This window comes from Gymnodraco acuticeps, unplaced genomic scaffold, assembly GCF_902827175.1.
Source record: "Gymnodraco acuticeps unplaced genomic scaffold, fGymAcu1.1, whole genome shotgun sequence".
NCBI classification, from domain to species: domain Eukaryota; kingdom Metazoa; phylum Chordata; class Actinopteri; order Perciformes; family Bathydraconidae; genus Gymnodraco; species Gymnodraco acuticeps.
Window position 1 is genome coordinate 3,964,760 of NW_022990271.1, and position 115,781 is coordinate 4,080,540.

At 41.6% G+C, this 115,781-nt stretch overlaps 3 protein-coding genes across 27 annotated transcripts; 2 read left to right on the forward strand and 1 right to left on the reverse strand.

Annotated features, from left to right (window-relative positions):
- Nucleotides 1-44,828: 44,828 nt before the first annotated feature.
- fibinb (fin bud initiation factor b) lies at nt 44,829-48,070 on the forward strand. The gene has a single exon (XM_034220902.1). It carries the CDS (start codon nt 45,219-45,221, stop codon nt 45,834-45,836), a length of 618 nt encoding a protein of 205 aa, XP_034076793.1. The 5' UTR covers nt 44,829-45,218; the 3' UTR covers nt 45,837-48,070.
- Nucleotides 48,071-49,812: 1,742 nt separating this feature from the next.
- bbox1 (butyrobetaine (gamma), 2-oxoglutarate dioxygenase (gamma-butyrobetaine hydroxylase) 1) lies at nt 49,813-67,800 on the forward strand. The gene is given in 9 exon segments (XM_034221092.1): nt 49,813-49,932; nt 50,967-51,429; nt 52,876-52,990; nt 62,444-62,642; nt 63,348-63,453; nt 63,574-63,606; nt 63,608-63,771; nt 64,522-64,688; nt 65,737-67,800. Coding segments are annotated over 8 exon segments (1,350 nt in total). The 5' UTR covers nt 49,813-49,932; nt 50,967-51,024; the 3' UTR covers nt 65,898-67,800.
- Nucleotides 67,801-68,412: 612 nt separating this feature from the next.
- madd (MAP-kinase activating death domain) lies at nt 68,413-115,522 on the reverse strand. 25 transcript variants are annotated; one of them, XM_034221104.1, is made up of 37 exons: nt 115,205-115,522; nt 108,033-108,245; nt 106,286-106,909; nt 103,420-103,723; nt 101,031-101,162; nt 100,785-100,898; nt 100,294-100,374; nt 98,417-98,473; nt 97,094-97,266; nt 96,439-96,674; nt 96,191-96,347; nt 95,948-96,051; nt 95,664-95,863; nt 95,038-95,174; nt 94,544-94,677; nt 92,142-92,240; nt 86,465-86,573; nt 86,171-86,357; nt 84,884-85,034; nt 84,365-84,568; nt 82,943-82,993; nt 81,245-81,345; nt 80,989-81,072; nt 80,161-80,319; nt 79,308-79,428; nt 78,327-78,389; nt 77,223-77,343; nt 77,008-77,113; nt 76,784-76,894; nt 76,599-76,706; nt 76,330-76,494; nt 76,169-76,241; nt 75,591-75,697; nt 73,303-73,311; nt 72,698-72,767; nt 70,556-70,602; nt 68,413-69,793 (listed from the first exon to the last, which is right to left on the reverse strand). In XM_034221104.1, exons 2-37 carry the CDS (start codon nt 108,089-108,091, stop codon nt 69,680-69,682), a joined length of 4,872 nt encoding a protein of 1,623 aa, XP_034076995.1. In that variant the 5' UTR covers nt 108,092-108,245; nt 115,205-115,522; the 3' UTR covers nt 68,413-69,679. The 25 variants fall into 25 exon arrangements, with proteins under 25 accessions (XP_034076995.1, XP_034076985.1, XP_034076984.1 ...); XM_034221094.1 differs by having other exon boundaries at nt 80,992-81,072; nt 94,921-95,174; XM_034221093.1 differs by having other exon boundaries at nt 94,921-95,174.
- Nucleotides 115,523-115,781: the final 259 nt, after the last annotated feature.

Below are 115,781 nucleotides of genomic sequence, written 5' to 3' on the forward strand. Positions count from 1 at the left end.
TCTGCTTGCTGCTGCTGAGAACATGGTTAATTAGGAGATCACTCTAAAAACCGCACAGTAAACATGCTGTAAAACAAGGAGCTAACAAAGTTTACAAAGCTCCATTTAGCCGCAGAGTTAAGGTGATAATCCTCTGTGGGTTGCCGGCAACACTTTTGATGCTGAACCATTGTTAATATAATAAATGTTGACATCTGTGTAGTGACTGAGATACCACAAAGGGTTTCTGTTTACCCTTTCAGTTTATTTGGACATTTTAACTTGAATATCCCTCACATTTGTGGCTTTGTGTGTGTGTTAAGGAAGATGACTTGGATGCAGTGATTGTTTTGACAAACAAATGTGTCACATTGTGTCACATGTTCCGTCTAACAACTGCTTTGGATGACTAATAGCACTGATGTTATCAAGGCGTTGTCAAAGAGTATCCACGTGAATGGTCTAAAATAATACCAGAGGGATGACTTAAAATTCCAACATGTTTGTCTGCCAACACTTACAAGTAAGACACGCCTTGAGTAAATATGTATGTCATAAGCCTGGATCTGAGTGACAAGGCTAAAAAAGTCTCTATTATTATGAGATGTTTGTTTATCCTTTATTTTCCTTTGGGACACAGTTGACACGTAATAGCTTTGAATCATTGTGCCAAAAAATGCTTTTAAAGTGTCCATTCAATTTAATGGAGCTTCTTCTTAAACAGATTTTTTTTCTGACTGACAACCACACACTTTTGAACCGTAATTCAAAAAGATAAATTATCAAGAAGGCATCCAGGACAGTTAAAATATACTTCAAAGTAAGTAAGTTGTCACGATCCAAACGCAAAAGAACTACGAATGGTTTCTGTCACTTTTAGGCTTCTGATGGGAAATTATAAAGTCTGTAATATCATGATACACTGTAGCAATATAGGAACAATCAGGCTTCAGACAATTACCGTGTGACAAATGTTTCCTTTGTGGATCAAATTTGCAGGGATTTTGAATATTAAATAATATAATAATAATAATATTGTGTCATGCAAACTATTGATATTTTCATTTACATGGACATACAAAAATATATATATATAATTTGTAAGTAGTATTTTAGATCTTTCTCTGTAAACTGTTTGGTTTGTGTCTAAAATTGTAACACTGTTGAAACCATACATTTATTGAAAAAAATTGAAATGACCATGTAACATTTAGTCTTTGAATCTGTGTGAACATCATTTTTTTCTCTCATAAGTCAATTCTCAAAGCAACACTTATTTTTGTGCTTATTTTGTATTCATGTATACCAACCATAGGATACCAACATTTCCCTCAAGCAGTGATACACAGCTGCTGATGCATTTAATGTTCCACCAGTAGATGTCAGCATCAACCAACAGCTTTACCTGTGATTATCGGCTGTAGATGCTAGATAATGATAGACGGACATTTTCAATTGCACAATGGTATTGACCAAAAGCATGACTGAAAACATGTTAAGGGATACAAAAGGAAAAACGTTTAGGAGTAGCAACAGAGACAGGATGTTAACTGACACACAGGTGTAGCAATAACTCAATACAACAATGTAGAGAAGAATAATGACAATCCAAAAAAAACATAGTGTGTAGCCGCACACTATGCAGTGAGCTACACACACTTTTACAGTATGCGGGGACACTGGGAATAAGACAATTCAATGATAGTGGTTAGAAATCTGAAAAACAATTATTATGATGTTCAGGTATTATGATACATTATATTTTAGGCAACCATGGACACTTGGCAGAAGAAATATGCACCATAGTTTAGAATAAAAACATTGACAAAATTCAGATTTAAAAATACTCAAACACTCAGCATTGCAGATTGATCCAGGGAGTGCTCTCCAAAGCATAGGGGGGGGGGACGCATTCAAAAGATTAAATTGGCACAGTTAGCAGAAGGTAAATGCTAACTCAGTTACATTTTTCTTTTATTGGTGACATAAAATACTTTAGTCCCCATAGTAAGTATGACTCAACCATTATTCTACTCAGTATTTAACTGAGAGGTCATTTAAGATAAGTGGTTGTTCGTCAATGCCTTCATATAACCCTTATATCCCCAAAACACACACATTACGTAAGGTGATTATGTTGCATAGTGACATTGTAACTGGGAAAAATCAAATGTAAGAAATTAGTTTTAGTGTGTAAAACAAAATCATTTATCTCTAGTAATCTAACAGCTATTGTTATGATAAACAAAACGGGCTTCATATATTATGTTTGTTACTCAGAGGACAAGATGGACTTGCTATGTTAGAAATACTGTATGAAGGAGGTCTGTTATCGTTCTGTGAAGAAAAGATTAAGAGCTAATTGAGTCAACACCTGGTCAACACCTCATGTGGCAGCGTGTTATTATGTCTCTTTGTGAGTTCATGCTTCGTGACATGTTACGATTCTCTAAATGAACCCAGGTGTGCAGTTCACTCCAGTGACTTGCAGAAGTCACAGTCCAGACTCAATGAAACACGTATGACGTAAGGGTGAACAGGATGTTTGCAGAATGACTTTGCTGTGAAGGAAAGCTGCATAGATCTTTAAGATCATGAAAACTTTGCGGCTCCTCTTTGGTAAATACATGAAGGTATTTCATCTGAACCTCAATCAGATAAAAAGGTATGTATTATAACACAATAGATTACCCTTTTGTAATGCTTAAAATGCTGAATTAATAAATACTGTTGTGAGCTCTTGCATGGAAATGCAATCTTATAAATATGTATTTATGATGTTGTAGTTAAATATGAAAGATCCATGGTCTATCCCTTTTTTAATAGTTTCCTAATTTTCTTTTAATGACAAGGTTTATAAACCCTGCCTTTAATTATTGTGAATATTGACTATAACTTTGCCAGGAATATTGGAACATGAAAAGTAGGTTAAATGTCGTTTTTTCAACCTTCCACAGACAGAAATTACATCACCATCCAGTCATGAGCTGAAACATCTGCCGCCCTAAAATCCAGACTCACGCACGAACAGCGAGACAGGCACAGAACATCACATCACACTCAAGAATCATCAGACCTATGAGAAAATATCTTACAAGATGCACAAAGGCATTCACTGGATTTAATTCCATTGTTGCTTTGACATTTCTTGGACACTCAGTGTGTCCAATCTGTGCTGAAAATGCTTCACTTGAATGAGGTTCTTGATTTAATCCGTGAGATTTGCACATTCTTCACCGTCTGGTTTTCTCTTTGCAAAGCATTTAAACTCAAGCAGATTGAACCATTTTTTATTTACTGTAAATTAGGTGACAAATTACTTTCCAAAAATGATGTTGTATTTCTTGACTTGAGTGTTGTTTTGTACGCAGAAAGCCACTAAAATGTCCTGGTCTGTAAGTGTTGCTAAAGGTGGTCCCATAACAGAAACTTTTGGTACTTTGTCAAAATTATAATTTTGAATACTGAATATTTTTGCATCTGAAGGTCTCATTTATTTGGTTTCAAAAAGGAAAATGTTAATGCAATATTTTATTTCTACTTGGAATTCATTGAATTGGTGCACATGCAAATGTGGGCAAAAGGCCCTGTGCCAAATGCAATCACTGTCAGAGCGACTTTCAGTGATCCAAAGCAAGCTTCAGACTGAAATGACTAAGAACCTTGCCACACACCCAACAAACTCTGACCTGGTCAAATTTAAAAGTAAATTACATTTATTTACGCATTTATCCTTTGCCTCATCAAACTTCCATGTCAGATAGATCAAATCACAGACGTGATATCAAATCATGTGATAATAAGTTCCCAAAAACACTATTGTGTTGTGAAACCAGACCACTGACGCCTTCAAGAAAGGCTTAAAAACCGTTCTTTTTAAAAAGGCTTTTGATTAAACTTTTGTTTATTTTGTTTGTTTTTATTATGCCTCCTGTAGCACCTTGGGATTGCTGTGAGCAATGAAAGGTGCTTTATAAATCGAATGTATTATTATTATTATTATTAAACCAAATATTTGTTTTCATAAATTAAGTATACAATAATATAACACCAATGCAGGGTCACCATGTTATGGCATTTTTATTCAAAAATACACACATAATACAAAGACCTGGAAGAAAGAAGAAAGAAGCTTCATCTACTGTAAACATATGAAACCTTTTAGACTACTGCCAGCCAGGATGTTCTTAGCTGGTATTTAAAAAAAAGTTAGCACTGTCTTTTTTGTGTGTTTTTTTCAAACAACTCAATAATACTATGATAACATGGTGAATGTAGTCAGTGGTTCAGTGTGTTCCCAGTCAAATGTACTGCTTTGGGTGTCAGGAGCGATCTGTCCCTTGCCTCCAGCAACACTTTCCCTATTTGTAATGTTTCTTGAGTTTCTTCCCACTTTAGCATTTAATAAAGCATTTTGTAGATTTATAGTGATGTGGAACAAAAAGGCCACTGGCTGAACTAGCTATAATCTTTGATCTTCCTCTACAATACCGCAATGTTAACTTTGAGGAATATTTGCCCGCTGATTAGATCATTCTCCATAAAGGTTTTTTTATGCCTCAAGTGTCCAGGAAATGTCTCAAGGGCTCAATTTCTTTTTGAGGATCTGGAGTCAATCTGTGTTTGATGACTAATGGAAAGCATTGCATATTCCGCACTGTTATTCTGGGTGAACAGAATTGAAAGAAGCTTTGTTTTATGAGACAAAAAAACACAATATGTAACTCATTTTGTGACTTCACCTCCTGGGTGCTGCCTATGAGCCTTTAATATTAATTATAAGGACCACCAGACCCCCACACTGCTCCCAAGGTGCTCCACCTTGTTCCAGACACATGGGTTAAATGCAAGGAATACATTTCACTGTGTGTGCAATACTTTATGTTATTATTGAAAATTGATTGGATTTGAATATCCCATTTCCATATATTCCTTTTTAGGAAAATAGGTATATTAAGGACTGGGCATGTTTTGAAGTGTGCTCTGAGAAAACTCGGGAGCTGCAAACACAGATGTTAAAATCAGTGTTTAACATTTATTGGCCAAATGTCCAGATGGAACTAAATCATGAGAAACGTAGTGCGTGGTCACAGCTGTTCATGGGTAGATTTTTCCACACAGATCTTATGTAACGATAAGATGGAAAAGTAGTCAATGCCTGTTTGCCATTTGTTAAACCCTACTCTAAGCTATGGTCCAATCCTAGCTTAGCAAGTCAGTGAACCTTGGATTTATCCACATGTTTAAGTTGTTTGCATAGAGCAGTAGTACATTTGATACTTCATATTTAAAGACTTTGAATGGTTGTGCTTTCTTAGTCTTCCCTAGACCAAAACAAAAAACGAAAAATAATCGATTTGAAAGTGTGTTTATCTGCTCTTGCAGTCTGCAATCGTTAGCATGTTAAGCTAATTTGCCTATTACCTATATTAGTAGGTAATACCGATCATTAGTTCCAAGGCGGAGGGACTTACTACATTAGTTTGTAAGGATACACAGTCCCATTCTCCACCATCACATCCATGAAGTTGTTTTTCACAGCAGTTTTTATTTAGTTTAGCTATACGCTTCAGCAACTTAAGCCAACGCTAAGAGAAATTGGCCAAACACAGCAGTTAGTCCTCAATAAAAAAGCTCTTTTTCTTCTATCATTAAAAGTGAAACTTGCTTTTTGTGAATAGATATAATAAAACAAAGATCTAACTATTACGGCTTTTATGAGTAGGCTTTGTGGAATAAGCAGCCAAACAGAACAAAAGGAAGGTGTTATCAGTCTTCTTTATTGTACAATAAGGACTAACTCTGGACTGCCATTCAAGACTAATGCTTAGAGGAACCTGATTTTTTACCTGACACATAGCTTCTAGCACAATATAGTGAAAATGTGTTTACCCCTTTTACAAGATTTTTATTTTAACAAGCCAGTTAGAACCTTGAAAACAAACAAAAAATCATGCAGGGACATTGTTTTCAACCAACTCATAAAGTTTTAAGTTAGCCTAATTAGCTTGCTAGATAGCTTTTAAAATCGACTCCCGTATTTGTAATCTCAGCGGGGCAAATCAAAAGCTGTGGAAAAGAATTCAAAGCCTACAGTGCATCATATTTCTGTCTGAGATCCAAGATCCAATAGTTTAAGAAACTACTAAGATTTTGATGGTTAATACTTTGTTATCATTATAAACTGCACGTGTCATGGCATACAAGAAACAGAAAGCTTGACATGGATGGAAACAGAAACTAAGGGTGTCTGGGATTTGTGTACCTATGGTTAAATAGCTCAAATTATATTGCAAAGCAAAGTGAAGCACATCCTGCCTGACCAGCAAATTGGTTTCTGAAAATGTTCGCTTAAAAAAACAGAATAATATAAGGGAAAGAAGAGTCTGAACTGCAGAAGAAATGTCTGTCTCAGTTGAGTACAATGTGGGCATTAACGATGTCATTCACAGGCAGACAGTGGCGCGGATTGGCTCATTCCTGTGGCCTGGCACCCAGACAGGATACTAACAGAGCCTCCGCCACCATTCAAGTAGCAGCGTGGTCCAAAGATTACCGCGCTGGTTTGGCTCTCCTGCCAACTACCTCACAAATTGCTTACAGCATGTGGAAAGCATGCGCACACTGAGCTAACATAAGTGACCATGTGGAAGAGTTTCAAGAGGCATTCAACAACTCCATTGTGCTGGGTTTGAATGGCAGTATAAAAAACGGGTGTATATCCAGCATAAACAGCTCTAATCAAAGTGTTTTAGTAGCTGCAGTATTTTATTAGTAGCCCGACACACCTGGTGTAAATCCATTTCTCTTAAAGATTCTGATCTGGGGTCAGAGCAATTTTAAAACCATCTCCTCAAGCTGTAAAGAGGCTTTCAGTCACCCCAAGCAACAATTAATCAATGGAGAAAGTAAAAGTAAATAATAAGTAAATCAGTCCATAAAATCCTTTCTTTAGTTTTCCAAATCACATTCTAAATGAGGTTCTGGTTGTAATCCAAGGAGGCATCCCAATTAGCGAAGCAAGCCGCAAGTGTACTTTTCTCAGGTCGAAGTTAACTGTACAGAAGTTTAAGCTCTTCACAAAGACTCCCATCGTTCTGACCTTTTACAGAGGGTAAGAAATGTTCTTTTGTAATTATAAACCGCAGACCAATGCGCCAGAGCAATAACACCACAGGCTACATTAAAGGGCGACCATGGTTTCATTCAAGACTTTCAGTACTAATTACACTCTTGCCCTGCTTCCACTAATACTAGACAATGATTCCTTTAATAGCATCCAGGGTCCATTTTCTTTGCAAGCAGTTCACCGCGTATTTGTGATATATGTGAATATATATATAATTCATATGTGAATGCCAAAATATAGGGTATCTGCACATCATTCAGGCAGTGTTGTGACAAAATTAGTCTTCTTAACTACTTAAACAGTCAAATCATGTAAGGAGAAATTATTGACATTTGCAATCCAACATCAACCCACCAGATGCCCTTGGATCAATCTACACACATATGCCTACAGTACTTTCTTCATTAGCGATGTAAAAAATAAATCAGCCGTATTGTTACGATTACTTTTACTAATAATTTTCTCAATGTCAAAAATTACACTATTCAAAAATAAATGTTAATGGAAAAACTTCTCACATAAAAAAAACAGCAAACTTCAGAGGCGAGGATGACATCAGCCCTTGTTGGCCTGCTGAACCAACAGCATGGATGTACATAGCCCTAAGATGATGAACGGTAACACTGCTTTGTAAGGTCAGCATTCGAAATGAGAAGGACACTGTCAAAATCACTGGTAAAATCCCTGTCGGCAGGTACAAAATCAACTGAACATGGAAAACATCTTTCTAAGGTTATAACAAACATACCTTGTTCAGGAGGTTGAAAAGTACCAGATGAATTTCATTCGGCTCACATCCTTGCACAGTGTGGCCTGTGGTAATGATGGGGAATTTGGAGGAGTGTGCTCAGTGGAAAAGTCTTATTGATCTGAAGCATTGTTTTTGGACATTTGTTCTGGGAATGAATTGTCTGTATAGTCTGTGTACCGAGTTTTTGGAGCAGAGGCATCCCTGCTGAAACAATTATCATTAACTATGGCTCAATTTCACTGGGAAAGTAATGTTACTTGTGATACAATCTTGAAAATATAATGAAACTTTAAAATTGTGGAAATAAGAGACGCTGTATGCTAATTTATCGTGAACAACACTTCCTTTTGTGTAAAGATCAAACAAGAGACACGGTTATCAGAGAGCCTAGAGAATATTTGGATTTAACATTTCTTTCTTTAGACAGAGGCAGGCTTACTGTTTTCCAGTTTTTTCCCCTAGACATGGGAGTGGTATCAATCTTCTCCAATTACTCTAAATAATAAATCAAATACATGTATTTCAAACTATTTTATTTTATCTATTACTTTAGTGCTTCCACGTAGGCCTTGTCTATGAGTCTTACCACCTCTGTGGATGCTAGATTATATGATAAAATAAATGTAAATATAATTTTAAGATGACATAGAATCTGTAAAGCTTGCTGTTATTTGTAAGGGAATTTGTCCAGTTTTTGCAATGGTCGCTTTGGTGAAAGCACGAGTTTTTCACAGTATGCAAATAAATAAAAGATGAGGAACACAAATGCACCATCCTGGACTGAATGCCATGGCATTGAGTCACGTTGCTTAGCTCCTCTGTCACATCAGGTAGAATCAGCAACGATGAAAGACATTGATATGCAGCCATATTTTTTAGAGGAATTTTCCACAGTGTACTTTGATGTAAATTGGTGTTCAGTTTGGTTTGAACCTGATTTGCAAAAATGTGATATTCATGGGGGGTTATTATTCCGTCAAGCCTCAATAGCAGTCGGGCTTATGTTTGGCTCTGTCGATATGGACATACTGTAGCTTTGGAGATTTTAACGCTGGTCCCTATCACAGCCTGTGATTTACACAGCTCCGTATTCCGTGTAGTGTATGAGTAATTTCTGTTGTGTCCAAGTGATTCTATAGTTTGTATGAACTCTCCGACTGCCAGACTGATTCACTGTGGTGAGATCAATCATCTATCCGTGAAACCTATTCATTTTCCATTCTTCTGTTGGAGCTGATTCTGAATCATCTCTTCATTTTAGTACATTGTGAAAAATGCCCATCTGCTCAACACGCTGGATAACTGTAATTGTTTGTAAAGATTGTTGTTGATAAACACAGATATGCATATGTTTTATACTAATAATGTGGGCTTCGTAAATAATTGGACAGCCTTCTGGGGAAAACCTGGTCTGATTAAGAGAGACGGCATTCATCCTACTTTGGAAGGTGCAAATCTCATTTCGGCAAACATTTCAGAGCTTTGTGGACGTAATCCATGACAAACTGGAGTTGAGACCAGCAGGAGGAGTCGCAGTTTTCTATGTTTCTCTGCGCTCTCTCCAATAAAATACCCAATATTAACGGTGTGTGTGTCTGCCCAAGGACAATTTAAAGTAAAACCTAATAGAGGTGTACAACATCAGGAAGATACGTCCCCAGCTGACTCAGAAAGCGACTCAGGTTCTGGTCCAGGCTCTCGTCATCTCACGCCTAGACTACTGCAACTCCCTCCTGGCTGGTCTACCTGCATGTGCCATCCGACCTCTGCAGCTCATCCAGAATGCAGCGGCTCGTCTGGTCTTCAACCTTCCTAAATTCTCCCACACCACTCCGCTCCTCCGCTCCCTTCACTGGCTTCCGGTAACTGCTAGAATCCACTTCAAGACACTGGTACTTGCTTACCGTGCTGCGAATGGATCTGGCCCTTCCTACATCCAGGACATGGTTAAACCGTACACCCCAGCGCGTGCACTACGCTCTGCATCAGCCAAACGACTCGTTGCGCCCTCGCTGCGAGGGGGACCCAAGTTCCCATCGGCGAAAACACGTGGGTTTGCTGTCCTGGCTCCAAGATGGTGGAATGAGCTCCCCATTGACATCAGGACGGCAGATAGCTTGCACATCTTCCGGCGCAAACTGAAAACTCATCTCTTTCGACTCCACTTCGAGCGTTAGAACTATTAACGAAGCACTTTTATACTAATAAAGGACTGGCTTACCTAAAGCCAGTTGAGTAGCACTTGAAATGTTTGGCTCTATGAAACCTGATGTACTTATATGATTCTGTTTTCTTCAAGGTTGTGTCTTCCTGGTCGAATGTACTTATTGTAAGTCGCTTTGGATAAAAGCGTCAGCTAAATGCAATGTAATGTAATGTAATGTGTCATACATATTAATAACCTAATAAAAGTAAATGTAACAACTACTACAGTGCAACAAAACAGGAAGATTAAATGTGGTCTCTTAAACATAAGATCTCTACCATCTAAAGCAATATTGGTAAATGATTTAATCCATCCATCCATCTTCTCCCGCTTATCCGTGGTCGGGTCGCGGGGTAGCAGTTCCAGCAGAGAGCCCCACACTTTCTTTTCCCTGGCGACATCAACCAGCTCTGACTGGGGTATCCCAAGGCGCTCCCAGGCCAGCGAAGATATATAATCCCTCCACCTGGTCCTAGGTCTACCCCTTGGTCTCTTCCCAGCTAGACGTGCCTGGAACACCTCCCTAGGGAGACGCCCAGGTGGCATCCTGACTAGGTGCCCGAACCACCTCAACTGGCTCCTTTCAACGCGAAGGAGGAGCGGCTCAACTCCGAGTCCCTCCCGGATGACCGAACTTCTCACCTTATCCCTAAGGGAGACACTAGCCACCCTGCGGAGAAAACCCATCTCGGCCGGTGGTATCCGCGATCTCGTTCTTTCGGTCATGACCCATTCTTCATGACCATAGGTGAGGGTAGGAACGAAAATGGCCCGGTAGACAGAGAGCTTTGCCTTCTGGCTCAGCTCCCTTTTCGTCACAACGGTGCGGTAAAGCGACTGCAGTACCGCTCCCGCTGCTCCGATTCTCCGGCCCATCTCACGCTCCATTGTTCCCTCACTCGAGAACAAGACCCCGAGATACTTGAACTCCTTCACTTGGGGTAAGGACTCATTCCCTACTTGGAGTGGACAGTCCATCGGTTTCCTGCTGAGAACCATGGCCTCAGATTTGGAGGTGCTGATCCTCATCCCAGCCGCTTCACACTCGGTTGCGAACCGATCCAGTGAGTGCTGAAGGTCGCAGACCGATGAAGCCATTAGAACCACATCATCTGCAAAAAGCAGTGGTGCAATCCTTAGTCCACCGAACTGCAGACTCCCTCCCCCATGACTACGCCTCGAAATCCGATCCATGTATATTACAAACAGGATTGGTGACAAAGCGCAGCCCTGGCGGAGGCCAACCCTCACCGGAAATGGGTCCGACTTACTGCCGAGGACCCGGACACAGCCCTCGCTTTGGGAGTACAGAAATTGGATGGCCCTGAGTAGAGACCCCCTCACCCAGTACTCGAGTTAAGGGGGGATGAGGGGGGATGGCATCCCCCCTGAAATAAAAGCGGTCAAAATCATCCCCCTTCTAAAACTGCCATTCCCCCTTTCCATCCCTTGTGTAATTTTATCAATGAACGTGGCACTGGTATTACTGCTATTTCAACATTAATTTTGCGCATTTTGAGTAAAATACTGTGGGCGAGGGAGCACGCACACACGCAATGACATTTTTACCAAGTCACTGACTACACTATGCGAGTGCCCTAGAGGGCGCCAGAGCGCCGTGATGCGCCCGTTTGATCGATGCCAGAAGCGCAGGTAACGGTCATCACAATGGCCATGCGACCAGGAGGACAACGCGATCTGAGGGACTTCATATTTAAAAATACTAAAAATAACATTTCAGGTAAGTCAAGAGTCAGTAATCTTAGTCATTACTCATTACTTTAGTCACCAAAGGTGGAATCTATGGACATAAGCAGCAATAACAACTTAGTTTGGAGTTTAGCTACGTTTTTCTCTCGTGTTAGCTAGCTGGTAAGACTCAAAACTGTTGATGAAATGATACCACGAGCACCAGAAGAGCTGAAACCCCTCCTTCAAGCAGTGAACACTCTGGTCATCTCCACAGCTGAGTGTGAACGTGGGTTTAGTCAGATGAACATTTTAACCACAACTAGAAGCTCCCTAGAGGTAAAAAGAATGTCAGCCATGGTTTTCATCAAGTGTGTTGGCCCTCCACTGAACAAGTTCAGACCAGAGGTATATGTCAAGACTTGGCTTCAAAGCCATTGCTTAGCTAACAATCCGAAAGCAAGAGCCAGAAAAATTGAGACCAAAAAGCATGATTATGAAAATCTTTGGAAACTTCTATGAGATGGGGGAGAGTGGAGCAGGCAGCCATTGACAACATTGGTCCTATTTTGTATTATCTATAATCTTTTAATATATTTTCATATTTTGTAAACAATTTCAATTTGCACTTTATGCCCTGTTAAAAAAAGGAACATTGGGAATGTTAACATAAAATATTTGTATTTGAACTGCAATAAAATGATGACGGATCAATATTTTTCTAATTTTTTTCCTCAAATTTTTCATGAAGTGTTTAATTTACATAATGATTTAATTAATTACGATAAAAATGTAACCCTTTAGATACCAGTTTTGATCGTATACCAGTAACTGCTTTTTTGAAAAAAATACACTATAATTCAATATTCTAAAAACAAATTTGACTTTATTATTAGTATAATCAGTTGGTCCATCTGAATAATAAATGAGGGACTTTTAACCTACACGATTTGTACCATAGACTTCCATTATAACCACATTTTTGTATCCCCTCCCCCCCTTTAAATTAAAGTGAAAAAAAGATTTTGCACTAATTGTCCTCTGCATTTGACCCTAAATGTTAGTGGTGCCATGGCAACCCGGGGACCGACTCTAATTCTGAGGTGCCTTGGTCAAGAGCAATGAAAGGAGTATCTGAACATCCATAACATGCATGTTGTTTTAGGAGTATAATAATTATCTTTATGCTGGTTGGTCTCCCACCCTCGGCGGGCTATCAGCACAAATTATGTCCCCATATGATAAAATCCACCATCCCCCCTGATTTCTTTTTACAACTTGAGTACTGCCCTCACCCCATACTCCCGCAGCACCTCCCACAGTAACTCCCTGGGAACTCGGTCATACGCCTTCTCCAAGTCTACAAAACACATGTAGACCAGATAAGCGTACTCCCAAGCCCCCTCCAGGATCCTTGCGAGAGTAAAAAGCTGATCCGTCGTTCCACGACCAGGACGGAATCCGCATTGTTCCTCCTCAATCTGAGGTTCGACAATCGGCCTGACCCTCCTTTCGAGTACCTTAGAGTAAACTTTCCCGGGGAGGCTGAGTAGTGTGATGCCTCTGTAATTGGCACACACCCTCTGATCCCCCTTTTTAAAAAGGGGAACCACCACCCCGGTCTGCCACTCCTTCGGTACCGTTTCCGACTTCCACGCAATGTTGATGAGACGTGTCAACCATGACAGTCCCTCAACACCCAGAGCCTTCAGCATTTCTGGGCGGATCTCATCCACCCCCAGGGCTTTGCCACTGTGGAGTTGTTTGACAACCACAGTGACCTCTCCCCGGGAGATTGGTGTTGATCCCCCATCATACTCCAGCTCTGCCTCTAACATAGAGGGCGGAGTTGTCGGGTTCAGGAGTTCCTCAAAGTGTTCCTTCCAACGCCCTAACACTCCATCAGTTGAGGTCAACAACGTCCCATCCTTACTGTACACAGCTTGGATGGTTCCCTGCTTCCCCCTCCTGAGGTGTCGGACAGTTTTCTAGAACAACTTTGGTGCCGCCCGAAAGTCCTTCTCCATGTCTTCTCCGAACTTCTCCCACACCCGCTGCTTTGCCTCGGCCACGGATGAGGCTGCTGCCCTTCGGGCCTGTCGGTACCTTGCAACTGCCTCGGGAGTCCCCCGGGATAACAAATCCCTGAAGGCCTCCTTCTTCAGTCGGACGGCTTCCCTGACCACCGGTGTCCACCAGGAGGTTTGAGGGTTACCGCCCCTTGAGGCACCTAGGACCTTGAGACCACAGCTCCCCGCAGCGGCTTCGGCAATAGAGGCTTTGAACACCGACCACTCTGGTTCAATGTCCCCAACCTCTACAGGAATGCCCGAAAAGCTCCGCCGGAGGTGTGAGTTGAAGGCCTCCTGAAATTGGGCCTCCTCCAGACGTTCCCAGTTCACCCGAACTACACGTTTGGGCTTACCAGGTCTATCCAGAGGCTTCCGCCGCCACTCGACCCAACTCACCACCAGATGGTGATCAGTTGACAACTCCCCCCCTCGAGTGTCCAAAACATACGGCCTCAGGTCCGATAACGAAATCGATCATGGACCTTCTGCCTAGGGTGCTCTGGTACTACGTACACTTATGAGCATCCTTATGTTCGAACATGGTGTTTGTTATGGCCAATCCATGACTAGCACAGAAGTCCAGTAACAAACCAACACTCCGGTTCAGATCAGGGGGGCCGTTCCTCCCAATCACGCCCCTCCAAGTGTCTCCATCATTGCCCACATGTGCGTTGAAGTCTCCCAGCAAGATTAAAGAGTCCCCTTCAGGAGCCCCATACAGGACTCTTTCCAGGGTCTCCAAGAAGGCTGTATACTCTGAACTGCTGTTGGGTGCATAAGCACACACACAACAGTCAGAGTTTTCCCCCCCATAACCCGCAGGCGTAGGGAGGCGACCCTCTCGTCCACTGGGGTAAACTCCAACAACGAAGCACCCAACCGGGGACTTGTGAGTATCCCCACACCCGCCCGGCGCCTCACACCTCGAGCAACTCCGGAGAAGAATAGAGTCCAACCCCTATCCAGAAGTAAGGTTCCAGAGCCGACGCTGTGCGTAGAGGCGAGCCCAACCAGATCCAACTGGTAACGCTCCACCTCCCGCACAAGCTCCGGCTCCTTCCCCCCCAGAGAGGTGACGTTCCACGTCCCCAAAGCCAGCTTCTGTCGCCCGGGTCTGGTCCGTCGAGACCCTCTGCTTTCACTGCTACCCTTCTGGCAGCGCACCCGACCCCATGGGGGTCGGGTGCGGCCCGCGTATCCTCACTTCTTGTTTTTTCTTTCATGAGGTCTTTTGAACCAATCTTAGTCTGGCCCCTTGCCTGAGACCAATTTGCCATGGGAGACCCTACCAGGAACACAAGACTAGGGCCACCAGGGTGGGTGGAGGGGGTCCGGAGGACGGGTCTGGGCTGACAACCCAAGAGCACTGCGGAGGACCCGGAAGGGATCTCGGGCGGACGGCCCGGGGGCAAGGCAGAAGCCGAGAAGGGGGACTCGGGCGGACGGTCCGGGGGCAAGACAGAGTCCAAGGTGGGGGTTATGGAGGGGCGAAGGCCACCGCGGACGAACTCAGGGGGCCGAGCATGAGGGCGAGGGCCGCGGCCGGGAAAGTCAGGGGGCCGGGCTCGAGGGCGAAGGCCGTGGCTCTCAGGGGGCCGGGATCGAGGGTGAAGAATGCGGCTCACAGGGGGCCGGGCTCGAGGGCGAAGACCAGACAGCTCCAGAGGCCGGGCAGGAACCGGTGTCGGAGCTGGTGGGACAGTTCTCGGCAGGATCCCCCACGGAAGAGGACCAGGACACGGGATTGGCAGGACCCCCGGCAGGAGAGTAGTCGGCGGGGCCTCCAACGGCACAGGACATAGGATTGGCAGGACCCCCGGCAGGAGAATAGACGGCGGGACCTCCAACGAGACAGGACAAGGAGCTGGCAGGACCCCCGGCAGGAGAGTAGACGGCGGGACCTCCAAGGGGACAGGACAAAGGGTTGGTAGGACCCCCGGCAGGAGAGTAGTCGGCGGGGCCTCCAACGGCACAGGACAAAGGGTTGGCAGGACCCCCGGCAGGAGAGTAGTCGGCGGGACCTCCAACGAGACAGGACAAGGAGCTGGCAGGACCCCCGGCAGGAGAGTAGACGGCGGGACCTCCAACGGGACAGGACATGGAGATGGCAGGACCCCCAGCGGAACCTCCAACGGACCAGGACATTGGGTAGGGACTTGAGACGTGACTCGAGAGGAGACTCGAGAGGAGACTCGAGAGGGGAACCAAGGGGGAACTCGAGAGGGGACTCGAGAGGAGACTCGAGAGGGGAACTAGAGAAGGGAACTCGAGAGGGACTACAGAGGGGACTAGAGGAGGGACTAGAGGAGGGAACTCGAGAGGGAACTGGAGAGGGGACTCGAGAGAGAACTTGAAGCCAGAATCATGGCTGTAAGGTCCGGTTCTGAAGCCGGAAACATGGCTGTAAGGTCTGGTTCTGGAGCCGGAAACATGGCTGTAAGGTCTGGTTCTGGAGCCGGAAACATGGCTGCTGGGGCCAGAACTGGGTCTGGAACCATGGCTGTGTGGGCCGGTTCTGTAGCCGGAACCATGGCTGCTCGGGCTGCTAGCCTGGCCTTGCGACGACTCCTCTTAGCAGCCGCCTGAATACTCCGTGGACCTCCATAAGCCAGATGAGTTCCGGAATACAACTCCTGGACAGGAGCAGGAACTGGGGCAGAAGCACGGGTTGACTGTAGGCGGAACCCACCAAGGCGTATGGTGCCAGGTTGGGAATTGGGAGACATGGAGTTAGCATGCCTGGGGCTAGCAGGCCGGGAATCACATGTTTCAAGGAAGTCCAAAATCCAGTCAGGTAAGAACTCCACAAAACATCGTTTCTCTGCTGCCAACCGGTGCGCCTCTACCAAAGCGGCCCTCTTCTGCCGAACACTGGACGCTCCCTTCCACCAATCGAAGCATTAAGCCAGATAGAAGGTAAAATGCTGTAAAATGGATCATCTGCTGGGTCCATTTGTTAGGTCGGTTCGTAATGTTACGGTGTGTGAAGCAGGCAGGACCCAAATGCAGATCAAAGTGAAAATTCCTTTATTTCAAGGCTAGGTGATAAACAAAGACAAAACAGAACACTCACCGACGAACTAGTCATGACACAAGACGAACCGACACTGAACACAGGAAGAGACTAAATACAGGGAGGGGTAATCACAAGACGAGACACAGCCGGGCAGGGGAGGAGAAACACAAGAGCCACAGGTGAAAACAATCAGACACTAGACACACCAGGGAAACTAACGACGGGAGGAAAAACACAGGGAAAAGGACCAGACAATATAACAAGAGGAAAACATGACAGGGAGAACAGCAAAACACCCAAAACACGACATAGAAAACGTGACATAACACAATAATCGTAACAGATATGCTGTCTCACTGAAACTTGGTTGAGACATGAAGAATATGTCAGGATAAATGAGGCCACTCCACCCAACCATATCAATACTCATATTTCCCGATATGAATACTACTCTTCATTAATAGATGAGAATAAGAATAATGCAAGATTTTTTTTCAGCACTGTAGCCAGGCTGACAGAGAGCCACAGCTCGATTGAGCCTTCTATTCCCATAGCACTCAGTAGTAATGATTTTATGTGCTTTTTTAACGATAAAATTGTTACTCTTAGAAACAAAATCAATGACCTCTTGCCTTTGACCAGTATGGTGTTATCAACAGCTCCCGGAAACCTAAGTTCTAATGTTACACTAGATAGTAAACTAGAATGCTTTTCAGCCATAAACCTTGAACAATTAAATTCAATGATTCTTTCTTCTAAACCATCAACGTGTATCTTAGACCCGATTCCAACTAAGCTGTTCAAATAAGTTTTTCCATTAATTAGCACTTCTTTATTAAATATTATGAATATGTCTTTATTATCAGGCTATGTTCCACAATCATTTAAAGTTGCAGTAATAAAACCTCTTCTTAAAAAGCACAACCTCGATCCAGAGGTTTTAGCCAATTATAGACCTATTTCTAATCTCCCATTCCTCTCAAAAATTCTTGAGAAAGCGGTCGCAAAACAGTTGTGTGATTACTTAAAAAACAATGATTTATTTGAAGATTTTCAGTCTGGCTTTAGAACACATCATAGCTCTGGTTAAAGTCACAAATGACATTCTAATAGCCTCAGACAAGGGACTTGTCTCTATTCTTGTTTTGCTCGATCTCAGTGCTGCATTTGATACTATCGACCATGATATCCTATTGCAAAGACTAGAGCACTTAATTGGCATACAGGGAACTGCTTTCGGCTGGTTTAGGTCCTATATATCTGAATGCTCTCAGTTTGTACGTGTCAACGATGAATCTTCCACGCAAACCAAAGTTAGCCATGGAGTGCCACAGGGCTCAGTGCTTGGACCTATTTTGTTCACACTATACGCTATTGCTAGGCAATATTATAAGGAATCATTCTGTAAATTTCCACTGTTATGCGGATGATACTCAACTATATTTATCCATCAAGCCTGATGAAACCAATCACCTAAATAAAATTCAAGACTGCCTCAAGGGCTTAAAAACGTGGATGACCTTAAACTTTTTGATGTTAAACACGACCAAAACTGAAGTTATTGTACTCGGCCCAAAGAATCTACGAAACAAACTATCTAAAGATATACTAGTTATGGATGGCATTCATTTGGCCTCCAGTGAGACTGTAAGAAATCTTGGTGTTATATTTTATCAGGATTTATCCTTTAACGCCCACATAAAATCAATCTCAAGGACCGCCTACTTCCATCTACGCAACATTGCCAAAATTTGGCATATCTTGCCTCAAAACGATGCAGAGAAACTAGTCCATGCATTTGTTACTTCTAGGCTGGATTATTGTAACTCTTTATTATCAGGGTGTACCAAGAAGTCAGTTAAGTCGCTTCAGCTGATTCAAAATGCTGCAGATCGTGTACTAACCAGAGTTAGGAAAAGGGACCACATTACTCCTGTTCTGGCTGCCTTACACTGGCTCCCTATAGAACACAGGATAGAATTTAAAATTCTTCTTCTCGCCTACACTCTAAAAACGAATTCAGGCGACCTTTCACCTCCACTTAATTAAATGCATGGTTGCAAGATAAAAATGTGAGTTAATTGATTTAGATAAACATTTTAAGTTGTGTTGACATAATAATGTTGGTAATTACATCAACTTAATATTATGTGTAATTTGAACTCTGATTTCTGCGTTAATTGACTTAAAACTAAATTCAAGTTGTAGTAAGTAATGCAATTGGCTTGATAACTTAATTGTTCTACACCTTGAGTTAAGGATTTCAAGTCCACTCCCACTTAACATGCCGGGACAAGTTCCGACAGTTAAGACAAATAGAAATATACAAAGGACATTTTAAGGTGAGTGTCATCTTTTGTCATTCAAATACAGTAGATAGCCTTGTAGTTGCACTGTATAGGCAAATTGCTGTTTGACCAAAATTAGCAGCCTTTGAACTGTGAATAGTTCTGTGAGAGGATACAAAGTAGTAGAGGCTACTGTGAGAGTAAAAATACTTTGGTTACTATTGTGATATCGCTTTTTATTCAAAATGAATCTCGGTGAAGTAGATCAAGGATGCTTCTTGAGGTAGGATCGTTATTTAGAGTTGTCATTGAAATGCAAGTTGTTGGCAGTCACCCATTCAGAATATATTCATTTAGGTAATTTCTCTTTTTTTCCTTTTTCAAAAATAGCACAATACAATTGAAGTACGCAGAGAACTATAGCCATCCGCTGCCTTGTCGTGTACCTTGGAGAAAAGGAAAAGGACATTTTTAAGGAGTTTAGCGACGTAATTAAAAATCTTGAAATAACATAAAATCCATGGGCACAGTGGACACAGGACAAAAGCACTGCTCTCTGTCAGTTACATTTTGAAGCATATTGCACTTTTGGCCACACCCCAATCCATAATATCTTAGCAACGTTCAGCATGGATAGGTGTTGACAGCAATGGCATGGGAAAAGGATTGTGTAACATTTTAAAAGTGGCTTCTTCACTTAACCAGTTCAAATATCGTATGGAACCTGCAAAAAAGATGAGAAGATACACTAAAACTTGCACGGTTGTGATTGACAAAATCTGTCCACATGCATTTAAACACTAGGCAAAGTACTCAAAAGCACCTCTGTGTGTCTTCAGGACCACATTGCCATGATGACACACACATGCAGACTCAATAGGTGAAAACAAGACCAGCGTTGCTTTAGCAGCTGGTAATAATGGCTCTGAATTTGCTAAGAGTGACAGTTTAAAAAGTATGCAATTACCTAATTAATTATCTCCTATGCGCTAACCTATTATTGAATGTGCTTCAAAAGGACATGAATATCGCCTTCATCAGTGACCGGTCCACCCCAAGATCTGACCATACGATGGCAACCATCGTGGTCGAGGGAAACAAATGAATGAGCATTCTGCGTTAAATGTGTTCGTACTGTTTGAAATAATGACTGTCGGCAGTGTAAACATCTTTGTTACATCTTTTGTAAAATTGATGTGTGTGATCTGCAGATTGGTGGCCATTGAGAGTTTGTTTGTGTAGTTTTACAAAAACTTTACAGATTTGACACTGGTTTTATATATGCAAAGGCCTCTAACTTCGTTGTGATGGCAGCATTTATTTGCTGTGTCCCCATTTCCCATGGTAATATGGCTAATGTGTTTATTTATTATTTGTGGGGCAATTTAAATGTGTTATTTATCTTTTTTTTCAAGATTTAAATGAAGCTCAGCGCAAGTTCTTTCAGGAAGACTGGGTGTATACATTCACTCCGCAGCTGCATATAATCAGCTCATCACAGGCGTTCTCTTTAACCTATAAAATAATAAGCCCAACTATAAAATGGTTCTCCTCTCTCCTGCAGTCAGCTGTGATTTCAGGTGTTCATGCACCTTATCATATGGCATGTGTCAATAAATGTTCAAACTAAATGAATTCTCTCCTGATTGAAACTCATGTGTTGAAATAAACAACTGCAGTTCAAAATAAAAAGTGAATTGCCTAATATTTTTGTTGTGGAATAAATTAATTTCTTTCTTTAAAGGCAAAAACATGAAAAAGCTAAGAAAAAAAACTATTGAAAACAATATATTTGGAGCAACTTCATTTATAAATGGTTGTCAACTTAAAAACGTGTGTTCACAATGATGGTAATTAAGTACATACAACTTCAAATTCCTTTTAAATCATGTGGTAAAACAAGTTGGAACAACTTCATTTTTGTAGTAATCAACTTAAAAACGTGTATCCCGAATGAGGGTGATTACTGTAAGTACATACAACTTAAAATTCCTTTTAAATCATGTGGTAAAACTAGTCGGACTCGGAACAACTTGATCTTTTGAGTAATCAACTTCAAAACTTGTGTTTATGCTACCAATTATTAAGTAAGTGGTAATTAAAAACACCTCGGATTGTAGAGGAAAAGCCTTCTCCCCTAACTCAAATAACTTTATTGCTTTAAGACAATTTCATTAGAAGTTGTCTTAACTCAATAAACATTGATGCAAACTGTTGCGTTGATTTTCTTTGTTGAGCCAAGGCATTTGTTTGTACAAAGCCCTTAATGGGCAGGCGCCATCTTACCTTAAAGAACTCATTATACCCTACTGTCCTACTAGGGCATTGCGTTCCAAGAATGCAGGGTTGTTGGCTAGAGTCTCTAAAAGTACAATGGGAGCCAGAGCCTTTTCTTATCTTATCAAGATTCAAGTGGAATCAGCTTCCAGTTTGTGTTCGGGCGGCAGACAGCCTATCCGTTTTTAAGAGTACGCTTAAGACCTTCCTTTTTGATAAAGCTTATAGTGATAAAATAAAATAATCTAATATGAGTGCATTGACGTAGATACGTTGTGCCTCTTCACCTATACATTTTAGTTCTTACTCTTTCAATTAAATCCTAAAAACTTAGATCTTATATTTAAAACGTTATCCAAACCTTTCCCCTCTATGACCTCTCGAGGTTCTAATAGAGGGTAACAGGTTGCAGAGAAGGCCTAGCTCGGCCCGGGAGTGTGGAACGTAGCCACAGACCTACTCCTTACCTCTAACCAATTCAGGTTCCAGTGGGGACCTTTCTCCCTGTGTGCCTCTCCACCTCTGTTTCCTACTTCTTACTTGCTACCCTTTTCCCTCAACCTATCCTAAGGGAATGCATGTATGTAGACACGTTAGTTTAGCTGCTATAGGCTTGGACTGTTAGGGGGGGCACCTTACTCCGTCTTTCTGGCTGTTTGTACCTGTGTACTCTCATGTTCCGATTAACCCTGTTTCCCCTAAATCTCTTTTTTTGTGTCCATATATACGCCGGGATCCTGAGTCGAGGCTAATCCTGTTGCTGTGGTCGTGTGTCCTGGATCCTCTATCCTGAGTACTGGATCTGAGTTCTGGACTTCGAGTCGTGGCTGAACCTGTCTCTGCGGTCCTGCCAGACTCTCACCATACTACTTCCCTGATCGCTCCCACAAGATTGCTGACATCCTCGTGGATTCATCTTCTTATTATAGACACATGCATTTCCAAACATTTGGTCTACCTATGTTGTAAATGTATTATCTTTTCGATTTACACACGGCATCTATTGCACGTCTGTCCGTCTTTGGAGAGGGATCCCTCCTCTGTTGCTCTCCCTGAGGTTTCTCCCATTTTCCCCATTAAACTGTGGGGTTTTCTCTGGACGTTTTTCCTTGTACGATGTGAGGGTCTAAGGACAAAGGGTGTGGTATTGTCATACTGATATTCTGTACAAATTGTGAAGACCACTGAGACAAATGTAACATTTGTGATATTGGGCTATATAAATAAACATTGATTGATTGATTGATATACTATATCTAAGAGTGCATGGATCCAATTCTGTGAGCCTGGTGTCGGCCGAACAGGAACCGGAGCCGGTGGGATAGGCCTCGGCAGGATCCCCCACGGAAGAGGACCAGGAGTTGGCAGCACCCCCGGCGAGACAGAGGATGGCGGGGCCTCCAACGGAACAGGACAAGGGGTTGGCAGGACCTCCAGCGGAACCTCCAACGGGACAGGACATAGGATTGGCAGGACCCCCGGCAGGAGAGTAGACGGCGGGACCTGCAACGGGACAGGACAAAGGGTTGGCAGGACCCCCGGCAGGAGAGTAGACGGCGGGACATCCAACGGGACAGGACATAGGGTTGGCAGGACCCCCGGCAGGAGAGTAGTCGGCGGGGCCTCCAATGAGACAGGACAAGGAGCTGGCAGGACCCCCGGCAGGAGAGTAGACGGCGGGACCTCCAACGGGATAGGACATAGGGTTGGCAGGACCCCCGGCAGGAGAGTAGTCGGCGGGACCTCCAACGGGACAGGACATAGGGTTGGCAGGACCCCCGGCAGGAGAGTAGTCGGCGGGACCTTCAACGGGACAGGACATAGGGTTGGCAGGACCCCCGGCAGGAGAGTAGGCGGCGGGACCCCCAACGGGACAAAACATGGAGTTGGCAGGACCCCCAGCGGAACCTCCAATGGCACTTCAGTAGGGACTTGAGTTGGGACTGGAGAGGGAACTCGAGAGGGGACTCCAGAGGGGGCTCGAGAGGGAACTAGGGAAGGGACTAGAGGAGGGACTAGAGGAGGGACTAGAGGTGAGACCTGAGAAGGGACTAGAGGAGGGACTAGAGGAGGGACTAGAGGAGGGACTAGAGAGGGGACTCGAGAAGAGACTAGAGAGGGGACCAGAGAAGGGACTTGAGTTAGGACTCGAGAAAGGAATAGAGTGGGGACTATAGCAGCTGGGGCCAGAGCTGGGTCTGGAACCATGGCCGCTGGGGCCGGAACTGGGGCCTGGACCATGGCTGTAAGGTCCGGTTCTGGAGCCGGAAACATGGCTGTAAGGTCCGGTTCTGGAGCCGGAAACATGGCTGTAAGGTCCGGTTCTGGAGCAAGGACCATGGCTGCTGGGACCAGAACTGGGTCTGTAACCATGGCTGCTGGGTGCTGAACTGGTTCTGGAACCATGGCCTTTTGGGCTCGTGCTGCTAACTTGGCCTTGCGACTCCTCTTAGGAGCTGTTTGTAGGCTCCGTGGACCTCCAAAAGCCAGACGAGTACCAGCGAATGACTCCTGGACTGTAGCAAACACTGGGTGAGAAGCAGGGGCTGATGCCAGACGGACCACACCGATGCGTGTGGTCAAAAAGGGAATCTGGAGACCTGGGTCTATCAGGATCGGGAAAACAAACCGTGAGGTAATCCAAAAGCCAGGCCGGTAAGAATTTAACCAAATCTTGATTCCTCAGCGTAAGGTGGACTGCATCTGCCAGAGCAGCATCTTGCTGCTGAACCCTGACCGCTCCTATCCATCGATGAGCACAGTCAGACAAAGAAAAGGTGTAATCCACTAGTTCCTGCTCAAACGGATCTGCTGGGCCCATATCGTGGTTGGTTCGTTCTGTTACGGTGAGTGAAGCAGGCAGGACCCAAATGCAGAAAAAACTGAAAATACCTTTATTTCAAGGATATGGCACACGGATAATCAGAACACTCCCCGGTGAACACAGTCACAGACAAACGACACACCAGGGAAACTAACGACAGGAGGAAAAACACAGGGAAAAGGACCAGACAATATACCAAGAGGAAAACATGACAGGGAGAACAGCAAAACACCCAAAACAAGACCTACAAAACGTGACATAACACAATAATCGTAACAATTACCTGTAAATGCACATCCAATCTTTCATGGGGATGCAGCATGTCTTTTTGTTTCCTCAGCTACCCACTGACTGACATTTGATCTCATTGTGGTTGTTGCTGCGGATATTCCCTTCGACAGGCTTCTGTCCTCAATACCCTCTTGCACATTAGCAATGAAAGAACGGAGAGATTACAGTACATACAGTTTAGTCCTATGTACTTTTTATCAGAGCATTACAAAAAAGTGTATGCAACTCTTGTTTCATCTAAACAAGTATTAAAGGTTATCTGCTGTATCTCTATAGTTGTACTTGTCGTGGATTTAAAGTATATAAAGTTTATATATGTGTAAATACCTCAACACCTGCAGTAGCACAGATCAGCACCACTCCAACCACTGAAGTGACAAGAACATTCATTACAGTTCATGTTAACATCTCTGCTGTTTCTTTAAATTCTGCACCACAATATGTTTTGATGGGTATTTGCAAATGCCTTGACTATCTGCAGGATATTGCTGCATGTCTTCATTAAACCATGCAAACTAATCAGACAGCGCCACCAGGTGGCTGCAAACCTTATAACTTTTGTAAAATGTATGTAGTCATGCAATCTACAACATTGCCTTAAAAAAAAGAACTTCCCCTGAAGATGTTTGCAAAGTCTTTCCAACCCAGTTGGTATGCATAAGACCGCAATCAGCAAATTTGGCTCTTGAGAGTCACGGGTAAAGTTTTCATCAGGACTGCATCATGAAACTGACTGGTGCGGAGTTAATTGGCTGCTGTGTATGTTTATTTTCCCCAATTTCCTGTGCTATGAATGAAGTATTGTATTATTTATTCTTCCAGAAATTCAAACCCTACAAAGTCCCTGAAGTCATTATCTTCTGAATGAGACATGTACTGAATGACGCCACATCGACTACATATGAGAGGTATCATCATTAAATAATTATTGTTGTCCTGATGTTATAGGCTGCAGGTTTGAGACAGAAAAGGGTCACATCCCAGGGGTCATTTATATGCTTAAACAAAAGCTGTTGTCTGTATCAATAACTGTGCATTTGTACTCCCTTAAGAGTATACTCATTCTGCAGACAACCTTGCCTATTGTTTATTATTGGGAACATATCTGCTGATTTATGTTTCTATAAACAAGTTATATTTGCAATAACAATAAGAGTGGACATTGTACATGACGGCCGTTTACAATAACCAGAATACTAAATTAGGAAATTATGCTGCTCTTTTAAATTGGGGCATCCTTTTTGCTACCAGGGATTTATCTCAAAGCTGCAACCCATTTAACTTCAAAAGCCCCTCACAAAGTCCCTTCAGTGTTTATTGTGTCTTTGAAAGCAGTTATTGCGTAGCTAAATTGTTGAAGTCACCATTGGACTGAGTACAAGGCACAATATGTCTCTGATCACTGAGAAAGAAGAGTGACGCAGGACTTCTTCCACTGCAGCCAAGCAAAATCTCTTAATAAAGAGCTTTGTGGGGTTTTTGCTATTAAATGGCTGCTATTTCTTCCATAGCTCTGTTAATTGAGAAGATTTGTCTTTGTAAGACGCAGCTGTCTTATTGAATTTATAGTGCAGTATGCTGAACACTGGAGCAACAAGCATCAGCTTTTCTTTACCCCACTTCTTTTGAGTGTGATATATGTTCTCTGCTACACACATTATAAGAAAAACATCCCAGTGTCCCATATAGATAAAAATGCAGCTCTGCTTGACAGTTGTTTGCGATTATTTTGTAGTAATTATTAGTAATTTAACTGGAGATAAGGTATAAGTTATGTTTTATCCCTGGTAGTAAGCTTTAAACTGGATTTGTTTCTGGACTTGAAATGAGCAGTATAACATACCATAAAATACAGAAAAGCTGTCTTTATCATCAACCTCTTTAGGATAAGATGATTCACATTTCATGGTTGTGTTAGAATCACTGTCAAGGATTTGCGGGAAAAGGTAGGACCCAAATGCAGACTACAAAAAGGTAAAGGTTATAAACAGGTTTAAAAGCTGAAAACAAAAAAACATGGCATGAATCAAAAACATTGATAGTACAAGGTAGCAAGAATACACTAAACTGACCGTGACCAACATGGAGGGAGACAGGAGAGACAAATAATGAACCGACATGGAACACAGGGGAAGACTAGACTAAATACACAGAAGGGTAATCACAGGACAAGACACAGCTGGGCAGGGGAGGGAGAAACACAAGGGCAACAGGTGAACACAATGAGACAATCAGACACACCAGGGAAACTAACGACAGGGAGGAGGACCAGACAAAACACAAGGAGGAAGACAAAACACCGAATGAACAGACTTACAAAACCCATAACCAGACAGACAACACTAAAACTGTGACATAAACCCGGGAGTGTGACAGAACCCCCCCCTCAAGGGACGGATCCCAGACGTCCCAAAAAACAAAGTCCAGCAGGGTGGGTGGAGGGGGTCTGGAGGACGGGTCTCGGGCGGACGGCATGGGGGAAAGGCAGAGACCAAGGAGGGGGTCTCGGGCGGAAGGCCCGGGGGCAAGGCAGAGACCAAGGTGGGGAACTCGGGCGTACGGCCCGGGGGCAAGGCAGAGTCCAAGGTGGGGAACTCGGGCGGATGGCCCGGGGGCAAGGCAGAGACCATGGAGGGGCGAAGGCCACAGCGGGCAAACTCAGGGGGCCGAGCATGAGGGCGAAGGCAGCGGCAGGAAGAGTCAGGGGACCGGGTCTGAGGGCGAGGACCGCGGCCGGGAAAGTCAGGGGGCCGGCCTCGAGGGCGAAGACCGCGGCTCTCAGGGGGCCGGGCTCGAGTACGAAGACCAGACAGCTCCGGAGGCCAGGCAGGAGCCGGTGTCGACCGGACAGGAACCGGAGCCGGTGGGACAGGTGTCGGCAAGATCCCCCACGGAAAAGGACAAGGAGTTGGCAGGACCCCCGGCGAGACAGGTGATGTCGAGGACTCCAACGAAACAGGACATGGGGTTGGCAGGGTAGAAGAGTAGTCGGCGGGACCCCCAACGGGACAAGACATGAGGCCGGCAGGACCCCCGGCAGGAGAGCAGTCGGCGGGACCTCCAACGGCACAGGACATAGGGTTGGCAGGACCCCTGGCAGAAGAGTAGTCGGCGGGGCCTCCAACGGCACAGGACATAGGGTTGGCAGGACCCCCGGCAGAAGAGTAGTCGGCGGGGCCTCCAACGGCACAGGACATAGGGTTGACAGGACCCCCGGCAGAAGAGTAGTCGGCGGGACCCCCAACGGGACAGGACATGGAGTTGACAGGACCCCCAGCGGAACCTCCAACGACCAGAACATTGGGTAGGGACTTGAGAGGGGACTCGAGAGGTGACTCGAAAGGGGACTCGAGAGGGAACTCGAGAGGAGACTCGAGAGTGGACTCGAGAAGAAACTCGAGAGTGGACTCGAGAGGGATCTCGAGAGGGAACTTGAGCGGAGACTCGAGAGGTGACTGGAGAAGGAACTCGAGAGGAGACTCGAGAGGTGACTTGTAACGAGACTTCAGAGGGAACTCAAGAGGTGACTCGAGAGGGGACTTGAAAGGTGCCTTGAGCGGAGACTCGAGAGGTGACTGGAGAAGGAACTTGAGAGGGGACTGGAGAGGATACTAGAGGGAACTCGAGAGGAGACTTGAAAGGGAACTCGAGAGGTGACTTGAGAGGGAACTCGAGAGGTGACTCAAGAGGGGACTCTAGAGGGAACTCGAGAGGGGACTTGAGAGGTGCCTTGAGAGGGAACTTGAGCGGAGACTCGAGAGGTGATTGGAGAAGGAACTTGAGAGGGGACTCGAGAGGATACTTGAGAGGGAACTGGAGAGGGGACTCGAGAGGGGACTCGAGAGGGAACTGGAGAGGTGAATTGAGACGGTCGGTACGCCGACAGGACACGGGGTGCTGGAGTCGGCTGGTACGCCGGCAGGACACGGGGAGCTGGCGTCGGCCGGAGAGCCAGTACTGGAGCCCAAACTGGAGTCGGGACCATGGCTACTGGGGCCAGGACTGGGGCTGGAACCATGGCTGCATGGGCCGGTTCTGGAGCCGGAAACTTGGCTGTGGGAACCGGAACTGAAGCCTGGATCATGGCTGTGTGGGCCGGTTCTGGAGCCGGAAACATGGCTGTAAGTTCCGGTTCTGGAGCAGGGACCATGGCTGCTGGGGCCGGCACTGGAGCCGGAACCGGAACACGGAACCATGGCTGTGTGGGATGGTACTGGAGCACGGTACCATGACTGTGTGGGCCGGCACTGGAGCACGGAAACATGGCTGTAAGGTCCGGTTCTGGAGCAGGGACCATGGCTGCTGGGGCCGGCACTGGAGCCGGAACCATGGCTGCTAGGACCGGTACCTGAGTACCAGCTGGCTTCCTGGCCTTGCGTCTTTTAGAGGTCTTTTGGAGGCTCCGTGGACCTCCAAACGCCAGGCGGGATCCCAAGAAAGGGTCAGAGAATGGAGACTGGCACTCAGGGCTGCGTGAGAAAACTCTGAGAAACTCAGGCAATGAGCTTCTCAACCATGGCACGTTGTCCACCTCCATTTGCGCCTTTTTGAGGATAGCCTCTTTGTCCCTTTTAGCCGAGGTTCTACTCCATTCAGCATAATGACACTGAAGAGTGTACTCTAGGGAGAACAAGTCCAAATAAAAATAAAAATCAGCTGGGTCCATTGTTGGTCGGTTCATTCTGTTAGAATCACTGTCAAGGATTTGCGGGAAAAGGTAGGACCCAAATGCAGACTACAAAAAGGTAAAGGTTATAAACAGGTTTAAAAGCTGAAAAACAAAAAAACATGGCATGAATCAAAAACATTGATAGTACAAGGTAGCAGGAATACACTAAACTGACCGTGACCAACATGGAGGGAGACAGGAGAGACAAACAATGAACCGACATGGAACACAGGGGAAGACTAGACTAAATACACAGAAGGGTAATCACAGGACAAGACACAGCTGGGCAGGGGAGGGAGAAACACAAGGGCAACAGGTGAACACAATGAGACAATCAGACACACCAGGGAAACTAACGACAGGGAGGAGGACCAGACAAAACACAAGGCGGAGGACAAAACACCGCATGAACAGACTTACAAAACCCATAACCAGACAGACAACACTAAAACCGTGACATAAACCCGGGAGTGTGACAGGTTGTTAATGCACAGCATCATTTCTTAGAAGCTTGTCATTTCAAAGTAAAATGCATTTAGAAATATAAGTAATTATAGTATCAGTGAAACCGGTTTACAGTGAAGGATGCAGACTGCTGCTGTAATGATTACGTAATATCTTACTTGTCCATAGAGGCCTATATGGAGAGCTCGTGTTAAAGAGTAGTTTGTCATTTTGTTGTAATGCCAAACTAGCTTCTGTATGTATCTGTTTAAAATGTGTAACTGTGTTCAGTCTGAGCCCGATACTTGTGAAGAGCCATTTAAATTAAGTCCAGTGATTCTATGTTGTTGCAGTTTTTATGTGGGATGAATCATATTTGACTTCTTCGGATTTGCCAATAAATGTTATATGGCACTTGGAAAGAAAGTGCCACAACAAAAAGCTTAATATTTTTGGAAAATGTTGAAATCTGAATGCATTTTATTTCTCATTGGTCTACAAATAAATAATGGTGAAACACCCACTGTCCCAAACCAGTTCTTTTCTGGCGTTAAGACAAGTTCAGATGAGGTTCACTGCGGGGAAGTATTCCCTGTTTCTCAGAGATCAATCCAGGCACACATGTGTGCAGACACAGGGCCAGTCCTGACTTTGCTCTCCATTAGTCAGAACTGCCTCTATTTCACTAAGTGAGTCGAAGGATATGAATTAGCCTGAATAGCCACAGCTGGGGCCTGTCTGTGGCCGTAGGGAAGAAAACAATGATTTAAAACAGGCAATAACTAGGAAACTTTTGGACACACAAAAGCACTTTTTAAGAATTCAAATGAAAATCCTGATATCTGACATCAAGAAAAAGTCAGTGAATAGCAATATAAAACACTCTTTTCATCATCTGATTGATAAAATACCTTGAGGAAGGTTTTGGAAGAACAGTTTAACATTTTAGGTGATCCAGACTTCAAAAGATCAGAAGGGTCTGCAACAGATTTAAGATATAATGTTAAAATACATTTATGTCAAGGCATAAGGAGAATTACTGTCTTTCTCCAGTGCTCCAATACAACTGTGTGGTTGCTGATGTCTAAAATAACTTTGTCATTTATTGTAAAACAAAAATAAAAAAACAGGTTTAGAGGTTGGTCCGACAATCTTCCTCATTAGAATTCAATAACACTTAACAAAGCATAATAAAAAAACAAAAGTAACTTGAATCTTAGACGGTTAAGAGAATCCTCTCAGTCGTCAGATATACCCAAATCATTTTAACTAATGATGCTAAGTTCAAATTAATAAACGCCAAAACACAATGGCACACCAAGAAACATCTTATTTGAACCCTGCACGTTTCTCAGGGACAGTAATTAATATTCAAATACTTTTTAATATTAATCTTGAAATGATCATCCCAAGGTGGAAATGGCTTCAATGAGGACATCAAAAGTGGATCCACTTTGTTAGCACACCGGGACAGAGGTTCACATGAGGCTCATATGCGGAAGAACCGTATACTGTGAGCCTGGGTCGCTGGAGCAGGAGAAGATAGATACTTGGAAAGGAAATGATGGAAAGAATGAATGTGGAAAGAATACATTTGGCAAAAGTAATCAGAAAAGCAGCTACCTTATTAAACAATATTAGATTTCCAGGTAATAAAAACAGGAAATAAATGAAAAAATCATGCATGCTGTGTGTGCAAACTCTAAAGGCCCTGTCACACTGTCCCGAAATTGACACCCGATGGACACACGATAAAGGAAATGTTCAAATTCGGCTGTAATCGTAGCAACATCGGGCCATTCGTGAGGGCATCTTAAGCCATCGTATGACCGCCGGTGGAGTTTCTCAGGCTCCGGCAGCAACTTCGTGAGCGGCAACTTCGTAAGGCACTCGTGAGGGCATCTTGTCAAATCGTGTCATCTTCGTGTTATCATCGGTGCATTCACCCTCACTCTGATCGTGGCGAATGCCCGATGGCACCGATGATAACAAGATGCCCTCACGATGGCCTTACGAAGGGCAACATTTACACACGAATTCAACACGAAAATGAACCTTCGCAAGGTCCTTCGGCAATTTTTTGGCATGCCAAAGATTTTGCCACCGCTCACGAAGTTGCTGCTGGAGCCTGAGAAACTCCACCGGCGGTCATACGATGGCTTAAGATGCCCTCACGAATGGCCCGATGTTGCTACGATCACAGCCGAATTTGAACATTTCCTTTATCGTGTGTCCAGGGGCGGACTGGCCATCTGTAGAATCTGGAGAACCACAGAACGGCCGGTCGTCAAGGGCCGTTGACGGCCGGCCGGCCCTTTTAAAAAAAAATAAAAATAGTTTAACGGCATCATTTAAGTTGCGCTGACGGCCGACAGAGGACGACAGCGGCTGCTAATGCAGTTGTGTGGTTCTTATCTGTCAAATAATCACACACGAAGAAGAAAAGAGACCGGCCACACGAAGAGAAGGGATTAGACGCCGCGGCAGACAGGGAGAATGAAAAAACATGGATAAAAATCAAAGAAAACGAAAAGAAAAAAGTGGGGCAGAGAAGGCAAGAGAAAAAAAGGTGAAGTCACTCGCAGGCAGTGGCGAGCCGTGACTTTTATACCTAGGCCCTCTGACCCCCCCTTCCCTCGGAAAAAAAAGAAGAGATATTACGTCACAGCGTATAGGCTACTTCAGCGGAATATAAAAACAGCGGCCCGGGGTGCAAAACGCATCAATGACAGTGACCCTCTACCACACAAAACAACACCATTTATATAAACACCTATCATGACAGGGCACCCACAGCCAAGTAACAATTACAAATGAATTAAGTCGGCACGGCGGCCCACATTGAAAATGACTTAGGCCTACCTTTGATGATCAAATCACTTAAACACAAAGTCCATCCTCCTGTCCTTTTGGATGAAGCACTTGATGGCGGATCATGCAGCTGATCCTTTGCCACTCCAGTTTATCATTGTAACTCAATCTTGAAAATGACTCGGTTAATAATTTCGCAACGATGTCATCACTATCACTGAAGTGAGCCATCATGAACGAACTTATGCTAATTATAAATCTATCGATCATAAATCTATCGTTTAGATGTATGATTCGAAAATAATAAAAGTAGGGTAGACATGTGGATATTATCCGGCTGAACAAAACGTGCATTTATCTAACAGGTTCGTTTTCCACAGACCTTATTTCGAGCTATTTTCCAAAATCCTATGGAGAAATCACATTGGTTTCTGTCGAGGGAATCCGAGCGCAGCTTACTTCCGGGTTTTAGGACGCGTCACTGCACCACTTGCATAGACCTCACAGCGGGCGGAACTTGTCATAAAGTCCGCAAAAATAGTGCCCGCCCATTTAGAGGGAAGATATGATTGGTCAATTGTACTGTCATTTGACATTACTGTCTCATTGAGTTACTATAGCGGGCCCTCTGTGAATGTAGAGAGGGACCAACAAGCTCTCCCGTCTTCACATAACTCGCAGAGACGGCATTTAACCCTTCACATTCCAACAGAAACTGAACAGGCAGATTCGAAGGATTTATTTCTTTGGAAATGTTATTTTAAATACAATTAAATCAAGTTATTTTGGTAAAACTAATGAAAAATGTAACAACAAAAAATATATGAAAAAAAATATTTAAAAAAAATGTTTTTTTTTAATGTTTTCAAAAATTATTTTTTAGAATATCTTAGGCCCTCACAGAGGGCTAGAGGCCTAGAGGGCCCTGACGGCTCGCCACTGCTCGCAGGTGAAGCATATAAATGTCGCAAATTGACAGCGGATTTCTAACATTTGACATTTCTTGTGGCCGGACTGGGTCAGTTTCCAGGGCTGAATTTTAGTCTCAGTCCGCCCCTGCGTGTGTCCATCGGGTTGTTTTATTGCACAACAAAATCATGTAAATATATTATGTAAATAACCCAATTTGTGTTCTGTGAAACTAAAAAGGATATAATATATTATTTTGAAGGACAGTTGACAGGAAGTTGTTGTTGTTATGGAAACAACATTACGGAGAAAACGTAATATTTTCTACATATAACGACGGATAAAGTAAAGAACAAAGTCTGAAGATATCAGTACAGTATCATAGTACTGTAACATAATTGTTTTTGGTACTTTCATTGCAGTTGTATGTCTTAAATGTAATGTAAATGTTGCCTTCGTGTGTGGTTCGGGGCCATCTTCGTGCGAAATTCACAATTCCATATTCGTGTGTCCATCGGGTGTCAATTTCGGGACAGTGTGACAGGGCCTTAACAGGACTCACATGGTGAATAAGGTAGAATTGCTGCCCAAAAAATGTACACTATGTTTAACAATATAAACAAATTCAGAATACAAATCACATGAAAACATTGAAACTATGAATGGCCAACATTTATTCGAAGAGAGAACTCTAGCAATAGGACTGCCTCACCGCAGCAGAGAGACACTTTTGTACCCAAACAATGATAGAGAGTGTCTTTACAGATACAAAGTTTGAGGCTCAGCAGACAAGGCCATGCATCTTCAGCTTTGGCTGTCTCCCTGCTGTACTATCTAAGCCCACAATCTGTCCGTGAATACAATACATTTGCTGACTAGCAGAAACAACTGATAATGAAAAGGGATAAGAAATAATTTTTGAATGTCTCTTTGTGTTACATTTAGCTGTCAGAGTGTGCAGCAGCACAAACAAACTCTTCAATGTCCAAATGATATGATGTCCCTGCCAATGTACTGCACTCACTGGATATGCACTGGGTCATCTTTGTCTTTCATTTCAAACCTTTATTTAGACAGATAGGTCCCTTGAGATCATGGATCTCTTTTACAAGGGAGACCTGCATCAATTTAGTTCCACATGAAACATAAAAACAACATAAAAACAAACAATAGAGGACATCATATTTACATATTCACCAACACTTACAAACACCCATAGTGTCAGAAAGCATATCGTGCAGACGTGCCTTAAAAACATTCAGAGAAATAAAATTGCTCAATTTCAATTTGGACTGTAGGCTGTTCCAAGCAAGTGGAGCTGCGCGCATAAAAGCTGTCTTACCTAAGACAGTCCTTACTCTTGGTACATCTAACAAGACTATATCCTGCGATCTCAGACAATAGCTGCTTGCAACTTTCTGCTTTACCAGAGAACAGATGTAATACGGGAGTTTGTCTTTGTTGGCTTGAAGCAGAGTGCCAGAGAGTTTTGGGAGAGCTTTACAAAGTATGAGTATAATTTGAAGCCAACTGTGACAAAGAGAACAAAAAGAGCAAAACTAGGTAGTGCAGCCATTTGCTGACACTTCCATAGGATATTTTTAATTATGTTTAATTCGGTAAAACTAAGTGAAAACTTTCAGCAGACTTTTCATGTGCAAACTACTCTGAGCCATAAAGTAAAGTCTCCATATAAATAAAACATTAAACAAATGCATGTGTATTTTTTAACTCACATTTTAATTTTCTTAATTGCAATACTTTGATTCAACACGTCATACGAACTTATATGAAACATAAATACTGTCATTTGTGAAAAGAAAATCTTGTTATAATGATGAATTGTTTATGCATGGTAAACAATTAATCATTATTATTGACAATATCAATATCCTATTATTAGGGCCCGAGCACGGAGTGCTAGGACCCAACGATGTCCTAGCACGAAGTGCGAGGAACCTATTGTTATTCGTGGTATTATTATTATTCCATATTGCAATGCTTATTTTCAGGCCTTTAGGATGCTGAAAAAGTTATATAATTTTGCACGGACGCCAGGACCGGTGAAAAATTGGATATTCTGGAGTCAATGGGTTAAATATTCCAACCTGCTCACTAGCGCCACCTATAAAAATCCCATTTTGCAAAAAATTCACAAAGTCGCACCGTAACTCCGAATGACCTGAAATTTTTTTTAAATTAGCATAATTTTAAAAACAGTTAAATATTCACTTACATTTCAAATGTTGGTTTTTCAACACCAAACTCAGTATACAGTATCGCCGGAGGGTCAGACACATTACCCTAGGATATGAGCATGTTCAAACGATAAATATTTCCGCCATGAATTAAAACGTACTCGCAAAAAGGCGGGGCTTAGAAAGAAATGCTCATAATTCATCAACAATGTATCCAAACATCACAGATTTTGGTGGAAACGTTCAGTCTGTCTTGGGAAATAGGCACACCAAAACATTTTCATTTTGGACTATAGGGGGCGCCAAAAATACCACCAATTTATAACTCAAGAGCGGATGGACTAATCTTTTTTTAATTTTTTTTACACATACTCTCGGGGCAACTACAAACTTAGATTCAAAGTGTCGCAACAAATGCAGAATGTGGGCGTGGCCTATACATTATTTTTATATTGCGATAGCATAAAATGAGCTTCGGACGCAAAACTTGGGACACACGTCAGAGCCCAGGACTTTTTCGAGAATGTAAAAAAAAACGCAAATTTTCAAAAAAACTGCTCACTAGCGCCCCCAATTGTGTGGTAGTCACATAGTTTCTCAGAACTTCACGAATTTTGGCACAGACATTACTCATGGAATTGTGGACATATTTGTACATACATTCCATTAGCCCCGCCCCCCAAAAAGTCGGCCATTTTGAAATATGTGCATTTTTTATGCATTTTAAGCAGATTCTTGCGCACTCCTCCTAGGGGAATGATCGGAAAAATTCCAATCCAGGACACGTTCAGCCCCTATCCAATATGATACTTAATTGAGGAGCACATTTAAAAAAAATTACTCGTGGAGGTCGTAAGCTAACAGCGAATACACCATTTTTGACGATTTACATGTCGCAAATTGATCCAAACTGCTCGCATATAGTTTTTCCGATATTCACGAAACACTGTATACATATTGCTATTATGATTGCACACATATTTCACATTGCCTTCCATTAGCCCAGCCCCCCAAAAAGTCGGCCATTTTGAAAGATTTGCGTTTTTCATGCATTTTAAGCACATTCTTGCAAACTCCTCCTAGGGGAATCATCGGAAAAATTCCAATCCAGGACAACTTCAGCGCATATCCAAGGTCATGCTACATTGAGAAGAAATAGTCCTTCGCTCAAACGGGGAAGTCGTAGGCTAACGGAGAATGTACCGTTTTTGACCAATTATATGTCAGATAAGCTACTGAGACCTGCCTGTCTGCCTAGCACATCAACTCTCACACTCACACACACACACACACACACACACACACACACACACACACACACACACACACACACACACACACACACACACACACACACACACACACACACACCTACTGTTAGTCCAACAACGCCCTTTGCTGGCGGCATATTCATTACAAAAGACACTCCCTAACCCTAACCCTAACCCTACTGTTTATTTGTAGATATCTCCTAAAGCCTACAAATAAAGTGTGAAATGTAGGCCTGTTACATTTGTTATTGAGCCATATATATTATACACACTGTTCTGCTTTCTGCACTGACCTCAGCAGCTGTCTCACTGTAAACATCGCGTCACAATGAAAGCAGTTGTGTTGAGAAAAAAAAGCCTAACATCCAGGGGACATGTGATTAGTGAGTAAACAAACGGTAAAGGGCAGAAAGTCTGATGCACATTTGATCATCTGAAATAACTTATAATCACAACGGGAACAGTTTGCAGAGCTGTGCTTTGTTGACAGAAGTCCAGCCATGCGTCACACCTCTTTTAAACATCACTGTTGGCTGAAATTGTCTCAGGAGAATACTTCAGTGTACCCTCGGTTATAGCTCCTCTAGAGACACTCCTCTCTCATCTAAATCAGTGTATCCTCGGTTACGGCTCCTCCAGAAAGCCTCCTCGATAATCGATCCTCGACAAGCCTTTAGAGAAATTTGTTTTCCTTCGACATCCGTTTCCGGGTCGCTGCCGGAGGACCTGGGAGTCTGGGACGCTAAAATTAAAGAAATGAGAAACGGCTCATTTCCCAGGACTCGCGCGCGTCTGCTTGACGCCGGGACGACCTGCCGCCCTCCCCGACAGGCGCACGGACGCGAGGGCCCGCTCATCACTGCGCGCACAAGTGCGACCGCAGTTTTAATTATTATTATTATTAGTAGTAGTAGTAGTAGTAGTAGTAGTAGTAGTAGTAGTAGTAGTAGTAGTAGTAGTAGTAGTAGTAGTAGTAGTAGTAGTAGTAGTAGTAGTAGTAGTAGTAGTAGTAGTAGTAGTAGTAGTAGTAGTAGTAGTAGTAGTAGTAGTAGTAGTACTTGTAGTATTATACAACCCAGTCTCATGGCATTTCGTGTTCACCAACACGATTTTTAATCTATTGATATGTGTTCACCAACACGATTTTCCCCTTTTTTTCGTGTTGCTTAGCACGATTTTAAAAGCAATGTATTTCTACTGGTAATGTGTTTCGTGCCTGCAGCACGTCTTTTTCTCCGGTCGGGTCGTGGAAGACCGGAAGCTGTGTGGTTCATAAAAACATGTTCTTACTCAATATCAAGCCACAATTATTGCTTTTCTTTTAAATCGTATAATTTCGTACTTTTGTTACTGTCTGTGAGGAAAATAAATGGGGCTCAGGGCCTCAGGATACTGAAATCTGTATTTTTTAAATCTTTTTTTCCTTCTAATTTGTTCAAAATAACACACTGTTATTTACTCACCAATAACACACAATTATCCTTGCTTTTATTTATTGGTTTAATTCCATAATCTCTGGCTTTTTTGGCGTCCGTCAGGAACTGAATTTCAAAATAAAAAGAACCGGAAACAGACGTAGGGACATTTCGAGCATCATTGCGATTGTCAACATTTCTGAGTTTAGGATGGCCGAAGACACTACACTACCCCTAATCCCCAGCTATCGTTTAGGACTACAGTCCCTGTGATTCATCTTCAAGCTCTGGGATTGGATGTTGGAGTGGCAGTGTGCCAAGGTTACGCCAAGCGTCAAACAGCTGTTTGAAATGGAATGAAACCACGCCAGACTATCCAAAACTGGAATCGAACACCCCCCCGGAACTACACATGCTGGCTATTGTGTTTCGCAAAATGTTCTATGGGACGTCTCTACTGAACGTTTTCGTTTTTCCCACAATTAGAAGTTGCCAGTATTAAACACATTGGTGTTATCAAATGTAAAACATATAATTAATAAATGGGTGAAAATCGCTTGTGTCCATAATGCGCAGCATTAATATATACCCACATGACAGCTCATTGTTACTTTGTAATTCTACTCCACTACAATTCAGAGGTTAACCTGGTATTTTTACTCCACTCCACTTATTTGAGTTACTTTGCAGATTATGATTAATGATGTGAAATATAAACAACCCTTAAATCAGACTTTAGTTACACCTGAGTAAAATTCAGGTAAGGTGATTGTCAAGTGCCAACAATCAGGAGAGATATTTGATAGTTGGTGCTTGAGAAGACTAAACATGTATCTGCAATTGACATGAATGGAAACGAGTAATAAAGTATATTCATTACTCGTTATTCTCTACTAATAGTTAATTAAAGACTGTATATTATGGCTATTTTGCACATCTCTTTCAAGATTTCAAGATTTTCAAAGGTTTATTGACATATCATATACACAACTACGGTGTAGTTATGCAATGAATGAAAAACTTGGGTCACAGGTTCCTCAACAGTGCATTACAAGACATCTATCAATATGTGTATACCTCCACCATTAAACTGTCATATTCTGCACATTTCTTATTCTATCTACATACATAAGAGTATAATTCATATGTATAATATCAGTTAAAATAAGTGCTTCAACATAGTTAACATTGCAGGAAAGCAATATAATAGACGTTAAGTACTTTGTCAGGCTTAATATTTATCTGTAGATAGATACCCCTATAAAGGTTAATTCGTTTTTCTGTTTTGCACCTCTCCTCCTATTAATATCTTTGTACATCCTGCACTAAACTGTTTTATTGTAGACTTATAGTATCTTCTTGATTTTTTATATTCTATATTTCTATCACAGACCTTCTACTTTCCCCCTCTGAAAGTATGTACTCTTTGTGGAGGAAACTTCTGTGTAGCAATGCAGTGGGAGTCACCGACTCATGAAGGAGACACGGGATGAGCAGGAGCTTTGATGTCAAACACTGATGGTTTATTTGGAGTTACGGCCGGAGAATTTACAAGACAGGTGGTGTGTCACGAGTTGACACAGCGGTTGCCAAACCAATTCTGAAGAACTCTTTCTGTAGCTCGAGGTTTTATCTAGTTCGGAGTGTAATAATCAACATTCTTCATCATTGAGACTAAACAAATATGGACCCTGAATCTAACTAGAGCTCTCGTCCATAGAAAATAATGCGCACCAGGGAACCTTCGTCCATGAACAGTAAATTACCTCATGGCGGCTTGTGCTCTGTCATAGACTGGCAACAACAATGCGCCCAAGCTGCCCCTCCTTAAGAGAGATAGTAGCAATACCCAAGGCCGTAGACATATGCCATGGAAAAGGAGACAGTGAGAGGAGAAAATTATGAACTGTGTCAAAGGTTGAATACCTAGGCAAATTATTCCCTAACACTCTTAATATTTTTTTAATCAAATATAACACATAAAAACAATAATTCAATAATGTGCTTTAACCACTAGGCGGTGCACACAAGGTACACACAGCCATAATAACTTTGTATTATTAGTGTAGGACACTTATGTATGTACAACATCTGAAGATTTGTAGTTTTATTCATGCTTTCACATAATTTTACAGCATATTGCTATACTATTTCAGACTCAGTTCTTACATTCAAAGAAAATCAGTAATATCTTTAAAAACTACAAGTCCTTTTCTATCAGCTGTGCACCGTTATGGTGTAAATATAACCTATCTATGAATTAGATCAAATGTAAAAGTCAGCCGAATTAGTATTGATACTGCAAGGAGATGTATTGTGTGAAGAGAAATTGAAGATGTTGTTTAATTGTTGATATATTTATGATCCACGTCAAGTATTCAGTTTCGGCGGCATTTCTTCCAGTTTTTCCAAATGTCTTCTCATCAGGGCTCTATAAATAAAGAACTACGGCAGATCTGTAATATGTAATGCAGCCGAACCGTGTATTACAATGCCGTTATGTGATGACTTTCAAAGAGAAAAGCAAGAACACTCGGAATTAAGTATTATTTTATTCTTTTAAAATGTTTTCCGGATTTCATATAATATAAACACCAAATCCCAGCATGCATTGCGGCTAAAACATCCAATCAGCAAGCTTAAACCATAGCTGAGGATCTTGGGTAATCGCTCGAAATGCCTACGTCTGTTTCCGGTTATTTTTATTTTGAAATTCAGTTCCTGACGGACGCCAAAAAAGCCCGAGATTATGGAATTAAACCAATACATAAAAGCAAGGATAATTGTGTGTTATTGGTGAGTAAATAACAGTGTGTTATTTTGAAAAGAATAACAAATTAGAAGGAAAAAAAGATTTAAAAAATACAGATTTCAGTATCCTCATTAATTTTCCTCACAGACGGCAACAAAAGTCCGAAATTATACGATTTAAAATAAAAGCAATAATTGTGGCTTGATATTGAGTAACATACACTCCCATATCTTTGTACCACAAAGGTGTGACAGTGACTTTAGAGATAAACATCTTAGCTGCACAGTGCCTGTAATCAGGCACTCAGTATATACCTGCCCACAAACACTAGCCCTTTGCCAGACTGTTCAATGTAGCATCATGTCATTATGTTTCAGCCATCTGCTGTCCTCCCTGCTTTCTACATGTTTTGAGAGTTTTGCCTGTCTGCTCTGATTTAGACATGGTCTTTCTGACAGTCAACTTCTGTTCTGAACATAGACCAAGGAAAGTCCACTTTTTATTTCACCTGCTCTGCTCTGCATTCAGCTCGTTTACACACAACAATGGGTGAAGCCATTGATGAACATGCTCTCTTAAATATATGAAAAAGGTTACTAAAACTATAACAGAGTTTAGTGCAGAAGTCTGTCTCAAAGATGTAAATTAAACCCTTTTCTGCAATTAAAGGAAACCATCTTTGAGCGAGATTTCTCAATCACTTTGAGTCAGATTCAGTTTGAGTAGCTGATGTTTGCCAAATTTGGATTTAATCCCAGTTTGGTCGATCAAAGTTGGAAGCACTCAATCTCAAATTATATTGTAAAATGTGTTTTATTCAACTTAAATTGCAGCCAACATGTAGTCTTAGGGGAAATTATTTATTGTAAACATGCCACAAAAGACTTCAAATCAAAACAGAGAGCCACACCCTAGAACCATGACATGACTTTTTTTTCCATTTTATTTTTTTGTCTGACACCACATTGAAATTCCCTCTGCAGAATAATGTCACAGGACAGGCACCGTTGTGCTTCACCCGGGCTGCCACGCTGGTCTCTCACAGTATATCCACCTCTTTTGAGGAGTTGGCACTGCAGATTTCTAATACAATTGCAATCACACATGCTATACTTCCAAAATATGGGAGCAACATTGACACTCAAACAAGGATTTAGCAACAGCTTTTCAATTGCTGTTATTACTGTTTAAATACAGGCATAGTGAGCAGTTAGGGATTTCTCCACATCAAATATGAGATTAATGCACTTTACAGATCCTGGTTTATCTAAGACTTTCTGTTTATCAATGCCTGAACCTTTTTTTGACAAGTAAGTTTGCACATATGGAATATCAACCAATATTTTAATTGAGTTTATTACTTTAAACTCTGCCCTGACCACGCTTTACTGTATGCAGGTCTCAACTGTGCTGATCACTCTTCAGTGGAAACATAAGAGCAGCACGCCTCAGAGGTATGGTGTAATGTCTGCTGTTTCCACTGGAAAGATTATGCACACATTGAGTGGAATTGTGGGTTCAGCAGATTTAATCACTCTCAACATGTAAGTTCTTGAGATAAAAGGTCATTTATTTTCCCCTTGGGGCATTTCCTTCTGGACTCAAGTAGCTTAAGCGTACTGGAGAATGCATTATCATTTCAAGTGAATGGTATTTCTTGGATCAAAGTATTAAAATGTGTCTTCCACCTTTTAACACTTATGGCAAACTGCTTCAATAAATATATTCCATGTGTTTCTTATATTTCCAAAGAAGTACATTTATAATACGTGCAGTATAGAAAATAATCTGGACAAAGTATACAAAATGAAGAACAAAATGTCCCACCTTCATAAACAGGTGACCATCAAAGTATTTCTATGTCCTTTCAACATAACTGGACTTGTCATTTGATGCCTGCAGGAACAGGTGGTCACTTGTTCAAAGGAAGCTCAGTGAACCCGTTTATGTCTCCTGACTTTTCTGCCAACAACACAGGCCAGACATTTGCTTTACCACATTATGTCTGACGTTACTCTTACACTTATGTTATATTTTTATAAATATATTAAAACGTTAGTCAATTGTTAAAAAACCAAGCAGAGCCCTTATAAGGTTCATCTCAAAGATGAATCAAGCAGATCAGAGCAGATACTTCCAATAGTAGGTAGCTGAAGAAGCTTTTGTACTACACTCTAAAAACAAATGCCTTGGCTCGACAAAGAAAATTAACGCAACAGTTTGTATCGATGTTTATTGAGTTAAGACAACTTCTAATGACATTTTCTTGAAGCAACAAAGTTATTTGAGTTAGGGGAGAAGGCTTTTCCTCTACAATCAGAGGTGTTTTTAATTACCACTTACTTAATAATTGGTAGCATAAACACAAGTTTTGAAGTTGATTACTCAAAAGATTAAGTTGTTCCGACTAGTTTTACCACATGATTTAAAAGGAATTTTAAGTTGTACGTACTTAATTACCCTCATTCGAGATACAAGTTTTTAAGTTGATTACTCAAAAAAAAAGGAATTTGAAGTTGTATGTACTTAATTACCATCATTGTGAACACCCAGTCTTCCTGAAAGAACTTGCGCTGAGCTTCATTTAAATCTTGAAAAAAAAGATAAATAACACAAATTTAAATTGCCCCACAAATAATAAATAAACACATTAGCCATATTACAATGGGACATGGGGACACAGCAAATAAATGCTGCCATCACAACGAAGTTAGAGGCCTTTGCATATTTAAAACCAGTGCCAAATATGTCAAATCTGTAAAGTTTTTGTAAAACTACAGAAACAAACTCTCAATGGCCACCAACCTGCAGATCATACACATCCATTTTACAAAAGATGTAACAAAGATGTTTACACTGCCGACAGTCATTATTTCAAACAGTATGAACACATTTAACGCAGAATGCTCATTCATTTGTTTCCCTCGACCACGATGGTTGTAATGTAATTACCAACATTATTACGTCAACACAACTTATAAATTAATGTTTGCAACTTCAAATGTTTATCTAAATCAATTAACTCACATTTTTATCTTGCATTATGCATTTAATTAAGTGGAGGTGAAAGGTCGCCTGAATTCGTTTTTAGAGTGTAGACTATAAACAAGTATTATTATAAGTATTTTATCTTATAAAAATCCTTTACTTAATTAAAAATGTATGTAAACATTCAAGAGTATGAATAAATGCAATCTTGTGTTCCATAAAGCAACCGGCAGAAAAATGTATAGGAGTAAAACGTACAATAACTTTTTTATCTCTGTGCCACTAAGGCATATGGTCATGTGACAATGTTCCTTTTCTGCATTATTAAAGATTGACAACATCCTGTTGAGAGTTGTTAATACAAATAAATCCACCTAAAAATGTGGGGAGCAAAATAGATTTACATTGTTTTACGGGCAACTGCATAATAGTATTTTTCTTTGTTTGTTTGCTCATTAATTTAGTTTTCATTTTTTAGAATAAATGTTCTGTCCTTTTCAGCTATTGTGTTTTTGCAAATATCTGTTAATTGTACAATATTATGTGAGGATCGGAATTACAAAAAACACATTTAAAATGTTTAAGTTTTGTAAAAGTAATGGATTATTCTTACAGGACAGTTGTGTTGGATTGAGTGGAAATGTTATATAAATGGCCTTTTGTTTATTTCTAAAAGACTTCTCTCTAAGTAACCTTTCTAACCATCCATGCCAACTTGTATTTTTGAATTAACACTGGTTTCTGTGAGGCTTTTTGCTCCAGACTCAATGCAGCCTTTTAAAGTGACGGAGAGCCTGTAATTTGAGAGGAGCAGAGGGGTATTATTAGCCAAAACCCCATGGCCAAAACCCAAGCGCGGCACTTGAGACATCCAGATGTTGCGTTTGAGGCACCCAGTGAAGTCGGGAGCAGGCTACAACTGTTTCCACGCTGAAACAATTTGCATACATTGCTTTTCCTGCTCATTGGCAAAGATGGAAGCTGGCTGGCTCGAGTAAAATCAGAGAAGTGAGGCTTTTTAACACATTTTTACGCCACTTTCATCTGTTTGGAGTCTGGACAAAGAGGATATTGAGGAGGACGTGAAAACTACAACAAAGCCTCAATTTAACTGCGCAGTTTGGACGTTTAAATCTGAATGAAATGTTTGCGTTTCTACACCGGGTTGGAGTTAAATAGCCCATTAGGCTGACACTGTCGCTGAAATAACGATTAATACCTATAATACGAGTGGGCATCATGGCTTTCCTTCACTTGCTCCTGTGTGTCGGGATGTTTTCGATGTGTCGAGCCTTTTTCACCGGACCGCTGCAGCCGGAGATGTCTAACGGGACTTTTCATCACTATTTCGTGCCGGACGGAGACTACGAGGACAACGACGACCCGGAGAAATGTCAAATGCTTTTCAAGATGACCGACGAGCGAAAGTGCAGTCTCGATGAGGACCAGGACTCTGTCATACGGGATGATTTCACCATCATCAAGAGGCAGATTGAGGACTCGGCCCGGGTGCTGGAGGGGATCGGGAAAAGCATCTCGTACGACCTGGACGGAGAGGACAGCTACGGGAAGTACTTGCGGAGGGAGACGACTCAGATAAGCGAGGCTTTCACAAACTCGGAGAAATCTCTACTGGAGCTCGAGGTGAAATTCAAGCAGAGCCAAGAGAGTGAGTCAAAGGAGGAGCACAGGCTCAACGACGACTTTCTGAACATGGTAGTGCACACACGGGACGTCCTGAAGGGCACGCTGGACATTTCTCAGGGACTAAAGGACAAGCACGAGCTCCTGTCTCTGATCATCCGCAGCCACGGCACGAGGCTGAGCAGACTGAAGAACGAATACATGAAGTTCTGAGGGAAAGTAGTTCCTACAGGTCTCATTACAGTACTTATATGATGCAGTTTGAGACCATGAGACTGGGTGAAACAATGAGCAATCATATCAGGGATGAAACAAAGTTTAAAGGGCCAGTTCACGTAATTTACGAAAATAATACTTATTATCTCATCTAATTCTAGAGCAGTGGTTCCCTGGTTGGCTTTCCTTTAATGTGTTCAAAGATGGTTCTACATGTCAAAGGTCACAATATGATAATTAGGAAATAAGAAAAACAAATGATGTTATATTTAAAATATTCTTCCTTTTTTGTTGAAAAATATTCAAATCAAACTATCTGATCACTTTTGACGATCAATTAGGAGGCGAGTAGTTCACTGTTCATAACTCTTACCTGTGATGAGATGTTGCAGATACACTGCTTCTCTTTAAAGGTTCTGAAACAAAAACAAGTTGGGATCCACAGTTCGGAAGGTAGGCTATATAACCATGCAGATGATAGTCCAGGTGATATTTGTCTAAACTGGATTGCCCAATGAAGCCAACAGCGCTAAAATCCCTAACCCGGAAAGACCTCATTTACAAATGTGTTGTATTATGATTATGTTCCAAATGTATGATACTAAATAACAATATATCAATACAATATGACCCAAACTCATGGACCTGTTTTGTTAGTGTATAAATGTGTTTAGTATACGTTCTTTTTTTTAGCTTATATTGTGCTCATGTGGTGCATATTCTTAAATGAAGTTGTTCTTCAAAAAATAAATATGTCACATTGTGGGAGAAACAGTTTTCCAATCCATTCATTGCAAAAATCTGGGATAGGTCTACGTATATATATATATAAAAAGGCATTTAAAACCAAAAACATCTCCAACTGCTAGTCTTAAGTGAGAAAATGCGTTGTTTGAACATAACATCTCTGCAGGGCTGCATCTCATGTGAACAATCTTACCTTTATAAAGGAATAAGGAGTTGGCTATATTGATAAGTTATTCGATAACAGTACAATGCATTTTATATAACAATATTGCGATAAATGTTCGAGAAAAAAACAATTTCAAAAGTATACATAGATTTAATGAGCAGAATATTGACTGGTTTTGGCTTACTATACAAACTTAGTTCCTTACCAATCGAAGTTCATCATTGTGTGATTTTCATTCCACCACAAAGTAATAAAGAGCTACTAAGGTATACAAATTATATTTTGATATAATAAATATCATCTGTCCGTGTAAATCGTCATAGTGCTGACTCCCATAGACTATTGCAATGGTCATTACATACCATTATAACACAAACAATAGTTAAACAGTAATAATGTTCAATAATTATATATGGCCTTAGGGTTAGTCAAACATTATCTGTCCGCCTCTTTTCTTGGTAGTATGTTTAAGTAGATGCATTCATCTGTAAACTGTCACAGGTTTGTGCATTTGTTTGTAAGCTTGGGTGTAAGGGTAAAACAACAGCTTCAAACACTAATCAGCCAATCAAAAAAAGTGAAAATGGGAACCATCAACTTTCCAAACACTAGTACTGTAGGTAGAGTATTCCAAGACTTATTCAGTCCTCTGTGACCAAAAAAGACGTGTGTGAATGTGGATTTTGGAGAGATTCCTTTGAGGATTAAGTCAAATGTTGGACAACTCATTTGTAAGTATCCACATTTACAAAACATTCACTAAAGATATATTGGTTTTGGATAACTCATGGACATAGCTGTAAAGCGAGGGGGGTGGAGGGCATGATGTAGTAGGCTGTTTGAATGCTCCTAACTTGAGCAGTCATTGTTGTTGCTCTTTTTTGACACTCCAGATTATGAATATTGAATAATGTTTACATATGGAAAACTAAGTTTTGCTTTTTGGGCTTGTAAACTTTGCACAATTCTTTAACTGTTCCGGTGCTTAAGGTTGTGTCATGGTTTAAAATGCATTTACTGTGCTGTTCGGCGAAGGCTGTATAATCCTGGAAAATGTACAGTGTGATATTAAGTACAGTAAGTAAATGCTGTGAGTGCTATCTTTTTGTTACAAAACACCTTATTGTGTATTCCTTTTGTATACAAAGTTTCAAATTGAGCTGCATATATCTATATATTTTAAGGTAGTGAGAGCATAATAAATGACGGATAAGACTGCAGGCAGCACTTGTGGAATTCAATGTTAACAACAATCATTGTGACATTATTTTTGAATGGATTGTGTTGTGTCTTCATAAATAAAGAGTTGGTGTTGAAAGTGTTGCAAGAGCATGTTTTTATGGGAGTATCACCCTTTCAAGCATTATTGGTCTCTTCTCTAATGACGTCAAAGTTAGGTTAAAACATTTCTTATGTAGCTAAGCTTCCCTATCGATGTCCGTATTGTACACCCCTTCAATGTGGCAGTAGCTCCTTAATCACTGGGACTGCATTGCTACGTGCTCCATAATTACAAAAATCCCCTCCGTGTTTGCTTTACAAGGTTTTGTGGTCTGCTGTAAATTATACACACAGCCCTATATGAGTGCTTTGAAGAGAGGAAGAAGCTGGATGTTGGTATTTATGAGGAACAGAGATGCAAGGAAGTTGTGTTGACGGCATTTGTGGTGCGGCTGACCTTACAAACAACCTGTTTTATTTCCTGTACTTGTTACCATTCTGCTGAGAACAACATGTTATTGTGATACTTCAGACTGTTGAGTTAAGTTTGAACTAAAATACTATGAGTATCCTGAACTTTATAACATATGGGAAAAGTGCCAACTGGTGCAAACGATGTAACAAAGCAAAGTACAGTATGACAGTTTCACTTGTAGTTAGTCACTGTCAACAGATACTTTGAGCCTACTGATAACAGTGGCAACATAAAGGACACGTAAAATACCGTTTTTATAGAAACCTTTCACCTACATTGTTATGTCCTTGAGAGGGGAAATACATTACTGAATGACTGGCATCACCTTCTAAAGGATAAGATTTATAAAACATTGATAACAAACAATCAAGCTATAATAAGACCTCTGCTTTAGCAATCATCCAAAACTATCAAAAAAGTTGTTCAACGTTGTACTTTAGATTGCATTGAACTTGTTGGTATCAATCTCAGTGTTCAATATTTAAAAAATAAATTCAGTTATTGCATGCTGACATCAACAAAAACATTCTCCCCGGAAAAAGGATTACATTTTTTATATTTTTAAGGGATCTTTAAAGATATTTATAGGTTAGAATTCCTTTTATAATGCTCTGTAGGTATACTCCGGTGCATTCCACTCAATAGATCAATTCAAAGTCTGTTAGTGTCACTGTTGATGTTGCAAAGGTGTCAACATCACCTACCCTTTGAAACTCAGGCCTGCCATGTTATAAATTGGGTGAACTTGTGACTTGGATAGAAGAAGGTTGTTCACATCCATTGGGTACTGGTCGTCTTCCTGGAACCAGTCAAGGACGTAAAAAGTACTTAATTAAAAGAGGTATGACTGAACACAAAGAAGGAAACAAATCATTACCTAAATGTTCTCTATTATTGATTAATGCGTCAATTAGTTTCTTGATTAGTAATCATTGGCAGAAAATAATGAAAAATGCCAAATACCATTTAGATGAGCCCAACTTATTAGTCCATAACTTTTGTTCAGACTTAAAAATGCTATGGAAGAAACTGCCATACATGTTTTATTGAATGTTATGCTCGACAATTAACTCTACTGACTTTGGTGATAATATGAGTGTCCACCAGTGTACTGGTTCAGATTTAAATATCCAGTCATGACATTTTGCAGTGTTGTGTCAAAATGTAACCTACTTTGACCCAATCGACACAACAGGTTGTTCTGATATATTTCCTATCTGCAAACAGAGATTATGTTTTCCCCTTTTGTTTATTTAAACACAAAAGTGTTTTCCCGGGACTACATTATCAGTGGGGAGTGTTGTGGAGCGGCGATGATTATGTCACCGTGTACAGTGCAGCATCCCGGTCGAACTTTCACCCACTTTCCCTCTCTCTCTCTCTCTCTCGCGCTCTCTCTCTCTCTCTCTCTGACAGCCGGCCGACTTTGTGTTGACGGAGGAGAATCTCGTGGGGAAGAGGAACCCGTCGTCAAAACATTACAGGTAGGCCTACATAAGCTTTGTTAGTGACAAACACTCGCGTTTATTGTTTTTTCGTAGCACTTTAATACATACACGTTAAAGCTAACAGCTAATGTACCCGGATGTGAGAGAAGCTGTGTTAATACTGTAGAAGATGTACTGTATACAGGAAGACCCAGGGGGTGCTTTTAATTCACCAGCTAGCTAACAACCAGGTTAGCTTTTTCTTATGCTTGTTAGGACTTGACTACACGCCTTAATGGACACTTAACCGAGGCTACACCCTTGTTGTTGGAATATTGAAGTTATGTTAATCTTTATGTTTTTTATCTTTGTTGTTTGTGCTAATCATCAAACTCAAAGCACCCGCTGGTAGTGATGTCACAGCTTCAAGAACTGCAGAATTAAGCAGTTTTAAAGAGATAGGTCAGAGGAAGCGTCCCCACTCAAACAAAGAGCAAGATAGATTTATTGGATTTAAAAGGCTAAACAAAAGCTTCTTCCTTAAAAAACGATACAAACACTGTCACGCTAACAGGAGAATAACAAGAGAGCTATACTTTCTGGGAGTTTCTGGAAAAATAACATAGGGTTAGCAACAGGTGCAGGATTATGGATAACAGCCATGATAACAGCACACACACTTTGTATTATTTTTCTTTAAATAATGCTTCTGTGTTGCACTATGAAGCACTATGACACTGTTACATACTGTTTTTTATCAACACACTGAGTAAGCAGACAGAGTCTAGAAAAATGTGGTCAACTTAAAACAAGTTTACATTTTGAACTGTATCTGAGGATATTGGCATTGATGAAAAACACACTACGACCATCATTTCGCTTTTTAAATGGGGTCTTTCACAACATTATTTAAAATTAAAGTATACATCTTAAATGCTTTCTAAATGTGTATTCTTTTTTTTGGCTAATATTTTCCTTTTATTATAAGACATTCAGAGAAAACACAAGTACATTTAGCTTTAGTATGAGACTCCTAATGTTTGTTCCATGATACACAGTATTTTATTACTTCCGTTTCTCATTACCTTCAGAGAGGTGATCGCCCTTTCTGAGCTGTGGACAGAATTGCCCCAAGGGAACCATTCAGAAATGTGGATGAGTACATTAGCACGTGTGGCCCGACCTGCCCTGCAGAGAGGAACCTCTGCCATGGCCTGCCAGGCTCTGAGGGCTGGTGGTAGACCGAGGAGGCCTGCAGGTCCACTTCCCTATTGTCTGACTTTGATGCAGCTTCGTGGGCAGCACACTCTTGGGTCTGCCGCCCTTCCTCTGGCTCACCACTCAGTGAGACAAGTCCGGGCTCTAGATGAGGAAAGGATAATGGAGGTGGAGTGGGAAGACGGAGGCCACAGTCTGTACCCGTTCACCTGGCTGAGAGACAACTGCCAGTGTCCACTGTGTACCCTGGAGTCTGCGCAGGCCCGCAAACTGTTGATGTCTGGTCTAGATATCAACACTGGAGTGGACATTGTGGAGGTCACTAATGACAACAAGGTAGGTTGCTGCCAAAGGTGAATGTTTTAATTATTAACCATACTGGCTGTGTACATTTCCACTTTTTCCACACATTTAAAGAGCCCACATCCTGGTTTAACATTTGCAACACTATCTTACAATACCATTCAAATGGATGGGGGAAATGGACATTTTGCTTGCTTGAACATTTAATAATGCTGTTGCATGCTCACATGTAAGAGATAAAGTTGGTGTGTACTATTATGTCATGACTGATAAAGAAATAGGATTTTATTTTTGGAGCTTTTAAAGCAACACCAGGTAAGATTTCAAAGCCATTATCGGCAGAGGGGCTTCTCACTGTGTCCACCCACAGCAAGACATACATCCTTAAATCCTTTAGTTAAAGAATGAAATTAAAACTGTTCTCCAAACTTTGAGCATGAAAGCTCATGCAATTCCACTACACAAATGTTATTTTAGACTGCGACTAAAATAAGGTTGGTCTTACTACTGTCAGATTTAATAACATGACATTAGAGTTGAAACAATCGGTTATGTTGATTAGTCGATGGACAGCGCATATATCTTAGCAAAAATGCCAAACATTTGACTGTTGCAACTTGTTAAATGTGTGACCCTGCAGCTTTTTTCACTGGGGTTTTGATATAATATGATATAATACTTCCATGATACTATTCTTATTACTATCTTTGTATTCTTTTCACAGTGATTGTATCATGAAACCTGTTCAAGTTAATGTTTGGCATTTAGGCTTTTGTTGACTGTTTGAGGGCAACTGTCTGGGGATAAATTGAGGTTCTGTGAGGTTAGGCGGTGTTATTTTGGCAGTAGCACACATTGAATCTGACCTTTAAGTCCTCCAAAGGAGCCACCTTTGTGAGCTGCGTCCTTCAGAGGGCCCCTGAAGTGGGACACAGCTATAAAAGGATTGCTTTGACATGATAGTGCTGCCAAGCTACTGTGTGTCATTTGCTTCTTTTGATAAAGATTTAAAGCAATGCATTTCTTGTATTGTCTCCAGCATAGAAAAATGTACCGGATAATCTATATAAGTAAATGTATTTCATTACAGCAATGGGTTCAAGCTTGCTTTTGGCTAAATAAAGGATTTGATGGCTGTATTGGCCAAAATAAAGTATTACGCAAGTATAAAAAAGCAAATAGGTTAGCATAGGAAATCCTATTTTGACCAGATATATATGAATTTTTATATATATAAAACATATATGCTTTTAGGGCATTTATTTTCGTTTTTGTGGACCAAAGGATCTGACCCAGTAATTCCCACTAATATTTTGACAACAGTGTGTCATTTAATAAAAAGGTTTTCACTTACTCTTTACTTAGAAAGGTGCACTTTCATGTCTTATGAAAACAAACGTATTATGAAGTGGAAACATGGAAAAAGGGCTCAAATGTTTTTGTCCAGTTGGGATGAAAAAGCATACTGTGTCTCTACAGGTGTCCATTGTGTGGCCCGACCAGCACGCCAGTGTGTTTGACGCAGAGTGGCTGAAGAAACGCTGTTTTTCGGATGCTGCCAGACAAGCAATGCAGGAAGAGCTTTTCATCAATAGTGAGTCAAGCTATGCTGTTCGTTATATCTGTTTTATCTTCCATGTAGGTATAGCTTAGCTGATTTAAATGCACAAGAGGTATTTGTCATGCATAATTACACTCAGTTTCCACTTTATTAGTTACACCTAGCCTATGATAATGCAGTCCAAAGCAACCGTCCTGCAAAACATCCTAATAATCTGTGAGTGTTAGAGTTGTAGTGGTGAGAAACAAAAACAACATGCATTCAAACTGCTGACAAAAAAATCAAAAGGTAAAAGCCTGTGCTGATTGGACTGCACTCTTTTAAAACTAATGATTACTTTTTAATTGAGTGCCTTGTTGTTGATCAAGAGAAGATGTTTATAGGAAATCATGAATCACAGTGCAGCTGTCTGAGCATTAACAGGATGAACAAACACTGTCATAAATTACTGCGTCTTCAAAGTGGTATCTGAGAAAAGCAATTTGTCTGCTTGGCAAGCAGCGAGTGTTACCTGCCTGTATATAAAAGCAAACAAGCAGGGCCGCCCCTTTCCATACTGTGACCACACGCAGTACATGTGATACTTCACTTTGGGTACTCACCTTTGTGCTTCACACCAAACTCCCAAGTGAATCCTTATATCTCTTGCCAATGTTGCCCACAGATCTGTTTTCAATTCAGGTTACCCAGTTATATCGCAACCATCTGACGAAGATAGAGATGAAGTACCACTTTTGGCTTTTTTACTATTCAAATACTTCGACTCGGTTACAAATTCCCTGTGATTTATTGCCAACTTCAAACAGATCTTATTTGTATTATTTGTCCATTGTCAGCACATTAGAAAGCTTTTACTCTTGATGCACTTCAGAGTTGTTGACAGTCATCACTTCTTTTCCTTTTTCTTTGTTGATTTAACAAATACTGCATTATTGAAATAGATTTAGCTGACCAGATCTATCACTTGCTCTCACTTAACCGCATCATCATTGCTTACATTAGGTGTATCTTGTTGAAAAAGAACAATTTATAAAACATATTGAAATATTTCAAATGAAACTGTATTAGGTTAAAATATGTTGAACAGAAGCTCTCTGATGTGTGGGTAGCTTTTATTATGAGAATGAGTTCTCTGCTAACCTTTCGTGGAAAACGAGCGACCTCAGATTTGAACTCTTCTTTCCACTCATTTCCTTCTCTCAGTAACATGACAGGGTTGTTAAGGAAGGGGGTTTCTCTAAGGTCTGGAAAGAGAACTCATTTTACAGCACATTTGCAATGGCCCGATATGTTTTACTGCCTGCCAGACAGCGGAGGAGGAGGAGAAAGTTCAGCAGTGGAACAAGGTAGCAGCGTTTCAGTGGAGCGGGGGATGGCCTGCAGTCCGTTTGTGTACACACACGTGGTCCTGAAGGACCCACAGGGCTGAGCGGCTGCTGCTCTCCACACTGATTATGGTTACATGTGTGTCTTGCGCAACTCCTCCATTCATGTTGAAGTGTAAACAGATCCCCCACACAACAGTTTACCATCAGATAGTCATTACGTATAGTAGATTGTTTCTCTCAGCTCAGAGCCAGGAAGACAGCCCTCAGCTCAAATACCAAAAAACAAAACAAGAGGAGGTACGCATGCACACTCTCTCTGGGATTCATTATTTCCTCCTGAGTGCCAGCCTGAAATTCCCCTCCGTCAGAAAGGTCTACTTTCTCAAAAGATGGATGATGAGCATGAGCATGACGCTTACTCACTGAAGCGCAGTCCACAGTTTGAGTTTCTGCTTCCTTTTTCATGCAGTGCACCTAGGGTTACAGGCACCTAGGGTTACAGGCACCTAGGGTTACAGGCACCTAGGGTTACAGGCACCTAGGGTTACAGGCACCTAGGGTTACAGGCCCGAGTTCGCCTGTTAAAGTGTTCTCGACAGTGAAAGTTAAGCACACACAGGACACTGTGAGGTCAATATGAAAATTGGAGCTCTGGGAATATTATTCAGCTTGTACTTTACCTCAAGCTTTTCAGTAATGTTTTTTCTTCTGCTTTTACCGTTTCTATGGAGTCAGTTGTGTAACTCAAACCGCAGCATGTGCAGCAGCAGCTATTATCGGAGGGAGTCATGGAGATAGTACTACTCAAGGTCCTTTCATTCATTTAAATGGATACTTTGTGTATTGCTATTGTACAGTCCCGTATATACAAAATATATATTTATTTTTGAATGTGTGCTTCTTGTACAAAAAAAAGTAGTTTTCAGGCAAAAGTTCAGGTCAACTTTAGGATGCAGTTCTAGTGAGTGAGTTCCTGGTTTATGAGTACAACATTTGACTTTGTAATGGCTTTCCACACATAATGACTGTTCAGTCACTTCCTCTGTTTGACCTTTTCATCAAATGGCTCATGCAGTGTATTGGATGCACATGTGATTTGTCAGCATCTCTGGTTTATTGTCCTTTACACTGTTTGTCTGGAGTTGATATGCAAAGACCCTCTGAAAGGCTGACGTCTGTGTAAATGTGAGTCTCAGCCTTCTGCCCCGCCATATGGAAAACTGATTTAGAGTGAGGGTCGAGAAAATATCTGCATGTTCTTACCAAACACAAGCTGCCGTTGTCAGTATGTCCTTCCTTTGGAACGACCAAATCCCTGAGCCTGTAGGTATGTGTAACCAGGAATTTAACCTCAAACTGCCTGGTATCCAACTCTGAGGAGTTCTCACCGACATGTTCCTACATTCTCTCTAATGTCCCAATATACCGTGTTTATGTTGACTATTTGATGTTCTATGTTGTTTATGATCAACCTTTAGAATGTTTTGCCATTTTTATTTCACATTATTGTGAGAAGTTTGGTAGCTTTGTTGTATCTTTATCTTACATACAATATGTTCGGCTTTCAATGTGGAATCTTGATTCACTTTTTGAGCACCTGACTTTTTATCTAGAGCCGATATCAGGTCAGAATTACATTTGTTTAATACTTAAGTATTATAGAAGTATTTTATTCAATGGTGTCTCTTGGGCTCATGTATTTCTACTTCCTTGAACCCTCTTCCCAATGGGCCACTCAGCGTTCAGCACTTCAGTCAAACATTCAATTAGCCAACTGATATGTGACAAGCATGCTGACGGATAAATAGGTGTTTTATCAAACACCTTCATCATGTGTTCAGGACCTTTGGAATGAACACAATGCATTTCCCTGCTGGTAGTTGCCTTTTGAACCTGTCCCGTCACCCGGACAGAGCGATGATGCTGGATTGCTCTGGAGAGCTTGTGTCACTCACAACCTTATCTGCAATGAGCCTCCCTTTCACCGATAAATCTGTCAGTGATTTACTGAAATGCCTGCCAGATGCTTTTAATATTTGATCCGTGTCATCCGCTCAGGCCTCCCATTTGGCGCCTGTCATGTTTATTTAGTCGGAGTGGAAATCTTCACTAATTTCATGTCAGTGGTGTTTAAAGGAGGGATTTGAAACAGGTTAAATGGATTTTCACAAAAAATAAAAATAGGCCCATTTCTCAAACATTTAACCACCAGAGATTTGTTAAAGGAGCCTGTCAACAACATTTATTGTATTGACTAAACTGTTTAAATGTTGTCGCTCAACAAAGGCCTGTCATTCCTAACAGGTTGAGTGATTTTCTGCGATGCAGCGAGTCGTACTGATGGAGTAAGTACCGCTGCTGGCCGTCCTTTCACATTTCTTTCTGCACTGCAGTTTGATGTAGTTTGACACAGCATGGAACAATGATTGTGTGTTTGACCATGTGGGATTGAGACAGAAAAGATTGAATCATTTAAAGATTTGTTTAGAGTAACAGTTTGTTCCTGTGTTACCTGATCTGTTAGAAGATGTAACCACTGTGAAAGACTGAGTGGATTTCTGTTTTTCCAATTTAGCAGAATACTTTTCTTGGCGACAGAATAATTCTTTTGAAAGATGCCTTACTTTTTTTTGGACAAATACGTTTTGTGCAGAAGCCTAAAACGCTTATCCTCCAAACCCTTAAGCCTAAATCCTCAGCTTAAATCTTTGTGGAAATCTGAGTGCAGATGAAAATGTTTGGCCACAAGCTGTTTGTACGTGCTGGCAGATCTTCATCAAACACCCAGCGTCATGTAAACAGTTTGCACGTCCCTATAGCGGCCTCACATGTCTTGGAGTTTATTCAGCTGAAAATGGTGGTAAATAAACATGTGAGACTTTATACTGACTTAAGATCTGTTTAAAGTTCTTGTTTATTTTAATGCACTTTAATGCCTTATTCTCTTTTCATCCTTAATCTTTATTTTTACATCTTAAAGGTGGGGTAGGTAAGTTTGAGAAACTGGCTCGAGATACACTTTTTGTTATATTCCATGGAATGCTCTTAACATCCCGATAGCAATGAATATCTTAAGTGCTTTGACAAAAAATCCATAAAAAAATGTCATCAGTGGAAGCAGTAATACTGTAAAAAGCACGACCAATCATCTGAGCCGGCCCGGCTAAAATAACTGGATGGCCTACCTGCCTGTCAGCCTTCCATCGGGGCACAAACTTATCTCGTGCCCTCATTGGTCATGTGCGCGTTCGTGTGTGTTGGAGGAGGAGCTCTGTAAGGAAGTGGCAGATTTCTTCCGGCTGTATTTTCAAATTCTAGCGATCTCGAGCCGGTTTCTCCAAAATGACCTACCCCACCTTTAAGCTCTGCTTTTTTCAAATTGTCTCTTACATTGTTTTACCACTTACTTGTATTCGTCAGTAATTGGCAAAGCACCTACATCTGCTCCTCCTTTAAGATAAAGGCTCTAACATGATAACGTTGGAGCGATTGGACCGGTTCTCTTTGTAGTTTTATATGTGGCTTGTTACACTGTGGACTTTTTCATGGCTGTCTTTTCCCGATTAGAAAACCCACAGTGTACGTCATAGATTGCCATTTGGATTGGACAGTTATCGTAAACTTCATGACTCAACAGACTCAGTTTAGTTTGGTCTTTTCTCAATTAAGTCCACTGACCGCTTCTATAACTCAGCCAAGCAGCAGCTGATTTGTCAGTTCCCTGTCTGGCTGGAGTTTCCTCTTTGCCATCTGGTCTGAGTTTAGCCGTATATGTCATCACTCGTCAGTTGACACAAAAGACTCCTGGAAACAGCTGCGGAGGTCCATCCATGGAAAAACTGTTGTTTTTTTCTCTGACCTCACCATTCACAGCTTCAGCAGAACGTCTCTGTGGACACGTGCTTACATACACGTGTACATGTGGTGTGCTATCAATCGGTTAGGAATTTAAGGAATGTTAACCCTCATCTATGTTTCCATTTGTCATAATGAGCCATCATTAGGATGTGTGTTGTAGTGGGCCATTCAGATTTGTCAAGAATAATGGTGGTCAGCCAAAGCTTACACATATCAGATGTTTCCTTCGAGACATTAAGCCTCCTTTCATTATAATTCACTATTTTCCATCCCCTCGCAGTTTGTTTTTTACAGTGTATTCCTGTAAATTCACAAAGCAACTATATTTGGCTGAAATCCTTTCTCTTTGTCATCGCTTATGACATTGTTAACACCTAAACATCCGACTGCATGAGAAGCTTGTTGAGATTATAATGATTGGATTTCTTTTCATTTCTCCTGCATGCCAGACCTCCTGCTTGGCGCTTTGAATAATACTGAAAGCATTGAGTAGAAGTTGGCGAAAGGGACTACATTTGGCAAACTTCTGCAAGGCTTGGTAGATTTTTGGGAAGCTGAACTTGCTGTTGGAGAAAGGGTTGTGTTTGGATTAGTGTGTGTGGAGGAAACACTGCTCACTCTGTCTGCTGCAGGCTGGGAGAGCAGAGGCTGTCTGCCCAACAGGTACGTTTCATAGATAAAGGGGTGTGTGTTGGATAAGTGGAGGCTGGAGTGACTTTCTTGCATTATGTCAGTGTGAAACACCAACACACATGCTAACCGTTACTACGGACATACATTTGATTATTTCTGGACTCATGGGTCTGGTAAAAACGGTTTATGGTTTAAAACGTCTCCCAATTCAAAGACTTGAAATGAGAGCCTGCAATGACACACTCATAAGTAAAGCACTTATTTAGTGACTTCAATACACGTCAAGCCTTCCAGGAATAAAAGTCTCAAAACAAGTGTTTGTGTGAGACGCTGATTTAAGCTGTTGTAGGAAAAACAAATGTTACACTTCTTAATATAGATATAAATAACAACGAGTTTCCAAACATAGTGCTGCGTTTTCTTCAAAACATGTCATTTATTGGATCTAACATTGCCAGTCTAATTCGGTTGTGTAACAAACTAATGAATGCACAACACGAGAGCCGTATGCTAATGTGATGGGTGCTATGTCTAAGAACACTAATCATTTATCATTAACACATTTAGCACCTGCAGCTGTTAACACGCTGATTAGGGAGTCAACACACCTGGTTCAAATCATCTGTATCCACTTTATTACTGGATGTTATTAATTAGAGTCAGAAGATGCTTCATTCAGTGGTCAGAGAAGAACTTAATAAGGTCAGGTTTCAGGTAAATCCATGTGTTGAAAAATGATGTACATATTTGAAGCAAAATGTATTTAGAATAATAGCGTAAAGTGCAGCATTTGTTTTCTATGTTATTGTTATTACTGATGCTTTAATGTGTAGGTAGCATTTGAACTGAAGATCCAGGTGTTAATTAATATATATGTGTACTTAAGTGAAGTACCTGAGTTTATGAATCAGAATACCTTTATTCGTCCCACAAAGAGGACATCTGCATTTATTACAGCAAGTAAAGCGCCAAAGACAGCTTCATATTAACAGCTTCATATGAACTAAGAAGCATGCATAACAAACAACAAAGCATGTCTATATGAATAAGAATGGGATATTTGGAGCTGAAATAAGGACTGTTCTGTTTTGGTTTGTATTTAAGTACAGTCTTTGAGATATGCTTTGGCACAGCTTGAATATCATTTGTAAAGCTTATTCTTTCCCAAAAAGAAATCAGTGGTTCTGCCCATGTGGCTCAGAGCCCTGCACTGTGCACACCACAGACGGCCCATTGAGGTGAGCTGATCCCAGTACTGTGAACCAACAAAACAAAGGCTCTGTGGGTAACTGGCTGCAGTGATTGAGCAGAGCTTTGAGGCGCACCCAGCTGCTGCCCTGCGAGCTCAGACAGAGCACAGTGAGGCGAGAGCCAAACTGCCCCGAGCCGCCTGACAGCCGCCTGACAGCCGCGGCTTGGGTTTCCTCGTCTGGAAAAGCCACTGTAGCAGACCACGGCCGGGGGGGGGGGGATTATACACATAAACTATCTCGTCAGGCTGTCAGAGGTGTCCCTTCAAGCACACACCAGCACAGTCTGTCCTGGGAACACTGCACTCATGTTGTATCAATGAGCAACCAGCAATAACAAGCATTAAACACCATTTCAACCATTTATTGACACAACTATTGATTATTTAACCGTTTACCAGTAACAGAGCAACTTTATTCTATGTTGCTGCTTAATGCCAAGCTGAGCAGGTTGTGTACAGAGATCTTTATTGAGCTTGTTGCTAAAAGCATATTTTCCTTTAGCTGAAAAAGAATAAATGTCCCAAATACTTAAGTTTGATACATTTATACTTACACCATCTAAGTTCTGTTTTACCAGTTCTACATTTGACCAGATTTGTATCTGCAGGATTATGACACGGCCCTTATTTGTTCTGTAATCTGCTGCCACTGTGAGCTGGCAAGAGACCAGAAAAAGACATTCCTTGTGATCCTTCATTTCTGAGATTTGTGATTAGTAACAATCCACGCACATGTGAGGAGCACGATTAGCAGCAGATCTTCATAGAAAGTTCCATCTTTTGTTCCCCCAGTCGGCCACAGTGAACTCTCTCCACAGCAGCAAGCATGTTTCAAAGGGGATTCTAGCTGTACTGCACAGCTGATGTGTAGGCGCTGCAGCATCCTGGTCACGGTGACTCCCTAAACAGCGGAGCAGAGACCGCCGCGTCTGTACAACACCAGGTCCAGTTTCACAAGAGTAATTGTAGCATTCAGGCATGACCTTTGACCCAGTTTCTGCTTCTCTGCCTTTGTTTCTCTCCAGCCTCCTGACAGGCTTTAACAAGCGGGGGTCCCTGACCCTTTGAACTGTGCGGCCAGAAGCTGATCATTTGTGACAACAGCCTGGAGGGAGGTCTGCGAGTCATGATGATCACAGAGTCTTTGAGTGATGCTGCACCTCACAGATTTCTAAGAAAAAACAAGGCTCTGAAATTCCTCAGCACTAGTCTGTGTGTAGAGACTGTAACTCTTCACGACCTTCAGAGCAAACAGCCACATTGTCTTTAAACGTCTCAGACAGCCAATGATGTGCAGTCTCCTGATGGCTTTAACCTCCTAATGTGTGTGATGGAAGAGTTGCTTTGAAGGTGGTGGGAGTTGAAAAGAGACACGAGGAGGAGACGCAGACAGGTACACAATCTCCTCCGCTAATCCCTCCTCCTCCTGCTGCAAATGCACTTAGCAGCTGTTTCTGTGGAAGTCACCGGAGAGAGGCTGCATGGAAAAAGGAGTGGAGCCAGCTGGGTGGAAAGCAGTGGGAGGACTTTTTCCGCGTCTGTCTGTCTGATGGAGACAAACTGTTTTTTTCTCTGAGCAAGCTATCCATTTTGAAGTGTGCGTGCAATGGCAAGCTGTGTGACTTGTTCAAATGAAAGACATGGGAGACCAACAATGGGTTAACAATTCATTGTTTCCTTTTTGTGACAAAACACACACAATCTGCGAGACTCTTCTGATCCATTATTGACACGATTTGCGAAAAGACTTCAACTCCATATTCATTCATCATGTGTTTATTTGATATGAAGAGTGTTCATACTTGCCTAAAGCTCACCTGACTGCACTAAACGCATTCTATCCGTCTTACTTTCCGTCATGTAGGAGCAAGAACATGTCGTAAGGGAGTGATGTGTGGTGATGGAAAGTATTAGAGAATGAGCGTGCTGCACACCTGAGTAATACTGGTCATCATTTCTTCAGTTGAACCAAATGATGGGATGTATTAATGTGCAGTAGGTGTCTTTAGTGAACACATTAAGTATCTTAGTGAACAAACTTCTGACTAAGTCACTATAAGTCATGCCTCTCCAAAAACCAGCCAATATCCTCTGGTAAATAAACAGGCTGTTAGGTCTATCCGTGTGGCAGTGAGGACAAAGAAATGGAGGTTTTTACGTAACAAGAAGCTTAAACAGGTACATGCAGGGTACTCAAAATAATGTGAGGTCTGAAACAGAGCAGTTCTGTTCCTGCAGTGTTTGTTTGCTGAACAGAGCAGCTCCAGGACAGGCTGCTTGGAAGAAAAGCCCTATGTTGCAGACACATGGCTTAATCCTTGTCAGACAAACAAAAAACCGGAAAACCGTGTGTGTTTATGTAAATCCCCTCTAAGATGAAGTGACAGTTCTTCCCCATCCTCTCTCTCTCTTCAGAGCGTTATTACTGGGACTCCAAATTGCACATTCCCACCGCCGACTACCAGGAAGTGCTCCATGACGATAAGGCGGCGCTGGCCTGGCTTTTGGCGCTGCGCCGCGTTGGCATCGTGTACCTGAAGGGGGCGCCGGCCGAGCGGGGCCAAGTGGCCCGCCTCGCCCAGAGGATCGGCTATCTCCGGCTGACGTTCTACGGGTAAGACTGCGTGACTTGTTCCTTTCTCCTCCAGTCATCTTCAGCCAAGCCACTGTTTTATAATCTGACTCGGGGAAAAGCAGCTAGATGTGTTGCCCAAAGAAGATCCCTCATTTTCAGTATTAATGTTTCGGAAAATGTGTCCACCAGTCAACAAGCCTTGATTCATTGTTTCCATGGAGAAGCTTAGAAAGTGTCTGTTTGCCCTCCCATCACACCAGAGTTCATCCCTTTGACGTATAGCAGCACTGATTAGTTCAGGACAGAGAGGGGAAAACAACCTCAGAGCGTTCCAGCGTTTTGAAGCCAGAGGAATTACCTGGTGCACTCAGTCAGAACGGAGGTTTGGAGCGAGGAGCTGTCCCTCTGCCAGCCCATGAGCTCATCCCGCTGGAAGTGAAGTCTGAGGCTGAAGGCCTGGCATCAGAGAAGCAGAGCGCTGCTACGAGTCGGGCATCCAAACGAGGCATGCAAACAGAACATGGAAGATAACTCTTCCTCATTAGTGCTCGACTCAATGAAGCCTCTTCTTCTGAGACTTCAGTGGGAGCGTTCCTGTGAAGCTGCCCCCCCTCCCCCCCGGGGATCGCTGCAAAGTTCATGTCTTCCTTTTTCTGCACACACTCTAATTGTAGCTGCTTATCTTTAAAAGCCAGTAAACTAATGAACGTGGCTTTTATGAATGACTGTTATCTTTGTCTTCAGACACACATGGCAGGTCCAGGACAAACCCATGGCTAACAATGTAGCGTACACTTCAGGAGGCCTCAGCCTCCACTCAGACTACCCAGCTCTACACTTTGCACCTGGAGTGAGTGAAACATGACTTATTAGTGGAATAGCTGCTCCAAACAGATATGCTTTCATTTCTGGCATTCTGCCTTCATGTCGTTAAAGAGCATTTGTGCTGCATGTGTTTGTGATGCTGTAGGTGCAGTTTCTGCACTGCATCACCCAGGCGGAGGAGGGGGGGGGAGAGCGAGGTGGTGGACGGCTTCCACATGGCCGAGCAGCTGCAGAGAGAGGACCCCGAGGCCTTCAGGACCCTCAGCTCGCTCCAGGTGGACTTCACCGACACGGGCATGGACTACTGCGACTTCCTGCTGCAGTCCAAGAAGAGCATCATCGAGTGAGTGGACACACACACACACACACACACACACACACACACACACACACACACACACACACACACACACACACACACACACACACACACACACACACACACACACACACACACACACACCACACACACACACACACACACACACACACACACACACACACACACACACACACACAATCTCTCTGGAAATTTAGAAAACCTGCTTTTTTTTTAAATGCTTTGAGTTTGTGTGCATGATTTGAAATGGTATACTGCCATCTGCTGTTCAGAATTATGATTTATCTGAAATGCTTCTCAACTGTATTTAATCATCTTCTATGATGTTAAAGTGAATAACCTGGGTTTCATACAGTTGCTCAGCCACAACAAAATATTAAAAGACATCAGGTCTCCCTTGAAAAAGAGTTCGATGATCTCAATGGGATTCACCTGGTTAAATAAAGGTTTGAAATGAAATAAAAAGACATCAAGTGAGCATTGGTACCATTTTATATTAATATCTGAAATGTTGAGAACCAGATCCAGTTTAAACCCAATTGAACAAAGTTCAAAGATCATTAGTTGCAGCACAAATAGTGATTTAGGGAGGTTTGCTTGACGTTTGACTTGAATGACTAATCAATTGTAAGAATTGCTGCCAAAGAATATTAAGTTGAGCATCTAATTCGATGGTCGACTTAGAGTTTCAGCTCTACAGCCTGGGTGTCCTGCTGTTAGTTTGACCTTGTCCCCCCTGCTCTGTGTGAACAGCGTCAGTTCCACAGGTCGGGTGGAGAGGATAAACTTCAACAACGCCACCAGAGACTCGGTGCTGGACGTGCCGCTGCAGCAGGTCCAGCCCTTCTACAGGTCGCTCAGGACCTACGTGGACATCATGAACCGCCCCGAGAACGTGGTGACCTACAGGATGATGCCAGGTCAGACTCTACCTGCACTTTGAGTGGTTCAGTGAATGCATCTGTAACGTCCCCTCATCCCAGCAGCAGGCTTATGCCCACCAGTTTGATTCAGTGGAGGACAAAAAGAGAAAATATATAAGAAAAGCTCTTTTTATGATTATACTATGACTTTTTTTATAATAAACTATACTAAGACTTATTTGAATGAAAAACTATACTGTGGCTTTTTTATGATTCAAGATGAAAGGCTTTGTCATATGCACAGTAGCTACAGTGTGGCAATGGACATCTTAAGTCCCAGGCTCCTCCAACATTGCAACACAGTTTTATAGGACATAAAACAATAAAACAAATACAAAATAGTGCAAGAAGAAACGGAGTGGAATCGATTCAAATGAAATAGTGTAGATTATGGTGCAAGTAATGCAGATGAAGTAAACTATATACATGTCAGGACAATAAATAAATACAATAAGCTAAATAATGCAGAGACTTTTGTTAGGGACCAAGTTATACTATACATTACAATGACTTTCTTTTTATGATAAACATGTATTATGAGTTTGTTATGACATACTAAATGACTTTTTTTATTTCTATAACTTTATGACTTTTTTATGACATTCGATATAATAACTTTTCTATGATATACTATATTATGACAAACTATACTTTGACTTTTGGCTTAATTTTAAACTGGTTTAATTTTTGACAACGGACCTACCCTACATGTGGCTGCTGTCAGAGAGGATATTGGGTTTCTTTGTAATCTCTAACTAAACAAAAAAAAACAAGAGCAAAATAAATGGATTAAACGGTGTGTTCAAGTGCCTCGACTGAAGATGCAAACACATGCATGTCAGGCCAACTTTGACTCACAGGTTATTGGCCTGAGGGGCTCTTGTATAGGAGGAAAAGCAGGTCACGTCTGTCCTTGGAGTACTGAGCCCTGAATGACTCCCAGAGCTCCACCAACACTGTTGAAATGTAGTGTAAAGTGCTTTGAGTGGTCTATAGATTGTAACGCAGTATATTTACCTGAAGTGTTGGTGTTGTTGTGTTCCAGGTGACATCGTGACTTTCGATAACTGGCGGCTGCTCCACGGGCGGAGGCCCTACGTCTGTAAACCCGACCGGCTGCGCCAGCTGGAGGGAGCCTACCTGGACTGGGATGAAGTCATGTCTCGCCTCCGGATACTCCGCAACTCTGTCCACGGGAACATTTGAGCTCCAAAAACACTGCAGAATTTAAAACGGTAGCTTTACAGCCCTAGCAGAGAAGCTGAGCGATGTTGGGTAACCTGCGAGTTAAGCTAAAGTACAAAGATATTGAGGTACTGTATTTGACAGCTGGTCAAGATGTAAATCTGTGACTCTAAAGTAGTCAAGCATCACATTTTATACAAAGTTTAAAGACAGACACTTTTGAAACTTTTAGTGCAACACTTCAATGCAAAGATTATGAACATCACCTTGCTTTCATGTTTCCAAGGTGCTCTGCGATTCAGTCAGTGACAAAAACGTTTTATAAGCTTTCATTTACATAGGAGAATACTGTAATCATGACTTTTTATGATTGAAAGAAAGAGAAATACGTCATTCCCAGTTCTATGGTAAAATATTTGGCTCTAGACAACTTGGCTGCCTCAAAACGACTCGTGAATTTCCAAATTGTTACTCAGTAAACACTGTTAGTGTCTACTAGTGTTTTAGAATAGTGGTGAACCAGGGAGGGATTTTCCTCTCCTTCTTACCTTCTGCTGCAGTTTCCCGCTCAGTCGTGTGCCGACACAAAGGAGCTGGTGTCCTTGACTTCCCTCTGTCCTGTAGCGCTGCAGTCTGAATGTAAAGTTGCCTTAAAGCTGCAGTACTACAAGTGGCATTTGTAAATGTGATAGTCAGTTCAGCCTGATTATAGATACGGGTGCTTTCTACTTAACTTAACCGGCACCTGCCAACTCAGCGCTTTGTTTCATCCTGATATGCAGAGTACGGCCTCTGTCCAATCAAAACCCAGCATTTCCAGATTGGAATTGTTTTAGACAGAATGAAAGATTGGTTTTTATATTTTTCAAAAAAATAAACCACATAAAATACACAAGCTGAATAAACAACAGGTTTATTTTTAGCTGATCAAAAGTAGATGGGCTTATAAATCTCCTGCTTATTCCTGAATATGACCAGAGGTGCTCCAAGGATGTAAATCTTACATTGAAAAAAATTAAACAGCAATTTGTTTATCCAGAAATGATGCCTTGATTATCTGGATAATCCACAGATCTCATAGTGGAACTACTTTATATCAAATAAATAGTTCCTGTGAAACTATTGCCAGGGCTCTCTGTGATATCCAGAGTAGATTTTCTGCAAAGTATTTTGAATGTTTCGAGCAGCACTTATTAGATGTTTTTTGACATCAAAATATATCCTGAGATCCAAAATGATCTCTTTGGCTACCATAGTGATGAAACACACACTCCGACAAACTGTTTTTATTATTTTAGTAAACACCACCATGTGCTCACGTGTCATGTTAGTGATCTCTTTACCCTGAGTCGTCCTAAGCTTCAAATCTTCTCCTGCTGCCAAAAACCTTCTTTGCCTTAAATTCATATTTTGTAAACCTCAAGATAATATGGACGATGATGATGATGATGATGAAGGTTCAGTCTGTCGCTGATTAGATCCTCATTTTGCACACTCTTGAATAAAATAATCAGTCTTAATGCTTTCGCCTCAGCTTCCTTTTCTCCCACCTTGTTTTTTTTCATAAAAGGACGCTGAGCTTTATTTGCGATTACTTTATTATATTGCCAAAGCTGTACATATTCTATAAACACTTGTTTTCATATAGTGGAATACTTCCACCAGGCGTCCCATGTGTTCCTCTGATCACAGCAGTCAGCACAATGAAAGAGATGAGTTGGAATAATCCAGTTTTGAAAACAAATTGTTTAACAAAGCGTGTCCCAAACCACTTCCAGAGATGCTTCAGATGGAGTTCTGTCTTTTTTATGTATTATTTATTTATAACATATTCATTAATGGAACAGCATCTTCTGAATATCCTACAGATTATTTTCCTTTGCAGTTAAATCACAAGAAATAAAAGCATGTCAGAATCCAAAAACAACTTCCAGCTGTTCCAATGTATTGCTGATCTCTCCACACACACACACACACACACACACAACACACACACACACACACACACACACACACACACACACACACACACACACACAACACACACCACACACACACACACACACACACACACACACACACACACACACACACACACACACACACACACACACACACACACACACACACACACACACACACACACACACACACACACACACACACACACACACACACCACACACACACACACACACACACACACACACACACACACACACACACACACAAGACTGGATGTCCTCGGGGAGCGGGTGATGTTACGCTTCAACACGTCTGAAATAAACTGCTGCTGGAGACTTTGGAGGATTTTGTACTTCTGGTACCACACTCCGTTTCTACGTTTATGGATTCACTCGCACCAAAACAGCGCCAGGGTTGCACCACAATCTGTAACTAATATCTAATCGTCTGCTCTTGTTCAGGTTATAAGTTCAGAGAAATGGTATTGGGTTACTTCCATACCAAAATATTTACCTTTAGAGTTGTCATCACTTTTGTTAAGTTAGTGTATATCATTTACATTTCCAGGTTCATTAAGGTTAGTCGTTTAATCTTTTGTGTCTTTCACTGCCAATATTATTTTTTTATTTGCAGGTTCACACCAGAGACACAGCAGAAGACAACATTTAGCTTAGGAAGACTTCAATAAAAAATATATATAGTTTAGAAGAAGAGATGCCTTTCACATGACGAGCAGGCTGAATTTTAAGCGTCTCGTGTTACAGATACTCGCTGTGATGTCACTGGGGGGGTGGACTGAGTGCAAAACGCTCCAAAGATAGCGCCACAGAAAGCAACACAGCAGCTGTTTTTTGCCTTGTGTAAATCAGATGATTGACGAACTTAAACACTCAAATGAAGTCATCTTATTCACTTCAATCTATATAGAAAAAACACCGTCTTTCATACATTCGTCACCCTGTGAAAGCCAGTTAACTACAAAAAAAAAAACATGGCTCTGGCAATGGCTAACTACTCATTAAGTATTGCACATCTAGCAAATCAACAATTTGTAACATTATTTTTCCAGAGAAATTTACAGTCATATGTATATATTAAATAAATACTATATATAGAAATATATATAATATTTATTTGTCATCCTTATAGTAACATGCAATCGATAACAGCAGACCACAGACGAGAAGTTTTACAGCAGAACTAGAACAGTAATTCAGCCCGGGGGGGGGGGCGATGGAGGGCGACGGGGACACAGCAAAGAACACACATTATTTTAGGGTTCCAACACTTTGAAGAAGCGTTTACATGCGCTGCTCGGCTGCCTTACAGAAGCCTTCAGAACCTACAGGAGTGTTAACCAGTTGAAACTCGGACGGACTGGAACTTTACAGCAAACCACAGAATCACAGAATAACTCACACAGTCAAATGGACACGGGGGGGGGGGGCTGAAAGTCAAGGCTGTGCACGGGACCTGCATGCACTCTGTGCCTCGTGGGGGGCGGGGGTCCCTCACTTCTTCAAACAGTTGGGTCTTGGCAGCAGGAACAATCGAAGACTTTCAGGCCGAGGAGAGTGATGTGGAGCAGGGGCAGGCAAACATTGAGCTGTTGGTTTGAGCGTCAGGACCACAGCGGTGAGGGCAGTATTTACACAACGTCACGGACTAAACACGTCTACACAACAGGGGCTAAAAGAGGGTCTCGGGCTTGTATTTACAAGAGGAGGGAGCGGGGAATCGTGTGCTTAGAATCAAGTTAGGGGATTGTCAGAAGTCTGTGGCTGGAGAGCTGAGGTGCCATTACACATAGAGGAGCACTCAGAGGGGGGGGTTCGTAGACTAGCTAGGAAGGGGTCTCGGTGACAGCATCTTGGGTTTTCCTTCTGCCTCCTTCCCCTTCACCGCCGCCACGTAAGAGAAAAGGCAGAGGACGGAGTAACAGATCTGATGAGCCTGCAGAGGGAGAGACAGCGTGAGGAGGACAGTGGTGACGACTACATCACACGAGGAGCGGAGGTCCAACATATTAAGGGAATGCACACTGGAGGGGTTAACAGGTAACCTGTGGAGTTGATGACTAATATCAGGACGAAGGAATGCTTTTACGAGGGTCCCTGGCATCATGATACTCATTTCCTTCATCTCATTTGGGGATGCAATGGTTTAAGGGCCTCTCGAGAAAATAAGCACAACCCTTTGAACAAATCCTAATATTTGCATACCAGTAGTGCACGGAGAGGTGCACACATTCCCATTTAGTCTTCAAAACATTTGGTTCATGTGACACAACAAATCTTACTTTTCTTAAATACTCTCTTGTAGTTTTTTAAACCACTGGGTTGGCATCTGATAAGCTACACATCCATGAATGTAACAAGGACATGCCCCTACTTACCGAGTGTGAGATAAAGTGTAAACCTAACTTTGGTGCCACCCTCTCATTACGCTGAGTACAGTGAGTACAGTGAGTACAGTGAGTACAGTGAGTACAGTGAGTACAGGGCCAAAGTGTAACCCTTTAAGAGGAGAGGCCGCTGCACTCACTGATTACATGCACACGTTATAAACAGCTTCCACACAGATTAAAGCGCCACTTTCCAGACTTAGATTCATCGCAGTGTTCCCGGTGAGGCTGAATGGGAGCACACCGTGTGAGGGTGGCTTTACATGCACTGGGGAGGGGGACGCACTCTGACAGGAGCAGTGAGGACTCACCATGGGGGTCTTGTACTTGTGGATCACCACTTCTTTAGTTTCAGGAACTATGCCGATGCAAGAGACAAAACAAGGAATTCAAAGGCAGCAGAAGTATTAATGATTTCATGCTTGAGAGCTTTGGGGAGGGGGGGGGGGGGGTCACAGAGGTGGACTTTCAAAAGGGAATAAAAATGAGGTGTGGGCCAAGAAGAGTCCACCACAACAGTCAGGAGGTCAGTGAAGCTCGCACAGAGGACAGCAGGTCAGGGAGGACAACCTGATAGTGTTTAATACACACATTCTTATTAGCAGATGATGTGTAATGATTACAGTTTCTAGTGTGCCATAAACAATGTTTGTGTATACAATTATTTAGTATGTCAAAAGTAAATTAATTTACAAAATCCTAGTAAAGCTTGTTCTAAAAAAATATTGAAAAGTATCATAATATATCAAGATTCTAAAGTAGTCAAAGTAAAGTATGTCGATAAATAAAGTCATAGTACACTGTTCTATTAAAACAGCTCCTGTAAGACCTATTCCCTCATATTCAGGACCGATTTCAAACTTATTCTTATTGTACATGTTGTACTTGTGACTGTTGGTGTGACGTTCATGACCCACAAAATGAACAAATAAAAACACAAATGTCTTTGACAGGAGGTTGAAGAGTGGAGAAGGACCTCCCCTCCACCGGCTCTTTCCACCGTTAATGAACTGAAAGTTAAGAGACACAGAGAAGCAGCGGCAGAGTTCCTCTGAGCCGGACCACCGGTGGACTTTTCATTAGTAACTGTGAACCCACAGCAGAGATGAGGAGGCTGACGGATGAAGACCTCCACCCGCTGAGGTTCAGAGGCACACTATCAGAGAGTGACAGATGGAGTGAGGGGTGATCTCCCAAATGAAAAGCAAGTGATGAAGGAAGCAGAGGGAAACTCATAATACAGAAAAAGAGAAATGACTAATGGGTGGAAAGGATAGCGTGAGGAAATATCCAGAACAGAGTTTAGTTGGAGTAAGGGAGGAGAAAGGTGACAACACTTTACCTGCTGGAGAATGAAGGTTTTCATAGTGGCAAAGATGAGGGCAACATTACAAAAGCAGCACAGAGACACGACAGTAACCCAGCCGGCTCCTCTGAGCGTTCTACTAGCAGCGCACTGACCCGACTGACATCCTGATCACTACGCTGGAAAGTAAACGTCACTTCCAAAAGAAAAAATGTTACATTTAACATTTGTTCGACCATGAAATCAAACGTGTGGCTCTTATCAAACAAGTCCCCTTAGAAACACCTAGAACATGTTTATTCTATAGTCAGAAGGGTTTTTAGATCAGGTCGTTTTTTTCTGATTCACTTTCAGAGCTGAACCTACAGCTGTTTCTTTGCTCAAGTTGTCTTGGTGATTAAGATATTTATTATCCAGTGCACTTTAAGCTTAAGCTTTTAACCCACCAACACATGATTCCATCCCTTAAGACTCCCTACTCTGTCTGTAGCACTCTGCTTCAAACTGAAGATATACATCTTTTTAAAAATGTCCTAAGACATAGTTGTACATTAAGAAATTGGCTTCTTAATTTTCTTAAGCAAATATGAAGTAAATAGTGCACTTATTGGACTATTTTTGATAGCGGAATAACACACACATTCGGTGCTCTGCTGACTATTTACAGCAACAGGACAGTGCATGCGAGAGTCAACAAACTGTGTGTTCCGTTAGAATTTCAGCATCGTGTCTTTTTGAAGTGAATCTTTCCCTTTAGCTTTCATGATTGCTGCTGCGACCGATCAGCTGCTGCGACACGCAAATGAAAGGGTTGCTGAAAATGATTCAACATCTTGGCAGGACCTGACCAAACTGCCTATGATGGAACATTGCATTTATAACAGTGCCTTTCTGTTGGAGAATACAAACGTATGGAAAACAGGCAGCTAAACGTCCCTTCCTCTCACCGACTCTGCGTATGTGACTGAGAGAGAAGCCCCTCCTCTGAAGAGACCCTCCCTCTCTTAATCACCGACAGACCCCAGCGTCTCCAGGTGAGCCAGTATCAATGTAGTGAGCCCTCATTATCTGTGTCAATGCGGTCGCCACGAAGCTGAGTTACTGCCGTGCCGAGTACAGGCCTAGAATCAATAGATGGTGTAATTACCAAATTCCTCCAGGACAAAGACTCCCTTCACTGTATTGCACTTTTTAATGTGACTCAGCTCTATGAAAACCTAAAAACAAACAAAAAACAAACAAAACAAGACAGAACATTATTAACTCAACAACACTGGATGAAAAGTAAACATTTCATATTAAAAAATTAACCATGTTAAACTTGTTTTATTCAGTATGAAAGGTCAAAATAAAACAACTACACATGGAGTGCAAGCGTTTAACAGCTAACCAAAGGAAAAGAAAAGCACGCTATGAGAAGTTTCCATGATCAAACGCATACATGGGCGACGGGTCAATGAGGAGGAATGCATGTCGTCTGCTCAAAGCTCCTAATTCAACAGGACTTATTTCATCAGTGTCAGAAATGTGATGTTCTATCTGGATGTGAACAGCAAAGGGCGTTTATGCTCAGAGATGCAATATGGCCCTTGTGATGCATACACAGAAGTTCCATATAAAGATGTAGACAAAGGACACAAACGTAGATGTTGCCATACAGCTACAACAGTCAAAATAAAAGGATAGAGGAAAACAAAAAGAAACCCAATAAGATGCAACTGCTAAAAAGCAAACACAGCAGAGGGTGTGTACCTTCCGCTCCTTGCAGGGGGAGAGAGCATGGGAGAGAAATGGTTTGGATTATTATCGGACAGAAGAGCACAAACACTCGACGACAATCCGACAGGGGCTATCCACCACGGGACCCTCGCACACTTTAACAATCTAGCTAAGGAGTTACCAGAGCCAATATGAAAAAGAAAAAAGAACGTCACAAGAGGAATCAGACCCCGAAAAACGGAGAAGGAAAAATGAAGACTATAAAAAGCTGGATTCACCTTTTCTTTTTCCTGGACATTAAACATCTCCGTCCCCAAGACCCTCCATGCCTCCTCCTCCAGCAACAAGGGCGGGCACCGACACCACACAGCAGCACAGACACATGGGGGGGGGGGGGGCAGTAACCCCCGCTACGCTGAGGAGGTCAGAGTGACCCCGCCTCTCTGCAGACCCCAGTGCTCACTCACTATCACGCCCGATTTAGACTTTTTCAAACACATTTTAAAAAGTGTCCAAAGGACGTTTTATAAAGCTCCCGCTGAGGGTTACAACTATCTATGATAAATCACAATCTCACAAATGTTGCTAATGAAAACAATGTGTTCTAGAAATGTGCTGCTCTACATTGAGCTTAATAGATTAGTGTTTGAGAAACTAATATCTTAGGATAATTCTAATGAGCGTAACAACAACAGTGACTCAGTGTAGCAACATCAAGTCTAAAGGATCAGTTCACCCAAATGATAGAAACATTTGATCTGGCCACCTACTAAGCTTTGGTCTTACAGTAGTGGTGAATGGACTTGTGTGTGTGATGCTCAGAGCGATATTTAAAGCAGCATTGACTGAGAGGGCAGAATGGAGCTATACACAAGTTGTGTTTGTGGGCATTGGATCAATGTTAGTCTCACTCTAATGTTAGCTCTGTTTTGCTCTCAACCAACATGTCCTGTTCTTAAGCTGATATATGCTCCACCATGTCCAGAAGCTAATTGTTTATTCTTGATATAAAATCCAAAATAATTGTCTGAAAGGTAATCAAACTTTAAATGATCCAAATGTAAAATGTGCATGAGTTCCCCTTTTAAAGATGATGTACTGAAAAATAACCTATTCACCGACAAGGTGTGTAAACTGTTGCAAACGGTTGAAGGTAGTTCCTAAAAAAAACCTCTGTGGTGAGGTCTGTGCAGAGTAATGGAAACATCGTTGCTGCTAAATATGTCAAATGTGAGTTGTTGGCACAACAAATTAAATCATATTGGGTTGGAGGGAGAAAACTCTGGGAGAACTGATACTTAAAATGACTTCTGTTGTTCATCTAGATAGATGTTGGATCTTTTTTGCTCTTTGGTAACACCTCCCACTTCCATTTTATTCTTTTGAGAGAGGCTCAGTGTGTGCTCAGCATGGTCTTCTCTTCAGACTCTCACACTACAGATCAAAGCTACCCAGACCTGAGGAAGTATTCCAACCCCGACTACAACGACCTGCGCAGACGTGAAGACAACACATGGCGATGTTCGAGGGTCCAAACTTAAATGTGGAAGTTGCTATTAAATGGCCAATTATTAATGAAAAGTCTGCTCAAGGTCATCCGCTTTACCACGACACACACACTTTAACACTTCATCTCCTCCACACAGTAAATGAACAATGAGGTTTGAGCACCACGGATGTCAAAAAGAAAAACTTGTGTGGAAGGATGGGGGTAAGCACACACACACACACACACACACACACACACACACACACACACACACACACACACACACACACAAACACACACACACACACACACACACACACACACACACACACACACACACACACACACACACACACACACACACACACACACACACACACACACCACACACACACACACACACACACACACACACACACACACACACACACACACACACACACACACACACACACACACACACACACACACACACACACACACACACACACACACACACACACACACACACACACACACACACACACACACACACACACACACACACACACACACACACACACACACACACACACACACACACACACACACACAGGAATTCTTCCTCTAAGGGAAAACGAGTTGTCAGTCATCGCTAACATTTGACATCAGATTGACTTTTTTTTAATGACAATAGAGGAAGACGTCACGGGATGAAAGGAAATGAGGCAAACAGGAGGAGCAGAAAGGAGGACAGAAGGACGGGATGGACTCTGGAGGAGTGATTCTGTATTTATGGGCATGCCCTTGTGTGAGATGAAGCAGTTTCTCTGCTGTGGAACGAGCCTCTCACCTGGCTGTGCATGAATTTAAGGTTGATTCCTTCCAGTGTGACCTGCAGCAGTCCTCCTTCTCCAGTCTTCATGTCCTGGACCGGGAACTCTCCGCCCAGCTCCGGACCTGAGGGGACAACACCTGGGTTAGAGCGAGTCTGGATAATACATTACAACATTTAGAAAAAGATCTCAGCATGCTGACTGAAAAAAAATAACACGTTGTTGGGATGTTGATGAGAAATGTTTAAGCTTATGACAGACATGGATTCATATCATCATGTCTTTAAATTCATCTAATATAAGATGACAGCTTAAACTATTTTCTCAAATAAATCACAACTTTTGAACAATTGTTAATTAAGTTTAGGTTGACCTAATGATATATCAATAATAATATAGATGACCAATTTCTGCCTTTCCTCTTCTGTACCAAAATGATACAGTCTTTAACTGAGTACCCTAACAACCCTACTCAAATATGAAAAGGTCCTCTATGCCCAGTACTCCCTGAGAAAAGCTGGGTTGTTAAAAATGTCAAAATGATTATGATGGCATTTTGGAAAAAGACAAAAAGTGCAGAAAAGTGTCTCCATACCTGGTTTGATGCTTTGCTGTCTCGCTGCAGCTCTTTCCATACTGTCTTTGACACAGTAGTAGAGTTCACGACACTGCAATGCAAAGAGGAAATACATTTGAATTTGAACCATTACACTAAGTAAATAAAGTAACCGTTTGCAGAGAGATGCAGTTCCTGACCTTTTTGGTATAGAACTTGTTGAGCTGCGTCTCTTGGCCGTTGCGTCTCCAGAGACAGAGCACCTTGGTCTTGGGGCAGTAGGTCATGTTGATGAGCTTCTCGTACCACCAGCGCTCGTACACGGTGCCGATGTTGCTGCGCAGGACTATGCAGTCATCACACACCTGAAACAATGACCAGCAAACTTGAATAATGCATCGTTTTGGAAAGGCCTGTTCAAATTCAATGATCTCCAGTTGTAGCATTGGAAATGACAGAGTGTAAATACCTCCATGAAGAAGATGTCTCCGGTGGTATCTGTGCCAGCGTGTACAACAAACGTCTGCTTCTTGATGTGACGGCTTCCGCTGGGCCTGATGGCCAGCTCTCGGCCGTTCTAAAACAATATCAATATAGTTCAGTACAACTCGTTAAAAACTGCTGTTGAACGGAATTGAAAAGCCAGATATTCACCATGTTGGGCAGTTTGTCCAGTGTCTCATTGATCTCTTGGCTGTATGTGAGGCCAATGTGGGACTTCCCCATCAAACGCCTCACTTTCTTCTTGACGTCATTTTTGTTCAACTAAAACAGACAGAAATATCAGAAAGTTGATATATTTAGAGGTAAAGAAACTTGGCACAGATCAACTAATATTAACGCTCTGCGATGATCAAAACAGCAGAAGGCTTCCGTACTTTAATCATGAGCATGAAAGCGATCATATTGTGCAGCAGGGTGGCCAGAAGTCTGTCTTCATCGTCCTCCAGACGCTTGCGGTCGTGATCTCCAAGTGATAAGTATCTGTGTGGATGAACAAGACACAGGAAAGCAAGTGTTAATAGTCTGGGGGTTATTTAGTCATTGAGAATGGTATATAAACACTTTGGATAAAGGGTCAGTGGTGTGGAACCTTTCAATCATCTCCTGAGGTCCCTGGTCCATGCCCATGCCCTCACGCTCCAACATCACAGCGTCTAAGTAGGCGTCCTCCCAGAACTGCACTTGGTCCCACAGTGTGGAGCGCTCTTTACCTAAACACATGCAGAAAATACAAATGTAGCTCCCAAAATGTGCACATAGGCAATTTCATGGACGTGTCATGCAACATGCAGCCACAGGCACACGTTCTTTGATACAAGCCAAAGAAACCCATTTATGTCCGAAAGGGAAAAAGTTTAATTTGCACAAATCTGAAGGTTTTAAATTTGGTCAAACCGTTTGGATTGGATGTGATTTCTTATTATAATTCTATGTTAAGTCTTTGGACACATTGTATTCCCACGTGCCCAAAGGCTAAATATAGTCCGTTTTAAAAATGGATAGATCACAGAAATTACAAGGAGCACAAACAAGTATTTTGTTTCTATGAAGTCACAATAAATTCAATACAAAAATGATGCTGACGCATGCAATGTAAAAAATGGCATATTGAAGACACGTTTTTTCAAAATCCTAACTGAAAAGCCATTTTTCCTCTCAAAAAAGTTGTATTAAAAAATATATATATGATCATTTAAAGGATAAAGTAAATAACACAAATCATTTACACAGAATGCAAAATACATACATTTGTTTAACTTATTTATAATATCAGTTGCGAAAGCTTACATTGTAAGAACTCATTGGAAATGTCTAAATCTTCCCCAGCTGGTGGCTTGTTCAAGTGGACTCAACTGATAATTACATCTCTGACAGCACTTGAAGGCAACATCAACACATTGAATACTAGTCAAACCCATGAATCGAATACCTGGGTTCAAATGTAGGTGAGCAGCAACTAAAGTAAATGTAAAAAGTGCACATCTTGACAGCTCTGTGAGTTACATGTGGCAGGTCTGCTAATAGATTCCACTTCTATCTCATGCTTGGAAACACAGAGATGTGCAGCTCACCGACGCAGAGGAAAAACCCACATCGCATCAAATCAGAGATTAAATACAGAGCCATGTGAAAAATGGATACACCCCCCACCCACATATAGGAAAAACGGGCAAAGGCAAGAGATTAGCCCTACTTAGAGAAAAGGTTTCCATGGCAGCATCCTCTAGTTGATCCCAAACGGAGCTCTTATCGCGGCCTGGAAGAATTTCCCAGCAGCGGCAGCAGGAGGGAAGAGAAGCAGCGAGAGCAGGAGGGGTTAGGCCAAGAGGTGAGGGGGTTTAATGACAAAAACAAGAGCAGAGCAGGCCGAGAACCACATCAGAGGAACACGAACAAGGACCAACAAAGACATGCTACGCTCCTGTATTCACTAATAATAGCTTGGAGCTTGTCAGGCATATGAGCCATAATCTTGTTATTGGGATTTGCGATGATGAGGCTGTTTGTTTATGATTTGTTTAAATATATAATGAACTGCAAGTCACTATTGTTGTCACATATTTAAAGACTGTAGTTTAACTTGAGACAAATCAATATAATTGTGCCTCTTTAAACAAAGGATTTTCCAATGTTTCCCCTGAGTCGTGTTATTCTGTTTAGGACATGATTTGAAATCAATTTATTCAAACTTGTCATAGAGCAGTGACTACAGATGTCTGTAGTTTTGTCAACTCATAAGTGTGTAAAATGGAAACTTCAGAACACAAACCTCAAGGTATAACCTTTCACCTTTAGAGATGTTCAGTTAACTATTTGATAATAAACAATTACCGTTACACCGCCCCATCAGATCACATGTCTGACTCCTGCTGTTCCCTGTGATAATAACTCTTCCCTCAGTCAGTGAAAGTTCACTGTGGTTTCATTAGGCGAAACCATGCAAGAGCTTTCAGAAGAGCTGGTAGGGGAAAGACTTCAATTCCTTTACATTAGTGAAAACACTTGTATATAGTTAAACCTGTTTGGTTCCAAATATGTGTTTCCACAAACAACAGAGATCATGTTAGTAAAGCAAGGCTGTGCTTTTGAGAACACAAGAAGGAGATGTTTTCATGAAACAGCTGAATAGATGTCAGCTAAATGTAAGAGGAAGAGTCTGAACAGAAGACCCTACCCAGCAGGCCGTCACAGAGGTAAATCCTCATACTGATGTCCTCCACGGGCTGCGCAGGCGGGCCCTTCGCTGCAACGACTGCCGGTTCTTTTGCGGTTGGTTTCAGAGTGTGAGGCTTCCCCTGTGGAAACAGTCAGGTTAGAACACTTACATTTAGTACAACAGCAACACAATTATAATCTCATATTTCAGAAATTCTGTTAACAAGTCTAAACATGTGCTGAGGAGTTTTTGTATCTATACAGTCAAAGGCTGTTTAGATTGTGTGAACATGCATTTCTTCAATACCATATTGATTGATTTGTTTGCATAAAGAATTTTAGAACAGATATGATTTATTTATAAAATATCCTAGCATCCAGTGTGCTGCAGATTATTCAGGTTGGATACTGTTATTCCAGTGTGTCTGAGCAGCAATACAGATGTCTACCATCTTGATGATCTCACATCTGGAAGAGAAAAGTTGGAGTGGAAAGGGATTTTCCACACGTACAGTTTTCCAAACCCCAGAGTGCACTTGAGAGTGCTTTTGGATTGTAAACAAATGTTGTTTGTTTAAAAGTACTGTCGCCCATTACCAACGGTTTGAGATTCAAAGGAATTAAGGCAGCTTCTGTAATAATGCTGTTATGTTAAATGTTTGTTGTTTGTTAAATGTTTGTTGTTTGTGTTTCATGTATTTTTGTCTGGATATTTGTCTGTTGATGTTGGACATGGAGCTGCTGTGACGCAAGTCAAATTTCAGACTTGATCTGACAAATAAAGTAATATCGTATCGTATATCGTATCGTATATCGTATCGTATATCGTATCGTAAAGGACATTTTCTGAGCTGTGTGAGTTCTATACTTACAAACACCGAGCTGGTGGCTGGATTGGTTTCAATCTCACTATCGGAGAGAGTCCCTCGGGACTGAGTTAAGTGAGCAGTCCTCCTCCCCCCCAGGCCGTCTCCTGCTGTGCTGCTCAGGTCGCTGTCAGCTCCGAGAGTCTCTCCAGAGCTGTTGCTGATCTGAAGAAAAGAAAGCCAGGTGTGAGAACAACACATAAGCGACGTCTGGTATAAAAGCAGCTTTGGGCATTCCTTCTCATGGTTAATTAGTCAAGTAAAGAAACAGAGTGAATTCTAATATTCTAACTTCCTATCAGCTGATTCCTTGCCTTAATTGAAATGATATTCTCGCTATGTCATATTAAAATGCACTACTTCCTGTTTTGAATGGTTGCACTATTGCTTTATGTATTGTGTTTCATTTGATTACACAATTCTGTTTGCTTGAATTAATTTACCCTGATGAAGGTCTAGTAAACTGGTTGCCATAAAATAAAGTTTTTTCCTACCAAATATTATTAAAATACATCCTGACAAGTTTGGTATTTAAAAGAATTTTAAATAATTAGTATTATTTTACTGGTTTGAACAATGTTTGGCTGCACACCATTAGTTTGTATTGACAGTGGCTGGCCAGTAATTAGTAAATTAAGTTTAAGGGGTTAAAGCATATGCAGTAATACATTAGTTTATGATTGACTTTTTAAAGAGAGAAGAAATAAAAAATAAAAAGACTTCAAATATCTTGGACTAAAACCATCATTGTGGGATGTGCTGTTAATGTTGAGAGGTAGTGTAGCCAGAGCAGATGTGAACGAGGTGCTTATATCCGAGTTGGCCGTGCCCTACCACTGTGCTGGCCTCTGAGTCCTGGCTGGTGCTTCTTGTCAGAATCGGTGGCTCTGAGCTAGTTACAGACTCTGTGTCGCTCTTCTGTAAACCCACATGGAGAAAAAAGAGGAGAGAATTCAGTGATGAACAGTTAACAGTGAAGAATGTACCGCAGAGAATCATGTTCAAAGTTACGCCATTTCAACTAGATACTGAACCTGTTGTGTGTGTGTTTGTTAATCATCACAAAACAGAGACTACTCCATGAACAAACCTGAGATCCAGAGACACTGAGGCCACTGTCAGCACTGATCTGTGATTTCTTCTCCTCAGCATCAGTCACCTGGGGGCGCTGCTGCTTTGCTCCGTCAGACCCTGAGGGACAGACCATTATTATCAGCATGTTTTCATGAAAAGGACCCCATTATCTTCTCGCCTTACTGAGAGTCGCCCTATTTAAAGCCAGCACAGCAACACTGATGCTACATCCATCTAAAGTGCCAAAGCCTCTATTTAAACACTGCCAAGCAAACAGTGTAACACTACATTAGTCATGTTGGTGTAATTATTTTGCTAGCAAGGAATCAAAATCTTAAGATGTCAATAGCTAAAAATACATGGCGAATATAATCATCTAACGAGGTAAACAAACCTGTTTTCTGTTTTCAACACTTGTATAACAATGGTGTTTAACTGAGTACTAACAGATAAAGGATCTTAGGACACAGAAGTTACAAAGGGGCAAGCAGAGAGTGCCATAAAAAGCTACAAAACAAAAACAGCAGTAGCGTGACATTAGTTTCAAGTCAAGGCTGCAAATGTGGCCCAGGTTACAACACAGACGGCAAACAGACACAGGCAGTTAGCATGCAGACAAACTGGTGGACGGTAAAGGAGACATTTTCTGTTTCAAGTGGGATTTCTACTGTCCATCACCTCAGTAGATGCAGATATGGTGAAAAGTCAATTCTTAAACGTTCTTGTTATTTGGTTTGTGACACTTGACCATTTAACTGTGGAACTGTAGGATATTGGCTGCAAATACACAATTTACAGCAAGTCACTTGACACTGGAAAAAATACAGTTAAAAATAGCAGGACAGGGAAGCAGGTACAACTATTCTGCTACTCTTTAAGCATGGCATCAAGGGAAAAAACACTCTAAAACAAAATGACATATTGCTTAACATTCCCATATTGTTTGTTATGTTACGGACCCTTAGATATCTGTCTAAGGCTAAAGCCTTAACAGATATCCCTTATATCAGTTCAAACGTTTTCTTTTTAAATGTTGTATAGAATAATTAAATTACCTGCTTTAGCTGTATTCAAAGAGGAAACAAATGCAAACAATAATACAAAAACACTTTAATACAGTACTACATTCCCAGGTGGCTTCTATAGTATGTTCTGCATCCCACCTCAGGAGTTTGTCAGTATGTAATGACCTCAGGTTTGTTAACCGAGTACATGTGTTAAGCAAACATACCATGACTGGCTGCTGTCATGAGGTTTGATTAAACACAACTTGAAATATTTTTGGATACTAAAACAATGATGTCATTTCTCACAGCACTATATCTGTGAGAAATTCAGTGAATCCTCGTTTTCATTTACAGATAATTTAACACCACTAGAGTATGCCTACTATACTGAATATAATATATTGGTTTTATACATATTTCATAGAAATTGTGTGAAATATGTATAAACCAATATTAAAGAGTCATACTCCATTTTTCAATTGAAATAATTCAAGTTGAAATCTGATAAGGCGTATATAATAAATCCAATCACGACTTTATAATCTCAAATGATTCCTCTTATGCGATATTAGCATCTTCTCGTTATCCATTCAGACATCCTAATTAGGAGCACTCCATTTATTTGTATGTATAAAGACACTGGTGGAAAAAGGTCAACAGCTGAACACCCCAATCGTTTCTTTTTTCGTGTGTGAAAAGTCTCTTACTCTGTGGTTTTTCCATAGCTTTTTGCTTATCCTGGTGCTTGCTCCACAATTCTACCCAAGATGCATTGCAAGCAAGGAGAGAAAGACAGAGAGAGAGTCAGAGAGTTGGTTGAAAAGGCATGTGTGGTGGATGAGCATTAAAATCAAAACAAAAGAACAAAATAAGCATTGAGAATCTATCATTGTTAAACAGAGGGGTATTGTAATGTCTGCATGTAGCTGTGCTTTCATCTGGACACAATTTTAAAAAATACGTTTTTTGTTGTCAAAATGGCTCCACTGTGTGAAACAGCTACTATGGGAACATTACAACACACCGGAGCCCCGCCCCAGAGTCCTGGAGAGCCACACAGTGACGTCACAATGAGCTTTGGCTCTGACCACAGGCCACAGGTTTCATCGACTGCATTTGTTTGGCTCTCCAGAGCAAAAGGGAAGAGAGAGTGAGAGAGGTTTGATTTGGAAAAAGAGCATGGGATGGGGTTGAGAGGCCGAATAGCCAGCAGGTGAAATGGAGCAGTTGCAGAAGCCAGGATGCAAGTCTCGCAGCAGACTGTAGAATTGAAGGTGCAACTTCTAACAGGAAGAGAAGGGGTGCGGGTAGGAGAGGTGTCAGGGTGGTTGACTGAAAGTTTCCCCGGTAAACAGACCCAGAAACATTGTCAGAATATTAAGTAGTAAAGAAAATATTAAGGATTTTCTCTGTTCGTTGGTTCTTTTGCGACCAATACAAAATGTGTCTTTTCACTGGGACTGTCTACTGGGGAGTGTTGCTTCCACCCTCCATGCTGATAGCAAAGGCAGCTGCCATTTTTTCTGCAGCACGCCTCGCAGAAACCTGCAGTAAAGGCACAGACGAGCACCGATTTGGACTTAGCGATGCACATACCTCTGGTTTCCCTCGTCCACTACTGCAGATTTAGCTATTTGAAGACCAAAACAAAGACATGCATTCACGGTGCTAAGAGGCTGGCAACAGAAGTCCAGGGAGGAGGCAAACAGGGGCACAGAGGTTTCAGGAAGGGGAGACAAACACACGCAGTCCAGGCTGGCACACAGGCAAATATTCCATACACTTTTTAAGCCTATATATTTTAACCAGAGCCAAATTCTGCTGTTTAGGTTTTCTATAGAAATATTTTGTTTTAATTCCAAATCCAGACGCAGACCCTAAGATCACAGGAGCACGTTTTCACACAAAAAAAGTGTTTCTTTACAAAGCCCACTCCAGTGATTATCACCAGTGGTAGAGGTCAAAGTGGGTGGAATATTATAACACCTGTAAGAATATTTAGGGGAGAAGTGAGGGGATTTTTACGTTTGGGGAGGGGAGGGGGGGTAATTAGGTTGATGAGCTTGTAGGGCACGGGGGCAGGGGATCTCACAGTGCACATGCAACCGGGGCTGGAGTGGTGTACACACCAATCGAGGCAATAAAGTTCTCCTCGTTCAGACTCCGGGTATCAAAATGGCGGGCTCCTTTGCCCATTGCGTGGTGCGGCACCTGCAGGTGTGGGACGTTCAGGAGGTTCTGAGGGCGGGCGGTCTCCATGCGACCGGTGGGACTCTCTTTACTGCCCGGGCTGTCAGCACTGTCTGTGGGGCTTTGCTTGCGTTTTTCTGGGTCTACCAATTTACCACAATGAAGGGGCCAAAGACAGAGTTCATCAACATTACAGAAAAAGCAAATATGCGGGGTTTAAACTGAGAGAGTATTAACAGAATTAGACAAAGAAGGAACAACTACATTTTTTTTTTTTTGTGAATAGCATATAGCGTGCAGAAACGTAATTTAAACATGAAGCAAAGACAAGTGTTAGTAGCACAGGCACGCTGCTGTTAAGCTTCTCAGGAGAAAAAGTCTTGAAGAGTCTTTAGAAAATGGTATAAGTCGCAAATATTTACATGTAGGCATTCCTGTGCTAAACATGGGGGACGTACCTTTGGTTTGATAATGTGTGCGTGCTATTTCCAATAAGCTGAAGACACTGGCCATTCCTCCGAGGCCCGCGTTGGTGTAGGAGTGCTCCAGACTGGAAACTGTGCACTTCAAGATGTCCAGCATGCCTTTGTACACCTTCCTGCTCACCTCCTGCAAACACACACAGCAACAAGGTTCATAACGACTCAACATTTTGTGAGTCTACAGTTTGCTAGACTGTAACCAACAAATTGTTGTTAAAGTAACTTAAGCAACACTTAACTAAACATAACATAACTAAACTTAACTACTAATGTTTTCAATAATTGAGTAACATATGAATATTATGATTTGTTGCTTTTCTTTAATATATATGACAGTAAAATGCATAGATTGGTCAAACTGGCAATAAATGAATAAAACAAGCAACTTCAATGTATCATCTTGGTGTCTCTGACATATAAATGGGCCTTTCGCGTTTACATTAAACAGACAACATAATCTATTCTCAGAATTAACAATTAATGTACATTTGCTCACGCTCCATTGTCCAGTGAGGGAACAATGGAGCGTGAGATGGGCCGGAGAATCGGAGCAGCGGGAGCGGTACTGCAGTCGCTTTACCGCACCGTTGTGACGAAAAGGGAGCTGAGCCAGAAGGCAAAGCTCTCTGTCTTCCGGGCCATTTTCGTTCCTACCCTCACCTATGGTCATGAAGGATGGGTCATGACCGAAAGAACGAGATCGCGGATACAAGCGGCCGAGATGGGTTTTCTCCGCAGGGTGGCTGGTGTCTCCCTTAGGGATAAGGTGAGAAGTTCGGTCATCAGGGAGGGACTCGGAGTTGAGCCGCTCCTCCTTCGCGTCGAAAGGAGCCAGTTGAGGTGGTTCGGGCACCTAGTTAGGATGCCACCTGGGCGCCTCCCTAGGGAGGTGTTCCAGGCACGTCCAGCTGGGAAGAGACCAAGGGGTAGACCTAGGACCAGGTGGAGGGATTATATCTCTTCGCTGGCCTGGGAGCGCCTTGGGATCCCCCAGTCAGAGCTGGTTGATGTCGCCAGGGAAAATAAAGTTTGGGGCTCTCTGCTGGAACTGCTACCCCCGCGACCCGACCACGGATAAGTGGGAGAAGATGGATGGATGGATGGATGGTATATTTGCTCAATAATAACAAACCATGAGTGAAGGAAAACATTTGTAAATGAGCAATCTAAATCCACTAAAGAAATACAAATGTGTACGATTGGGAAGTCATTTGAACTCATAATGTATTCATTTCATGTACATCAGTTAAAAGTTGGTCTCACCACATCCCGTATGACCTCCTGTCTGGCGTCATCCTCCGACTGGACTGTTCGGTTCAGCTTACTCAGCACAAACACACGAAGCTGCTCGTTCTCCAACAGGCGGCGAACTTTTTTCATGTTCAGCCAGCCGACTCCCTGACCGTCCAGAACGCTCTGCACCACTTCCTTCAAGAACTGTTGGTTCTCACTGAATCAGAACAAACTCAAATTCAGCGTGATAAAAATGAAACACATGTCAAGACAATATGCTCTAATCATGTTGACAGAAGTGTTGCGGTTGAAATAATTCATCACCTTGTGTTGTTGACTCGGCCCTGAGGAGAGGGCGATTCTCTCTTCACCGTCGGACTGTGCTTGATTACTGAAGACTTTTGGTCCACAAGTGCTCGAGGGGCACGTGCGCCTGGAACAACAAAACAAAACAATAAGGTTTCTGAACGCCACAACAAGAAAAAACAAACTACTAGGTCACCAAACAGAGGAGCACTCCGTGGAAGAGAACTGGACACACACAAAGGTATTGCTCACCAGGAACTGTAAACCAGGACAGGAAGCAACTTGTAAACTAGTACTTCATCTAAAGCGACCACATCGAATAGGAAAGACAGCACTTTACATCACTGTGTGTAGAGGGCAGACACACCTGGAATCTACTGAAGGTTTTCTACTGCTGAACAGACCATTTACTGGAGCTGCTAGAGGCTATTATCACACACAGAGGGATGAAGGACAAACAAGGACATCACACACACACACACACACACACACACACACACACACACACACACACACACACACACACACACACACACACACCACACACACACACACACCACACACACACACACACACACACACACACACACACACACACACACACCACACACACACACACACACACACACACACACACACACACACACACACACACACACACACACACACACACACACACACACACACACACACACACACACACACACACACACACACACACACACACACACACACACACACACACACACACACACACACACACACAGCTCTTGGTGGATCACACATTAGCAGCATTGATGTGAGGTCAGACGGAGGAGTGTGTGTAGAGGAACTGCATTAGTGATGTCATGCGTTGAAGGAAATTAAGAGATGAGTGGGGGTTAAGGAAAATGAGCTACACTGTCGGCATCTGCGAGTCTACTTGTCGGAGTTGGGTCAATCTTTTTAGAATTGTATTATAATATAGCTATGAAAAGAGGTAAAAACTGTTTATCTTCTCACTTAATTGACTCAAATGTGAGACTTGACCCAGACTTGAGTCGAAGCAGCATTTAATCAAGCGGCAGATTAATGAGCATTATACCTTGTTACAGATGTGTTCAATTTTATTTGACACCTGAGGGACATTATATATCTATCACATTGCTATTAATAATCTCATAGATGTTAGGGCAACACAGGCTCAAATTAATGCCCATGATGGCAATGATTTCAATGTATTTAAAGCAGTGGGAGACAATGTGTGTGTACTCATACTAAGTGTTTAATGTGCCTTTCTGCACGCCCAGAACATGCAACTTCTGTGACTCACTGCACGGGTCAATTGACCCACACCCACACTTGACACACAATCATCCTTGCGATTCCATTGACAATTCCAATACAGCGTAATCAAGTGAGACGGACACATCCTCAACAATGTTGACAAAATGAGAGAAAGACAGTCTGACAGCCAGTTGTTGACCTTTAAAAGTAATCCATCAGTCATCATGAGCCTCTCAGGCGGAACGTAAAAGGATCTAGCTAATGTATGCTGACACTGTCTGCTGAAGTCTGTTTGCATTTCTCGACAAGGTCCATTTGTTCACATGTTGACAAAATAAAACCATTTTGATCAAACTCTTTAGAGAAACTAAGAGTCTGACCAGTTTAACTCAGAGTCAGGCCTGATGGGATAAGAGTCTAAATTAAAGGTACTGTGTAAATCAATTCAAACAGGATTAAAACATTATTTAAAATAAATGTTTTCAACCAAAGGTCAACTGTAGCTATACATCCTAGAAACCATTGTCTGTGAACTTTGTACTGGTTTTCTAAGAACAGTAACACAACTCTACTACCATACACTGTGCATCTAGTGAGTATATATTGTGCTACACAAATACCAAATAATGATAGAACAATCGCCTTTAGTTACTTTGTTCGTTGATTGTGTTTCAAGGACATGAAAGGAAGGAGGAGGAGCCCCCTCCTACACGCAGAGAACAGAAGGCTTTTCTGATCTGACATCTGTCAGTACAGGCTGGCTTCTCTCAGTTTTATGTGACAGGAAGGATCTATTTATTATTGTTTCTGAAGTGTCATGGGGAGAAGAAAATTAGGTTTTATTCCCAATATCAAAACTTTGATTGCACCATAAGAATTCTTCAGCACAATTTTGTTTGCAAACCAATAAAGCACGTCTGTTCTTAGAATAAATAAGAAAGTGATTGCCATAAAGGCAGCCCTTAAAACCCAAAGGTTCTTTACGAGTATGATAAACAATGCTGCAGAAAGATGGTTATGGATTTTTCCAACACAAATGTGGCCAGACATAACTCAAGCTGAATTAAAATGTTTTTGTTAACAAACAGTGCCGGAGTCTTGGAAAGTTTCCATCAATATGGCTAAATGAGCCCAGAGTATTATTAATAGAGTCTAGGCTGCAGCGTTTCCTGAAATGGTACTTGACCCTTGGGGTGAAATGATTTATCGACCTGAGAAACAAGAGAGAGATCCTACTGAAGCTGGACTAGCAACAACTTCAATGTAACCGCAGAAAAAGGGTTTATATTGAAATGATACATCTATTTGACAGTCTCTTAATTGTCAGACAGTGTACACACATTCACTCAGTCCCATTCAAAAAGATACAAATATATATTTAAATATAAAATGTATGATATCGTTTTTTTCCCTTATATTAAAGATGAAAGCCTCAGGTCTCCAAGAATCCGCCTGACAACTTGGCAAACACACACAATGCCAAGCAACATCGTGCCTTACCTCCGGAGTATTGAGTCGAATCTAAATGTTGGCACACTGCAGAACCCCGTTTATCTGTCAGGTTGTAGTTTTGATGACAAACATCTTGCCGGGTAAAAGACTATAAGGTTCACTGGTAATAAACATTTTTTGATAGATGCATATTTGCATAATTCTTCTGTAGTCACCGCTCATTTTGTACAGCCCATTTACTGCATTATTTGGGCCCAACCCCATGTTGTACTCTGTGGTAGCAAAAAGGAGAAGAGAAACAGTGAGAAACAACGGATGCTGGTACATTTGTTTAGTCTATTCTATTTCCATTCTGTTTCCCCAGCATCCTGTTTTCCATCCTCTGCTTCATTTGCTTCCCTGTTGTTATTTGTTGCACGATTAATTGTTCCACTATTTACTGTGATTACTGATATTAGAACCAAGCTTTTTTCCTCACATGCACTTCCTATCTTTCTTGTGATGAGGCTAGTTCAATAGATAAAGTGACTCTGGAGTGAAATAACAGTTGGTCTGAGGAAGGGAAATGGAGACGTGGCAAGACAAGGGACTTTACTGAATCATTGATGACACAGACGGTGACTGAAATGAAAATACACAGAAGGGAATGCTGGGAGATGTAGTTGACTGGCTTGAAGAAGCATGCAGCTCACTCGTTTAAAGGGCAGAACCCACCTTCTCCGCTCCCCGGGCCGGCCTCTGTTATTATCTCCATTAGAGAATTTAGCCCAAATACTGCACACAAAACCCAGAATTAGTGCCGCGGAAAAGGTGGACAAAGAGAGGGACATGGGGCCAGACACAACCAGCCTGAACATCACTCCAACACACCACACACATGCACACTCAACATGGCGCCAAATCAAACAACATAACCAATTAAAAGAGACAGACAGAAAAGAAAAAAGGCAACATGTACTGATGATGGCATTAACCCTGAAAGTGATCAGATGGCTAATGCCATGTTTTGCTTAGCAACACATTCAACATTTACAGGCCCAAGTAGGAGCTGTGTGTAGCTCATACTTTGTTTTAAATACACGTCAGTGGATTAAAGCAAAAGTGTTTTTTTAGTATTTGAGTCTAATGTAGGTCAGGAATCTTGTATTGAGCAAAAAACACAGAAGATAATCGTGATACACAGTAAAATACTTCATTAGAAAACCTCAGATTGTCAAAGTTTCAACACTGTTTGTGTTAAAAAAGTGACCTCAAAAAAGGGAAGGAAACAACAACAACGAGCCACCACACAAGCAAGGGCAAAAACATACAAGAGCGGAGAGGCAGCGGGTAAATAAACTCCATTCACTGAGGAGGACAGGTCTCTCTGTGAACAACATTCAAGGACATACATATAACTACATCGAAACATTATTAGGTAAATGCATAAAGGGCTGAGCATCCTTCTTGTAGCAGTGAGGATGTGCAGATGCCACTCTATTAACAGTTTGCACAAATCTTTTGATTAGAAATGTGTGCATCGCAGTGCATCAGAAAGACTCCCAGCAGTCACACAGAGCGGGATGGCAAGGGACAGAAGGGGAGGCGTGGAAACACACAAATGACATTAAAAGGTGTATCTTCTATCTTAGTCCTATGCTGACAAACAGGGTGTAAGATAGGTATAGGTCACTCCAAGGATAAAGAGAAGCCTAAAACAGACTATCACACCAGACATAACATACCCGGGCTGTCAGGGTCATCTGAACGACAAAGACAAAACACATCATATTCAAAGGAAGGAAGGTTTCAATGGCAGCTATTCCACGTGGAGTGGAGCTATTGAGTTACCATGCTTTGCCTGTTTTTCCTCTCGGTTAAAGGGAGAATCCAGTCTAAACAGAACTCATATTAGCCTTTAAACTTTATAAAGTATCATTCATATTCCCCAGTGCATTACTCTATCCCCAAGTGCATTTTAGGTCCCTGTAACTTCAGCAGAGCATGACAGATTTATCTGCATACTTTTCCTCCTCTCTTTAATTAATAGCAGAATGTGAGCATCAGCTGCAGCTCACTGCAATGTTGTGGATTTTACTCATGCGTAACTGCTGACAAATATTTCCATATTTATCAGGTATACCAAATGATACCTGTGCATATGTTTATACCCAAGACCACACACTTGAAGACAGTCCATATATAATGTTAGTGTAAAGATAATAGAGAGGTAGGGAAAAAATAGGCAACTTAATGAGAAAACATTTCTGTAAGAACGAGGCAACAACAAATCTGTTTTTGAGTGGATTTTCTTGTTAAGAGAGAAAAACAGTTTCATTTATCCTCAATATCCTCCTATAAAATAGTGCCATATCCGTTTGGCAATCCAGCAGGAAGAAAGTCAGGCTATAAAAACAGATCTACAAACCTGCTTGCTCCATTTCCTCCTCAATATCAATAGTGAAATATTCTTTTACCCAAAAATAAATGTAAAACAGAAACAAACAGAAATGAAAAACAAAAAAGGCAGAACAGGACATATCATTCATTAGTTAAATAAGAGTGGTAATGAAAAAAAAAGGAATACTGGTTGGACATATTATGCTGTTCTGTTTAGATAAGTTTACAATAGTTATGAATGATTTATTTGCTATTCATGAGCAGTTAGGGATTATTCATTATTAGAATGGTATAGTATATGAAATGAGAGGAATTAAGTCAGATATGTGTATGTATTATTCATTAGTATGATAAAATAGCATCAAATTAATGCAAAAATACAGCCAAAAAATGTATAATTAAATTAGGTTGAAAAACACAAATGTTGATGATAATGATACTAAGTCTACTCTCCCTACAGCACCTGTGTTTCCCTTACAAAACATTCTATAATATTCTAACCAACCTAAAAGCAAACTGAAAAACTGGTTCGGACAGGTTGACAGGAATAACCCATTGCATGAGGAAGGTGTAAAGTGGTCAGATGGTGCTGTCCTACCTTTGAGACTGGGGAAAGGTGTTTTCTCCCTCGCTGCCTTGTTCGGAAGAGCAAGATTGGACAGACTGAAACTGGTGCCGTGGTTCTTGTAAAGATTGCCTGTAGTGGGAGAGATAGTGACAGGTTCAGAAGGACGAAATACAATTCTAATAATTATGCAGAACAAAAGGTTGTATATAAAAGTTATTCACTATTCACATTAATGTTGTAAAAATCTCATCAGAACAGTGATTAAACAGCGTTTACTTACAAGAGGCAACTGATTAAAAAAACAAGTTGTTAACTCACCTATAGTAAATATAGAATATATATGCTTCTTGTAAAGCAACACACTAACAGTTAAGTTGATATGAACCTGTTAGCATGCAGTTACCTTAATACACTGGTCACTTCATTTACAAAAGTGCAACATTCACAGTCTTTTTAGCCATTTTGGATCTTTACCAACTACAGAGGGAAGAGCTGGCCCTTTGTTAAGTGCTAAACCAGCCATATGCTAACTCTGCAAACTAAAACAGTTTAAGTCTAGACGACCAAAACCAGAGTTTAGAGACGCTAGAAATCTCTACAGAGCCAAGTGGACCAGCAAAGTTGTCGGAACCCTCTTCCAAAACACATATCACTTTAATTAGTTGTTTTTTGTTTGCCGTAAGATTTTTTGGTTTAGCCGGGGGAGGGGGGGCTGATACAGTGGGGCAAAAAAGTATTTAGTCAGCCACCAATTGTGCAAGTTCTCCCACTTAAAAAGATGAGAGGCCTGTAATTTTCATCCTAGGTACACTTCAACTATGAGAGACAGAATGGGGGGAAAGAATCCAGGAAATCACATTGTAGGATTTTTAATGAATTAATTGGTAAATTCCTCGGTAAAATAAGTATTTGGTCACCTACAAACAAACAAGATTTCTGGCTCTCACAGACCTGTAACTTCTTCTTTAAGAGCCTCCTCTGTCCTCCACTCGTTAACTGTATTAATGGAACCTGTTTGAACTCGTTATCAGTATAAAAGACACCTGTCCACAACCTCAAACAGTCACACTCCAAACTCCACTATGGCCAAGACCAAAGAGCTGTCAAAGGACACCAGAAACAAAATTGTAGACCTGCACCAGGCTGGGAAGACTGAATCTGCAATAGGTAAGCAGCTTGGTGTGAAGAAATCAACTGTGGGAGCAATTATTAGAAAATGGAAGACATACAAGACCACTGATCATCTCCCTCGATCTGGGGCTCCACGCAAGATCTCACTCCGTGGGGTCAAAATGATCACAAGAACGGTGAGCAAAAATCCCAGAACCACACGGGGGGACCTACAGTAGTCAATGACCTGCAGAGAGCTGGGACCAAAGTAACAAAGGCTACCATCAGTAACACACTACGCCGCCAGAGACTCAAATCCTGCAGTGCCAGACGTGTCCCCCTGCTTAAGCCAGTACATGTCCAGGCCCGTTTGAAGTTTGCTAGAGAGCATTTAGATGATCCAGAAGAGGATTGGGAGAATGTCATATGGTCAGATGAAACCAAAATAGAACTTTTTGGTAAAAACTCAACTAGACGTGTTTGGAGGAGAAAGAATGCTGAGTTGCATCCAAAGAACACCTACTGTGAAACATGGGGGTGGAAACATCATGCTTTGGGGCTGTTTTTCTGCAAAGGGACCAGGACGACTGATCCGTGTAAAGGAACAAATGAATGGGGCCATGTATCGTGAGATTTTGAGTGACAACCTCCTTCCATCAGCAAGGGCATTGAAGATGAAACGTGGCTGGGTCTTTCAGCATGACAATGATCCCAAACACACCGCCCGGGCAACGAAGGAGTGGCTTCGTAAGAAGCATTTCAAGGTCATGGAGTGGCCTAGCCAGTCTCCAGATCTCAACCCCATAGAAAATCTTTGGAGGGAGTTGAAAGTCCGTGTTGCCCAGCGACAGCCCCAAAACATCACTGCTCTAGAGGAGATCTGCATGGAGGAATGGGCCAAAATACCAGCAACAGTGTGTGAAAACCTTGTGAAGACTTACAGAAAACGTTTGACCTCTGTCATTGCCAACAAAGGGTATATAACAAAGTATTGAGATGAACTTTTGTTATTGACCAAATACTTATTTTCCACCATCATTTGCAAATAAATTCTTTAAAAATCAGACAATGTGATTTTCTTTCTTCTCATTCTGTCTCTCATAGTTGAAGTGTACCTAGGATGACAATTACAGGCATCTCTCATCTTTTTAAGTGGGAGAACTTTCACAATTGGTGGCTGACTAAATACTTTTTTGCCCCACTGTGTATGCTAATAGTTTTGGTGATCCAATTCATAATCCCCCATATAAATCAGCCCACTTTTCAAGTTTACAAGCTAGAGTTAACTCAATAGAAACCTAATACATTTTCAATATTCTTACTAGCAAAGGACATGAGTCCGCCAAAACCGTCAGTGCTGCTGTTGGAAATGGTGGAGTTTGGTGAGCTGTTGTCTCCCTCTCCATCAGACTCTCCAGGGAGCCTCAGGCTGCTGGGACGTAAAGGACGCTGTATCCTGAAGAAATGATCACAAGACGTTAACATGCGTCATAGACACAGGAACAAAGCCGCACACTATGGGAAACTCAAGCACTCGCACCATACCACAACATCACACCACCACAGATTCAAGACCACCATGAATGGAAGTGAGTAATTTGACATGCTGGGTTTTGATTGAAACATTGCATGGTCGGTCAAAGAGCCCATTTGAATGATGATGATGCTTTCATTCAAGTGATGAACAAGTTTAACACACTTGTTGCCATTGAGGTTCTGGTTGAATCGGGGGGTGTATGACTCCACTTGCTCTTCTGCATCAGGGTCATCCTCTGAGGGGAAGCCATACTGAGGCTCAAAGTACGGGTTGTCATACTCCTGCTTTTTGTTGGCTGGGTCTGCCAGGCCAGCGTCAGCCGGAGGCCTGAGGAGTGGCTGACTGACCAATCCGGAGGCAGGGTTCTGCAGAGCGGCACCTGCTGGTACTTCAATTGTAGGGATTTCCCCCGGCTCCTGGAGAAATTAGCACAGGATTCATGGGAAATATTATTATTGTTCTCCTATCCCTTATTTCAATACAGATAAGGTCAATTCTACATTACTTTAGTTTCGCCATAAATATTTTCCAAAAAATGTACAGCTTTGATAGTGTTGGATATATCAGCATTGATATCAGGTTGATAATACACATTTGATAATATTGTGTCAATAATCAATCGCCTCTTAAGTTTGATTTGTTTCTTTAAGTTCTGGCTGTGTCTCCCTCCTCAAACACCCCACCAACAAAAAAACAATATGCTAAAGAAAAGGAGAAAAAATGCACAATAAAGTCATAAAGTGTTTGTTTTTTTTCTTCTATTGATATCACAATCATTGTTATCGTGATTTATTTTGCCCACAATAATTGTTTATTGAAATCCAGCCTTTGTACTCTCTTTTTAAAAGTGGTATTTACAAACTTAAAAATATATTTTGAATGTAAGTTTACACTGAATAACTCACCTGGTTGACTCCCTGGATGACTGTGCTGGGACTTGAGCTTGCAGTTGTGCTGGAGCTGGAGCGAAGAAGTTGTCCATCAGAGGCTTCTGCAGGCCCGTCCCCACTGGATGGACCCTCCGAGCCTTCCCTGAAGTCATGGAAGTCCTGAAACTCCACCTCGCTAGCGTCTCCCAGTGCAGCATGGGTAGGCGGGTCCAAGCCTAAGACATCAAGGTCCAATATTACAAGGGTGGTAAATGGTATGAAATGCTCACAATGTAAGTGATATTGAAACAACTACTCACTTGGTGTGTCTCCCTGGATGTCACCTTGGATCATCTCACTCACAAGGTCTCCGAGTGAGGAGTAGGAAGAGCTGGAGTCATCATAAGCCTCGCTGTCACTGCCACTGCAACAGATTCAATGTAAAACCAAGAACTTAAACCTCTTACAGTAAATAATATGATCAACTTAATTAAGCAGATTTAATTGTTGTGGGATTTAAAAAAATATATATACATTTTTAGTTACCTAGATGAATGTCTTACCTGTCTGTGGGATCTGACTCGTTGCCCTCATCCTCCAAGGGGCCGGCCATAGCTTCAACCAGCTGAGAGCTTCCGTCGTACACTCGGTAGAGTACAGGCTGCAGCTGGTGAGCGTACCACTTGGGCTTGTCCCCGATTAAGGAGGGGTCGAACACATCTGAAACAAAGTGTACAGAGCATGATATGAACAAAACAAACTTTAAGGCATATCAGACGAGATACAGGCCATCGTCTTTAGTGAGCCTTACTGTTGTGTATCCTCTGAAACGCGACGTTGGTAGGATTGAGAGCCCACTCTCCATAGTACTCCACAGCCTGGGTGTGAGAAAGTTTTTCTGCAAAGAGAGAGCGGCGAGGCCGAGATGCCAGAAAAGAAGTGGCCTGAAAAGCCACCACAGGCCGGGGGAAGAGGCGCAGTGTGCGGGTGTGCATCTGGAACCCCTGGAGAACATTTGGGGAGTTGAAGAACCGTACCATGGCGACCCTGTGAAAGAAACAAGTTCAGTCAGCTAAAAACGTCTTTTCATTCGTCAATAAAATATGTCTAAAAATAAATTGTACAATATATGTGTTTATTGAAGTTTAGTGAATATTTTACCAGATTAGAGTTCTTAGTATTGTTGTTGTTCAGATAATATAATTACAGCTGATAATTACTTCAGATTTCTAATCTAAAATATCTCTATATAATTCAAATTGTGCAGTTTGTAAGATAAATACTATTGTTTTTCATATCAGTATGTGGGACAACAAACTTGTTGTTTTTAGCTCTGCAATTCCATCCTGGTGAATCTTTACATCTAATTGTTTCTTATATATTTTCGCTTTTTAGAGTTCTTCCCACTTTTAATTGACAAAAGAAACATGTCAAATGAACAATAGGAAGAGACTGTCATGTCTTGCCTGGTTGCTACATCCACAGAATCAACGTCATTGCCGTAAATGAGGGGGTTGAACTCTGTGGAGGAAGGCGAGGCTTTGTCTCGTCCGGGGGGGAGCAGGGGCATCTCATGAACTTCCTGAAACTTCTCCAGGTTCAGAATGGGCTGGGTGTTTAAACTCATGCTGGCCAAGGCCTAGAAGAGGTCAAAGTGACACAAGTTATAAACATGGCAGTGGATTTGAATACATAAACAGAGCGCTGTTATGGACCACTCCCACTATTGGCATCAACATTTAGTTACTCATAATGATTTCCACAATTAAAAGGAATACTTCACCCACAAAATGACCATTTGTATATCAATTACTCAACCTAAAGGAACCTTATCGCATGCCTTGGCGATGGACAAAAAATCTAAAAACCAAAGAAAATTCTTGATGAATTTAAGTTCATTCAGTTTTACCGCCTTAATATATCAACACATCCATTTAGAAGCTCTCACACAACTCGTGCGGTATAATCAAAGTCTCATTTATTGTCTTATACTCACTCTTTCCAAACACATGCACAGTTTGTTTTAAATAGCAATGTTTTAGTGAAAAATGTGTGTGTTTGGGAAGAAGTGAGTAATGACAGAATAAAGGAAACTTGGAATATAGGGCACACATGATGTATGAGAGTTTGAACCTGATGTTTTCATTTAATTTGCGTCGAAAAAGGCATTCGAGAAAAACAGTTTTCTTTAAGAATTCAAGGTAATTGGGTGAGTAATTGATGTGAAAATGATTATCTTGGGGGTAGATCATTCCTATCTGGGACATTTATAAATATGAACCATCTCTTTTGAGGGAAAACAATTAGACTGCAAGAATTGGATAAGAATTGGATAAGAATTGGGACCGGAGGGAATAGATTTGTGCATGTTGATGCCTGTGGTGGGCGCGTCACTTTGTAGAGAAGGGGAACAAGGGAAGTCAGTTACTATGCATGGTTTGTTTTGAGGGAACTGCTGCAGGCTCAAGTGTCAATGTTTAGCTTAGCATAATGGAACATTTAGTTGCTGGGTCTGGATGAATGTTAACTTTGCGATTAGCTTCATCATATCTTGTTTTGGTTACGAAAACACTCACTGATAGCCAAGATAGATGCACGCACATTCAGTCATGCTCAAGCCAGAGCTAAGCAGTGTATCAAAAAACCGCTCCGCAGCATTCTGTGACTCTGTTGTTATGCATTTTAGTCAGGTCTTGAAAGAGTAGGAGACAAGTAGTAGTGACAAGCAAAATAATGTGAGAGAGAAGATATCCGTGCAGGGGCATTACACATTCGGAGAAATGAGTAACCTTATTTTCAGAGGAGAAGATCTGCTTTTGGGTGATCACGGTCAACCTAACCAGACACTGGGAAGGGGATAAAGAGATGCGAGGAGAATCACATGAAGGCCTGGGATGGAAACTTTGTGACCGACACTGGAACAGCACATGACGGGAGGGCCACAACATCATCGTGGCCCTTTCCTTTTCTTTGTCTCCTTTCAACAGTGCTTCTCTATTTGTCTGCTTTTTGCTGACAGTCATTTAGTTTATTGTTGTGCCCAAACAAAGGGTAATCAAATAGATCCAACTTGGTGAATGATAAGCTGATTGCATTTGACATCAATGTTTCAATTTGTAATACTATAATTGACTGAAGGAAGGAGTTAAGAAAAGATACATTTGTGTTTGATTTGAGAAAGTGATGGATAGCCAGAAAAGAGAGTGAGAGTGAAAAGAGACATTTTGAGAGGAGAGAACGAGGAATAGGATGATGATGATTTGTTATGATCAACATGAAAGACAGTGAGAAACACAGACAAGCACAAATGTGACCAAAAACCAGACTTCACCCTATAAAAACAGCCACTAAAAGACACATGGCGACCATCCATGGTGACCAACTGGGATACACCAGCGGTTACAATGGAGTGGTGATGACTGATACAAAAACAGCAGATCTTTTCAAAAACATAGAGAAAATACTTGCACAATAAAGAACCTGAAGCTAAATTAAAGCCTAAGTAGTATTGTCTAACTGCTCAAAAATAAAATATTGGGTCAGCTGAAATGATACAACTGCCATTTTTGTGCAAGAAAATAAATCAGTCACTTAAAAAGGACACATTTATTTTTCTAATCCCGTTCTAGGTGCAAGTATTTTCAATGACCCTCCCATCAGCAGCATTCTGCTTTGGCATCACAGTCTACAGATAACCAGTAAAACCGTCTTCAGTGACATTTTCTCCATTCACAGATACCAATATTGTGTTTGTTTCCAAATATACGACTGCTAAACTGAGGCTTTGCACACTCCTACACACCAGCCTCTCAGTCACACACCCGCACACATGGGAAAGAGCTGCTAATCACACACTGCTTATGAACCGGCTCTGATTCAAGGAAAATAAACTAAATATGTGCATGCAAAGGTTTTAACCAAAAAAGAAACCATATGACGAAAGGTCTGTGTTGGTTGTATTTACTAAAAACGTAAAGTTGGATTTATGGTAAAAAAAAAAAAAAAGTTGTTGTTGAATGATTTCCTTTAAAAACATGTGAAATATGATTTGAAAAATGTCATTAATTGTTATATGTGAGCCTTACCGTGAACCACTTGTTCTCGTTTAACCTAACTGGTCAACTTAAAGGCATTATTTTAGAAGGGTTTTTGTGTGATTGCTCAAAGCGTGGAAGTACTAAACAGTGAGGTGTCGCATGAATCAGAACCAGGTTCTGGAGTTATATTGGAGAATCGGGTTAGAGGGGACAAGTTAGTTACTACCAGCGTAACTAAAGGATTTGCAAGGGTAGCAGGGTCCTAGTATTTGATTTTACCTCCAACAGCTAGAGCATGCAAAGAAAACAGGACAAAAAGATAAAAAACCATTTGTTTGCGTTAGTGCACTACAAAACCAATTTCCAAGGCTCTCACACTCATCTACAATACATACAACTGTGTTGAGGAAGGGAGCCCCTAATCTTCACACTGCTGAAAGAGAAGTTTCACATTTACATAAGAAGTGCTAACAGTCACAGAAGCAAACATGAAAGCTCCAGCCCCTTGGTTCATGACTGCTCCATGTGCCAGCAGAAGCTTTGGACTGAGACCCAGATGCCACAGCACAGCAGATTCTAAATGTTTTATAGATACACATTTAGGAGGAATCACGCAAATCACACAGTACTTGTTTGAGATGTTTCTTGAGCTCGAGTGCCTCAGGCTCTGGAAGAGGTGGTAGGATCTCTGCATTGGTAGGTGCTATAACCTGTAGACAAGTAAAACACCAAAATCAATTAAATAAAATAACAATAACTTTAGAGTTGTATGCCTCTGACAAACAGTCGACAGTGAGGCTTACATCTAAAATGTCATCACTTTACTGTTTTATTTTATTCAAGATTTGTGTAGTGTAACAATTAGCATATACATTTTCAAGGCCAAGTACATGTTTTGTGAATCGTCAAATCAGTTCTTCCTCGATTCCCCTTTCAAGCCAAATTGAAGAAATTCCTTCAAGGCGTTTGAGAGGGATCGCATTCATAAGAATGAAATGTATGGGAGGACATCCTGGAGGCATAACGGTTGTTAACTAATAGATCTCTCTGTCATCTCTGTCAATAAAACAGACTAAACAAGATCAGAAGGACGAGCAGGACATTGAGTTAATGTTCTGACCTTGCTGCTGTCAAGGTCCACAAGCCAAAGGTCGTCTGGCATTTTGAAATCAGCTTTGTAGAGGAAGAAGCTGGCGGGTACTCCTATAATGTAGGGGGTGGGGGCAAGAAGGAGCTGTGGGGAGGAGAACACATTCACAGTCAGTCACAACATGCTGTTAACACAATGGATCACATTTCATGCATTGAAAACTTTGAGGAATCACCCATTTATTTGAATGCATCTATGAGGAAAGATAAGTGTTACCTGCTCAGCAGAGGCCATGCATGTTGGCAGTAAGGGGATGACGGGGAACATGTACTCCAGAGGGTAGATCATGGCAACGAAGGCCATGACGCTCATTGACAAAGCATTGTAATCTCTAGATTGAAGTATGACCTGAGGGTAAACAAGAGACAGGAAACACTTGATGGGTAGATGTCCATACTGTTATACCAGCTAGTTAACTTCTTCTGCTGGTCTATCACAGAAATATTTGTCCAATCTTTCCATATTTCCTTTTTTGTCCATAATATAAAGCTGTGGTATCCTGAATTTGCCTTGGATTCAGTACAGCAATATTAAAAACTGAGCTTTTATAAAAAAGAAAATGTATTTGGCAGCACAAAGTGCTTGAAAGGAAGTCACTCTGAAAGCTTCCAGGCAGCACTTAGTTCAGCCTGACTGGATTTAATGATGTATTGAATTCATCTTCACATGGAAAATAAATGAATGAACACAAGATGGCAGCCTTTTATACAGGTATGGGGTAAATAAAAACTACTTTTTGGATGGGAAACATCTATTAAGGTAGGTGCCCCAGATAAATGCTAGTTTTAGAGTATTTGTCCAGCATTTATCAAGCAGTATGTTTTTTCAGCGGTGTGACTGAAGCTGTGAAGCTTAGGTTTTCTTTGGGTAATTGCAAATGAGCCTGTGTATCAATGTCACGGTAAGACAATAGCAACAACAGAACACTACACCATCGCCAGCCAAACAAGGATTTGAATTACATCCCTACAAATGCTTCTAGTGTTAAACATAGGAGAGACAGAGATGAGGAGTCTTTCATTTTAGTCATACAGTGTCCGCAGGCTTCTTTTTGCCATCATGATTTCTCCACTCTCCATGAAATGGTTACAGCGGGGGACTGTACGGAACCCAGGAAATGTCGGATGAAGGTCACTCTGGGCATCATTCCTCGGGATGTCTTTAAAAATGTATTGTATCCAGGCGGGGGCATGCAGCTGCACTGAAGTATCCCCTGACCGATCAAATCACACTATATATAGCTTGGCCACTCTTTTCTCCCTGAAAAAATCAGTTCAGTCTTTAAGGCGAGACACCTCAGGTGAATAGGGTAATTTTTTTAACTTAAAGGTATCAGCTAGAAATTTCTCCAGTTAATTACTTACAATAAGGCAATTGTCTTTTGTATTACAAGTTTTCTGAAATAGCATGTTTAAATATGCAAATTATCCATTATCTCATTAAATATGCACATATTTTAACACATTTCAGGAATCGAAATCTGAACTTTGGATATAGCCAGATTCAAAATTCTCGTTTCATTTTGTAGTCATATTAGTATCTAAGGCTTTTACAGAAGGGATATTGGATATCTCTTTTTATCACTCCATAAATCAGAAAATACTGTCAACAGCCCTAAAATATCCATTTTCGCCATGTTTTTAGGTATACAATGTTGTATAATTCAGGCTATGAATTATATATGAACAAACCCTTCTGTAAAAGCCTTCATAATATTGATAGGAATATAACTGGAAGGTTTGGTGTATGTACGTGCTACTGAAGTTGAAATTTCGAACTCGGAGTAGGAGAAAAAACTCATTTTGAGAAAACGACCTTTAAAGATTGCAGTGAGGCGCTAGCTAAACCCTCCTGTTCTTTGGATGACAGCTTGCGCCTCGACGCACTCCGTGAAGGTATTTCATGTTCAGGGTCATTTTTTTATATAACCTTGCTTCGTGCAAGTGACAATTGTTGTCGTCTTCTCTGTGAACGTTTTTTTCGCCGTTCTTTTGGCATTTTGAGATTTCAATTTCTAGCTGAAAGCTAACCAGGAAGTGTTTTAGCACACCACGTGACGCATCTGAACGAATCACGTTGTCAGAAATTGACACCAGCCAATGAGATTTCGTTTCTTAGTTTAAGACCCCTTTGTGCTTTCACGATTGGTTGCTGATACAAAGGAAATGACCATATTTGGATCCGATGAGATTGTGCAGGAGAGACGGAGCTTTCCAGCGATACCTCTGTTGACATGGTGCACACAGCGGTCGCGGTACTTTATGTTACGTTAGAATGCTAACTTTTGGTGAATTTAGGAGAAATCTACAGACGCAAATAGACAAACTATAGTAAAATAAACACTTAAATGTGTATTTTGTACGTTTTCCTTCCAAAAGCCTGAAAGAAAACATGTTATGGAATCAAAATAGCACAATCTCAAAATTGACCAGTACTTGAAAAACGATGTTTTTGCCTGCCGTGTCTCGCCTTAAATAAAATCCCACTGGTGAAGACAACCACACATCTCCTCCTGGTCTTATATAAAGGAGAACAAAGAGGCGGGCTAAAGTGATGAATGATAAAAGCAGTTTGCCCCATGAACTCACTGCTGTGCCGTCCTTACCTTGTGCTCCAGCAGCACACAGCTGAGGACCTGGAGACAGGCGTCCACACCCAGCAGCTCTAAGGGCAGGTGCAGGGGGAAGTCCACCATGGAGAAGCGGGAGTTGTCAGGCAGGGCAAATGTGAGCGGCCGTTTGAGTGCATGGGGCAGGACTTCCACATCCACACGCCTCTGACCTGCCACTGGTACCGGGGAACGAAGCAACCGGTACACCCAGGACTCGATCTCCCGCAGGTCGGCCAGCAGCTGGCTGCCTTTCTCCTCCACCGACAGCGCCCCCGTGAACACCCGCCACATCGTGTCCCTAGGAAGGTCATAAACAGAGAGTATATTCAGAATTCTTTTGAGACTTTTTATTATTTATTACAGATTATTCTCGTTCATTTTCATGAAATTAAAAAAATCAACCTCAAGTTTCTTAAATCCAATGTGATATCTTTAAATTGTTTGGTTTTCTCTTATCAGTCCAATGCCATGACATTCATGCAATTTGAAGACATCATGTCATGGGACAATGTGATGGTTTTTCAAAGGTCTATCTTAAACATGAGATATAACATTTGTAATGAAATAAAACCGAGAGAGACAATAGATCATCAAATCTGAGAACTCATTCAATATCTGTCCTTATGGTTTGATAGACCTAAAGCATAAAAGATGTCAAAGTAATTTCAGCACTAGCTCAAGTGACTATGTCATTGCAAATGCTACTCTTAAAATGAAACACAACTGCAACTGATTGCTTCTCATGGGCCAAGCTAATTGAACAGTTATGAGTAACCCCACTGCATATAACAGCATGATTACCCAGCCCAATCTCTGTCAAATGAAGGAACAATGATGACAAATATGTTCTTAAACAACTGTTGCTAGCTGCTTGATGCTACAAATCATTAATTTGAGGATTTCAAACAAATAAAATAAAATAATTTGCTCATTATATTGGTGTTAACAGTTACCGTCAGCAAACGAAAATAAATCACTAATATAATTACCAAATGAGATTGAAAAAAAAAGAAGCTTTTAATTGCCGCAATATTGATGTGCAAACCCTCCACTCTCCACACACATGGTGTCATTAAACTCTCTCTGGAGTGTATACTGTGTGTGTGTGTGTGTGTGTGTGTGTGTGTGTGTGTGTGTGTGTGTGTGTGTGTGTGTGTGTGTGTGTGTGTGTGTGTGTGTGTGTGTGTGTGTGTGTGTGTGTGTGTGTGTGTGTGTGTGTGGCAAGGAGTGAGATAATCATTAGTCCTTTGGAGCCCTCCCACCAACTGCAGCTGCTACCCAAAGGCAGCCAGAGACCTCAATCTGTCAGAGCACCACAGCATCAAGCGCTCGCAGCTATTAGGCAGCGGCTCTCCTCCTTCTCCGTCAGTGCCACACTACTTTTCAACCCACCATGTCGGGGGAAAAACATGATGAGGTTGGGTGAGCCTTTGGCTAAAAGGTCCTTCTCCAGGCTTTCAGGGAAACCAGTGATATATATTAATGATATGGGGAGCCGCTACGGCATTTTACCAGGGGAAAAGGTCTAGATGTGAGGTTAACTGTGCATTACACATTCCTACAATCCTTTGTAGTGATGAGGGGAAAGCTGCACTTATACATATATACAGTTATAAATAAAGGAATGGAACGGAAATATTAGAGCTGCCCCATTTAGTTGATTAGTGGATCGACAAAAAAGAAAAAATCACCCAATATTTGTAAAATCTAATAATCATTAGTCATTTTCACATGAAAACATTTGTCTTTTTAAGCTGCATATGTAAATATACTTCTTTGTTTACAGTCTGACATCATATTTAATTGAACATATCTTTTTAAACATTCAAATGGCATTTAAAGATCTCCTCTTCCATTTTGAGAAACTATAACGGATTTTATAAACAAAACCATTAATAGAAAAAAACATGGCAGATAATCGGCAGATGAATCGATAATGAACAGAAATTGTTAGTAGCGGCCCTAGAAAACATGTTCACCACGGGGGTCCGACCATCATAGAATCATGCTGGGCCTAAGCCGGTGTGAAGCGACAGCCTAATTAACACTTTGCTTCTTCAAAATTGCAATCCATTATGTGTCACCCATGGCAACAGAATAACCTAAAGCGCAGTGCAAAGAAATTGCCACATCCAAATGTAACAGTGTTAAATACAGTGTCGAGCTCTGGGTGTTTACTGCATATTCAACTAAATCTAAATCAATCAATCCTGGTGGTACTTCAAGAAAAAATCAACATAGATTACGTTCAACACCTAAAGTCTAACCGGCAAATGACTTTGCTATTTCTTCCTGGTGTTTCAGAAGGAAAACCAATAAGCTCCTGGAGAAGAGTTGTACCTTCAGTGGCAAACCAAAACGCATCTCAACCATCAATAGAAATTACCCCACTGAACTACTCGAAAAGAAAACATTTTATATCCTATATTGTTTTCTAAAAAAACGTTCTTTGTAACTCAGCTTAACATATATCACACACTTGGTGAAATCATATTTGCTGCAAAACAAAACCTTTCCAACACACTGTGGTTTTGTCGCTATCATTTATCATTGAGGTGGGTTGAGATAGCATAAAGCGCAATGTGACACAAGCTGCAGATGGCCTGCAAAACTGCATGGAGCCACAGACAAAGGCTCTCAGAATATTCTTGCAACACAAACAAACACACAACAGGTGGAATAATGGAGAAACAGATGGGGGGGGGGGGGGGGGGTAGAATCCGTAGGGACTGGCAACAATATCTTAAGAAACCAAGATAGGCCTAAAACAGTTCATGTATGTTTTGATGTGGACCATGATGAAATGGTAATCAGAAGAAAACAAAGAGAGTAAGCAACAAGAAAGAGCTGCCAGTCTCACCTCTGGGTGGTGCGAGGGAGCCCAGCTCGTTGGGTGAGCCTCTGACTGCAGCAGTCCACCAGCCTCTTGAGAATATAAAGGCACTCCCTGAAGGTGGAGAAGAAGGGATAGTGGCTGAGTATGCACAGTGAGGTCAGCGTGCTGTTGCGGTTCCTGGCGGCCATCTTAGCAGCGCTTCGTCTGTGCTGCGGGGACTTGCCGGCATTTGGCTCGGCACCTGGCTTTCCGCTCTCTTCCCCGGAAGTAGCTGCCGACTCAGCATTGTTAGGTGGCGATAACACTGAGGATGGTGGGCCTCCACTGCTGGCATCTGATCCATCACTAGCGGTCTCTGCTGCCGCGTGGCTACCTTTGTCCCCGCGGGCGCGATGATGCCCTCGCTGAAAGGAGCGGTAGAAGTTGACGCAGATTCCGTAACGAGTGGTTCCCGAGTCCTTGTCTGTCAGCGTGAAAACAAAGGACGAGTCATCGCGAAGGCTAACCCTGCGCTGGCGTATGCTCAGGCAGCCTTCTGGTTGGCAGAAAAACACCACATCTGGTGGAAGTGGGAAGTCATGGTGGTCCTCCAGCGGGTAGCGGCGGAGGAGCTGAGGGGTCTGGGCCACACTGTCACTACTTGGTTGCCTGGAGGAGAGAAGGACAATATTTGCTTTGTATTAAAAGAAGCTGTTGTGTTGCGCCCATCATGAGTTCTATGTTGTTTTATGATCATGTTTTCCGTACTCATATCTGATGTATCTGCAAATCCAATATCCCTTCAAACACAGTTCTGAATTTGATTTGAAATGGTTATTATGTGAGGAGAGGAGACCTTGATGGCAATGACTAACACACCGTGACAGTAGTCTGTAGCTTATAAAAGCAAATGTATAACTATATTTAGCTGCTAAATTCCAAGAAATGTAAAGTTACTACTAAAAACCATCCAACCACAACTAAGCATTCATCATTTCTTGACAATCCTCTCATTTCACGGTGTTCATGTGAATGGTCCTTTCCCCCTGTGGCTTCTGTGCTTGAAACAATGTGCTGCTATCCTTCTTTATGCATGCCACATATACGGTGCTGCATACAATCCAAAGCAACATCTTTAAAGTTTCAATCAAGTCCACTCTTAAAATAAACAAATGACAAAACTGTGTTGAGATCAACAAAACAATAAGAGCGGAACAGAGGGATAATGTTAAAGGGTGTTTTGCAGGGTAGAATAAGAAGAGGATTTGACTACCAGGAAGTCCAGTTTGTCTTCTTATCATATGCCAAGACACCACGGTTTTTTATTTCCTGTGAGGCGGCGTTTTACGACTCTGGAAACTGAGGCAACTCAAATGTTCTCTTGACATTTGTAAAGTAAACAGGTAACTAGCACAATGCCAAGGTTCAAGCTAAAGCTAGCTGTAGGTGGGCTCACACATACAGCGTTTGTGTGATGATGTTGCCTTGTGCACATTTCTGTGTGATCACTCTGGGTTTATCTGCTGGAATCTCTGCAACAACATCCCCTTGAGCAGCAAAATCATTCAAAATGATTGAGTCATGATGACATCCATATCCCTAACACACAAAATCTATTTATGTATATGCTTGAGATAAAACGTAATCGATGTTAAATCAGTCCAATACTTTATATTTCCTCAACTACTATGCCTAAACAGTCGTTTTCAAAACAGTGTTTACACCCTCCCTATGATGACCCGTTTACTCCTTTAAACTAAAAGTACGATATCACTTCAGGTTCAGTTCTTACCTTGCTCCGACCACCACCAGGTAGTCGAGGAGGCGAGGGCATGGTTTCTTTTTCTCCATCTTTGATTGACAACGTCCCTTACGTTATGGCATCCAGGATTTATGGTCCTTCTCAAGTCAGTTTTGCCTTTCCATCACAACTGGGAGAGATCCGGTGTAAAGTGGAAACACAGCTCTTTGATTTTCATAGTGATGGTTCAAGAAAAATTAAAACCTGCAACACAAGAAAAGGAGGAAAACTATTTTAATTTAGGTCATGTGTTTTTATGGACATAATTGAATAAACACTGGAATTTCAACAGATGAGAAACCTTGAGGATGCATTATGTAGACATCTGCTCCACCAGCACTGCATAAGACCGACCAGTCACATGATTTTTCAGAGCTATATAATTGGGCCAAATATGGCATCATGATTTATGGTCTTTCACTTTTTTCAAAATGTCAAGGTGCAAGCTATTATTCTATTATATTCGCAGCAGTCTCCCCTCTTCCTGTATCCGTCTCATCTAGTACTTCAGTCAGTGCTAACTATTTAATACAGACAGTCTTTCAAACCCACATGACAAGATGGTTTGTGTGCATACAAGCACGTTTAGAGAGGCATCTCCTAATCTTTTATAGATCTACGAGATAGGAGTTTTAGGCCCCGGCCACACGAGGACGAAAACGGTCGTTTGCGTTACTGTTTAGTGTCATATAGACCGTTCGGCCACACGAGGACGACCGAATACGGCACTAAACGACTGCGGAAACGATAACGGGTCCCAAGGTGGATAGAACAGCATACGCAACGCTCTGGGGGGTCCAACGGCTCCGTGTGTACGCCTATACGATCATTTTCTGATAATGATGAGGCAATAGCCCCGCCTCTCCCCACCTCTGCTGCTCACCCCCGCGTCAAAGTAAACGGCACACTGAATTCAGATTATTTATCTTTCTCTCGATATGGACATAAACGCGAGTGAAGTCTAATCTGACAGGACGGAGACACCTCTCAAACTACCTAAACTAGTTATTAATATGTTTATTTTTACTGTCGGCCGGGTCACTCATTACTGGATCAGCTGCTGCATGAGACAGACACTGTCCGAAGAGAGGGAGGAAAAAGAGAGGCTCCATGTATTTTATTATTATATTATATAGAGTCGTTATTCATTTGTTTTAAAGCTCAATAAATAACAAAGAAGACCTTTGACCGGCACTTTTATAATTTTGTCGGAAGATTTAATCTTTAATACACGTTGACTGGCGAAAAACTCTGCCCGGTTCCCTCGGCCCCCACCGCGGAGAATAAACAGAAGGGCAACCATGACAACCATGCTTCTTCGCTGCTTTTGTGGAGGAAGTTACAGCGCCACGTACAGGCTCCTGCATGTACTGCAGCTTCTCCAGCGGTTGGAGCTAAACGGAGCTGTCTCGTGTGGACAGACACTATCCGGTGAATATTGCGTGTGGACGGAAGCTTTTTTGCGATTGCGTTTGCGTTAATCCTATGCGTTTAGCCGTTTTCGTCCTCGTGTGGCCGGGGCCTTATTGGTTGGGTAAACATGAGCGCAGACAGAGAGCAATGTTGTGTTGTCCTCAAAACACCCTTCCGGGGATCCGTTTTATTTCACTATTTACCATTGACAAGAAGCATAAATGCAACCCTAAACCGTATTTTGGAGAAGACTGAAAGTGAAGAAAAACAACCCAAACACTTTAGTTTGACTGCTCATCACAAAAGCACTTGAACCTGACAGAAATAAAATATTGTAAGATGTTTTTCTTCTTCTTCAGAGCATTGTACCTCGCAAATGTCATTTCAATGTCACATCTACATATCTTGCATGAAAAATGGAAGACATTAACAATGTTGACGTTTTTACCATCTCTACAGAGAGAGTAGATGGCATACAATGACATGCTGGCAGAGCACAAAAGATGACAGACATGACAGCCAAATAAAAAAAATCCTTCTAAACAGAGAGGATTAAAAATGCATTCCTCTAAAACTTTGAAAGTGTTGCGCGACGTTGAGCGCTGATTTTTCTGTTATGACTTGCACGGATATGTTGATCATTATTTCAGACCCTATTGTGTCAAGTTTGTGAATCGTTTGAATTTGTCAGAAAACTCAGTTTGTAGCCTCCCAAATATGGAGACATCATACTTTTCTCCATTTTACATCACATTAAACTGAATATCCTTTCGTTTAGAAGTGAGAAAATAAGAGTTTAAAAAGCAAGACCAGTATTTCCTGACATTAAATAGACCTACAAAATAATAGGCAGATCATTTTGTTAATGAAAATGATCGTACAAGTTGCACCCATATCACGATCAATATGTTAGCCGTTTGTTTTCGTCGGAGGATAACAGGCCATTACCATTGGAAGCTCGCTGTAACGGTAAGCAGCTTACGGGTCTTGGTGGAATAAGCACCTTCACAGTTTGCTCTATGGCCCAGTGACTGACAGGTTACTGCAGCCCCTCTACAGAAGGCTCTTCCCACCATGGAGCCACTTTCAGCTGCAGGCTAGCATCATCTCACAGTCAGGAGACTATAATCTCCAAACTGTAAGCTCGGCAGGACGGTACATTTCCAACCCGGCACCATAAAGTACAGCTAAACAGCTTTTCACCGACAGCATTGCAACAATATTTCAGCTGCTTCGGTGACAGGACATGAGCGATGAACTAGTTGGCTGTGCTTTAGTCAAACAAAGCTACAACGACACTGTTGCTCAATCATCTCACAGGAGCAGTGCTTTGAATGAGCTGTTTGATGAGCATGCATAAGCCACTCTGTTTAAAAAGCAAACAAAACAACCAGGGGACGGTAAGGATTATGGGTTGGGATTGTGCTCGGCGCTTTTCACATTCCCAGTGATAATTCATGTCACCCTATTAGCTGCAATAATGTGATGTGTTACTGATGTGCATTGTCAGGATGAAAATATGTTATTTAACTACTGTTCATTCAATGCCATTAATGTTGTAGTGTTCTTCGTCTACAGTGGTGTGAACAGCAACAAAAGAGTATAACGAATTTCATTTCTATTTCAAAGAACAACTTGTGTCTGATGTGAAGTCTAGTCTTTTGTCAGTTGAAGCAGAGAACTTGGTATCTCTGATTCTCCCACAACAGATTTCTCCCAGCGTTATAAAATGGTGGCTCTGAGTCACAAAGAAGCTCTTGCTTTTGTATTCTGAGGATCAAGCACCGAAACATGACTGCTAACTCGTGATGCTTTACACTTCTGAAACCTAGCACTAATATGTTATTATATCATACATATATTATACTTCAAAGTGACAATAAAAAAAGTGCTCAAACATATTTGAATATACTACTAGAATATGTGCCAAGTCTTAAATGAGCAAACAATCACTTACATTTGAATGAGTAAAAAATGAATATAAACATTTTGTATTTTTTAACAAATTAACCTAATTCTCAAAATGTGTGAAATAAATAAATTCAAAAGTCGGTTAAAAAGAAAGATATATACATCTATGGTTATGACATTAAAAAACAAGTGTTATAAATAACTATTAACTTAGGAGTTAATGCACATTTTGTGCAGATTCTCCCATTTCAGTGCGGTTATAAGAGCTGTCGAGACGCAGCCTGTGTGTGCCACAACGGTGTCAATGTCACCACGACGCATCCTGACAGATTCTGTGTCGTTTTCTACCCTTTTACTGTTTTTGAAACTTGTACTGATATGTTTCTCTGTCCCAACAGCTACACAGTTAGTCCTTAAAACAAAAGCAGTTGCTTCAAATAAATATGCTAATATGAACACACAAAGGTTTGTCAATACTGTGATATGATATGATAGACTGTATTTTCTATTGAATATGTATATAGTTGAAGATTGTGAAAATCCTGTGATTTACATGTGGATTTCAAAGACAACAGGTCAGACAAATGGACTGCATGCAAGTCATGAGTGGGACACAAGAGTCACGCTTCCCATCACACAGTGTCATTAACCCCCTGCGCAAGAGCACAGAGCTGTGTCCAGGGAGGTGACTCCATTACCGAAGGCTTCAGATGCATTATGGGTTTAATTATGTCTAGAGCTCCACTCATGAGTAGAGGAGCCATTCACAAAGGGACAAAAGACATTTTAACTTGATTATTCTTAATGGAGAATGTAAAACAGTAAATTGTACTTAAGATAATAATCCAGAAGACTTTCATTCAAAACAATGTCTCTTCACTATCCCCCAAATGAGGTGATACAATGGTGATGGAGTCTACGGCCCACTATAACCAGAATGAGCTTTTATACTAATTAGTGACAATGGCAAAATAACTCTCTTTTTTACCTCAAATAGATCCATAAGAGGAAATGTTTATGCCTTTGTCACTGACACATTAGTAAAATAAACAATGTTGAGCTTCTTTATTGACTATTTTTTGGGGAGAAATAAAGGTTACTTGACAGGGTTATTAACACACGGAATGAGAAAGCTTACTAACACTATTTAATGTGTGCGGTGCTATGAGAAGACATGGTTCAACAGCATTAAAGTGGGCTGAAGTATGTCTGATGAGTCAGCTTAATGTCAGCACAAATAACATTTAGCAAAATGATTCAAATACACTGCAAGCTGACACTAATGCGCCTTCTATAAACAAGAAGACCAAAATTAACCTTATTAAACATTAACAAGTATGTTTGCTCTGAGAAACTGGTATGAAACACTCCATTTTAAAAGCTATTTCTTCACACTATTCTAGCCGTTCTACATGCATGGCTCAACTCTGAGCATTGTAACAATTTGCATCATCCTCACAGCGAAAGACTAAAAACAGAGGGGGAATGGTTCCAACCACATAAATATATTCATAGGGCAAGGCCCATATGCAGAACACAGATCTCTGCCTCTTTATCTTGCAAAACCATCAGGACAATGAATCAACATGCAGGTCTGGCAGCATGAATGCTTCCTGGTGTACAGCCAAAATGGCTTTTTTATGAAGCAGCTGAGCTGGAAGCAGAGCAGGAGGCCGACTCATCCAGCACAAAGATACATGTTAGAAGAAGGTGGAAGGACAACGCCACTTCGCTGAATGTATTTGATGAGCTTGTTATTGAACCTTTCTCTCTGGGATAAAAGAGACTAAAGGAAACACTACAACACTGTGAGAATGTGGTCAGCTTGGTCTGCATGCAGCACTGCTTATATAAGCTCAGAGAGATGGATATGATTCACAGGCCTACAGCATGGACAGCAATTCTTGCCAGTCACAGTGAACAGCAGTAAGTAGCGATGGAGAAGAATCTGTTCAACTGAGTCACGCGAGGACACGCAAACGAGAGAGAGATGAAGTGTAGAAAGTATTGATCATTTCGGTGTGACCTTTAGATTTGAATATTTTCTAATTGAACCAATCGTACTTTGTTCCACGGCTGAACAGATATAAGAACTATTTTGGTCCCCTATCAATAAAACGGTTTGGCTCAGTATCTCGCCTACACTGAAAAGTGACACTCTCCTCTGTACTTATATATTCATTTCTAATACTGCCTGAAAGAAGCACGTTTTCTAAACCTTGTCCAGGCTAAATAAGTCTAGTGTGTGGTTGATGATGTATTTGCCCAAGGACACTTCGACATGTTGCCTGCAGGGGGAAGGGATCAAACCACTGACCCTCTGATGGTAGATGCCATTTTCCCCTCTGTGACACGAGGTAACAACAATGGCTACTTATACTATTTTGTACTGGAAAATACACTATACTTTAAAGCTTCTTGACTTCTAGTTCACCACGATGCACTATGCCTCCTCACAGGTGATGCATTTCTTACTCACCATTGCATCGTACAATAAAGAGGGATGTTTGACCTGCACCAGGATGATATTCTACACTGTTCTTCACTTTCCTGATATCAACAATTCCCTCTGTTTATAATTACTGTGTAATGGTCATTAAATCCATTTACCATCAAATCCACTTCCTTATCTCTTGAGTCGTGTTTGTGTCAAAAGCTGGTTTGCAATTGTGTCAAATAATACAACTGCTGATCAATTCTGTAACAGCGATACGTTTACAATGAAGGGGTGTCAGTTACAGCTAACGGGAGTTACACAGTATTTTACTATCAAATGTAGAGATAAGAGTAGAGACATATGCTGACCGCAGGATGAAATCCAGCAGCAGTAGTAGTAAATGATGTTGGTCCTTATTAACAATTTTCAAAAAAGAATAAACATCCAAAACATAAATACAAAAAGGCATTACATAATAAAGGAAAAAATAAGACCAAAAAGGTGTAAGCTAAACCTTTATTATACATTGGCTTCTTATACAGCCTATTCTAATAGGCAACCCTTTTTCGAAACATGTTTTAGGGTATATAAAACAAAGACATTTCAGTCATACACAATACTAATCATTTCATATTTGTTTACATCCTTATTTAACTGTCTTTGCAAAGTGAATACATTCTTGACTGCTAGTCACGACTACTCTATAAGGTAACCCCTTTGACAGAAATACATCTGTTCCTGATATTTGTCCTTACCGTTGCATTTTCAAATAGAACTATTAACCTAAATCCTACTATATGTCTCTTTTTAATTTTAAACAACCTATGAATACAGTCAGGAAGGTCATTATTGTGGACTTTGTACATTATCTATGCGAGATAAGCATGCAAGTCAATAAATGGTTGGTTTTGTAGATGTATAATGCTCTTCTGTAGCATAAACACTTAATAAGTGTTGGTTTATATCGTGCTGTGTTTCCCTTACCTTCACACAGTAATTTAACGCTATTTGGGAGGAATGAATAAAACACTAATCTGCACTGAATATCTTTAGTTTATCATCGTATTGCAATGATGCTGAGTGATAGACGTGGAAAGGCGAAGCCAACGCCTCCTTTTAACTCCAGGAGATGTCTTTTTTTATGAATTATGACAAGCTGTCAGGCCTTGTCCTACATGTTCACCCCTAAAAATGCATCCTCTAGGTTTATGGTTTCTACGTCACGGATGGATTAGCTAGTTAGCTGCCTAGCTGCTAACAGTAGCTTGAGCGGTTTATCTCACCAATAAAACAAACGTCACACATCAAACCACGGTGGCAACATCACAAAACACTTCACATGTTACAGGCATACATACGATAGGTGTGTTAAAATAGAAACGAAGAATGAGACCAGCCTCACCTGCTTGCGTTAGCCGGTTAGCTGCTAACGTCCGCTGGGGAGCCAGCTGCTGATGACGGCCTGGGAGGTGGGTGTCCTCCACGGTCACACAAGCAGAGAGGCGGTGGGTATTCTGAATTAGCCTTCTTTATTTTATAACACGGTGTATCGTTAGGAAACGACGGCTAAAAGGTGGTAGCTTCTCCGTCAGTCTGTTTCGCAGCATGAATAAATTATGTGAAGTGTGTGTCCGCCTCTGAGCTAGATGGACGGGCGGCTCAGTCAGTTACAGTCTATGGTTACAACCTGCCTTCACAACATCCTCCTCCTCCTCCTCCTCCTCCTCATCATCATCATCATCATCGGTGTAAAGGGAGTTCCGCATACTCAGACCTAACGGAAGAGATCCTACAAGCCCGAGGAAAAGCACCTCAACCGCTCCACAGGGACTGACTTTAGTGCCGCCGTGGTTCTAATAGTTCACTAAAATATTAGTCTGACAGTTTGAAGTATTTTAGTTAAGTTTTATCGCCTACCAGGGCCGGCCGAAGCCTTTTTAAGTGGTCTATGGAGACACCCCAACCCCCCCAAAACTGCA

Coding starts and splice junctions, on each gene's coding strand:
- fibinb (XM_034220902.1), top strand. CDS start 45,219: ATGGCTTTCCTTCACTTGCTCCTGTGTGTCGGGATGTTTTCGATGTGT.
- madd (XM_034221093.1), bottom strand. CDS start 108,091: ATGGAGAAAAAGAAACCATGCCCTCGCCTCCTCGACTACCTGGTGGTG. Junction 106,910..108,032: donor CTGGTGGTGGTCGGAGCAAG/GTAAGAACTGAA, acceptor TCTCTCCTCCAG/GCAACCAAGTAGTGACAGTG. Junction 81,346..82,942: donor AGCTATGGAAAAACCACAGA/GTAAGAGACTTT, acceptor TCTGTCCCTCAG/GGTCTGACGGAGCAAAGCAG.